This window comes from Cervus canadensis, chromosome X (genome assembly GCF_019320065.1).
Source record: "Cervus canadensis isolate Bull #8, Minnesota chromosome X, ASM1932006v1, whole genome shotgun sequence".
NCBI lineage: Eukaryota > Metazoa > Chordata > Mammalia > Artiodactyla > Cervidae > Cervus > Cervus canadensis.
The window spans coordinates 136,654,839-136,780,833 of NC_057419.1; the positions used below are offsets into that span (position 1 = coordinate 136,654,839).

Consider the following 125,995-nt stretch of genomic DNA (forward strand, 5'->3'; position numbering starts at 1 on the left):
ATACTTTGGCCACCTGATGCGAAGAACTGACTCATTATAAAGACCATGATGCTGGGAAAGACTGAAGGCAAGAGGAGAAGGGGACGACAGGATGAGATAGTTCGATGGCATCACTGAAGCTATGGACATGAGTTTGAGCAAGATCGGGGAGTTGGTGATGGACAGGGAGATCTGGTGTGCTGCAGTCCATGGGGTCGCAAAGAGTTGGACACGACTGAGTGACTGAACTGAACTGAGCTGAACTGTTTTGTTACACATGTTGACTTTTCCTGAGGCCCAGTCCTCCATTGTCTCGCATGCCTATGCTCTCTCCCCTGGCAAACACACCCGCATCCACAGCTTAATTACCACGTGCACACACATGACGTCCCCAATTTATATTTCCAGCTCAGTCCTCTTGTCTGACCTTCAGACTGGTATACCCAAATGCCTACTGTACTGGTCCTCTAAGATGTCTGAAAGCCTACTCAGACTCAACTTGCTCCCCAAACGCGGTCCTCTTGCAGCCTTCCCTTTCTCAGTTGATTGGCCTACCATTCTACCCAGTGGTACTTAGGGATATTTTGATACCACTTGGCTCCTCCCTCACTTTGAAACTTGCTTTTGGGAGGAAAGTCAAATTTTGCTTATTTTTTTGTTTATTGCTTACTTCCTGAAATCTTGGGAATCCATCCACTTCTTTCCATCTTCATTCTCACCATGCTACCATCAATCTCTTTCCTAGACTACTGCAGTATCTTCTCATCTGCAAACATTCACTCTGATCTGTTCTGTTAATTGCTACCAGAATGGTCTTAGCGTAAGGAATGCCGTGTCATCCTCATGCTTAAAAGCCTTACAGCTTCCCATCACTTTAAAAACAAATGCAAACAAGACTCCTTAATGTAGGCTACAAGGCCCTGCATGACCTGGCATGTGTACTTATTTTTCCAGCCTCATCATAGACCCCTTCGCTCTCCTCGCTTACTATCACATTTGTCTTAAGTTCTTCAAGTCACCAGGCTCCCTCCTGCTATGGGGCCTTTGCATATTTGGATTTGTTTGTTTTGTTTGTTGTTCCTTCTTTTCTCATCTCTTATTCATCCTTTAGATGTCATTTTGAGTGACTCCCTTAGGGTTATCTTCTTTGACCACCAACTCCCCACACCAACCACCCTCCTCCTCGTAGGTCAGTTAGTGTCTTGGTACTGTGTACTAGAATCTGTAGCACTTACTATAGTTCCTTTTTGACATTTGTTAGTATGATTACTTGATTATTATCTGTCTCCCCAGTAGATTGTTAGCTCCTGGAGAGCAAGAACTTAATACGGTATTCCTAGGGCCTAGTAGTAGTAGTAGTAGTAGTCCTAGGGCCTAGCACAAACTATATGCCTGGCACATAGTAGTAGTAGTAGTGTTAGTTGCTCAGTCGTGTCTGACTCTTTGCGACCCCACGGACTGTGGCCCACCAGGCTCCTCTGTCCATGGGATTCTCCAGGCAAAAATACTGGAGTAGATTGCCATTCTCTTCTCCAGAGGATCTTCCCGACCCAGGGATTGAACCTGGGTCTCCTGCATTGCAGGCAGATTCTTTATCATCTGAGCTACAGGGAAGATCCTGGCACATAGTAGATACCTAATAAATACTTGTTGAATGAATAAGTATGTTTAAGTACATTAGGTCAGTACTTTTCCCCTGTAGAACAAACACTGGACCTTTTTAATTTTTTACATTCCTTAGAGCTACTGACTGGATTCCATAGCCATGCCCAATGGTTACCTATGTTTTTAACAGTAGATTCAAGGATGAGAAAAAATAGACCTAGTTAGGGCTCACACAAATTAAAATACCAGGGAAATAAAAGAGTTTGCAACTGGAATTTCTGATGTAAACCACTGAAAAGAATGCCACCTTATTAATGCTGTTAAAATAATTTAATTTTTAATATTTTGTCCATTGTGGTTTCTCCCCCTTTGAATAGACTTTATTTTTCAGAGTACATTCTTTTAGGTTCATAACACAACTGAGCTGAAAGTACAGAGAGTTCCCATATACTCTCTGCCTTCAAACACATACTGCCTCCTCTACCATTAACATTCTGAACCAGACTGGTACATTTGTTACAATCAATGAACCTACAGTGACACGCTATAATCATCCAAAGTCCAGAGTTACCTTAGGGTTCACTCTTGGTGTTATATGTTCTATGGGTTTGGTTTAGTTGCTCAGTCGTGTCTGACTCTTTGTGACCACATGGACTGTAGCCTGCCAGGTTCCTCTGTCCATGGGATTCTTCAGGCAAGAATACTGGAGTGAGTTGCCATTTTCTTCTCCAGAGGAACTTCCCGACCCAGGGATTGAACCCTGGTCTCCTGTATAGCAGGCAGATTCTTTCCTGACTGAGCCACCAGGGATGCCTAATTTTATTCAAAAGGGCTGAGAGGCTGTAAATGATTCCTTCCTTTCAAGTAGTGTCCATGGGAAAATCATTAAAAAATAATTCAAAGCATGGTCCAAGTCCAAAAGCACTTGGAAACATACTCCACATTGTAAGGCGAGTGCAGAGAAAAAGAGAGCAAGCCGGGCAGTCAGGCAAGAAAAGGGAAATTTATTAGAGGGAAAAGAGAGGGTGACTGGCCCTTAAAAAGAATCAGCATCCTCCCTTTCTGACGGAATCCTTCTTATACCCCACCAATGAAAAATTCTCTGGGTTTGGACAAGTGTATAATGATATTGTAGTATCACACAAAATATTTTCACTATCTTGAAAATCCTGTGTTCTGCTTACTCATCCCTCTCTTTCCTGCTTATTCTCTGGTAACCATTGACCATTTAAAAAAAAATCATTTTATTTATTTATTTATTTTTGCCTGTGTTGGGTCTTTGTTGCTGCATGGGCCTTTTCTCTAGTTTCAGTGAGTGGGTACTACTCTTTGTCGCAGTGTGTGGACTTCTCATTGCGATGGCTTCTCTTGTTGCTGAGCACAGGCTCTAGAGCACTCAGGCTTCGGTAGTTGCCGCATGTGGGCTCAGTAATTGAGAGTCCTGTGCTCTAGAGCACAGGCTCAATAGTTGTGGCGCATGGGCTTAGTTGCTCTGCAGCATGTGGGATCTTCCTGAATCAAACATTGAACCTGTATCTCCTGTACTGGCAGGCAGATTCTTTACCACTGAGCAAACAGAGAAGCCCACCACTGACCATAGTTTTGTGTTTTCTAGAATGTCATATAGTTAGAATCAAATAGTATGTAGCCTTTACAAATTAGCTTCTTTCACTTAGTAATATGCACTTAAAGTTCCTCCATATCTCTTCATGACTTGACTTCTTTTTAGCTTTGAGTAATATTTGACTGTCTGGATGTATTACAGTTTATTTATCCATTCAGCTATTGAAGGACATCTTGGTTGCATCCAGGTTTGGGGAATTATAGAATAAAGCTTCTGTAAACATTCATGTGCAGGTTTTTTTGTAGATGTAAGCTTTCAGCTCATTTGGATAAATACCAGTGTGAATGCTCTATCATATATTAAGAGCATACTTCATTTTGTGAGAAACTGCCAAACTAGCTTCCAAAATGGCTATCATTTTGCATTCCCACCAGCAATAAATGAAAGTTCCTACTGCTCTGCATCCTCACCAGCATTTGTTGTTGTCAGCGTTCTGATTTTTGGCTATTCTAATAGATGTGTACTGGTATCTTATTGTTGTTTTAATTTACAGTCACCTAATAATAGGGACTTCCGCAGTGGCTTAGTGGTAAGGAATCCACCTGCAAGGCAAGAGATGTGGGTTTGATCCCTGGCTCTGGAAGATCTCCTGGAGGAGGAAATGGCAACCCACTCCAATATTCTTGCCTGGGAAATCCCATGGACAGAGGAGCCTAGTGGGCCACAGTCCATGGGGTCACAAAGAGTCAGACGTGACTGAGCGACTAAACAACAGCAAATAATATCCACTTTGGAAAATTTTTTCATATGCTTATTTGATATCTGTATATCTTCTTTCCTTAGGTGAGGTGTATGCTCAGGTCTGGTGTTAGAAAAGGCAGAGGAACCAGAGATCAAAGTGCCAATATCCACTGGATCATCGAAAAAGCAAGAGACTTCCAGAAAAACATCTATTTCTGCTTTATTGACTATGCCAAAGCCTTTGACTGTGTGGATCACAAGAAACTGTGGAAAATTCTGAAAGAGATGGGAATACCAGACCACCTGACCTGCCTCTTGAGAAACCTGTATGCAGGTCAGGAAGCAACAGTTAGAAGTGGACATGGAACAACAGACTGGTTCCAAATAGGAAAAGGAGTATGTCAAGGCTGTATATTGTCACCCTGCTTATTTAACTTATATGCAGAGTACATCATGAGAAAAGCTGGGCTGGATGAAGCAAAAGCTAGAATCAAGATTGCTGGGAGAAATATCAATAACCTCAGATATGCAGATGACACCACCCTTATGGCAAAAAGTGAAGAGGAACTAAAAAGCCTCTTGATGAAAGTGAAAGAGGAGAGTGAAAAAGTTGGCTTAAAGCTCAACATTCAGAAAACTAAGATCATGGCATCTGGTCCCATCACTTCATGGCAAATAGATGGGGGAACAGCGGAAACAGTGGCTGACTTTATTTTTGGGGGTTCAAAAATCAGTGCAGATGGTGACTGCAGCCATGAAATTAAAAGACACTTACTTCTTGGAAAGAAAGTTATGACCAACCTAGACAGCACATTAAAAAGCAGAGACATTACTTTGCCAACAAAGGTCTGTTTAGTTAAGGCTATGGTTTTTCAAGTAGTCATGTAAGGATGTGAGAGTTGGGCTATAAAGAAAGCTGAGTGCGGAAGAATTGATGCTTTTGAACTGTGGTGTTGGAAAAGACTCTTGAGAGTCCCTTGGACTGCAAGGAGATCCACCCAGTCCATCCTGAAGGAGATCAGTCCTGGGTGTTCATTGGAAGGACTGATGTTGAAGCTGAAACTCCAATACTTTGGCCACCTGATGAGAAGAGCCAACTCATTGGAAAAGACCCTGATGTTGGGAAAGATTGGAGGTGGGAGGAGAAGGGGACAACAAGGATGAGATGGTTAGATGGCATCACCGACTCAATGAACATGAGTTTGGGTGGACTCCGGGAGTTGGTGATGAACAGGGAGGCCTGGCGTGCTGCAGTTCATAGGGTCGCAAAGAGTCAGACCCTATGGAGCAACTGTACTGAACTGAACTGAGCTGATGTTCAGGTCTTTTGTCCATTTTTAAAATTACATTGTTCATTTTAATATTGTTGAATTTTAGACTTTGTACATTTTGAATGACAGTCCTTTATCAGATATATTTTTTGCAAATATTTTTTCCCAATCTGTGGCTTGTGTTTACATTTTCTTAATGTTGGATTTCACAGAAATGAAGCATTTATTTTTAATGAAGTCTAGCTTATCAATTATTTCTTTCCTGATTTTTGCTTTGGTGTTGTACCTAAGGGGCTTCTCGTGTGTCACTAGTGGTAAAGAACCCAGTTGCCAATGTAGGAGACATAAGAGACACAGGTTCAATCCCTGGGTTGGGAAGATATACTGGAATAGGAAATGGCAACTCACCCGTGTATTCTTGCCTGGAGAATCCCATGGACAGAGGAGCCTGATGGGCTGCAGTCCACAGGGTCACACAGAGTTGGACACAACTGAAGACACTTAGCATGCACACACATTGTAACTGAAAAATTCATTGCCATACTCAAGGCAATAATATTCTCATATGTTATTTTGTAGGAGTTTTATAGTTTTGCATTTTATATTTAGGCCTATGATCCATTTTCAGTTAATTTTTGTGGGGAGTATACCCAGATTTTTTTCTTTTTTTACATATAGATGTCCAATTGTTCAAGCACCATTTGTTGATAGAATTATCTTTGCTCCATTGTATTGCCTTTGCTCCTTTGTCAAAGAACAGTTGACTATATTTTTGTGGGTCTATTTCGAGGCTCTCTATTCTGTTCTGTTGATCTGTCCATTCTTTCACTAATCCCATTTGGTTATGGTATAGAATTCTTTTTATACATTGCTGGATTTGATTTGCTAATATTTTGCTGATGAATTTTGCTTATATATTTCTAAGAGATATTTGGTCTGCAGTTTCCTTTTCTTGTCATGTCTTTGTCCAGTTTTGGTATTAAGGTAGTGCTGGCCTCATAGAATGAGTTAGAAAACATTCCTTCTCTTTCTATTTCTGAAAGACATTGCAGAGAATTGGCATAATTTCTTTCATAAATGTTTGATCAAATTCACCAGTGAATCTATCTGGCACTAGTGCTTTCTCTTTTAGAAGGTTATTAATCATTGACTCAATTTCTTTAATAGATATTGGCCTATTCAGATTGTCTATTTCTTTTTGAGTTTTGGCAGAGTGTGTCTTTTGAGGAATTCCATTTCATTCAGGAGGTCCATTTCATTCAGGTTAAGAAATATGTGGGTGTGGCATTATTCATGGTATTTCTTTATTATCCTTTTAATGTCCATAGGATCTTCAGTGATGTTACCTATTTCATTTCTAATATTAACAATTTGTGTCACCTCTCTCTTTTTCCCTAATTACTTTAGCAAGAGGTTTACTGATTTTATTTATCTTTTAAAAAAAACCAACTCTTGGTTTCATTGATTTTCTGCATTGATTTCCTGTTTTCAATTTTATGGAATTCCTCTCTAATTTTTATTGTTTTCTTCCCTGTGCTTGCTTTGGGTTTATTTTGCTTTTTAGCTTTGGAGGTTTCTACTGACATAGCATCAAGCTCAGAGGTTCCTCTATCCTCAGTTGTGTCCTACTAATGAGCCTACCAAAGGAATTCATTTAGTATGAATGATGTTAGTATGTTTGATGTCTAGTGTTGCTTTTGAAATCTTTTCTAGAATTTCTGTCTCTCTGCTTATATTATCCATTTATTCTTGCATGTTGCTTGTTTTTTCTTTAGAACCCTTAGCATATCAGTAACAGTTGTTTTAAATTTATGGTCAGAATTCCAATATCCCTGACATACTGAGTCTGGTTCTGATGCTTGCTTTTTCTCTTCAAACTGTATTATTTTTACTATTTAGTATAATTTATTTTTTTTATTGAAAGGGTTGAACATGTACATCATGAATGAAAAGATCTTCAATAGACAGACATTTAGTGATATGCTGGTAATGTGTAGGAAGAAGGGAAAGTTTTCTGTAGTCCTATGATTAGGTCTCAGTCTTCTATGAACCTGTACCCCTGGGATATAAAATTCACCAATATTTTTCAGTCCTCCCCCTTCACCTTAGTTCAGACAGGATGGCCAGAGGGAATTGGAGTTGGGTATTTCCCTTCTCCCCAAATTGGGTATTTCTCTTCCATAGGTGGAAGGCTAGAATAAGCTGAAACTGAGTATTTCATTTCCTCCAAGTCAGGCTCCAATACAAACCCAAAAGTTTAGGCTCTGGTAAAATAGATTCTCTTGAGGGTAAGTCTTGTTAAGAAGAACAGAATGCTCTGGTCTACTTGAAAGTGGCCTCTTTCCCCTTGTTCCTGCCAGAAGCCTGAGGGGATTTTCCTTTTCTCCTCCGTGTAAGGACCTGGTAGGGCTCCAGGAGATAAAACTCACAAAAGTGTTGGGTCTCCCCTGGAGTTTTTAACTCACAGACTTGTCCACACCAAGCCTCTAGCAGTTCATCATTTACATCTCAGATTTTCCTACCCCAGTACCCAGTACAGGTTCCACTGGAAGTTTCTGCTTTGATAAACTGTGATTCTCTATATCCGCCTGTCTGTTTCTCCAGTTTTCAGAGCAACATTTTACCCTGTGACCTCACTTCTTTTATGGATCTAAGAAAAACTGTTGATTTTTCAGTTTGTTCAGCTTTTTACTTTTTGTCAGGATGGAGTGCCGACTCCCAAGCTCTTTACATGTTAGACAGGAAACCAGAAGTTCCTGTTGTTTTTAATGCCAACTTTTAGTGTAGATGTTATCTCTGCAATCCTTAGATAAAAACTTTAAAAACAAAAAAGTAATTTGATCTGTGTTAAAGAGTGAATTACTTATTGAAATCTTGATAGGCTAGAATAATATGCACTTTGTTGTACATTAACTGTACAACTGATCAAACAACTATCATTGCCCCCGGGCAAGAGTTAAGTTTTTTGTGAGAAAAGGACTTCGAGTATACTACCCAAAGCAATCTATAGATTCAATGCAATCCCTATCAAGCTACCAACGGTATTCTTCACAGAACTAGAACAAATAATTTCAGTTTGTATGGAAATACAAAAAACCCTGAATAGCCAAAGCAATCTTGAGAAAGAAGAATGGAAATGGAGGAATCAACCTGCCTGACTTCAGGCTCTACTACAAAGCCACAGTCACCAAGACAGTATGGTACTGGCACAAAGACAGAAATATAGATCAATGGAACAGAATAGAAAGCATAGAGATAAATCCATGCACCTATGGACACCTTATCTTTGACAAAGGAGGCAAGGATATACAATGGAAAAAAGACAACCTCTTTAACAAGTGGTGCTGAGAAAACTGGTCAACCACTCGTGAAAGAATGAAACTAGAACACTTCCTAACACCATACACAAAAATAAACTCAAAATGGATTAAAGATCTAAATGTAAGACCAGAAACTATAAAACTCCTAGAGGAGAACATAGGCAAAACACTCTCTGACATAAATCACAGCTAGATCCTCTATGACCCACCTCCCAGAATATTGGAAATAAAAACAAAAATAAACAAATGGGACCTAATTAAACTTAAAAGTTTTTGCATAACAAAGGAAACTATAAGCAAGGTGAAAAGACAGCCTTCAGAATGGGAGAAAATAGTAGCAAATGAAGCAACAGACAAAGGATTAATCTCAAAAATATACAAGCAACTCCTACAGCTCAATTCCAGAAAAATAAATGACCCAATCAAAAAATGGGCCAAAGATCCAAACAGACATTTCTCCAAAGAAGACACACAGATGGTTAACAAACATGAAAAGATGCTCAACATCACTCATTATCAGAGAAATGCACATCAAAACCACAATGAGGTACCATTACACATCAGTCAGAATGACTGCTATCCAAAAGTCTACAAGCAATAAATGCTGGAGAGGGTATGGAGAAAAGGAAACCCTCTTACACTGTTGGTGGGAATGCAAACTAGTACAGCCACTATGGAGAACAGTGTGGAGATTCCTTAAAAAACTGGAAATAGAACTGCCATATGACCCAGCAACCCCACTCCTGGGCATATACACCGAGGAAACCAGATCTGAAAGAGACACGTGTACCCCAATGTTCATCACAGCACTGTTTATAATAGCCAAGACATGGAAGCAACCTAGCAGCATCCATCAGCAGACGAATGGATAAGAAAGCTATGGTACATATACACAGTGGAATATTACTCAGCCATTAAAAAGAATACATTTGAATCAGTTCCAATGAGATGGATGAAACTGGAGCCCATTATACAGAGTGAAGTAAGCCAGAAAGATAAAGACCAATACAGTATACTAACGCATATATATGGAATTTAGAAAGATGGTAATGATAACCCTATATGCAAGACAGAAAAAGAGAAACAGATGTATAGAACAGACTTTTGGACTCTATGGGAGAAGGCAAGGGTGGGATGATCTGAGAGAATAGCATTGAAACATATATATTATCAAGTGTGAAACAGGTCATCAGTACAGGTTGGATGCATGAGACAGGTGCTCAGGGCTGGTACACTGGGATGACCCAGAGGGATGGGATGGGGAGGAAGGTGGGAGGGGGGTTCAGGATGGGGAACACATGTAAATCCATGGCTGATTCATGTCAATGTATGGCAAAAACCACTACAATATTGTAAAGTAATTAGCCTCCAACTAATAAAAATAAATATATATATATATATATATATTTGTAAAAAAAAAGAGTGAACATGTAGTATATAAACTATATCTCAATACAACTGTTCTTAAGAAAAAAGAAGAGGACTTCAGCTATAGTCCTATGATTAGGTCTCAGTCTTTTATGAACCTGTACCACTGGGATACAAAATTCACCAATGGTTAACTCTCAGATGACAGAGAGTATACCCTAAGCCACTCTTACTTATGATTACTTGACTCCATCTCTGCATCATTATTACCTTCTCTTGTATTATTTAAAGATGCCACTGTTGGCAGAGTCCCCCATGTGTGGAAGAGTAATTGAAGAGGCTCAAAATTGAGGCAGTTTTCTCTACACTCGTGTGTGTAGGGAGATGGACTGCAAATGGGAATAGGCCTTTAGAGCTGTAAAAGGCCACAGAAATAACAATTTTTAGTTGTCTATTTCCATGATAATCTCAGAATGTTATGTAATGTTTCCATTTATATATCTAATATATGACCTCAGTAGTGTTTGTATTTATTTCCTTGATCATTGGCATATCATCTTGTGAATATTTTCATGGCACATATTCAGACTACAGGAGTACTTGGATCTTGTATGAATTATATGCTTATTGAGAAGAAGATTGGAAGTTTATTCCAAAAACAAGTTTCTAAACCCCTTGCTGGTTTATGTCTTGGCTTAGCTTCCCTGGTGGCTCAGATGGTAAAGAATCTCTCTGCAATGCAGGAGACCCAGGTCCAATCCTTGGGTTAGGGACATCTCTTGGAGAAGGGAATGGCTATCCATTCCAGAATTCTTGCCTGGAGAATCCCATGGTCAGAGGAGCCTACCAGGCTACAGTCCATGGGGTTGCAAAGAGTTGGACATGATTGAGCAAGCAATACTTTCACTGTGAAAGATAAAAATGGATCTATGACACAATATTTCTTTTACAGCCTTAGTGACTGAGGGGAATGTTCAGGATTGTTGTTCATTGCTTAGTCACCTACTTTTGTCTGGCTCTTTTCACCCCATGAACTGCAGCATGCCAGACCTTCCTGTCCCTCAGCATCTCCCAGAGTTTGCCCAAGTTCATGTTCATTGCATCAGTGATGCTATCCAGCCATCTCATCCTCTGACACTCTCTTCTCCTTCTGCCCTCAATATTTCCAGTATCAGGGATTTTTCCAATGAGTTGTCAGTTTGCATCAGATGACCAAAATACTGGCACTTCAGCTTCAGCATCAGTCCTTCCAGTGAATATTCAGGGTTGATCTCCCTTAAGATTGACTGGTTTGATCTTCTTGCTGTCCAAGGGACTTTCAGGAGTCCAGCACCACAGTTTGAAGGCATCAATTCTTTGGCGTTCTGCCTTCTTTGTGGTCCAGCTCTCACAATTGTATGTGACCACTGGGAATACCATAGCCTTGACTATACGGACCTTTGTCGGCAGAGTAATGTCTCTGCTTTTTAACACACTGTCTAGGTTTGTCATTGCTTTCCTGCCAAGAAGCAATTGTCTTCTGATTTTATGGCTGCAGTCACTGTCCACAGTGATTTTGGAGCCCAAGAAGAGAAAATCTGTCACTACTTCCACGTTTTCCCCTTCTATTTGCCATGAAGTAATGGGGCTGGATGTGATGATCTTAGTTTTTTAATATTTAGTCTTAAGTTGGGTCTTTCACTCTCCTCCTTTGCCCTCATCAAGAGGCTCTTTAGTTCCTCTTTGCTTTCTGCGATTAGAGTGGTATCATCTGCATATCTGAGGTTGTTGATATTTCTCCCTCTTATCTTGATTCTGGCTTATAACTCACCCCCTTCATGGATCACTGCCTTGTCATGGCAAAGGAGCCTGCATAACTCAATGAAGCTATGAGCTATGCCATGCAGGGCCACCCAAGTTGGACGGGTCACAGCAGAGAGTTCTGACAAAATGTGATACACTGGAAGAGGGAATGGCAAACCATCTCAGTATACTTACCATGAGAACCTCATGAACTGTGGTGGTGGTGGTTTAGTTGCTAAGTCGTATCCGACTCTCTGTGACCCCATGACTGTAGCCTGCCAGGCTCCTCTGCCCAAGGGATTTTCCAGGTAAGAATACTGGAGCAGGTTGGGTAGCCATTTCCTTCTCCAGGGATCTTCCCCACCCAGGGATCAAACCTGGGTCTCCTGCATTGCTGGTGAATTCTTTACCAACTGAGATACCAGGAAAGCTAAAAAAGATATGTTCAAGATACCAATATCTATAATATAATTGACCATATTATTATGGGATATTAAATGGATCTCATCTGAATCTTAGCTGTAAGGCAAGGGATTAGGTTTCAAGAAATTTGTGCTAAATCTTTTGCCAGTGCATAATATGGTCTAGAAATCTTAGTGTTCATTGAAATTTTTTCTGCATTTTTTTCTGTATCTGTCACAATGCAACGAAAGTGAATGCTTGTTATTCCACAGTAAGTAAACAGTTCCAAAAAATGAGAAAGGGAACAAAATAATGTTATATTTATCCAAGAGTTGCAAAAGTCTGGGTTTTCAGCAAAGTAATGGTTTGAAAACGTCTGCTTTTGTGAAAAGAAATATTGGTCATTGAGGGAAGCAAGTGGCTCCCTGTGTGAAGTGTTTATAAAAGGATATATTTAGAGCTTACCACAGGAGATAAAAAGAAGAATCCTTGTTGACTTAAGAGACTATCTGAGGAAGAGTAACTCTTGGGAATTTACAGAGGATAAGAACTATAGCCCATTAATATGACATTAGATAAGATAGCTCAAAGGACTCTCAATGGAAACTGTAGTGGAATTCCTTTAACTGTGGGATGGGAATGATGACTTAGGCCTGGAGAAGTAGCAGTCTTCTATGATGGAGGTAGGCTTAAGAAGTGTGAGTTTTTATTAGAAGTGAGGCCTGCTGCTGTTGCTGCTGCTAAGTTGCTTCAGTTGTGTCTGACTCTGTGCGACCCCATAGACGGCAGCCCACCAGGCTCTGCCGTCCCTGGGATTCTCCAGGCAAGAACACTGGAGTGGGTTGTCATTTCCTTCTCCAATGCATGAAAGTGAAAAGTGAAAGTGAAGTCACTCAGTCGTGTCCGACTCTTAGCGACCCCATAGACTGCAGCCTACCAGGATCCTCCGTCCATGGGATTTTTCCAGGCAAGAGTACTGGAGTGGGTTGCCATTGCCTTCTCCGAGAAGTGAGGCCTAGATAACAAGAATTATGTAACACAAATATGCCAGATTTTTCCATTTGGTGAAATGAGATCACATGATTGCTACTATCCAAATTTCATCAGCTGCAAAGCCCCACCTGCTCTCAGAGGAATTTAATCCCCTTCCAAAGACTCTCCAGTTATTTCTAGCCATCCTCTGCAGAAAGCTTTACCACATGTGCTTGTAACAATATCATTCATATTCTTATAGTCCAGCCTACCAGACAAGACACCTCATCACTATCTCTGTTGCTGATACCCTTTGGGCAAATAGCATTGAGCTTCCAGTCCTTGAAGTATTGAGATTGGGACCCTCACCCAACTTTATATTAATTTTATCAATTTGGCCCTAAACAGCAACATTTGAGCTCAGAATCACAGAAGGTCCTTCATGAAAATGTTTTTTTCAGCTTTTGACTCCATCTTCCACATTGAGCCTTGAATCCAAAGGGCTAGCAGGAGCACCAACACTCCACCTTTCCCTCTGTTCTTTGAAGCTCTCTCTCCTCTTCTGTGTGCCCCAGAAAAAAACCAACAAACAAAAACCCAACTTATCACTCCTTCAGGCAAAACCAGAAAGCCTCAGTGTGCACAGAATTGTGCTAATAGGTAAAGGAAGTAATAGGGGTAGGTGTCATCTGATTTGTTTCAGAAAAAGTTCTATCACTAGCACCAGCCTAGTCAAGATAATCTGTAACACACACAATAAAAGCACAGGCTATGTTTCTGTTACATCCTGGGTGGGAATAGGAAGAGCATATCAAGGAAACAGTGGTATAAAGGAGCCACCACTTCAGAAAGAGAATTAAACCTTTAAAGAGTGATTGACTGTCTTTGTCATTCTTTCTTACTGCTCTCTTTCATTTTTTCAGGTTTAATTTCAATATTGAGTCAAGCTCTTTTGTTCCTTCATCTCCTTCATCTTTAGATCCGGGAGAGGACAGAGATTAATTAGTATTTATAACTGAACAACCATGACTTAAGATGAGTTTTCATTATGAAAAGCTATGGAAAATGATTGATGACATTAAGTTTGATAAACCTCTTTGCCTTAAGTTAATTCTACTTTATAGCCAAAGCAGAAAGCTTCTATTCCATAATTCAGTGGAATATCTTTTCAGACAAAGCAGCCTTTTTATGATGACAAGATTACACTTACTGAAACAGTAAGGACATGCAAGTACTACCCCCATCCTGTTTTTGGAGCAGAGGAAAGCTTATTGTACAGTCATTCAAGGAGAACCAATGGCTCATATTCAAATGACACAAACTCCAAAAGTAGCCCTGTTAAATTAGTCATATCATTGAAGATTTTCATACCACAAAGAACAAATAGTTTAACAATTATCTCATGTCTTGAAATGGGAGAATTTATAGACTTGATTTGTTAGATATTATTACCCATGAGGGAGATGATGATGAACCTCACTTCAATAGGTATGTTGTGGATTGCCAGACAAAAGTGGAGAGGAAGAAAGTTCTGGAAGCTGTAGATGAGAACTCAGAAGATTTTAAAGTTTTAAGAAAAATTCTTGAACATCAAGAGTTGCTGACAACATAGAGAAGAATCTCAAACTTGGTAAAATACTATAAGGAGTTGTGCTGTTTAGACACTAAGTTGTGTCTGACTCTTTTGCGACCCCATGGGCTGTAGCCCACCAGGCTACAAGGCTGTCCTTGGGATTTCCCAGGCAAGAATACTGGACTGAGTTGCCATTTCCTTCTCCAGGGGATCTTCCTGACCCAGGGATTGAATCCATTTCTCCTGCATAGGCAGGCAGATTCTTTACCACTGAGCCAGCAGGGAAGCCCAGTACAGAGGGTGGAAGTGCTATAATGAAAAGGCAAATGATTAGATTGAGTTGGAGCTGTGGTTCTCAACTGGGGAAGGTTTTGCCCTCTAGAGAACATTTGGCCATGTCTGCAGACATTTAAAAGATAACCTTTCAAACATTAGTATATCTTTCAGTTCAGTTCAGTTCAGTCACTCAGTCATGTCCGACTCTTTGCGACCCCATGAATTGCAGCATGCCAGGCCTCCCTGTCCATCACCAACTCCCGGAGTTAACTCAAATTCATGTCCATCTAGTCGGTGATGCCATCCAGCCATTTCATCCTCTGTAGTCCCCTTCTCCTCCTGCCTCCAATCCCTCCCAGCATCGGGGTCTTTTCCAATGAGTCAACTCTTCGCATGAGGTGGCCAAAGTACTGGAGTTTCAGCTTCAGCATCAGTCCTTCCAATGAACACCCAGTATATCTTTAGAGTTACAAAAAAGTTACAGAGGAGAGAGACTTCCTGAATACCTCTACTTTCTCCTATTGTTAACCTGGTGGCTTGGATGGTAAAGAATTCACCCACAATGCGGGAGACTTGGATTCCATCCCTGGGTTGGGAAGATCCCCTGGAGAAGGGAATGGCTAGCCAACTCTAGTATTCTTGCCTGGAGAATTCCATGGGCAGAGGAGGCCAGCAGGCTACAGTCTATGGGGTAGCAAAGAGTCAGACAGGACTAAGGGGCTGTCACATATTAGTCTGATATATTGTTGCTAGCAGGATATATTGTTACAACCAAAGAAACAATATTGATATGTTATCATTAACTAAAGTGCATTCCTTATTCAGAAGTCCTTAGTTGTTATCTAACACTTCTTTTCTGTTTCAAGAAGCTACATTGTATTAATTGTCATGTCTCCTTAGCTTTCTCTAAGTGAAGGTTTCTCAGATTTTCCTCCCTTTTGAGTATCTTGACAGTTTTGAGGGGTACAGGTCAGGTATTTTGTAGAATGTTCCTCAATTGTGATTTGTCTGAAATTATTCTCAAGATTAGACTGGGGTTCTGGCTTTTTAAGAGGAAGAACAATAGAGGTGAAGTGCCATTCTCATCACATCATATCTAAGGTTATCAACATGACTTACCAGAAACATTATGGACTTAACAGAAGCAAAATATATTAAGAAGAGGTGGCAAGAATACACAGAAGAACTATACAAAAAGGATCTTCATGACCCAGATAACCACGATGGTGTGATCACTCACCTAGAACCTGACATCCTGGAATGTGAAGTTAAGAGGGCCTTAGGGCATCACCACGAACAAAGCTAGTGGAGGTGATGGAATTCCAGTTGAGCTATTTCAAATCCTAAAAGATGATGCTGTGAAAGTGCCGCACTCAATATGTCAGCAAATTTGGAAAACTCAGCAGTGGCCACAGGACTGGAAAAGGTCAGTTTTCATCCCAATCCCAAAGAAAGGCAATGCCAAAGAATGCTCAAATTACCTCACAGTTGCACTCATCTCACACGTTAGTAAAGTAATGCTCAAAATTCTCCAAGCCAGGCTTCAACAATACGTGAACCATGAACTTCCAGATGTTCAAGTTGGATTTAGAAAAGGCAGAGAAACCAGAGATCAAATTGCCAACATCTGCTGGATCATTGAAAAAGCAAGAGAGTTCCAGAGAAACATCTATTTCTGCTTTATTGACTATGCCAAAGTCTTTTGACAGTGTGGAACACAAGAAACTGTGGAAAATTCTGAAAGAGATGGGAATACCAGACCACCTGACCTGCCTTCTGAGAAATCGTATGCAGGTCAGGAAGCAACAGTTAGAACTGGACATGGAACAACAGACTGGTTCCAAATCGGGAAAGGAGTATGTCAAGGCTGTATACTGTCACCCTGCTTATTTAACTTATATGTGCAGAGTACATCATGAGAAATGCTGGATTGGATGAAGCACAAGCGGGAATCAAGATTGCCAGGAGAAATATCAATAACTTCAGATATGCAGATGACACCACCTTTATGGCAGAAAGTGAAGAACTTATGAGCCCCTTGATGAAAGTGAAAGAGGAGCATGAAAATGTTGGCTTAAAACTCAACTTTCAGAAAACTAGGATCATGGCATCTGGTCTTGTCACTTCATGGCAAATAGATGGGGAAACAATGGAAACAATGACAGACTTTATTTTTTGGGCTCCAAAATCACTGCAGATGGTGACTGCAGCCATGAAATTAAAAGATGCTTGCTCCTTGGAAGAAAAGCTATGTCCAACCTAGACAGCATATTAAAAAGCAGAGACATTACTTTGCCAACAAAGGTCCATCTAGTCAAAGCTATGGTTTTTCCGGTAGTCATGTATGGTTGTGAGAGTTGGACTATAAAGAAAGCTGAGCACCAAAGAACTGATGCTTTTGAACTGTGGTGTTGGAGAAGACTCTGGAGAGTCCCTTGGACTGCAAGGAGATCCAACCAGTCCATCCTAAAGGAAATCAGTCCTGAATATTCATTAGCAGAACTGATCCTAAGGCTGAAACTCCAATACTTTGTCCACATGATGTGAAAAGCTGACTCATTGGAAAAGACCCTGATGCTGGGAAAGATTGAAGGTGGGAGGAGAAGGGTAAGACAGAGGATGAGATGGTTGGATGGCATCACTGACTCAATAGACATGAGTTTGAGCAAGCTCTGGGAGTTGGTGATGGACAGGGAGGCCTGGTGTGCTACAGTCCATGGGGTCACAAAGAGTCGGACATGACTGAGCGACTGAACTGAACTGAACTGATCAACATGACTTATCACGAGTGGTGTTAATCTTGACCACCTGTTCAAGATAGTATTTGTGAGGTTTCTCCACTGTAACATTATCCCCCCTCATCCCACCCATCTCATACTCTATCCTTTGGAAGCAAGTCACTCCCTTGTATAGCCCTCACTTGCAAGGTGAGTAGTTATGCAGCATTGTATCAAAGGGGGAGTATCTGTGTAAACGATTTAGAATTTTGCACAGGAGATTTGTCTCTTCTCCCATATTGATTTATTCATTGTTCATTTACATTTGTATGGACTCCTGTATATTTATTACAAACATTTAGATTTTTATAATTATCTGGGTAGACTGCTTATGGCATCTAGTGGGCAGAGACCAGGGATGCTGGTCCTGTATTACATCAGACAGACCTCCACGATAAAGAGTTGTCTGATCCCAAAATCAATAGCACCGAGGTTAAGAAACCCCACTTTCGAGTCCTGGATGTTCTATCCTGCTAGAGAGTGCATATGGAAATACAAGTCTAAAATCATAATTGAAGTCAGTAATAAAAGTTGTGTTTTCAGAGAACTTCATTGGAATACATAAAATAAATGGTGTTGCTGCTAAGTCGCTTCAGTCGTGTCCGACTCTGTGCGACCACATAGACGGCAGCCCACCAGGCTCCCCTGTCCCTGGGATTCTCCAGGCAAGAACACTGGAGTGGGTTGCCATTTCCTTCTCCAATGCATGAAAGTGAAAAGTGAAAGTGAAGTCGCTCAGTCGTGTCCGACTTCTAGCGACCCCATGGACTGCAGCCTACCAGGCTCCTCCATTCATGGGATTTTCCAGGCAAGAGTACTGGAGTGGGGTGCCATTGCCTTATCTGTCTTTTGGTGTTATACAAACGTAAATAAAAGACTTAGTCTCTCTAGGCTGTGCTCAAAATGAGCTGGAAAGTTAAGGCAGCTACCCAGACTATTTAAATCCAGAGGTATAGTGACTCCATAGTCCACATAGGTAGTGTGCATTGAATGGACTTACTGAATATTTACTTAGCACTAATGTATGAGTTCTGGGAATCAAGAGATGCTTTGGAATGAGCCTGGAGATGGGAAGGTTAAACATGGCATAATGCACAGGACAGGCTCCTCTGTCCATGGAATTCTCTAGACCAGAATACTGGAGTGGGTAGCCTATCCCTTCTCTGGGAATCTTCCTAACCTAGGGATCAAACCCAGGTCTCCCACACTGCAGGTGGATTCTTCACCATCTGAGCCACCAGAGACGCCCAAATAAAGAATTATCCAGCCTCAAATGCCAATAGTGCCATGGTGGAGAAACTCTGGACTAAAAGGGCAAACAACAGTCTTTCAACTTGATCAAATTGATTTCTCATAAACAGAGAGTGGTGTAATTATCTTGGATTTCTCTTTTAAAATTGTGTGTGTGTGTTTCACCACCCTCTTTGTCCAGATGACTGCTGATGCTAAAAGACATTTCAGAGCATAGGTGCATCTGAATAAAATCAAACTTCTTACGCTAGCCTATAAAACTGAAAAAACCAGGCCCTCCCCACCTTTCTGTCTTCTTTCCATGCTCTTATGCCCTTGGTTCTCTTGATCCATCCAATTGTAGAAGATGCAAGCCCCATCGGACTTTAAAACCTTTGTACTTCATAATCCTTCTGCCTGGACCACTATTGTCTGAGACTTAAGCATGGCTGGCTTTCTTTCATCATTCCCATCTCAACTCAAACATCACCTTCTCAGTAAAGTTTTCTTTTTCTTTCTTTCTTTTTTTTTAAATGGACCGTTTTTAAAGTTTGTATTGAATGTGTTACAATATTGCTTCTGTATTGTGTTTTGGTATTTTGGCCATGAGGCGTGTAGGATCTTAGTTAGCTTCCTGACCATAGATTGAACCCACACCCTCTGCATTGGGAGGCAAAGTCTTAAACCACTGGGCCACCAGGGAAGTCCTTAGGACTCAACACTTTCACTGCCATGGGCCAGGATTTGATTCCAGGTCAAGGAACTAAGATCCCACAACCCGAACAATGTGGCTGAAAAAAAATAGAATTATACATTATGTGACCTTTTGTGTCTGGCCTCTTTCACTTGGCATGCTGTTTTTAAGGTTCATCCACTATGTATCACATATCAGTGTTTCACTCATTTTTATGGCCAAATGATATTCCATTGTATGATTACACCATATTTGTTTATCCATTCATAAGATGATGGACCTCTGGGGTGTTTCCACTTTTTGGGCTATAATGAATAGTGTTACTTGAACATAAGTTGTTCCTGTATTTATTTGATTACCTGTTTCCAATTATTTGGGGTAAATGTCTAGTGGTGGAATTGCTGGATTAGATGATAATTCTATACTTATCTTTTTGAGGAACTGCTGAATTGTTTTCTACAGCTATACCATTTTGCATTCCCACTAACAGTATGGGAGGGTTCCAATTTCTCCTTTTTTTTTGTCTTCCTTTTTTAAAAAATAGCCTTCCTAGTGAATGTGAAGTGGTACCTCAACATAGTTTCAATTTACATTCCCTAATAACTAATGAGGCTGAGCATCTTGTTCTGTGTTTATTGTACATTTTCCATGCAGATTATTTCTGACTGTAGAGTATTTCTGAACTTTTACAGTTTCTTTTATATAGTGTAGAAGATGGAAAGATCAGAAGCAAATAGGAACAAGAGAACTAGTGTCATAAAATTATAGTTGGCAAATACCCCAACTATCTTTCTGGCCTCAACTCCTGAGAATATCACATTTTCCGTAACACTGGAAAGTTCCCTTCTGATATCAGGTATTACCGGACTTGAATATTTGCTGATACAGTTAAATGACATTGCAGGAATGTCATAAAAGTGACAGACAGGAAATATGGAAGGCATCTATAAATGGGGCAAGCTGACCATCAACTCCATGCCTCCATTGGGTAAGGAAGAGGTTGCAACCCAAAGTGGACCTTTGTAAAGTAGATTGACCACATACAGATAATCAACAAATACATTGGAAGAGTTTGTTTCTTTCCCTTAATGAATTAGATTAGGGAGCAGAAATGATCTTTCCCCTCAAAATTTCCACTTGCTTTCTCAGACATGTTCCACATAAATTGAACAGACCACATTTTCTTGCTATTTTCAAAAAGGTATTCCTGATAAAAAAAGAAAACTGAGCAATTCAGGGCACTTTAATAAATGTGGTTATGGAAACATAACCTTTTAAATTTGCTTCAAAAGTCAAATGACCATAGATATATATATATATATAGCTTATGGTTAGATCATCAAACCTCTGGCAAATTGATATGAGGTAGGCAATGTAGCAAAATAGGAAGAGCTTTGAGCCCAGTCAGGAGATCCATGTTCTGGTCTCTAGTTCTGAAACAACTAGTTTTGTAACCTTGGATAAATTAAACTCTTGAAGCCCCAGTTTCCTCATTTGTAAATAAATGAGTGACTATACTCTAGATTAGCTTTCAAGTCCATTACAGCTCTAAAATTATATTTGAGAAGTTCATGTGTTATGCTAAATTTCAGAAGAAACACATACTCTTTTTATGTTTGCATATGTAAAAATTAAAACCGTTGCCTCAGTTCAAACCTGTATCAACAAAAGAGGTTAAAAAGGAAAATAAATAAGGCCTAGGGATACAGGCTTTCAAGTTCCAGAGTTACACTCTTCTTTGTGTACTGGCTAAATGCCTGGGTGCTTTCTACGTGTGATGATCTGTCCTCTACCCTGAGGTTTCTTAATCTACGTTTTGCAATGTGTGTCATAGATGTTTGTTTATCAAACATAACTGACTCACACAGGACATAGCACTCTTTCCTAATCAGTAGCTCAAATATTTCTCATCTCCTGAACTTTTCCAGTCTTAAATTCCGATCTGAAATGAGGATATTTTGACTTTCACTTAATCTGATGATGCATTTTATTGTTGCAGGAAGATACTGGGTTTCAAAATGTTTCCCCCCACCCACTTCATTTGTAGGAAAACGTTACATGAAATGGTAAGGTGATTCTGCTCTGCCACCCATAGAGTCTCTTTCCAGGCACAAGACCTGAGAAACTCTGGGTCATTTCATTGCCATTGCCAGGAGAGTACAACTAGCAACTTTAGTCCCTGATGAAGAATCCAGAGTTTACGATCTCTCTGGGAAGGGTTGTGTTACATTTAGGTACAGTACAGCATGAGTTTGTTTGTAATCTTGGGATTAACATAGAGCCAGTGGAAAGGAAAGGGTGAAGCTAGTCATCTCAGATGAGGGAAGCTGACGGTGGTCTTTGCATTAGCATTTATTTCCAATTCGGAAGATGTTCTCACATGAAAAACTGTCCTAGATAAGATAAAGGCTCTATCAAAATTTATGATCAGAGAACTTTACCAGTAAACTGATCTGTTCTGAACTATCTTAAGACTCATTTTTCATGTATTTATTACCTCTTGGCTATTTCTTTTTTGTTCATTTACAGGTGTACATTGCATCAGTGCTTTTCTTGGTTTTCTGTATTTGGTCTTTTAGCCCTAGGTCAGCTTGTGTATTTCCCCAAAAGCAGCAGCTTCTGCAAAATGCTGGGAAACAGGGTGGAGTATGGGGTGTGAAGGAGGGAAATGTGATGGAGGCTGAAAAGAACTTTTATGGTTAGTGTGTTCTATTCAACTAAGCTATCTCTCCCTCAACTTTTTTTCTCCAGTAGAATGTTAAAATATTGTATTCCTGCCAAAAAATTTCTTAAACTCAAATCCTACACAAAAGAAACGCCCTCTCTATCCTGAACTAAGCTGTATTTATTTTGTGTCTTATTTCAAGAATCATTATATTTAATTTAATTTAAAATTACCTTTGTGATTTTACAACAGAAAAGTACATATATTTGTTTTCCTATTGGGGTCTATTGATAAATAGGACTATCATTACAAATCATTGTTTTCAATTTCTTTTTAAAATCAGAGGAAAATTGTTATGGTGTTGTGAGTCAGTTACCTTGAAATGCATCATTTGATTCAATAAGTCTATATCTAGGAGTTATTCTAACAAAATAATTAGGAAGACACAACAAAATCATTTATAGTACTGGGAAAATTTAAAAACCAACATAAATGTCTGGCAAAGAATAGGTAACTAGTTAAATAAATTATGACTCTCATATGTTAGAATAGTCTGCAATCCTAAACATTATTTTTAAATAATTTTTAGCAAATGGGGGAGAGCTCATGTTATATGTCAAGTGAAAAAAGCACACAGTATCCAATTTTGGAAGAAATATGCATAAGACAAAACTGATAAAAATATATCAAAATATTAACAGTGGTTCTCCCAGGGCAGTAGAATTGTGGAATTAAACAGCATTCTTCATACATTTTTGGTGTTTTCTATACTTTCTATGATGAATAGTCATTACTTTCATAGAAAAATACAAACAGCTACCAAACATTTTAATGAAAGCCAATTAAACAACAATGAGATGGCATTACCTATCAGATTGGCAAGATTTTTAAAGATTGATAATATTCAATGTTTTCAAGAATATAAGGAAAATGTTACTCTTATACACTCTAAGTAGGAGTATTAATTCATCTGGCCCTTTTGAAAGACAATTTGACAGTATCTTTTAAAATTTAGAATGCACATACTCTTTGACCCAGCATCATTTCCACTTATAGTGCTCCACTGTAGAGATGCTTGGACAAATACACAAAGCTATACGTATTGGAATATTAATTGGCATATTGTGAAAAATTAGAGAAAAATCCTGACTGTACATCAGTAGGGCTTTGGCTAACACATTATGGTATATCCATACTATGGAATACCGTGTAACAGTGAAAAAAGGATGAGGTGTAATTCTTTAGATATCTATCTACATACAAATATAAAGACATGGGATAATGTTTGTGATGTATGATTAAATGCATAAAGGCAACCTGTAGGGCAATATGCATAATCTCATTTTGAAAAAATAAGTATATGAATGTATCTGTGCACAACAAACATTTGGAATGATATATACCAGATTATTCATAGTTATCTCAGAAATTCTGTTACTTCATACACTTGAACCAAAGAAGTGAACATGCACTTCGTTTGTAAAAGAGTAATAATAATAAAGAGACAATCAGTGGAAAATGAGGCTTGCTGTGTGACAATCTGATTTATTAATAGCCTTTCAGGAATATATTACAGTGGTATACAGCTACTAAGAGTTTGGCCACCTTAACCTAGGGCCTAATCTGTACCATGGCTCAATAAAGAAACAGAATAGTCTCAGGGAAGGAATTGATTCATAAACTGATCTAGACTGCCATACCTGAATTTTTCCCAGTGGCAACAAAATCAGATTTGTTGAACTCTTTCATAAATATCATTGAAGTGAGCTTGCAGGGAGTTGAGGTTAGCTAGTGATGTTCAAATCTGCCTGCATAGGTGAATTAGATTCATATCATAGCTAAAAATGTCTATTCTAACCTATAAGTTAAATATTTTTAAAAAAATTCTGTGTGTTCACCTTCAAGGTATTTGCTTTAAATGTCCTTTCATAGGTGGGATTTTCCCTGGGTCTAATATAGAAATAGGATGTGTCCAAACGAGACTTGGCTTCTCTTCTAGATAGGTTTATGTGATAATGAGACGGACACTGGAAATTTTACTTATTCAATCATATGTACATTTCCTCTGGAATAGTAATAGTATCCATCTCATAGGCTCACTGGGAAGGTAAAAAGATAAAGTGTTTGTGGCAGTGCCTGGTACATACTAGGTACTCAATAGCTGGTGGCCATCATTATCCAACCAATTACTAAAGCTTTTCCATTTGAATAGTAATAACTGGCCTGAACCAGGTGCTATATATGGTCTGAGTGAAGGAGACAGTTTTCTTATAGTATTTTAGTTTGAAGAAGAATTGCTTTGAATGGAAGTTTGCCAGTTTAAGCAGAGTGAATATCTAGGTATAAAGATGGGGCTTGTCCATTTCATAGAAAGCATTAGCAAAGGCACATTTAGAGGATTGAAAAGAATGGAGGCTGGCTTGTAGGTCAGAGAGTGATTTAGTGAATGAAAGTGAAGGTGGTGGTTGTAGACCACTTCAAAAGGGATTTAGCCCTTGGCTTTAAAGAAAGTCACTCAATAAATAGGAGAATCTGGAGAAAGACTGGTGGAGTGTAATGGAAGGATATGAGTTTTGGTTCTAGCTTTTTTTTTCAAATCTGTAAAATGAGGAGGTCAAAGTTGGTAATGAATAGCCCCATTTTCTATATGCTTGCCATCAGTTCAGTTCAGTTCAGTCACTCAGTCATGTCCAACTCTTTGTGACCCCATGGGCTGCAGCACACCAGGTCTCCTTGTCCATTACCAACTCCCGGAGTTTACTCAAACTCATCTCCATTGAGTTGGTGATGCCATCCAACCATCTCATCCTCTGTCGTACCCTTCTCCTCCCACCTTCAATCTTTCCCAGCATCAGGGTCTTTTCAAGTGAGTCAGTTCTTCACATCACATGGCCAAAGTATTGGAGTTTCAGCCTTAGGATCAGTTCTGCTAATGAATATTCAGGACTGATCTCCTTTAGGATGGACTGGTTGGATCTCCTTGCAGTCCAAGGGACTCTCCAGAGTCTTCTCCAACACCACAGTTCAAAAGCATCAGTTCTTTGGTGCTCAGCTTTCTTTATAGTCCAACTCTCACAACCATACATGACTACCAGAAAAACCATAGCTTTGACTAGATGGACCTTTGTTGGCAAAGTAATGTCTCTGCTTTTTAATATGCTGTCTAGGTTGGACATAGCTTTTCTTCCAAGGAGCAAGCATCTTTTAATTTCATGGCTGCAGTCACCATCTGCAGTGATTTTGGAGCCCAAAAAATAAAGTCTGTCATTGTTTCCATTGTTTCCCCATCTATTTGCCATGAAGTGACAAGACCAGACGCCATGATCCTAGTTTTCTGAAAGTTGAGTTTTAAGCCAACATTTTCATGCTCCTCTTTCACTTTCATCAAGGGGCTCATAAGTTCTTCTTCACTTTCTGCCATAAAGGTGGTGTCATCTGCATATCTGAAGTTATTGATATTTCTCCTGGCAATCTTGATTCCCACTTGTGCTTCATCCAATCCAGCATTTCTCATGATGTACTCTGCACATATAAGTTAAATAAGCAGGGTGACAGTATACAGCCTTGACATACCCCTTTCCTGATTTGGAACCAGTCTGTTGTTCCATGTCCACTTCTAACTGTTGCTTCTTGACCTGCATACAGATTTCTCAGAAGGCAGGTCAGGTGGTCTGGTATTCCCATCTCTTCCAGAATTTTCCACAGTTTGTTGTGATCCACACAGTCGAAGTCTTTGTCATAGTCAATAAAGCAGAAATAGATGTTTCTCTGGAACTCTCTTGCTTTTTCGATGATCCAGCAGAAACATCTGATCTCTGATTTGATCTCTGATTCCTCTGCTTTTTCTAAATCCAACTTGAACATCTGGAAGTTCATGGTTCACGTACTGTTGAAGTCTGGGTTGGAGAATTTTGAGCATTACTTTACTAGCGTGTGAGATGGGTACAGTTGTGCAGTGGTTTTTGAGCATTCTTTGGCATTGCCTTTCTTTGGGATTGGGATGAAAACTGACCTTTTCGTCCTGTGGCCACTGCTGAGTTTTCCAAATTTGCTGACATATTGAGTGCAGCACGTTCATAGCATCATCTTTTAGAATTTGAAATAGCTCAACTGGAATTCCATCGCCTCAACTAGCTTTGTTCATAGTGATGCTTCCTAAGGCCCACTTGACTTCGCATTCCAGGATGCCTGGCTCTAGGTGAGTGATCACACTATCATGATTATCTAGGTCATGAAGATCCTTTTTGTATAGTTCTTCTGTGTATTCTTGCCACCTCTTCTTAATATCTTCTGCTTCTGTTAGGTCCCTACCATTTCTGTCCTTTATTGCGCCCATCTTTGCATGGAATTTTCCTTTGGTATCTCTAATTTTCTTGCTTGCCATAATTTCTTGCTTGTTGGTTTATGCTTGCCATAAATCAGACATTTTATGAGCATGATTTCATTTAGCCCTCCCTCAGAAAAGCCTGTGGTACCATAATGAATGTGGTATCATTATTATCCTTGATTTACAGATGAGCAGGCTGATGCTCAGAAGAGGTTATGCAACTTGTCTAGAGGGGTCCAAGTCCAAAGCCCATAGAGTTTCTCTCCTGTTCGTCTGACTCTATGTGACCTCCTGACTCCAGTAGTCAATGATTCCCAGTAAAGGACATTTAAAAAAAAAAAAACAAAACTTTTGTTTAGTTATTTTTGCCTGTGCTGGTCTTCATTGCTGCATGGGCTTTTCTCTAGTTGCAGCGAGGTGGGGCGGGGGGTGACTATTCTTCTTCGTGATGCACAGGTTTCTCATTGCAATGGCTTCTCTTGTTGCAGAGCATGGGCTCTAGGGCACATAGGCTTCAGTAGTTGCGGCTCCTGGGCTCTAGAGCACTAACTATATTTGTGGCTCATGGGCTTTAGTCGCTGTGTGGCATGTGAGAGCCTGCATGGAGAGATCAAAACTGTGTCTCCTGCATTGGCAGGCAGATTATTTACCATTGAGCCACCAGGGAAACCCCGAGTAAGGGGAAATCTGGACTTGTCTTTTAAGAATGGGTGTGTGCTGTAGGAAAAACTTTGACTCGTCATTTAAGAATGGGTAAAGAAATCAAATCTTCTTGCGTGTGAAAAGGAAAGGAAAATAAAGATTTAAAGCAAGTTAAGATATTGATGACCTTTTGTACACATTGCTATATTCAAAATGGATAACCAACAAGGACCTACTGTATAGCACATAGAACTCTGCTCAATGTTATGTGGCAGCCTAAATGGGAGGAGGGTTTAGGGGAGAATGGATACATGTATATGTATGGCTGAGTCCCTACACTGTTTACCTGAAATGACCACAATATTGTTAATTGGCTATACTCCAATAGAAAATGAAAAGTTTAAACTTTGAAGAATAAATAAAATAAAAAGGAAAATTCTAAAAAATGAAAAAGATATTGATGACCTTTCCCTCTAACATTACTAGGCTAGAATCACTACAGAAAATGGGCAAACTATGCAAAAGGTAACTTTTTGCAGATTTGAGGACTACCACTGCACATTCAATTTGCCTCTGGCCTTATGGATAAACATGAATTTTTGTTCTTTTTTTCTTTGTTTTTGGGAAGGTTGCAAAAGCAATTTGCGAGGATACTGCAGAGGATTTTATCTAGAGGGGATAGAATTCGTTTTTAAGAAGACAGAGTTAATGAGAGACACGGAAGTCAAATTTCATTAAAACCCTGCTGGGATTTGGTTTGGACTGCACGATCTTTACAGATGAATTTAGGAAGAATTGGGTTTTTACTGAGATTTCCCACCCAGATAACTTCAGTATCTTTCCATTTGTTTTGTCTTTTCAATTAGTTTAAAAGCCAGTGGAATGTACTAAAGTGACAAGAAATTGTGGTCTGAAAAGATAAAAGAGTTGTTTCTCAAAAAATGACATTAAATCTAGCTGCGATGGCTATGGTCATTTTTGAAAGGATTAGCTTAGGTTATTATTTACGTTCACAGTTAGATCAGCTTCTGTCTAGGTTTCTGATTTCACCAGTTTCAGACACGCCACTGAAGACAATATTTGGCTTGGTTATTGGGTCTAAAAAAATAAGGTCTCATGAATGACAAAGCATAACATCACTTGGCTATACAAATATTATTATAAAGTCCTGCTGCTTGTAGTGAGACCAAAAAGGAAATTATTATTTTACAAACATGTGAAGTATGTTTAACATGCAAAGGCTTGTTACACAGTCAATGAAGAACAGTTGTTTTCTGCCCTTCCATAAATAACTAATGCCAAGAGCAGCCTGGCTATCTGTTTCAGCTTCTTGTTACAGGAGAGTAAAATGGGCAAGGTCTAAATATCAGTACCTGCTAACAGAGCTGTCCTGTAAATTCTGTTTGCCTTCAGTTTAATTTCCATGCTTTCAGTGCTTTTTATGTTGTATGTTGAATCTGTCAATTGCTCTGTACATTTTCCTAACTTTTCTCCATGTTCATATGTTTCTCTCTTCTGTTTCTAATTGGACTGGTTGTCCTGGGTAAAACTTATTACCTAGGGAGCCTGATGTAGTGCAAGCACCCTGGTCTGGGAATCATAATTGTGATGGGAAATCCAGGCTCTGCTACTGGTTAGTTGTATGTCTAGACAAGTCGTTTAACCTGCATCTGTTTCTCTATCTGTAAAATAGGGATAATAATCCCATGTCTTCCAAACTAGTAAACAATGATGCAAATGTTCTCTCTAAAATGTCTGACAGGTGGCTTGGGGGATGTTTTGCTCCTGGGTAGTACACTTCTAGGGGGTTTCTGATGACAAGAAATTAAGCAAAGTTTATTTTGACCTTGAAAAAGTGAAAAAAGAGCAGTTAGAAACAGCGTGGATACACTTGGTTTCCTTTTTGGAGATCCTTCTATCCTCTTCGTCCTGAGTGTGGTTAACTAGAGAGGAAAAGGTGAGAAAAGGCAGATGATAAAGGTAGCCAGAACTGTTAGCTTGAATGACTAGCATGTGATAAAGATCTTGAAAATTCAACTGGTTTCTTGGTCTGATAAATATCTCTATATCTGTATTTACATACATGCTTATATATAGGTATGTACATGCACAGATTCATACATACAAACAAAAACTGATAGCTTCAGGCTCTTTCCTTTACACCTTCTAAAGCTGGAGGAACTTTAGCAACCTACGACTGACTCAGTGTTCAGAAAAAATTACCCAATTGAAAAATTCTGGGCTAAATGCCTGCTAGTAAAGGAAATTGACAAAAGTATGTACTTTCATTACGACTTTTTTTTTTTTTTTTCATTTTGGTCTGATTTATGTGGTCTATTGGGTCTGTTCTCTGTGTTTTCATTCCATCACTAGACACTAAGTTTGTTGAGGGCAGGGATGATCATTTGTTTGATTTCATTTGTGTTTACTATACTTGACAGTCCTCTGTACACTGTTGGTGCCCAGTGAATTTTATAGCTGACAAATGATTACTTATTTCTGGTATTACAACAAGATCTCATAAATAAACATGACAATTAAAACTTGTTGTTTGAAGTCTTGAACTTTCTAGGTCAGTCTTGAAAAAAGAAGTTATATGACTGCCATAGCAATATTCATAGGCATATTATATATAAGTGGGTGGGCCTGTTGAAAATTGGATGAGTAATCCCACTTCAAAGAAGTAACATATAAAGTCTGCAGCTCTCAGCTCTCCAATTGCGGGCTTCCAACCACCTATGGTGTCACCTGAGATGCTTATTAAAGATTCAAATTTCTCAGCCCCACTCAGATCCAGGTATCCATATTTTAACAAGCACCCCAGATGATTTAGATGCATACTAAAGTCTAAGAACAACTCTAGCCTGTAATCTGAGTTGGCCACACACACACACACACACACACACACACACACACACAAGCATTGTTACTTCCCATAATTATATGGGAAAATGAAAAACAGTGAAATGACATGTCCATGCCTAGCAAGAAAAGGAAGCTAGTCCTCCATTAAACATCAGGGAACTGAAAGAATACTGGCATTTTCTTTCTTTTGGTGATATATTCTTGGCAGTTTGTCGTGGCTTATTGACAATTACGGTCTCTTTTGAAGCCCCGAGACAGTTCGCCAGCATTTTATTTTTAACAGCAGTTTCTTGAATCTCTTGGGAAGATTATTTGTAGGACTGGCTCAGAAGCAACGATTAGGGCCAGTAAGATGTCACAGTGCTGCGGTGACATTTCCTTATCGGTTGTGAGCTCTTTTTGCCATGACACCATCGTAGAAACACAAGGCATAAAGTGAAAACCCTGCATTCTTGTGATATTTCATAAGTGGGGGTGGCTGTATGGGGTCTTAACGCAATGAGGCGCGATAAAGGGGCAAGAGAGGCGTTAGGTGGGGCGCGGAGGGGCAGGATGTCTTCGGCAAAGAACGTTAAGATCTCTCTCTAAAGAGTAGTGAAGTCCGAAGATGCGTATCTAGAAAGGGCAGCTGGAATATGCCCCGAGGGGAACTTTCATTCTGGGGTGGAGTCCTGGGAAAGCGAGCGCAGGTGCGGGCGTGGGCCTACGGGGTAGCTCGCTGAAATCAGATAAGCGCCGGAACCTCCCGAAAACACGCTCCATCACCTGCGGCGGATGCGGGAGCTGGACCCTAAGGCAAACCCGCGGGGAGCCGTTAGCCAACTCGGTTTCCCCGCACCTCCCCCCGCCCCCCGCGTTCTAACGGCCCTCGCCGCCCCTCCTTTTCGGCTGACGTCGGGGTGAGCGGGGGCGGGAGCGTGGGTGGGCTGAGCGGGCCGTCGCCCGCGATTCGGCCGGCTGTGCCACACCACCGCGCGCCCCCGCTCCGCCCGCCCCTCCGGGCGCGTCTTTTCCGGGCCCGCGCGCCGCTGCGCCTCGCCCCGCCTCCGTTGGCCCTCCGGGCGCGCGCGCGCTGCTGCGGCTTTTTCTCCGGCCTCCGCGGCGCGCCCCTCCTCGTCCCGGCGCTAGCGGGCACGCGGCTCCTCTCCGCCAGCTTCTAGAGTGCAGAGCGCCCGCCGGCTGCGATCACGCCACAGGCAGCGCCTCGGGTAAGTAGCCGTAACCGGCGAGGCTCCGGCCCCGGCACCCCTACCCCGTTGCTATGACCCGGGCCCCCCGCTCTGGCCGCACCACCGTCCCACACCTGAGCCCGGAGGACGTGGGGTGGGGGGACGTTCCTGTTCCCGAAATCCGTTCGGTTTCTTTTAGAGCCTGGGCGATTTACCCGCCCGCCTCCTCCGGGGCCGGGAAGATTTCCCGAGATGCCGGTATCGTCTCCTTTGCTGAGGTGTGGGGTCTTCGAGACCCTGGTCTGCCTTTTCATGCCGCTCACCGCACCCCCCCGAGGGCCAAAAGCTCTTCCTGATCGTGGTGCTAGGCTTTGCCATGACCTTTCCCCAATGAGCACACCGGGGACTCGCCAGACCTCCAAACGACCTTTAGGACGCCCCCGGACCTCAACTCCATTTTGTCCGTTTCGAGTCGCGCTATATCTGAGAGCTTGGGACTCTTTCTGGCTCTAGAAGCATCCGCCCTTCGAATTTGAAGGATGCCCTAGCTTCCGATATCCTCTTAGCTTCCTATCTTTAGGTAGGTTAGAAAACGACTGGTTTCTAGCAGGAGCATGCTCGTGTTTTTTCCTCTCCTGCCTATCTACATCCCTGCCCTCCGTGGGTGCTGTATATTTAGCATCAGCTTTATTCACTTCCTCTTCCTCTCATTCGAGTGCCCTACAGAAAGAACTGTGGTCGATGTCTATAGCACTGAGAAAAATAGAGGAGAATATGATTCACTGCCTAACCCCTATTAAGGGGTTACATATTTGAAAGAAGACGTCATTTCTCCTCTTCACTCCAGCATCTCCTCTTTCAAAGGCATTTTTTCCACCCTCTTGAAATGACTTTGCTCTAATCGCTCTTTTCACGTTAAAAGAATCAATCATCGCTCTAAGAAACAACGGCGAAATGGCATTTAAATGAGTCCCTCTGAAAAAGTAAGCAGTCTGCTCTATTGGTTAATGGTTTAATCAACGCCTCAGTTAGCTCATTTACAAAATTGAGGATGTTGAACGAAGGTTCCTTCTAGTATTTTGATTTTAAGACCTGTGAATTCACGGTTAGTATTGTACCGTGTTGCAGCGTAAGGGAGATTTAACCTGATGAAATCCACGTTTCCCAGTAGTTGCTTGTCACATTAGGTTTTCTTTTATATTACTTCTAACAAATCCTTTTAATTGCTCTTGATGCATAAGTTTGTAAGCAGAGTTCCAATGACTGTACTGTCAATGAGCGTATCAATTAAGATTTGCATAGTGTGAGGCCTCTTCCTTGAATTGTAAAATAGCTCATCTTTTAGATTGAAAAGAAGTGTGAAACACCTAAAACTCCTGTAAGAATTAGCACCCTCTCTGCCATTTTGGCAGAGGATGAAACACTGAACTGTTACTGTTCTCCCAACGTAGAATAAAGTACCTTACTGTTCTGATAGAAGTAATTTGACACCTAAAAATCCACAGAAGGTGTAATGCAACAATAAACATCTTGAATAAATTCAATTTTTCCCCCTAAAGCCCCGATTTTAAAAATAAGTGACTCAGAAGAACATTTTTGAGTGTTTTGGGTAGGGGCAGGATGGGTGGAGAAAGGAGAGGCTTGCCTAATTCCGTGGGAAGAGAAATGAATTGGGACTCTGGAGAAGCTGACGTGCAGTTCCAGCACTAGCTAAATGTATAACCTTGAACAAGTCACTTTACCTCACTTCTGTAAAAGAGTCTTGATGTTGTCAGAATAATCTGCATAAGTCCCCTAATTTGACAATACATATCTATCACAGTTTGCATTAAGGCTGTGCCGTAAATCATTAATTAAGTCCTTAGTTATTTAGAACGTTTTTCTCAAAGATCTGCTTATACTAGTTCCAATCTATATATGCATAATTCTTAATTCACCCATATCAAATGAATTACTCTCTGTGAAAGTCTGTATATTGGGAAGCATTCTACAAAAGTCAGGTATTGTTCACTTCAGCTTGCAAGTGAAGGGTGTGCATACCACACTTTATTTTTCTTTAAAGGTTCAAGGCTTTTAAGAAATTTGTATGGGAATGTATACAGACTGCCTTGTAACTGTAATTGGCTAGGTAATTTGAAAAGAATATGCAAGCATCTCATTCATTCATTCATTTGTTCCTTCATTCAACTTATCTCACTCCTCCATCTGTCGTTTATTTTGTGCCAGGCCTCTAGGGTATGATGGTTGAGAAGACAATCCTTTCCCTCCAAGGTTTAATTTTATCGTCCAGGATGGAGGCGATGGTGGTGAGGGTTGTGGAGAGATAGTTTTGTGTGTCAGTTTATTTTTATTAACAACAGTCAAATCAGGGACATAAAATCCTGGGGAAGTTAAGGCTCCACAGGGGAGGAGGAGATAATTGTGTTAATTGTAGCCTGTAGACTCTCTTCTTGGTGTTCCTTTTTTTTTCTTTCCATTCCTTGACTTTCAATTACTGAGACTTCAGCAAAAATGAAAGGTTTGTTTTTCTCACTCCTGCTGTTGACTGGTTTTATATATTCCTTTTATTTGTTTCTCTTTTAGCTGCTTAAGATAGTTGTACATTCTCATACAATTGTAAAAAACAATACCCTTTAATTTTCTTAGCGGTAACATCTGGCATAACTGTAGCATAATATCACAAGGAGATTGAAACAGGTACAATCCAGCCACCTGATTCAGAGATCTCCCGTTTTACATGCACTCACTTGGGTGTGTGTACTTAGTTCTATGGGCTTCTCTATAGGCAATATATAGAGGCAATATATAGTGGTAAAGAATCCGCCTGCCAATGCAGGAGACGTGGGCTTGATCCCTGGATCAGGAAGATCCTCTGGAGAAGGAGATAGCAACCCACTCCATGTTTCTTGCCTGGAAAATCCCATGGACAGAGGCGCCTGGCCAGCTACAGTCCATGGGGTTGCAAAAGAGTTGGGTACAACTTAGTGACTAAACAACAACAGTTTGGCTCTGTGCAGTGTTAGCACATGTGTAAGTTCCTGTAACCACCACCACAGTCAAGATACAGAACAGTTCCATCACCCCAAAGGTCTCTGATGTCCTTTTATAGCCATCTCACTCACTCCCTGACCCCCTGGTAACCCCTAATGTGTTTTCTTTGCCTGATTGATGTTTTTTCACTCAGTGTAATTGTGTGGAGATTCTTGCAGGGAATATATTTTGTATCAATAGTTCTTTTCATTCTTGAGTCGTATTCCACGATGTGGATGTATTATAGTTTAATCATTCACCCACTGAAGGATATCTGGTTCTTTCTTGTACTTTGTAACCCGTTATGAATAAAGCTCCTATGAACAGTTATGTCCTGGGTTTTGTATGAACATAAATTTTCATTTCTCTAGGATAATTGCCCAAGAGTGCAATTGATGCTTGTATGGATGTTTAGTAAGGAACTGCCGAACTGCTTTCCAGAGTGATTGTGCCATTTTATATTCCCTCATCAATGCATGAATGGTTCTCATCTTTGCCAGCACTTGGAGTTGTTACTATTTTTTATTTTTAGCCATTCTGATAGATATATATTTGGTGATATCTTGTCATGGTTTTAATTTGCATTTCCCTAATGGCTATGATGTTGGATATCTTTTCATATCTCTGTATTTTCATCAGTGAAATGTATGTTCATGTCTTTTCTCCATTCTCTAGTTGGATTTTTTTTTTTTTTTACTGTTCTAAGAGTTCTTTATATAATTCTCAATACTAGTGCTTTGTTGGCCATGTGGTTTGCAAATATCTTCTCCCAGACTGCGGCTTACGTTTTTGTCCTCTTCATAGGCAAGTTTCACAGAATAAAAGTCTTTAATTTTGATGAGGTCCAGTTTGTCAGTTTTCCCTCTTATGGATAGTGTGAAGGAATCTTATGTACCTTTGTTATTTAATTTTATTCCTTGCCGTCCTGTATAACATCCAGTATTTCTGTAAGCATTGTGAACATGTTTTTTTCTTTGAGCATTCCTAGAGCTCAGATGTATTCTTCAAACAAGTGACCTTGATGGCTTAGAGTGTGAATCCATACTTATACATGTTCTCACTGGATTAAAATGGCTGCCATCCTTTTGTGCCTTAAAAATATAATTTCTACCTTACCAGGCAGTCACCGTAACATTAAAATTAATACTTTAAAATTAAGTAGATGCGTCATATGCCAAGGAGATTTTAAGTTTCACTTTCTAATTTTAAAATATTTTGGCAAAACTGTGTAGTTTCTAATCAACATTTCTGGTAAGTAATCCAAAGAGAAAAAATTGAGTTCTCATTTAAATGTACTTTGAAAGTCTGCTTCTGCATTTTGAGTAGTGAAGTTGCGAATATGATGATAGATTTAGTAGGCTTGTTCTGCTCAGAATAATGAATAGAATGTTGAATTTGTCTGTCTCGACTGTATATTTTTCTTTTATAGTAGCTACTTAATGTTCGTTTTAATTATCTTTTAAAATAAGCATTAGGTTTAAGGTAGCTTACAAGTATTATCTTGAAAAATATATGTGCTCATGTTTGAGAAGAACTTACAGGAAAAGCTTAGTGATTGATTTTTAAGAGTATTCATTTCTGTAAGGGGGCACTGAAATTATTAATTGCCCCTTCAGTGTCATAATATTTGCTCAATAAATTTATAGCCAGGATAGTGGATTCCTAGTTGGAAGAGATCAGTCATTGGGGTAAGACAGTGGTGGGTAAAATATTGCCTGTGACCAAATCCTGCCCACCACCTGTTTTTGTAAATAAATTTCTGCTGGAATACAGGCACATCCATTCATTTATGTGTTGTTTGGCTGCATTCAAAATACAGTGTCAGAGTTGAAACAGAGAACTTAAAGGCCCTAAAAGTCAATTTACTCTCTGGTCCTTTACACAAAAAGTTTGCCCAGAGATAAAGCAACCTTATAACAAGTTATTGAGTCTCTATGCTTTAAAGGTAATTTAACAAATGTTACCTTGACTTTTAGTATCTTTTAGGTATATTTCCATGTGGAAATTGTGGTTTGGAAGAGTGTATTCATTTTCTTTATTGTGTCCAAAGGCACTGATCTAGGGGCAGTGTTAAGGAACAGATGGAGAGTTGGAAAAGTTACGTTTGTTGTTTTTGTCAAGTGTGGGCTATTTCAGTGTGAATGTCAGTTTGTAAGTTTGGCAACTGGTGAGATTCAGAAGCAGGCCTATCTAGTTGCGATATCCTTTGGAGATTCTGTTGTGTGCCGGAGTGGTAATGACAGAGCCAGGTATGGCAGTTCTGTTGCTCCTCTGCCCAAAGTTACTGTGATCTTTAAATACATAGTAGTTTGAGCCTGTCAAGCTGAACTTAAGACTGTTTGTTTATTATTTTGTGTGCCCAAATTCCTTTTGTAAGTTAGAAGTTCATGCTTTATTTTAAATGCCCCACCTACAAGTAAGGCTGAAAATGGAAATTGAGTTTGGACTGTTTCACTATATATTTGGAAAGAAATGGGTCCCTGCCTCACATCATACTCCAAAATAAGTTAAAGCTGTCTTTTTAAAAAATCTATGTATATATTTTAAAAACTTCTGGAAAGCACAACACACCGTAACAAAGTTGAAAAGTCATATGACAGGCTGGAGGAAAATAATTTTTATATATGCCATGGAAGCTTTTATTGACTTCCACTTGACTGACCCACCATATTAAATGATATTCGTTTGTTTTGTAAAACACACTATGAACTGAACACTTGCTATTAGTAGATTGGTATCTGATATGCCAGACTTGTGAACCCACCAGTACAACAGATGCTTTTATTACTGAATTATTATGAATTAAAATAATTAAATTAAAAATATGAATTATTTTATTATGAATTACTATGCTTGTTCTTGTTTTTGTAAATATGAAATTTATTTTCATATAACGATACCATCTGAGTAGTGAGGAATCGAAGTTCTTACTGAAAATTTACATATGAAATGATATGATGTCTGGGATTTGCTTCAAATTATATAGGAGTTGAAGTGCAGAGTGCATAAAGATATGAAAGAAATAAAATTCAGCAAATACAGTTGATAGTTGAAGTTGGGGGATAGGTTTATTGTAACAAAACAAATGGTATATTTTGAAATGAGTTGATGAAAGCAAGTTGTAAGTGTATAATTAGGTGTGTGTAAGACAATGATAAAAGATTTGTATAAAATATATATATAAATCTGAAGGGTTCTCCACTAATAGTTCCTTGCAAGTATCTTTTAAGTTCTTTGAAGTTCTGCATTATCTAAGAATTCAGTTTAAATTTCTTTACAGTCAGTAGGCCTGGAGTTAAAGAAAGGTTTTGGCTTCCTGGCCCTTTATCAAGAACTTGATGAATGAGTGTACATTTACCACTGATAAAATGAAGATAAAATGAAATGTTTGTCATGAGCATATTTTTTTTATGATTGTTCACCTTAGTTGACTTTTTAAATTAGCTAATTGTGTTCCAAATAAAATTAGGTTAAAAGGTTTCTACTATATAATATCTATGATATGTAAAGAGCTCCTACAGATCAATAAGTAAAAGGTACCTATTAGAAAAAGTGGCAGAGGGTTGTGAATTGGCCTTTTACAAAAAAAGAAAAGAAATGGAAATAATGATTCAAAAAGAAAAGATGCTCAAATTCAGTCTAGTAATTAGGGAAATGAAAACCAATTTTTTTTACCGAATACATTGGCAAAAACTGTAATATCCACTTTTAGAAAGGAATGGGCACTGTCATACACTTTAATGAGAGTGTGAATTGTGTAGCTTTTTGATAGAGTGCCAAAATCCTCTCATTTTTAAATGTGCATATATTTTTGACCCAGTAATTCTGTAGGAAGCTATTCTGGGTAAGTATCTGCACATTTGTATAAAAATATATACAAGATTTCAAAGCAATGAAGCTTGGTAACGGTGAAGACTTGGCAGCAACCTAAATGTCCATCAGAGGGGAATGACTTAAATAATAACATGCTGTTCTGTGGAATAATATGAAGCTATTAAAGGAAAGAAATCCCTTAGACCTATATAAATGGACATGGGAGTTCCAAAATATGTTGTTAAAGGGTGGAGGGAATTATATAACACTCCATATACCATGATTCCACTTATCTAAAAAAGACAAAACCTTGCCATGCATATGGATAATACAAAGAGGTTTGACTGATAGGCACCATGAATGGTTATCTCTAGGGCAAAAGGAAGGCATTATAGAGATACTTATACTTTTTACACTATACAATTCTATAATGCATTTTAATATATGATTATCCTTTTGATAGTAATTTTACAGATTCCTCATATGCAACATTACACATTGAAGGATATTTACAATGCATTTTCTTCATTGTGCTATATACGATACCATTGTGCTAGAAATGGGGTGAGTACCTTGTATTTAGAGAGTACTTAGTACTTTAACAAAGGAAGAACATTATTTTTAAAACTATTTGTATTTTTGAATTTTCTGCACTGAAAATTTAAGTATAAAAAAGAATAAAAGCGCCATAATCCCATACCCAGGGAGATCTATTGTCAACTTTTAGGCACACATTTGTGTACATACATGTATGGACACTTGCATGCACACACACATGCACGTGTGCAAGCATATGTATCTTCTTTCTACAAAAGAAGGGTTCTTAGTGTACATACCGATTTGTAACTTGCTTCCTTTAACTGGACTCTATCTATACAGTGAGCATCTGTCATGATCGATAACCGTGAATAAGTGAAAAAGACATCCCAGTGGGAAAAAGAACAACCATGTGCCAGGTAAATGTAGTGTTCCACTTAAAATAACTGATTTCTGGGACAAACTATAATCTTCAAACAAAGTCATGGCCACCAAAAGTAAATAACCAATGAATGAAAAAATTCTCAATGTTAAACCAGTTCAGTTCTGTTTTGAATTTATGCACATGTTATTTAAGTTGTAGTTACTAGTAATGATGTATAAGTACAGTATATTAAAAGGTCATTAGGGATCTTTTGGGTGTGGTTTGGTTTTAATGAAGGTTTTAAAACTGAGCTTGAACAGTTATTTTGGTTCAAAGAAAAACCAACTGCTCTGACTAATTTTTGGTAACTGTGTGGGTGTAGTTGTGTTCTTTCACAGCTTATAAAAGTAAAGAAAATCTGGGTGTCTGTGGCAACATGAATCTTTGTCTATGGTATCTCAGTCTACAGTAAAATTGAACATTAAGAGAAGTGTGTTGCAGGACCAAGTTTGATTTATATAGTATGTATTCTGCTCATATTTCATCGAGAAGCATTCATTAAGCACATCTGCTATAGGCTCATTATAACCACTTGTGGATTTATACTGTGGGATTTAAAGATGAAAAAACCTTACTTTATGATGAATTCAATAGCGTATTTAACAAAAGACTATTCTACATTGTAGACAGTGGTGTTAATGTGATGGCCCAGTGTAGCTGCTCATATTTTTGTTATGGCGATTGAAATAGCATCCCCATTCTCCAAGGCCTTTCTGGAATTGATTTTGCAGCAAGATGAGTTTTTTTTCATAGGCACTGTGAAGTTAGAAGATTTTATAGGGGAGTAAAAATCCCATGGACAGAGGAGCCTGGCAGGCAACAGTCCATGGGGTCGCAGAGTCAGACACGACTGAGCCACTAAGCATGCACGCAGAATAGAGTTTTCCCATTTCTCACCTGATTAATGACAGGTGCATGTGAGATGAGACTATTAACAGAAGTATTTGAAACATTTATGGTGGCTTCTAGTGATTGTTAGAAGTTAAGGCAGTGGAAGGCATGGTGAAATACCTGTTTTCTCTTAGGTATTCTGCTTATTACCTTCAACATGTGCCTGAAGCATTCTAATACTGTTAAAAAAAGAAATGACAGGGTTTTTGGAGGACCACTCCCCTGGGGGTACCTAGGTGATGTCATAAAGAAAAGGTCAGCAAAAATGGGCAGAGCTGCTCCCTATGAAATGGTGATCATTCGTTTTTCTCAGAATATATTAGTCATTTCTGCTTTTGAAATGAACTGAAAGCTGAAAACTTCTCGCAGACAGGAAACAGGAACTTGGTTGAATTAGCTTAAAGTTCAGTTATGGCTTTGGAAACAGAAGAGAAGACACAACTAGCACTAGTATCTCATGGGATGCATCCAAGTAAAAGGTGCTCTGTTCTCCATGACTGCTGAAGATGGTAAGTTGAGAAGTTGCTTAAAAGAATAGTTGAAAAACCGTAACTTGACTCAGGGGTGGAACTGAGCAGAACTAGCCATAAATAACTGTCAAATGAATGTGTTTCAGACAAATAGAGTAGAAAAGAGAAAAGCAGGCCGGGATAATGATATTCTTATACTTGGAACCGCAGAAACCTTCCGGATTTGGTCAATTGCAGGTTAGTCTAGAATGGTTTAAAACCTTTGGTAAAATATTTGGGATTCCCTCTGTGCCCAGCATTTCCTTACAGAAGCAGGTTAGAATATCTGTGAAGAAAGTGGTTTCCATACTCTGGAAACTAGAAAAGGCAGGGTTCAGGCTCACTATTTGGTGAATTATAGCGACCTGCAGATGGGAAAATGTGTAGTGTTTATTTCCCTCAGTAGAAAGAAATGTCAGTATTAGCATATTCATTCAAATATAGTTACATGTTATACATTTTTAGGCAAAATGAACTTGGAAGGATATTATACAACTCAGATTTTCCACCAGAAATTTTGGGATCCCTTTCCTTTGATTTTGTTTTTAGTGTCAAGTGTAAAGGCCAGGATTTTTATGTAGAAGCAGGTTTTTAATTTATGCCTTTATGTACATTAATTTTAATGTTCTGTTAATCACCAGGAGATCTTTGAGAATTAAACTGTTAATAAGGGAGTAGCTTTCTTTAGGAAGTATCCCCCCAAATAATTTACTTCTTTACAAGTAATTTTAGAAAAGACAACTGCAAAATGGAAACCTCCCTGGTGAATCTCCCTTTTCTGTTTTTTATTCTTGTTTTGAAATGGAGTTCCCCAACCTCACTATTCAGGTCTTTCTTTTAGGACTGAGTAGAATTGAATCAGGGATGATGATTCTCAACCCCAGAAGTACAAAGTGTTCACTGCAGTTGTAAAGACACATGCACTAGTCCTGCTGGCTGACTTGAATCCTAGCTCAGTAGGGTCCTTTTGCAGTCACTGTAAGTATATGGAGTCTGCAAAGGAAGACTGTTCTACCTGGCTCTTGGGAAAAGAATATTCCAGTGCTCAGATAGCTCCCTAATCTCTGTCTTATGTCAGCGGTACCCTGCATTTGAGCCATTGTTCTTTGGTTATATGAAATGTTTGTGAGGAGTGATTGGCCTATGATTGCAATGATATACATGTGGTGAAATGGCGGAGTTGTTCCTAACTCAACTTTCAGACCACTGATCTTTTTCTCATAAAGCCCCTAGCCCTTAAAGATTGTAGGGTGGTTTTTTTTTTTTAACTTCTTAGGGAGAAAGTGTGTTTCCCTGGTGGCGCAGTGGTAAAGAATCTGCCTGCCAATGCAAAAAGTCTCTTGGTTCGATCGCTGGGTTGGGAAGATCCCCTCGAGGAGGGCATGGCAACCCACTCTAGTATTCCTGCCTGGGAAATCCCATGGACAGAGGAGCCTGGCAGGCTACAGTCCATGGGGTTGCAAAAGTTGGACATGACTTAGCGGCTAAAAAACACAAGGAGGAAGTGCTTCCTGTTAATCTTGCTTCTAGTTGTTCTCAACTGATGAAGACTGTTGTCCACCTCCCTCCCTGCCTTTGATTGAAGGGTCATGTTGCTTAGGGCATTGCCCACAGGAAAGAGGAAGTGGATGCTATACTCGGGCATGACCAAAGGAGTGGGAGGTGGCTGTGAGCATACAGTCTCTAGCCAGAATGTACCTTGAGTTTTGAAAACTAGGAATCTCAGCTCCAGTTTGTAGTTTAAAGACATATTTTAGAAACCAGCTGTAGCCTGCTACTACTAAGTCACTTCAGTCATATCCGACTCTATGCCACCCCATAGATGGCAGCCCACCAGGCTCCCCCGTCCCTGGGATTCTCCAGGCAAGAACACTGGAGTGGATTGCCATTTCCTTCTCCAATGCATAAAAGTGAAAAGTGAAAGTAAAGTCGCTCAGTCGTGTCCGACTCTTAGCAACCCCATGGACTGCAGCCTACCAGGCTCCTCCATCCATGGGATTTTCCAGGCAAGAGTACTGGAGTGGGGTGCCATTGCCTTCTCCGAGCTGTAGCCTATCGAATCCCTAAACTAAGAGAATATTGAGAAGCCTTGCAGTGTTTAATCTGATGATATCACAGTCCTCAGTGGAAATCTGCAAAATTGAGTCAAAATTCTATTTGTCTTCTTCAAATATGGGGTTGTTATGAAACACATATATGCTACTTTAATGACTTTTACGAGATGCACACAACTTATTTTAATGCAGCTAATTCTGGTTGAAAGAATTACTTTTCAACCTAGATTAGATTTCTTCACTCTTGCATCGTTTCTAGCTGTTGTGACACTAAGGTCATTTTATTTGTCTGGTCTCTTCTAGATGTCATAACATTTTGTCATGAGATTATGAGAAGTGTTTCTTCTGCTTTGAGAGGAGTGATTAGGAATCTGTTTAGGATGGAAAATCTATTCTTAGATTTGTTGCCTCTACTGCTTACCTCTACCTGTTGCATGAAAGAAAATCAGTAGTGCTCAAAGCCTCACAGTTACATATTTGAGTTACATAAAATTATTCTGTGGAATGATCTAAACTTTTAGAGTTTGTTTTGAGTTTGGTACTTGGCTGGGTCTGGGGCCATGTCTTGCTATTGCTTGACCTTAAATTTTTTTTTCTTTTTTTACTGGCACTGCCCCACTGCTGATGAAATATCAGGATGTTGTCTAGGTGGGCTTGGCACCAGATGCCAAACCTTAGTACCTTTCTCTTCTATTTTCAGGCATAGCAGCCCTGGAAACAATGAAATTGAGGTGCTGGAAGTATTTTGATAATATCTTTTCTTATTCTTTAAAAATCTGGCCTGTTACTGTCACACAACCATCAGACCTCAAGATGTGTGCTTAACGGAGAACGTTTGTTTTCAGAACCGCCTCTGTGTTGACCTTAGTTTTGCTTTTGAAGAAGAGTAAGCAGTGTATTGCCCCATGCAGTACATGAAAAAGCAGAGCGCTTTTACTGCTCCTCGTATTGTCTGCAAATGTTTCTAGGAGGATTGAATTATAACTTAACTTAAAGATGATACATTTTCGCTTAACAATTCACAGAAATAACTGCAAAGGGATGTCTTAAAGGCAGATTACATTGCAGATACAGCAAAAATTAATTGCTTTAGAGATAAATGGGTGATATCTACTAGTAGGGAATATCAACACTGTTGAAATTGCAGCAAGTTTCTTGGCTGACCTTTTTATGGGGATACATAATAGCCCTTCCTTAAGCAGTGTCCCATTGAGATGGGAAAGACTTCTGCTCTTCTTGGGAGTTCTTAGTACGCTGGTGCTTCTTTTTAAATCTGTTTTTTGAAATTCTTGTTTTGGGTCTCATCTGCAGAAATACCTTATTGATGCATTTTCAATACTCAACTAATGAAACTTCCAGGTAACAAAACCTCAGTTGGGTGTGTTTTGCAATGGAACTGACCTATTCCAAATTTTACACTTGCCAGAGTAGTATTATAACCAGAAAGCTTACAGCTTTTGTAACAGCTGGGTAGCAGTCTGCAGGTGAAATTGATCAAAACCTTTTAGTTTTCTGTTTGTGTACTTCTGCTGCATTTTCCTTTCCTTTCTTTCTTTTCAGAACCTCACTTTCATCCTTTGGCTTTGCATAATTCTTCTTGTTCCAATATTTAAAGATGAAAAAAAAATACATTTTGAGCAAGCCAGCTGATCCCTAAGCAGTAACAGGTATAACTGGACAATTCTAGAGGGTAGCTATTATTATTAGCTTTTTATTAATAAAAGGTAAGATGATCATCTGATTGGGCATATCGGGTTGAGGGCTGGCTCATGGGTGACCCTCCTTTCCTGTTACAGGTGCATGTCTGCTCTCTGTGTTAGTCTCATGGCCTCTTTTTATAAAATTTTTTAAAGATTTTTCTGATGTGGATCATTTTAAAAGTCTTTATTGGATTTATTACAATACTGCTTCTGTTTTATGTTGTGGTTTTTTGGCCACAAAGCATGCAGATCTTAGCTCCTGGATCAGAGATTGAACCTGCACCCCCTGCATTGAAAGGCAGATTCTTAACCACTGGACCACTAGGGAAGTGCCTAGTCTAATGTCCTCTTAAACTGTCATCTATTGAACACTAAGCTCCAGAAGGAGAGGGCATAGTAAATGTTCACTGGATTTTTCATGAATGAATGTATGTTCATGTACCTATAGCTGCCTGGAATTTGACAACTAGAAATATTACAACTAAAAATATTACAAAAGAAAAGGGTTGGGACTTCCCTGGTGGTGCAGTGATTGAGAATCTGCCTGCCAATGCAGGAGACATGGGTTCGATCTCTGGTCTGAGAAGATCCCACATGCCATGGGGTAACTATAACTAAGCTGGTGCCCAGCAACTACTGAGCCTTTGAGGCACAACTGCTGAAGCCTATGGGCCTAGAGGCTGTAGTCCATGCTCTGCAACAAGAGAAGCCACGGCAATAAGTCTGTGCACCACAACTAGAGAGTAGCCCCCACTCGCTGTAACTAGAGAAAGCCCTAGTGCAGCAGTGATGATCAAGTGCAGACAAAAAGTAAATACATTTTTTAAATTAAAAAAAAAAAGAAAATGGTTGTTACTGTCTGTACTTACTTTTAATTCCTTCCCTCAAATGTTCTTATGGTGGTTGGTCTTCAGCAATGATGATTACAAAATCAAAGAAAATAGAGACTCAGCCATTTATTTCCGGCTTCAGTGAGTCTTTGCCCAATAGGGTAACTTCACTTTCACATTATGAAAGGCAATGCATATGTCATTAAGTCTTTACAGCTTTTGGTTATCATGCTAGAAGGCATAGCTTCTTCAAAGCTTCTATCTATAAAAGAAGTTTGATTCCACAATATTATTCTTTAAATGTAGGAATCTTTTTAACCAAATGGATTTTTTCTTCTAGGTTTAAAAGGCGTGATCTTAATACATGGCTTATTTTTTAAAATAAGTATTTCATGTTGGAATAATGTTAGATTTACAATGAATTTATGAAGATAGTTCTGATGTTCTGGATATCTTTTCCCCCAACTTCCCCTAAGGTTAACATTTTACATAACAGACAGTGGCACAGTACTCTACAGTATAGAATTTGTTTGGATTTCCCTAGTTTTCCTACCAAAGTCTTTGTTTTTCTTCCTGTTCCAGGATCCAAAATTGTTAGAAACATGTACGGATAAAAAGACAAGACAAAGTAAGGGTAACCCCCTACCCAGAGACATCTATTGAAATTTTTAGTGTATATCCTTCCATATGCCCCCAAACATTTTGAATGCCCCTAAAACACTGGGTCTTAGAAAAGACCCTGATGCTGGAAAAGATTGAGGGCAGGAGAAGAAGAGGAGGACAAAATGGTTGATGGCTTCCCCGACTCAATGGCCATGAGTTTGAGCAAACTCCAGGAGATGGTGAAGAACATGGAAGCCCGGCATGCTGCAGTTCATGGGGTCGCAAAGTCAGACACGACTGAGTGAACAACAACAACAACAAAACACAAAATGTGTTTTATATACTGTTTTGTAATTGCTTTTACACTTAATATAGCGTTTACTTTTTGGTGAACATGTTCCCATGTCTGCTATTTTTTAATATAGTTTAATCTATTCCCTGTCCTGAGGGTTTTTTTTTTTTTTTGTCGTGTTATGTGGCTTGCAGAATCTTAGTTCCTCAACCAGGGATTGAACACATATCCTCAGCAGTGAAAGCACAGAGTCCTAACCACTGGACTGCCAGAAAGTTCCCTATCTTTAGTTATTTTGTTTCCATTTATTTGTTCAATTAACTCTTCATGATTAAAGAGAAACTATGCATGTATTCTCAACCTTTTTTCCCCCAACAAGCCTGAGAGATAGGACACTCTTATCAGTAACAGTGTCTCACTAAACTAGTGATTCTAAATAGATGTGTATTTGGTTGAACTCTTTGAAATTGCTATTTTGGGAGGTATGTAACAGTTTTTTGACTATCAGCAATTTTACATGGCTCAACTTAATAGTTTTTTTTAGTTTTTTAAAAAAATCTTTATTTGTATTTTGAAAAATTTCCGATAAAGATCATATTCATTTACTAAGACAAAGTATATTCTTTATTTCCACTAAAAGTGGTTTAAGAGGGACTAAAGAAAAACTGCCAAAATCAATTCATGAAAGTATATTTTAAAATGTGGGATAATACCACCTAATAGTTTTTTGAATAGCTTTCTAAGTCATTCTGATTCCCTTCCTTCCTTCTCACTCCACTCAGAATCCCTGGCATCTCACTCTGAGATTCTCTGCATTTAGAATGATAAGCTGACTCTGAAAAATTTCACCAGGTAAAAGTGTTGACAAATCACCTTCCAGGTGTCTCTGATAAACACAACATCCTTAAGACCTATGCCTGTGTTAATGATATATGCAGAGAACTTGAAATCTGGTGAATTGCATCTGTTTATCAGTATGCTGAAAATAAGCTTCTGAGCATTTAAACTAAGCTCTGGAAGATGCAGGCTAATTGATGGCTCTGCCTCCTGGTTCCATGTCTGTATTGGATAGCCAGGGGCACTGGCGCCACCCAGTGGTTCCTTGTAGACTAGCAGCTGATGTTGCTCTAAATGCTGCTGCTGCTGCTGCTACTAAGTCGCTTCAGACCTGTCCGACTCTGTGCGACCCGGTAGACCCCGCAGCCCACCAGGCTCTCCCCGTCCCTGGGATTCTCCAGGCAGGAGTACTGGAGTGGGTTGCCATTGCCTTCTCCGCTCTTAATACTACTTTCACTTTTTTTTTCCTTTCCTGTTTTTCCACGTTCATGGTCTCACCTTCCTTTGCTTCTCTCCATCTGTGCCAGTTGCACTAGTGGATTTCATTTAGCCCAGCTGATGAGAATTGGAGCGGTACCCTAGCCATATAATTTTGCTGCGATATCCTTATGTCAGTAAAGGCTTTGGAATATGAGACATGAAATCATAGATGTAAACATACTGAACAGACTGTTACTTGCTCTGCTTGTGAAATCATTATTCCTACCCAGAATGGCCATAAAACTTGTATTCTGCCAGAATGTGGCATGTCTCGTGTTTAATTTTAAACTTCTCAATAGATGAGAGGAAGTATTGCTATACATCTCAGATATGAAGAGGCATACATTTCTGCCTAGAGTGAAAGATTGAAGTGGGAATTCATTCTTTGGTCTCCTTCCTCTTTAGCATGACTTGTTATTTCAGTCCAGAACTGTTTTGTAAGCACCTGCTGTGTACCTGTACTGTGCTGGGTTCTCGGGATTATAGCAGTGATGGGGACAGATATGACTTCTGTCTTTAAAGAGCTTATAGCCCAGCTGTGGAACAGAAACTTGAACACGTTTAGGTGTTGTGCTCTGAGCACTGGGAGGACAAACAGCAGAGGCACCTGACATAAAGTGGGGAGGTCAAGGAAGGCTTTTTAGAAGTGTCATTTAAACTAAGACCTAAAGGAAGCCAAGAAAAGGGAGAAGAGAATGTTCTTGGCAAAGAGAAAAGCATGTGCTAGATGCAGAGGTGAGAGATTAAGCTTGGTGCTTTTGAGAACCTAAAAGAAGTTCGTGATGGCTGGAGCTGTGAGATCAGCTCATTTCAGTTTTACAGCAGTCCCGGGAGGTAGTAGTAGTATTCCCTCCATTTCAGGGTTGTGGCAAATGAGGCGCAGAGGGTACATAACTTGCCCGAGGTCATTCAACTCTAGTAAGCGGCACCGCCAGGAACTGGACCCAGGCCGACTGGCTCCAGCACACTGGTTCACAATCACCCCCCATCAGGGCGGTGTGTTGTGTGTACTAGAGCTTCACTGTCCCCCTCCCTTTAGCCTTTTCTGGAGCATAGCACCTTATCCTGTTCATCTGTGGTCTTTATTTTTTTCTGATGGGCCAAATTAAATAAAATCTTTCTTAATAAGCTGGGATACAGCCTCTTCTAAGAACTGAAGCTTATAAATAGGTGAAAAATTCCTTAAGCTTACAGCATCTGGGTTAGCCTGGAGTGTCTCTTGTTTGCTTCAGTCTTTTATCACTGGGAATCAAATACCTCATTTGATATGCAACTCTATGGTTGCTAACCTGTATTTTCCAGAAAATCTTAGATGGCAAGTTATAATTGGTTGTATTTTTCAGAAATGAGTATCAGATTTGTATTCCCTACAAAGTTAGATTTTTTGTCTGCTCAGTCCATGGGGTTGCAAAGAGTTGGACATGACAGAGTGCATAAGTACAAAGATGGTTTGGCAATAGGTTAATTTAGTGAAAGGGTAAGCACAACTTCTTAAAAAGGGTTATAGTCTTTAAAAGTCATAAGTTAAAAACCTATTTGTGGTGGTATTTTCTTAAAATGGATCTGATTTATCCTTTATGTACTTAATATACAAGTGTATGCTTTGTAAGATGAGGAATTGACTTCAGTTAGAAATTACCAATTAAAATCTAAGTAGATTTTAGAAGTGGGATTATAAATATTTGGTTGTAGATAAAATATTTAAAGTTACCATAATTTGATATTGTTGAAACACTTGGAATAAAAACTCGTGTGTGTGTGTTTAATGGCACAAAGCTGATTATTTCATTTACTTCCCATTTGTATATGACTGTGGATTCAGTCAGGACTTAGTACATGGAAGTGTCTTTCCAGTTGTGAAGGTTGGCTTCTGCTGATGTAGCCATACATTCTTACCTTGTTCTCTGTGGGACCAGAGTTAGGGTTATTACTGGGTCATCACTAGGGTTGTCTCTCCAAAAAAAGGAAAAAGGTTGGGGGGGTGGCGGACAACTCTGATAAGAATTCTGGTAAGAATCTGGGACAACACATGACAACCAGGGAACATACACTGAGAAATGTGATTGCCTTTTTTTTCACCAATTCACATGTATGTGAGCTTGGTCACTCAGTTGTGTCCGACTCTTTGTGATCCCATGGAGCCCACCAGGTTCCAGTGTCCATGGAATTTTCCAGGCAAGAATCCTGGAGTGAGTTGCCATTTCCTTCTCCAGGGGATCTCCTGACCCAGGGTTCGAACCCTCATCTCTTGCATTGCAGGCAGATTCTTCACACAGGGTCAAATGTGTGAACTTAGCTTCAGAAGCACTGGCTCAACTCAGTTAGTTGAGTTACCCAGCAGCCGCAGATAGTCTTCTCTTTACTTTGGAGTAAAAACATTAATTTTCAAGTAACTGCGTTATTGTGTACTGCAGTGGGATGTTCCGTGTAGCTGCTGTGTGCCTGTTATTACTCTGAGTATTGTGAACTCAGTGCCGCTAGGCCCTGTCGAGGTTATTGCAGGACACAGTTGGAGCTGTGTGGGCCTTTACAGGAAATGAGATTACTTAATGATACTTTACTGTTGCCCGAAACATTTTGAAATGAAAACTTTGAGGGAAAGAAATGATTCAACCCTTTCTGCCTCCTACAGCTTTTTGAAGTCAGCTAGTACATATTAGTAACCTGATATCACAGTTGACTGGAATGTCTGAAGCAAGACAGTCTTAGGTAAGATGAGCTCCTCTAATATTCTGAGCCACTGGTCCCAGAGTTCAGGTTGTAAACAAGTGGGTACTGATGGAGAATGTACTTCTAAAATCCCCTCCCTGTATCGTCCTTCCTATCACCGTGTGGAAAGCAAGCAAAGGATACTCATTTGCTGCCTTCTGCCTGTGGTGCTTTCACCTGGGGGCAGGCAGGCCTCAGTTCCCATTAGGGGGCTGATTGATATTAATATTAATTAATATTACTTAATAATATATTAGTGTTAATATACTTGGGCTAGCTGAAAAATATTTTCTTTGTGGGGCAGAGGAATGCCAGTATGACTCTTCTCATACCTCTTAAATCTTTTGCCAGTGTCACCTGACATTTGAATTCCTGTTTGTTTTAATTGGATAAGTGGGTGGAACTGTGGACATTAAGGAAATTATTGATATTTCCATCTGTGCAGAAGCCCTTGTGATTTTCTGGCTTTTGGATATTTCCTATTCACTTGCCAGTGGGCTTCCCTGGTGGCTCAGATGGTAAAGAATCTGTCTGTAGTGGGGGAGACCTGGGTTCAATACCTGGGTCAGGAAGATCCCCTGGAGAAGGGAATGGCTGCCCCAACTCCAGTATTCTTGCCTGGGAAATCCTGTGGACAGAGGAGCCTGGCGGGCTACAATGTAGTTACAGCAAGAAAAAAACCCACTCATTTTATTTCACTTCGTAGATCATATTACACGAGCAAAAGAAGTTTCTTTTACTTTGAGTCTAGTTTAAAAACTGATCTTCTCTCTACAATGCAGTTATGGCAGCTCTTGGCTCCTTTTGTAGCATCACTTAACCATGTCATAGGGCCAAATGCCTTATGGGCCATATTCATTGTCACTTATCAATACCCACATATAAACATAGACACACACTAGAATTAATTGACACTGGTGCTATATTTTTTACTTATGTATTGAATGATAAAAGTAATATGTTCACTGTCACAGTTTTAGAAAATGTAGGAAAAAATAGGACAAAACTAAAAATCACCTATAATTCTACAGTCCAGAGATGAATATTTCAGCTGGTAGCCTGCATATATTTGGTTAAGTTTTGTGTTAATCCAATTTCACTTATTAATGTCTTGACCGTTTTTTCATATCCTTAAAAATCTTTGACTATACTGCGTTTGATGACTGTAGTGTTAAATCATGAGGCTATATCATTATTTTACCAGTCTCCTTTTGGATATTTGCTGCTGTTTCTAGTTTTCTGTTATTTATATCACAGCAGTGACTTATTGTCTATGTTTCTTTGTGCATGTGCATTTCTATTTCCTTAGGCTAGTCCTAGAAGTAGAGTGAAATTACTCAGTCATGAGGTAAGTATGACTTAAAGCTTCTGAATTACTTTCTATAAAACTTGTACGAATTTACACTTCTGTTAATGGGATATAAAGTGCCTTTCTGTATACATTTGGCAACACTGAACAATTTCTTTATTCTTAGTTGGCACTACTTTCAACAGAACTCAAGTGCATTTTTTTTTCAGCAAATAAAACTTATTCCTGGCAGAAATGAAAGTGGCACTTGCAATATTATGAACAGTAGTACTGCCAGAAACTGGTGGCCCCAGATACTTTGAGAGTCATCAAAACAGGCCATATTTTAGCTCTAAGAGTCTGTATTTCTAAAAATACATTTTCTTTTCTCAAGTAGTTTATCAATCTCATCTTTAATGTAGAAGAAAATGCTAATATTTTTCTCCTAAAATGATTGCTTCATGAGTACTTATTGTTCATTATCTTAGTGCTCTCTCTGTGTTTATTTATTGAGTCATGTCTTTAAAAACAAAATGTAACCTCTGGCAAAAATTGCCCAAGCTTTTGGAAAGTTTTGATTGTTACACAGCAGTACTTTCTGGTCAAGATCTCTTAAAGTAACAAATACTTCTTTCAAGCATTGTTCAATTCTTCAGTATTTTAATAAAGGCCTTGTAAATTCAGAATTACCCATGTATCAACACACTGCTTGAGTAAACTTGAAAGGAAGAGATGTGGTAAGTCCAATGTTTGATATTATGCAATCAATTTGTTCAAAACACTCTTTTAAATCAGTACTGGAAGATCATTGCTCCTGAGTCAACAGTTACCAATGTGTCAGCAATTTTCGTCTATTAAAACAGTTATTCCCCAGTGATTGCCTTCTAATAGTCAAGCTGTATCTTAGGTGGATCTTACAAATAGGATTCTTGATATTTGTGGCTTTAAAAATTTCTTATTTAAATGCAGTTGTTCTATTGAGAGCATTTAAAGAGAATGTGCCTTTCTGTCTTGATAATGTTAATTTCATCCTAGGTAACCAAAAGGTTAGAAAATAGTGTACTTTTTTGCTTTCTAATGTTCTCACATTTCATCTTAAGAGTAAAACTAATCAACAGTGATTAGAAAGAAATTCTTACGTTAGCTGTATAGGGAAGCATATAAGATGCTTTCCTTATGTTCTAGAAAATAGATCCTCTCTTAGCTCCTGTGATCATTTGGAAGGGGAGGAAAGAGAATTTCTTCCTAGAGACTAATTACTCTCATTTTAAAGCGTATTTCAGCTCTGGAAGTCTATAACTTTGTAGGTAAGGAATGGAATTTATATGCATATAGTTTATCTTCCTGTCCCAGGTGAGATCTGGTACTTATATTGTAGGTAGATACTTGTCATTTTTATACATACACACAATTTACATATGTGTGTGATATGCAGATTGTATGTGTGCATGTATATATATAAAGCCATGCTAGTGATGAAACTGTGTGTGTATATAATTCATATAATTTACCATACTAACAACTATAAGGGGAAAAATTATGTAAGAGAATGGGTGATAACAGAATTCTTAACTAGAGTTGAAGTATTTCTCTTAATGTTCAAACCAGACTCTGTCTTTGAGCTTGACAATGGGTAGACAATTGGTAGACAATGGGTAGAGTATAAATAAACATTGCTTCAAAACTGAGAAAATGAAACAAAGAATTTACCCCAGAATACTGCAGATTTAACTATGTAAAGAATATTCATTGTTGTCATGGATATGCAATTTATATATTGTTCTAGCACTGAAAAGAATAATTTCTGACTAATGAGTAAAACAAAGGATTTTCTCTTTGGCTAAAATTGATTATCATTGTATCATTGTTCTAAAATATAATGGTAGTTTTTTGTTATAAGTACTTTTCCAAAATATCTGCTGAAGTTGATAATGTAAAAAAAAAAAACCTATCTTAAAAATAGTTACTAATGAAGTGAAAGCTGATATTAAATGTAAAATGAGTTAAACCAGCTATATTCTCGGACAGCTGTTAGTTTCCTTTATCCAGTCCAACAGATTTTTAATGCTCTTTCAAACCAAAATAGATGCAGAGATAATAAGACACAATCCTTGCCCTATATGACCTTATATTTATGTTTACTTAAGTGATTAAGATAAATTCATAAATGGTATAATAAGGTGCAGTTAACCTAGCAGTTTGACTTAACAATTCTGCTAGAAATGTATCCTATAGAAGGGCTGGCATAAATATATTGTTAAGGGTGTTTATTGCTATGTTTCTAATGATGAGAAATTAGAAAATCCCAAATACCCATCAGTAGGGAAGATTGGTAAGACTTAATTTTGACATGGCCATACAATGAAATACCATATAACTGTTAAAAATTGAAAAAGTAATAACAAAGTAGTATTATGTTAGATCTATGTATTCTGACATGGAAAGGCATGTAAGAGCCATTTTTTAAAAAGAAAGTTGCAAGCTTGTATAGATAGTATGATTCAGTTTTTAAAAATTGTGTGTGTATATTGGAATATGCTTAGAAAAAAGTCCCCAAGGGTATTCACCAAACTGTTAAAGCTCTTGTTTCTAGAGGATTGAATGAAAAAGATAGTTTCACTTGTATTTGATATTTTGCAATGTTTGTTTTTCAAGCAGCTTTTTGAGATCATGAGTATTTTGTAAACACTTTTTGATGTTAACTAACTTTTCCATGAAGCAACATTATAGTCTATGACTAGTCTGTGACTAGTCTAGAGTCTGGAATTATATCCGTACTCTTTTCATGATAGATTCTGGGTAGTTTTACTTAGGTTATACCATTTCTTTAATAGTTTTAATGTTTACAAATCAAGTGATCTACAATCTTAGGAGCATTTAAAGCTCCTGGACCACTCATACTCAAGTATATTTTTAAAGGGAAAAGAAAAGATTCTACTGTAGCTTAGACTCTGAGCAGTACCTCTGGTAATTTGACTAGCTTATGACTGTCATGTAGGCCTTTTAAATGAGTTATTTTCTTGTTCCTTTAGGATTTTGAAAAACTAATTTTTAAGTAAGCAACTTTTATTTCTGGAAACTTTGGAAGATACTAAGTCAAAGAATACACAACATAAAATTAGTAAAACATGTAAAATTCCCCTTTAATTGTGCCATGCAATAATAGCAGTAATATTTGGTGCATGTCTTGCTAATTTTTCTACGAATATGTGCCTTCTCAAATATGTATGAATATATATAATGATAGACTCATACATACTGTTTTGCACCTGTGTTATTCTTTATTTCAACATCTCTGGCCTTTAAAATATATGCTAGCATGGCAGTTTTCATCCATTAGTACTTGCCGGTATAAAAAATTTTGTATACATATATTTATAAAAGACTGTTGCTTAGGGAATTGTTTTGTAAGGGACTTTCCAGGATTTACTTTTAGATTTGGACACAATGTGCGTAGGACTTTGTTAATGTTTCCCACTCTTTCCCGAAACATTCTCTTTTAAACTTACTAAGATTGGTCCTTGAGTCATTAAGGAAGGAATGATTGATCATGCCTGAAACATTTCCATCTGATGCTATCACATTTTTAGTATATTGACTTTACTTTAGAAAAATGTTTCCAAGATATTCATTAGCAGACTAACTTATTTACAGAAAGGGCAAAAACTACACACATTAATGGTTTGTTATGAAGTCTGTCTCAAAACATGAGGTTGAACAACACTGCCTTCTATTTGTATTACTTTTTGCCTTAGTCACCCTCTTGTTAGCTGCAAGGACGCTGTTATGCTCCTTGATATTTAGTGGGTAAGGCTTTCTCAGAGCTGCCTCATTCCCTAATTGAAAGATGATTAGCTCTAGATGCTGTATTATAACTCCTTTTTTTCATGCCACCAAGTGACTATAAAGTGGAAACAAACCATGTTATATGCTTCAGTCTGTTAAAAAATTTGCTATGCTAAGGATTTCCAACTTCCTTATGTTGCAAAAGCTTGCATATCCGTGAAAGTGAAAAATATGACTCAAATTTGCATTATAATCTTAGCCAGATAATCCCTATTCCTGATCATCTGTAAAGAGAACCTGTGTGTTGATAATCTGTTTAGTTCTTTTATATCAAATTATTTCTTCAATTTAATAGGATGACTTTAAGAGGAGGATGCTATTTTGTAGGGAGGAGGCGAGAGAGAGGCAAGTGCCAGTTTTTCTGTTGTGCAGAGAAAATTAGGCTTGGTTAGGAAATATGATTTGATTCCCTTTTATCATACTGGGCAGCTGTTGCTTGCTTGCTTTTTTTATGTGTGTGATGAAAGAAATGCCCTTTATGATTATAGGCACTGAGAAAAATTATGTCTGTCTTTTGTATTAAAGAACATCTGAGAGTTACTTTGTCCTGCCCAATTGATTGAGGGCTCTCAGACTGGAAATTAGCCAAAGGTTGGTATGGGCCTCTCATCCAGCTGAAAGAGTTCTCTTATACTTATGAGTATCCTCTCCAGCCTCTCTTTCTGTAGGACCAATGACCAAGTGTCAAGTCTCCTTTGGAAAATTTCACTATGGAAATTATTTTTCAAATTTCACAAACTGCTGGATAGTTTTGTATCCTGTCCCCACTCTGCACCACCTATAGGTGTTCAAGTGATTTTATGGAAGGTTGGTTTTTTGTTGTTTGTTAGTTATCTGAATTAAGCTCTGTGTGGGGGAGGAAATACATGCATTTGTATAAGAAATATGGAGTTTTTCTTCCTCAGCATTCTCTTTTTGAGCTCTTGGGACTTTGTTTTAACAGGAACATGCAGAGATTTCCCCTCTTGGTGTTAATATCAAGTGTTAGCCCTCAGGGAGAAAAGGAAGAAAATATTAAATAGTGTGTCTTTTGTTTATAAGTAATCTTAACCACTTGCATTCACACAGCTACTGATACTATTGCCAGAGCCCCCTTTCCTAAAGTAGATTGTGGGTATTAACTTGAAGTTGAAAAGTAGTTCTATTAAGCCAAACGAGAGGCATACTCAGTTAGTGATTGATCTAGGTATAAACCTTTGTTTCCTTCACCCTCCTGATGGTAGCAAAAGAGAAAACCAACTGTTTGAGTTAATACCAGCTAGTTAGTATGTTGATTAGTTATATGGATGTTTGATTTGCAACTTCCATTGGGGTGCTAGAGTAAAAATTTTGTTTGAATGTTATTCTCATAATCATATGGAAGTAGTACCAAGTACTACTGGATGGAAAGAAAACTGAAGCATAATATGATGCCCAGTCGTGCTGAAATGTAAGTAAACAGTATCAGTTACTGGAGAGCTTTATTTTACTGTTCTGAGTATTCAGATGGTAAGAAGTTTTCTCCTGCATTTTCCAAAATAGACTAACCCTCAACTATAAATGGATCCTAAACCTTCACAGTGTATATATCTTGAAGGATGTCACAAGACTATCTCTTTATTCATTGAAGGAAGATGAAAATTATCTCTCATTTCTACTTAGACTAGTGCTGTATTTGAATTTGGAAAGAGCCATGTATTGTTTAAAGGAAATAATTCATTTTTAATGAGAAAATAGCTGGGTGCATGTGGCATTGAGGTTGGGGATAACCAGTCAGATTGACCTACTAGTTTGCTATAGTCAGATTTTGTCTCTGAACTTGGCTCCTGTCCTGACTATGGGACAATAAGAGGTACAAATAAAACCATTTACATCATGACTCCTGCTCCCTGTCATTTAAAAAATTTTAATTGTGTATATATATTCTATTGAGATATAATTAACATGTAACATTGTATAAGTTTAAGATGTACAATGGATTGATTTGATATATTTATATATTATACTGATTACTAACTTAGTATTGGCTAACATCACATCATGTTAACTATCATTTCTTTTTTGTGACAAGAACATTTGAAATCTAATCTCTTAGAAATTTTGAAGTATGTAATACAGTATTGTTGATCATAATTACTGTGCTGTGCATTATAGATCTCCAGAACTTAATCAACGTTCTAGTTTCAAGTTTGTATCTTTTAACAACATCTCCCCAATTTCTCCACCACCCCACTCAGCCTCTGATAACCAGCCTTCTAGTCTGTTTCTTTGTGTGAGTTTGACCTTTTCAGATTCCATATAAGTGATATAATACAATATTTGTCTTTCTTTGACTTAATCTAACTATAATGTCTCAGGGTCCATCCATGTTGTTGAAAATGGCAGGATTTCCTTCTTTTTCATGACTGAATAATACCTCCATTGTGTGTGTGTGTGTGTCTGTCTGTCTGTGTGTGTGTGCATGCTTATCACATCTTCTTTATCCATTCATCCCTTAGCAGACACTTAGGTTTTTTCCATATCTTGGCTATTGTGAATAATGCTTCACTAAACATGGAAAGGCATTGAAGAGATCTTCAGTATCCTGTTTTCATTTCCTTCGCATATATAAGCAGAAGTGGGAATGCTGGATCATGTGATAGTTGTAGTTTAAATTTTTGAGAAACCTCCATACTGTTTTCCATAGTGCCTGCATCAGTTTGCATTCCCACCAACAGTGCGCAAGAGGTCCCTTTTTCTCCACATCCTCACCAGCACTGATTCTCTCTTGTCTTTTTGGTGACAGCCATTCTAACAGATGTGAGGTGATAACTCAATATAGTTTTGATTTGCATTTCCCTGATGATTAGTGATATTGAGTACCTTTTTATGTACCTTATTGACCATTTTCTTTGGGAAAATGTCTGTTCAGTCCTCTGCCTGTTTCTTAATCTGCCCTTTTCCCGTAGGGTTTTGACTACTGTTTCTTAAAGCCAGACTCAGCTACTTTTGTAAGACCCCAATAGCACTATTTCTAGTCATTTCTTGTTTTTCCTTTGGTACCTGGCTTATCATGAACTAAGGTGCACAGGTAATGTGAAAAAGCAGATGGGTTTCTTTTTAAAAAGGATCTTTTCTTATGTCACCATACACATAAATATTGTCTCTTATTGCAGATTCAAATCCAGAAAGATATACGTGTTCTTCTTAAGAGAAAAAGAGAAAATCTGTAAGTATTTGTCCTTTAAAAATTCTAAATTTGCAATCTTGTCAGCTTTTGGAGAAAGTTAAGTGACCAAACTAATAGACATTTTTCCTCTCTTTATATTGGCAAAGCCCTGCCAATATTTATGTTAAAAAGGTAAAAAGGCATTATTTGGAAAAGTAAAATAGGAAAACTTTTTATTCTGGACAGCTTCTAAGATTTAAACCATCTGTCACTCATTTATGAATGGGGAAGTGATAATTAAAATATAAATATGATCTTTTTTTTTCTTTGAGTATTACCAAAAAGTGGAGTCACGATTAGAGTTCCAGTTCTGACTACTGAGGCAGTGTGTCTTTGAAAAGTTATTTAGTTTCCCTTTGCCTCAGTTTCTTCCATCTGTAAAATGAGCTTAATAGTAAGTGTCCAGTGAATGGTTCATTAATATTGATGAAGTTGAATCTGTAGTAGTGTATACTTTCTCCAATAAATTGAAGCTTAATTTTAGTTATTATTTCTCAAAATGATTTACATATATTTCTGATCTTCAAAAATCTAAGCATCAGTGCTGTCCTTCATGGAACACCTACTCTAGAGTATAATATAGAATGAAAGAAACATAACAGAGCACCTAAAATTATAATTTTAGTGTTTGAGCCTTGGACCTTGAAAATTACCTAGTTCAGGAGTTCCCAAACATTTACTTTTAGACAGTACCCTGACTAGTGAAGACTTTTTACTGGTCCGTGGTGAAGTGAGAGAAATAAACCCCACAGGCCATGAGATTTTTAAAGCTGAACTTTTTCCATTTGAAAAATTGCTGCTTATTATAAATTATAACCTTCTAATTTTGAGGAGTTAGACCTGTTCTGTATTATATGAAATGATGATGATAGTAAATGATAGGTTTTTGTTTTTTATGTCCATGCTTGGCCCAAAAAAAAAAAAAAAATTGGCTGTTGTGTCATTGCCCTCACCATCATTCTTTGTTTATAAAACTTTTACTTGTCTGTGATATCTTAAAATCTGAATCCAACTTTCTCATGTAGATGAGGAAATAGACAAGAGATAATTTAATTTGTCCCAAGTAGTGCAGTTCGTCAAGCTGCTGAGCCAGGACCAAAGCCTGTCTCTCTTGTATTTCTGGTCTTCTGAGAATCGCTCTCATTATAATAGATTATGAAACTGAAACAGAAGAAATAGTAGCTTTTATGTGTAGAAGTAGTTTTTATGTAACTATTTTTGAATTCCAAGTATAAAGAAATTCAAAAGACTTAATGTGCTTGTATAGCGAAGATTGCTACAGTTGACTGATTAGGCTGCATAAGAAAATCTTGAACATGAACAAAGATTTTCATCAACAGACCAAAATTAGTTGTCTCCGAATTCAGCTACACAGGTAGCATGCTATCCCATGATTGACAAAGGAGATAAGGTAATAAGTTTAGTGTTTCTTTTGGGAAATAGACCATAGTGCAATTGTATGGGCTGTAGGATTCAGGCTCCTATAGTTATTTATATACAGAGAATCTATTTCCTGTTTCTTTTTCCCTCTCCACCCCCACCCCACATGTCACACACACATAAAAATTTATTGTAATTGGCCTACAGTCCATTTAGATGTGTAAGAGAAAGAACTACCAAGGTGAAGAGCAGGAGTTTCCAGAAACTTGAGCAAGAGGATCTGGCCAGTTCAGGAGTCAACAGACACTTTGGAGAGTTCTTCAATTGGCGTAGTGCCTTGGCTCTCCCAAAGTACACTTCAAAATAGAAATACCTAATTCCCTTATATCACTCACGTTCGTGAAGCTTGCATGGGTCAGGTGAACAAATGAACGTGAAGAGAGAAGAGAATGGAAAATATTCCTCATCCCTAACATGGAGACATTACCTCTAAGAGTAGTTTTCCATGGCTTCTTGTATTTGACTTCATGTAGGCATCCTTCTTTAGTTAAGAATTCTTTAATTTCTCAAATGTCAGGTATACCCATAATTCAGTGTGAATAATTAAACTATGTATTGCATTAATAATGTTAATAATAAAAATACATATTGAATTTTTTCATTTTCTTTGGAATATCCATGCCCTTTTCTGTACTAGCACTAATATTTGAGTTGACTGAATGGCCATAAGATTTCAGTCTTCAACAGATTTATCAGTCACTGAAATTCTTTTATTAATCTCAGTTATAAGATATATTTGCTACTGAAGAACAGAGCGAGGTTTTGTTGTTTTATTTTGTTTGTTATCTACCACAGTACAGTTTCACATTATGGTGGCCTGGTAGCTGAATCATAGTGACTTATTTAGCCATTTTGTAAGAAATGGTTTAAGACTACCTTGCTGCCTAACTTTTTAATAGTGTGAGTACTGGAAAACAACATTCATAGAGAACCAATCTATTAAACTGGTCCCTCCTCTAGCAAAGGCCAGAGGATAGGGCATGTGGCCAAAAAAGATGTAAGTTGCAAAATTCTCCCTGTAACACAAAGGCTGTGGGAAATAGCACTGCAGGTTAACAGATTTTTTTTTTTAACCTGTGCTCAGTGTTGGCAGCTCACAGCTGTATTAATTTATTATAATTAGTAGATAAGATGATAGGAGACAGATGTGTAACAAATAGCAGATAATAGTCTGTATATTTCTCATTCAGATAACACATTTATAACTGTGAGGTAATTTGAAAGTTCAGATATGTAATCGGATTGTTTTTAATTAACTTATGTTAAGATCATAAAGAAAAAATACCCAGTACATGGAAGACTTTACAGACAAAAAGTCTACACCATGCATGATGGGCCATTTAATGTAGCAGCAGGGTTTTGTCTAGAGGGACCTTTAGCAGCAGCTGTAGGGATTGGGGTTGTCATTGTCGTTGTCTGCTTCCCTTCTATAGCACTGAACCCTTTATATTTCTCTCTGAACACATAACTCCTAGACCTTAGTTTCTCTCCCATTTTTCATGATGTCTGATAAAGTTGGATTATAACATCATGCTTTGTTGGCAGGTGCCACTTCTAGCATGATATATCCTCAAAATTCCTTATATGTAAGCTTTGGATTAAATTATATCCAACCCACTCTCTACTTTGGAAAGCTTTAAAAATCAAGTGTGTTTTTAAAAATAAAAATCAAGTGTGTTTCAATCACTTAAAATGAGGAAGATAAATGCACTTGTACACAGTGTGTGTGAAGTGTGTAGGCACAACATTGTATGAGGCTCCAACATTTCAACACACTACATCTCCTTATTTCAACATATGTAGATAGGATCCCAATTATACTATCCTGTGACCTAGAAAAAGCATTATCTGATGCGTGCTGGGCATGTTCTTAATGCATTATGGGAGGGAACACATGCTCGAGTAAGAAAGGGCATCTTCAACATGGCAGCTGAGGTGCTTTCTTTGCTGGGGAAAGCTGGGAAGAGACTAGCAGGATGGCGACTTCAGGAGTTAATATACGTCCAGGTGATGAAGCAAACAGGTTTGGTTAATTTTGTTAGAGATGTTACCAAAGATCAGTCGTAGCTGTGAGACTCTTCTGGTCAAACTAGCTAGGCAGGAGTACGGTGTGTGGTATAGAGCGTCTGTCTAGTCATCCTAGGTGTTTGCTTTTCTTTTGCTTTTTTTTCAGCTTTCAAATGTATTTATTATAATTACTGTATACTTCAGAAGTTTGACTGTATAAACTATTTCATATTGATTAGATTGACTTACCAACTTTGAGTCACATGAGACTTACATAGAGCAGACAGATATATATTTCACATGATTATTCAGTCCTACAGACTGTCTGATAGCAAAAGATCATGCTAGCTACTCTTACTGCCTTTTATTTTCTTAAAATATTAACATTTAAAAAGTTTTAATGTTGAAATATAAGGTTAATTATGTTGTAATGTAGTGCCTATGAAGTTTGATTTCATTAACCAAAGCAACTGTTTTCTTTAATGTGTGTATAACCTTTCTCCTATATGTTTTAAAATCACTTGAAACTTTTTAATAGTGTGTGAAAGAAAATAGGAATTTTTAAAAAAGCACTCCACCCCTTTACAAAAGTCTTGTTGACGCAATATCTATGTCGAAGTATGATCTTTAAAGTGCAACAGGTATGCATATCTGTTTTAATCTCTTGGAATTTTTATAATTGTTTTCTGATTTAATGTTTAGTGGATATAGGCTTATCCTTTTCAGAAGGCAAATTATCTCTTTCTTTGGTATTTAAATTACTCTTAACTGATGTGTGATTTGAGAATGTGATTTCTTTAAGTAGCACTGACAGTTAATCATTGATTATCACATTGATATCTCTTACATTTTCATAAAGAAATATATCAAGGACAGATGAAGTATATTTGTCTCTACCACGTGTCTCAGCTTGGTAGATGCATGGATCCTTGCTTGGTTTAGACCATTTTCTAAAACTTTCGAAAAAAAATATCTTGGCATTGACTTTAGTTTATGATTTTTTCTCTTTCTTAAATGGGTGTTGTGTCACATGCTACTAGGAAAGATGATAATTTCTTTTAAATTCAGCCTTTAATCAGTATGTCGTGTTTGTTTACTTTGTGTGCTGGAGCTTCATGTATTACTAATGCTTTTTGTGTTTAACCTATCTCAGAGCGTTTGAAGTAACTGGAATGAAATACTTAACGTTAAACTTGGCCTCAAAACAAGAAGCAACGTAAAATTACATCTGATTTTCATTTAAACTTCTAGGACTTACTGGGCAGCTAAAGGGCGCCCCCCCCCCGCCCCCCGCCCCGCTCCGCTGTAAAAATGCTTTAGACTGTAGGACAGATCAGTGCTCAGAGTTGTCATCAGGATTTTTTCATACACAAAGTTTGTCACTCTCACCTATTTAAATTATACCTGTATGACCCAGGTCACAGACAGTACAGCTAAAAGCATGGACTTTTAAAATCCAGTAGACCTGGATCAGAATCCCTACTTAGCTGTGTTATCTTGGTCAAATGATCTGTCTGAGACTGTTATATCATCAGTTATAAGTTATATCCCTAGGGTAATTAGTTCAGAGTGTTTCTGAAGGATTAAAGGAAATAGTCTATCTAAAGGACTGAGCACAGTCCTAGCCCATAGTACAGGCTCAATAAGTGGTTATTAGTCTGATTCTCGGGCTTCCCAGGTGGCTCATTGGTAAAGAATCCCCCTGCCAATGCAGGAGATGCAAGAGACGCAAGTTCAATCCCTGTGTCAGGAAGATCCCCTGGAGGAGGGCATGGCAACCCACTCCAGTATTCTTGCCTGGCGAATCCCATGGACAGAGAAGCCTAGCAGGCTATAGTCCATGGGGTCACAGAAGAGTTGGACACAACTGAGTGAGCATGCAATCCGATTCCCAAATGGAATGCTGAACATCAACAGGAATGATTCGCTATCCCCTGACTGAAGCTGATGCCCTGCCCTTTGCAGCTGCATCATGTCCTCCTGGTGGGCATGTCCTCCTGGTGGGACAGCAGTATCCCTCTCATACATGGCAGGACAACATTCCTTTATGAAAGGCATCCGTGGAAAGGCACATGGTACAAATTCTATAATCCTCTTACTTTTGTAACAGCTTGTCTTTTTCCTTTGTGGAAAAGGCAGTTTGTCCAGTTTCATGTTTTCCATCAAGCAACTAAACACATGTTCAAGTTAATTACCAGGGATTTTAAGAGTATACCATTTCCTGGAGTGTTGGCATGGACAAGTGATTTTTTTTAAAAGATGACTAAGATTGGTTGTCTTCTGGCTATTGCCCTTAACATCCATTTTTACTTTATAGTTTCAGAGCAATCCCATGTCCATTCTTATTTCAGTCAACAAGTTTATTGAACACTTCATACACAGAGGTACAAGTGTAGGAGGATTCAGCAGCACACAATAAACTCTGCCTCACGGAACCTTTCTGTTCTAATGGAGGCCTTGAAAATAAACATGAAAGATAAAGCACATGCTGTAGTAGTGATAGGTACTAAGGAGAGAAATCAAAATGGGCTGTTATTTTGGAGTGACTGGAGACGACCTTGGGCTTCCCAGGTGGCTCTGTGGTAAAGAATCCACCTGCAGTATAGGAGACGCAAGAGACCTGAGTTCAATCCCTGAGTCAGGAAGATCCCCTGGTAGAGGGTATGGCAACCCATTCCAGTATTCTTGCCTGGGAAATCCCATGACTGGAGCCTGGCAGGCTATATAGTCCATAGGGTCACAGAGTCAGACACGACTTAGCAACTGAGCATGGAGAAGGCCTTACTGAAGGGGTGATATTTGAATAAAGGCAAAAAGGAGATGAGAAAATAAGCTGGGCAGGCATCTTGGAAGAATGTTCAGGCAGAGAGAATAGCATGTACAAGAGCCCTGAGGTAGGGTCATGCTTGTTGTGTCCCAGAACCATCAAGGAACAAGTGGCATGGTAGCAGAAGGAAACAGGGACAGTGTCGCAGATGAAGGCAGAAACTTGAGGTGGGGGACAGGTCCCTTCTCATAGATCGGAGTAAGGACTATGTTTTTTTCTGGATGAGTCACATGGGGATTCTTTGAAAGGTTTTAGCAGAGGAATGGCATGATCTAGCTTACAGTTGAACTAGAGCACTCTGGCTGCTGAGTTTAGAATTTGTTATAAAGGTGGAAGCAGGGAGCTCACATTGGCTATTGCATTTCTCCAGGTGAGAGGAGATAGTGGCTTGAGCCAGGTTGGTATGTGTGGAGGTGGTGAGAAGTAGTCGAATTTGATATCTGTTTTACAAGTAGAGCCGGTAGGATTTGCTGATGAATTGGGTGTGGAATTGTGAGAAAGAGAGGGGAATGAAAGTGAACCTGATTGAAGGCGTTTCGCTAAAGCAACTGGAGCTACAGAGACAGCAAGACTGAGTGGGCTATTTGTGGAAGGATGATCAGCAGCTCAATTTCCTATCAATACATATGTATTAAATGAGTATGTAACTGATATCTAAATGGATCTGTCGAGGAAGCAGTTAGATATACAAACCTAGTGCTTAAGGGAGACCTTCAGGCTTAGCAGAGAAACTTTGGGATCATCACCATATATATGCTGTTTAAAGCTATGAGCCTAAATGAGATCACCTTGGGAGTGAGCTTAGATAAAGAAGAGGTTCAAGGACTGAACGCTATAGCATTGAGAGGTCCAGGAGATGAGGAAGAAGCAGTAATGAAGATGGAGAAGGAATGGTCAGGGAAGTCGGAAGAAAACCTGAAGAATGGCTTCCACTGGAAGCCAAGTGAAGATGTTTCCAGCAGGAAAAGAGGGGTCAACTGGGCTGAAGGCTGGTAGTTGTCAAGGGCAGGGTGAGGGCTGAGCTTTAATTGACCTTGGGATCTGACAACATGGAAGTCATTGGTGACCTTGAACAAAGCAATTTTGTGGAGCGGTAGGCGGAAACCTGAGCTTAATGGGGTCAAAAGAAAATGGGAGATAACCTGGTGACAGAGCATAGGGACAACTCTTGAAAGGAGTCTTACAGAGAAGGAGAGGGTTTCCTAGGTGGCGCTAGTGGTAAAGAACCCACCTGCCAATGCAGGAGACTTAAGAGACACAGGTTCGATCCCTGGGTTGGGAAGATCCCCTGGAGAAGGGCCCAGCAACCCACTCCAGTGTTCTTGCCTGGAGAATCCCATGGACAGAGGAGCCTGGCGGACTATAGTCCAAACAGTCAGATGTGACTGAAGTGACTTAGCACACACACAGAGAAGGAGAAGAAATGGAGCCACAGGCAGAGAATAAGGTACAAGAGAGGGAATGGTTTTTAAGATGAAAGAAATCATAGCCTGTTAGGATGTGGGTGGGACCAGTTCAGCAGAGCAGGAGAAATTAATGAGGCAGGAGAAGGAGGTCAGTAGAGCAGCACTGCAAGGTCTTTCTGGTCTAGACAGGGGCTTCATGCACTAGTGAACGGGTCAGCCTTGGCTGGGCGCATCACCAGCCCATCTCTAGTCACAGGAGACAGGAGAAATGTGGCCACAGGTGTGAGTAGTTGCAGAGACACTGGTGGGAGTCTGTGGACGTTCTCATCAGACGGTTTCAGTTTTCTCAGTCAAATGGTAAGCCAGGTCAGCAGCTGAGGTTGAGGACAGTGAAGGAGCCTCGGTGGTCTGAAGAGAGAAAACAAAGCGTGAACCCCAGGAGAGCAAGCCTGTGGATGGCCTAGGGCAGGGCAGTGTGGTTCTCTGCAGCTTCAAAGGTCCATTTGAGGGAGCAGCCATGGATCTAAAGGGGGATGTTTGGCACTGTTGAGTGTTTCTCCAGCCAAATTCAGCTGCATGGGGATGGGTGCAGATGAGGTGGTAAACTGAATTTAACCAGGTTGTGGTTTAGCTGAGTGAGTACACTGAAGTGGGAGGGGGCAAGAGGGTTGAAAGTGTATTCCAGGGACCAATACCACACACCCATGGAAATGAAGCTGGATCAGACAGAGGACTTTCCCTACAGTGCCATGAAGTAGATAACACAAGCAGTATTCCCGATTACACATGATGCCGCTGGTACAGAGTGGCTGGTACGTGAGAGGTCATATATTTTGTCCAGAGTCACACTTAAGAGCAGACATTGAGTTGAGAAGCCAGATCTCCTTCTGTTTAGGGTGTTTACCACCCACCCTATCATCAGGCTTTCTCCTAATATAATAGCAGGGTGTTTAATCTTGAGTTACCAAATCATTATACACATGTGTCTCTTATAATGACATTCTAGTAGCATTGACTCTGAAACAATATGACTTAGATCACAAAAGGGGACCAGCACTTTAAAAGCAGAAAGCTCGAAAGCATCTGCTATGCTGCTTGCTGTTTTCTGATACATCCTGCAGTTCTGTCGCCAGCCATTCCCCAGTCCATGAGGACCATCCTCATTTCCCAGTCTTTGTCCTCTCCTTTTGAAAACATTCCCATCCTTCACACCAACCCAAAATACTGTGCTTTTTTTGTGAGACCTTCCTAAATGGTTCTCCTTCCTCCCTCATCTCTCCCCTGCCCCTGCTCCCCAAACTGGGTGTAATCTCATCCCTTTTTTGAATACCTTTTGTTCTTGCTTCTCTGATGGGATCTATCATAATCTACTGTACATGTTTGTGAACTCATCTCCCTGCCCCCTGCCATACATATGGACATGCACATGTGCATGCAAAGGATTGAGAGTGTGTTTTACTCATCTTTGTATTATGTGCTCAAAACATACATGGTAGGTGTTCACATCTTTTTTAAAAAAATGAATTTATAAAAAATAATAAAAAGTAAAAATAAATTTATCAGCAGACTGTGTGTAATGCTGGAAAACTTTTGATAAAGAAGGATTTTTAAATGATAGGCCAAAGTGGGAGGAGGCTGGCTGGGGGCGGGGGGGCGGGGGGGGGGGCGGTGCTTGAAAGAGCACCAGACTTGGGGACAGGTCTTGGATACAATTTGCACTGTCACTCATTTGCTTCCCTTGGAGATGAAAGATCAGACAGCATCAATGGCTCAAATGCTCAGCTGAAATGGAGGGTCCATGGAGTCCCTTCAGGTGCTTAAACAGCTTCCCCAACTGAAGTAACTCTGTTTTTTTCTTTTATCTATTCTTGTGTTTCCGTGTCCATATAAGATTTTATTCAAATGAATGACCCATACCCACCCCATGCCCCCAGCCTCAGCACCATCAGAAAAAATTAGAAAACTTCTGGACTAAATGATCTCTCTTTACCTCAGTGTTCTTTGAGCCTTGTGTGTGTGTGTGTGTGTGTGTGTGTGTACTATGAGGATTAAGTGTGGTGTGTGTGTGTGTGTACTATGAAGATTAAGTAGATGTTTCCCTACCTCTAAGACTTAAGGGAAATCTGTGTAAAAAAATTAAGTGTATATAACAATACAATTGACTGAAAAGCATACAGCACAGTTTAAATCCAGCTAGTTTGTAATATTGTCAAAAGCTGTCTTCTGCTTCTTCAGCCCCATTTTTCAAATGAGAATGAGGTGATACTCCCCACTTAGGGGGATTCTATCAGTCTAAAGACTTTTGTTTGTCTTCTGGTATTGTCCCTGAGAATTTATGTATTGAAATAAGTATTTATTTTGAATTAATTTCCTTTCAGTACTTCTTTATATTAGAAGTAAGGAATTATTTTTAAAACTGTGTGTGTAAGTAGACTATCATCTGTGAGTACCCTTTAAGGTTTAAAAAGGAGTATTATAAAATACTTGTTATAATAAAGAGGTGCTGGATTTGATAGGGTTGAGAACTACTGGTCTGTGCTGCATACTTAGATGCTTAGATGTTTAAAAATAATGGTATAATCAAGGATCAGAATGAGTGGTAGACATTTCAAGTGATGTGGGAAATTAGGAAAAGGAGAGATCGTGGATTTGGGTAGTCATGGAATGTTTGATGGAGGAGAGGATTGTTAGAGGGGATCTTGCATACTGAGGATCAGGCACTATGATAGTGTGTTTTATCTTGAAAAAAAAAAAAGGATGACAAGACTTGTCAGAGAGACAGAGAAAGCAATTTCTATGTATATTGTTGTTTAGTAGCTTAATTGTATCTGGCTCTTTGTGACCCCATGGATTGTAGCCCTCTAGGCTCTTCTGTCCATGGGATTTCCCAGGCAAGAATACTGGAGCAGGTAGTAGTTCCCTTCTCCAGGGGATCTTCCCAACACAGGGATCAAACCCACATCTGCTGCATTGGCAGGCAGATCCTTTCCACTGAGCCACCAGGGAAGCCCTTTTCTAGGTGTAGTAAAGCATAAAGTTAAGGTTGCAAGGGCCCCAGGAAATTGTAAGGGTGGTGTCAACCTTTGGTGTTCATGGATGGATTCCAGGGAACTCAGGAATTTCCTGAATTTGAGTATACCATTTTGCATATCTTTCTGAGAACTGGGTTTATAGTTCTCATTGGATTCTGAAAGTGGTCCATCACCCCTAGCAAGTGAAGGCCTACTGATCTAGCCAGATCTTATGCTCAGAGGCTTTGCCCAAGGTTACACAGCTAGTCAGTGACAGAGATGGGGCCTGAATCGTGGGTCGTTTCATCTGTAGTTTCAAGCCCATTTCACCACGCTCAGTGGAACAACATGAATAACAGCACAGCAGGTTTAAGGATTATGTTACCATTTTATAGTAATTGGTGTAAAAAGGCACAACTGTCTTGGGGTCAGTAGTCGATTTTCACAGGAGTTGAAGAAGGATGCACTTTACTTTGGCTCCTCAAAGTAAGCTAATACTTTACTTTTTTTCTAGTTGAAATACACTGCCACTCACCAAAATAGCTTTCTCAACTGAAGGCAAGCTCCTGGAGAAAGATTATTCTCTCGGAGGCTGTTTCTGCAGTTCCTTTCCAACTGGCACTGTTTTTCTGACCTGCAGCGGCCTCCAGTTTCCTGCCAAATCAAATGAAAGCTACTTTGCCTGATGTGTCAGATCATGTACTGCTGTGGCCTGTACTGCTGCGGCCAGTACTCTGTGCCCGAGTCAGGCGAGTGTCATTATTTGCACTCATTCCTTGCCCAGAGTCCTTTCATTCGTCTCTTCATGTGGTTCCCCAGCCCAGAATGACCTCTGTCCTTTTCCCTTTGTTTCCAGATCCCCAACATAAGGTCCAGCTTAAGTCTAATCTCCACAAAGCTTCCCTTTGTGACTGTGGACCATTTTGCACTTGCTCTGAAGTGCTATCACATTAATTGCTTGCACTGCGCACCACAGGACTTAGGTATTTCCACAGACTTTTCATTGGAAAGGCTCCAGTGGTCACTTTGGGAATGGGGTTCCAGGAAGTCCAGGGTGGGACTCAGGGCACCCCCATTCCCTGCTTCAGCCAGTGTTTACAGATGGGAAGTCTTCACTAGTGTTTATTTGATGAAATGGGTTAGCTGCCCCTTTCTCCTGCAAACCAAGTTTGAAAAACACTGGATCTATCTTGTGTGCTGATGACCTCATAACTGTTAACTCATAATGAGCAGGGGCCAGGAGACTTACCCTGCGTTGGACTTAATACTGCCCCTCCCAGGCAACTGGTGCAATTTGAGCACAAAACAGACATGTAGGAAATGATTTTATGATTATATTAGTCCAATTTGGGGGATAGGCGATAGTGAATAGCATTACTGAAAAATTATCTTAATGAAGAACTCAGATTATTTCTGGGTTGATCATTGAGAAATAAACCAAAATTGGTGGATTTATTTCCCCTCTTTTGAAAAAGTCAAATACTATTTAAAGCTGTTCAGTTTACATATGCATATTGAAGAGAAACCTCAGTATTGGCATTCTCTACTCTCCTGAAATTTAGCCAAACTTAAATATCACATGCATGTGCTCATATAGGTGCTATAGTGTTATACAACTGACTTGTAGAGTCACGTGCAGTGTACCAGAAAACCTGCAAAAATTACATCTAAAATTTATGGCCATAATGATTAAAACTGGAAAATACCAGTCTTTCAGACCAGTTATTTCTGCTTTCTCGTATCAAATCAATGATAGAAACTAATAACAACCTGAGTATTTAAATCAATGGTGCTATCAACTTGTTAATACTCTTTTGTTTTTGTTTTGTTTTCCCTGCTCTCTGCCTGGTTCATTGTCTTCACCTGCAGGTGTACTTTGTTGTCGGCTTCCAAAGATTACTAACTCTTTCTGTATCATTAAAATTGAACTGCCTTGACTATTCTGCTACTCTTACTGCTGCTCCCATTATTGCCTTCTTCAGCAAAATCAGGCTTTCCGAAGCCAAAGAATAACAAGAAATAAACACCATTTTAGAAGCCTTGCCACCATGAAACTTAAGCAAAATGTGCTCACCATTATTTTGCTGCCTATCCACCTGTTAATAACAATATACAGTGCCCTTATATTTATTCCATGGTATTTTCTTACCAATGCCAAGAAGAAAAACGCTATGGCAAAGAGAATAAAAGCTAAGCCCACCTCAGACAAACCTGGAAGTCCATATCGCTCTGTCACGCACTTCGACTCGCTAGCTGTCATAGACATCCCCGGAGCAGACACCCTGGATAAATTATTCGATCATGCTGTCTCCAAGTTTGGGAAGAAGGAGAGCCTGGGAACCAGGGAAGTCCTAAGTGAAGAAAATGAAATGCAGCCAAATGGAAAGGTTTTTAAGAAGGTAAAGCATTTTGGGGCTTTCTATTTTTTTTTAAAGGATACACTTGACTATAAATCAAGTGCATTTAAAACACACTGACATTTCATTACAGTGCCTGTAACTAATTCTCCAAAGGTGTTCCTAGCATCTGTATATTCACTTAAGGGCAATTTTGAGTTCTCCTCATTGAATAGTATTTTAATTGCTTGTTTGAGTACATATGCTAATATTACAGCATCTCTCACTCTAACAGTTAATTCTGGGGAATTATAAATGGTTGAACTATCTCGAAGTGAACCGCAGAGTGAATAACTTTGGTAGTGGACTCACTGCACTGGGACTGAAGCCAAAGAGCACCATTGCCATTTTCTGTGAGACCAGGGCTGAATGGATGATTGCGGCACAGACCTGCTTTAAGTACAACTTTCCTCGTAAGTGTCTGGTGGTTTTGGAGGGAGAGAGTGGGCTGTGCTTACACATCAAACTATCCTGAGATCCTCTTGTCTTCCAAGCAAGTGTTAAGCCAGAACCTGTTGACCTTGAGAATCTTAACTGATGGATTTTTGCCCAGTTTGTGGCACTTTCAGTATTTTCCGGTTTCTTTAGGTTTAGAGAGTTAGAATCCTGAGAATTTGTAAGACACATTTGTGACTGCCAGGAAGTTTGAGGCAAGGCGGAAGGGTAAGAGCAGAGACTATGAATTCAAATTAGATTATAAAATATATTCATGTCTGTGAGTCTACCGTTAAAAGTTGGCTGAAATAATATATCTAAGAAATATTTATCATTTAATGTTTGTGTTTATTTTTTATTATGTAGTTGTGACTTTATATGCCACCCTTGGCAGAGAAGCTGTAGTTCATGGGTTAAATGAATCTGAGGCTACCTATCTGATTACTAGTGTTGAACTTCTGGAGAGTAAACTTAAGGTAAATATGACATTTTCTTTTAATTTATGGTAGCATTTGACAGCATAGGAAAATATTCAGTAATGAAGTTGATTGCAGGCAGGCCCATTTTTGATAGCTGGATTTTCTTTCTGTTCAACAGACTGCATTGATAGATATCAACTGTGTTAAACATATCATTTATGTGGACAATAAGACTATCAATAAAGCAGAATACCCTGAAGGATTTGAGATTCACAGCATGCAATCAGTAGAAGAGTTGGGATCCAAGCCAGAAAACTGTAAGTAAAGCAAACAAATTTAATCTTTTCAAGGCTTATTATTCCAGTAGATTAAAGAAATAATACAAGTGAAAACTGTTAAGTTCTCTGATTTAAAAAAAGGTTTGTATGACTCAATAAAAACTATCAGACCATATAGTATTAAGATTTTCTCTCTCTCCTCAAAAAGGTAACCACTTCTTGAAAATTTACTAAATTATTGCTGCTGCTGCTGCTAAATCGCTTCAGTTGTGTCCGACTCTGTGCGACCCCATAGACGGCAGCCCACCAGGCTCCCCCGTCCCTGGGATTCTCCAGGCAAGAACTCTGGAGTGGGTTGCCATTTCCTTCTCCAATGCATGAAAGTGAAAAGTGAAAGTGAAGTCACTCAGTCGTGTCTGACTCTTGGTGACTCCATGGGCTGCAGCCTACCAGGCTCCTCCATCCATGGGATTCTCCAGGCAAGAATACTGGAGTGGGTTGCCATTGCCTTCTCCGACTAAATTATCGAGAAGTATTGAATAGTTCAGGGCTTCCCTGGTGGCTCAGATGGTAAAGAATCCGCCTGCAATGCAGGAGACCCGGGTTTGATCCTTGGGTTCGGAAGGTCCCCTGGAGAAGGGAGTGGCTACCCATTCCAGCATTCCTGCCTGGAGAATTCCATGGACAGAGGAGCCTGGCAAACTATAGTCCATGGGGTTGAAGAGAGCTGGACACGACGTAGCAACTAAGCACACATGCATTCAATGATTCAGATTTATGGCAGCTGATGCCAGACTTTCTTTCTTTCTTTCTTTTTTTTTGTTAAAAACCTACTATAACCTTCCAATCTGAACCTCATGTAAGGGCCAGATCTCAGGCCTTCCCTTCAGTAAAATTTTCCTTAGTTTTTTTAAATGCTAATGCTACTGATTTTAATCATGTCTCTGAGGATACAAACCTGTTTGCTAAAACCATACTTGGATTTATTCTACCACTGATATGGTAGTTGGTATTCCATTTGAAGTAAGTTAAGTGTGTCGTATCAAAATGTCAGTTGGTCATCAGGTCAGAGAGGGTTGAACAATTGAAATACTCCATTTAAATTATTTTCTTTCACATGTTGAATGAGAAGATCACAATACTCTGCTAGATGAGGAAGCCAAGTCTTTAATAACAGGCAGTCAGCATGCCTACCCTTTGCTCTGAGGAAAAGTATTATCATTATTGCACTGGACAGTGAGCATGCCTGTTCTTTGCTCCAGAGGGAGACACTTTTTCTATCTTCCAAGGCTATTCACTGTGGAATCATCTTTGAAAAGATAGTCCAGAATAAAGTCAGTGCCTCTGCTCACAAGATGTGCAGAAACTCAACAGACCCATGGGGAATTATGTCTCAACACCAGGTTGACCCTGTAAGATTGGGATAAAGTTGACTGAGAAGTCCTGATTGGTTGGGATTTGTTGGCATGAAACTATGGGAGGTAGGGGTCCTCATAATTTTGTGTAAGCCATAACATGATAGACCACATATCCCACCTAGTCCACTCATCTCTACCTTCTTTTATTGTACTTTACAAATGCATCCATCCATAAATTATTAGGGGAAAGAAAGGTCCTCACAGCAGATAGTTTGAGAAGCACAACTCTAGCATACAGTTTAGCAAGCTCCAACCTGCATCTGTTTCTCTAAATGAAGTTGAATTGGAACACAGTCACATCCATTTGTTTAACAGCTGCCTATGGTTTCCTTCACTCTCCAGTAACAAACCTGGGTAGCTTTGGCAGAGACCATACAACCCTCCAAGTTTAAAATATTTACTCTATGGTCCTTCACAATGAAAATTGGCCGATCCCTACTCAAGACAGCTAACTGTAATCTGTTTGGAAGACCTCTCTGTTTCTTTCCCCCAGTCATTCAATGAGCAGAGACAGCACTGGGGCTCAGAGCACAAGATGATTAAACGTTCCTACCTGCAGGCAGACAGCAAGAAGAAACAAAGTTTAGAAACTGTTTAGATATTACCTTTGGTGGGAAATGAAGGGCATGTAAGCCCCTCCTAAATTGTCTCTTTTTCTTGATTTCCTGAAATTCCTGTCTGATTTTGATTAAAAAGAATCAAAGTATGGTCTGACCCTGATAGGGAAAGAAGCATTAATTCTGGAAGACCCAAAAGAATCCCCAATCCAGACACATACCAAATATTCTAACTATAGGCATGAGTGAGTGTGTGTGTGTGTGTGTGTGTGTGTGTATGTGTGTGTGTGTGTGTGTGTAGCAGAGAGAGAAACAATTTCCTGTTACAGTTTTGATGTTACTGCACTTTCAATAGTTTTAAGAAATGATTTCCTATATAGATTTCAAGAAGCAACCATCAAAACACAGACATCATTTTGGTTTGATGTCCTTTGGATTTTACTTGCTACTTGGAATCTAATTAAAAATATGTTTAAATGTATAATGGTTATCTTATTTTACTCAATACCCATGGTTCAATTATTTTTAAAATAAAATTATTTTTCTAAAAACTTGAAAAAAATCAAGTCCAGTGGTTTTCAATCAGGAGTGTGTATGAGTGTCACTTGTGGAGCTTGTGATCCATTCCAGGCATACAAAACCAGGATTTTCAGAGCTAGGATCCAGAGATAGTATTTTATTTATGTTCCACAGGCGATTCTTATGCTCACCAGTGGTTAAGAACCAAAATCTAGTCCAACCATTTCATTTTAGACATGAGAAAATGGAGGCTTGAGGCGCTCACACATAGTACTCTATCTTCCTAATTCTCCAGATCTTAGATATCTTTCCACAACAAAACCCTGTAAACAGCACTGTGGAGAGGGATTAGGCTAAACATTCAGAAAATGGGCCAAATTAAGTTTGAAGTTCTCATTGCAGGTAACCAGAATTGGATAACCATTTTCTTGTTGATGATCAATAGAGAGTATTTGTTTTAAATAGTTTATCATCACACCAGAATCTAAAAATCTTACCTTTGTTTAACAATTTAACTTTTAAACTAAAGGAAATGTGCTTTTTCATTATTTAGTGAGCGTTTCTCCAAATAGACCAACTCCTTCAGACTTGGCTATTGTCATGTATACCAGTGGATCTACTGGCCGACCTAAGGGAGTGATGATGCATCATAGCAATTTGATAGCTGGAATGACTGGCCAGTGTGAGAGAATTCCTGGGCTGGGGTAAGAGAAAATTATTGAGTGTTCTTAGAACTCATGTTTGATATTCTCTAAACTCAGGCTATAGTAAAACAATAATTGATGTTTCTAATTTACAGTGTCTTTTTTTTTTTTTACGTCCCCCCCCTACAGTGTCTTTTTAAGAATGACTAGAATCTTTCTCTTACTTTGTTTTAGACCAAAGGATACGTATATTGGCTACCTGCCTTTGGCTCATGTGCTTGAGTTGACAGCAGAGATCTCTTGCTTTACCTATGGCTGTAGGATTGGATATTCTTCTCCACTTACACTCTCTGACCAGGTGACAAGCTTTTCAGTCTATTGACATGATCATATTAAGTTACAGTATTCGGCTGAGAACAGTTTACTAAAACATGAGAAATTTTAATTCAGCTAAAACTTCCTCCTTGGCTTCAAAAATAGCTCCCATGAGCAGTATGTTGCTATAGAAAATAACCTTGAGGATTTGTTAGCATTGCTTTATCTATATGTTTTAAAATTATTTTGAGACTGATAATTACTTTCATTGTCTTCAGTATTCTATCAACCAAAATGTTACCAAATTAGTATTTGTATATGATGCTAGTTGATGTTCATAGAGATGACTTTGAGATGTGGCTTTGCCTTTTGGCTGATCAAAGAAAGTTAAAATTTTTTTCAGTTTTGTTTTAGTGTTTGATCTACCTTAGTTTAGGTTTTTTCACCTTTTTTTGTTTTTGTTTGAAAATGGATGGTCTGTGCTATATGTGATATGTTATTAGTGAAAATGCTCAGTTTACCAAAATACCCCATTTTCTTTTATCCTGGATCAGAGTTTCTCCTATAAGGAAGACTGAAATGTGCTAGAAGAAATCATCTACAGGACAAAATACTAATGTCCTCATACCTCAGACTTGTAGGTTATGATAGTTGGAACAGATAACTCACAGCAGTAGAGAGCAAATTCCATGTGTAAATATCTGTCTTTGCCCTTGATAATACTTAAATTATAACCTTTTTTTCTGCTAAGGTTTCTTTCCTTGATCCTATTTACTTTTTCTTTACTCTAGTCCAGCAAAATTAAAAAGGGAAGCAAAGGAGACTGTACTGTACTGAAGCCTACACTCATGGCTGCTGTCCCGGTGAGTATAGCGTGTCAGTGTCATCCACGGCCTGCACTTGGACTTTTAAAAAAGTTATCCTCTTAAATATTTGTCAACATTTTAAAACAATTTTACTTTGTGGAAATCACAGTAAAATGTGTCCCTTAAAATCTTAGATAAGCATCGGGAAAAGATGAAATGGCAAACTTCTGAAATGGATGCCTGTAAGGGTTTGCTGATTCTTGAAAATGAAGTGATGAAACTGACCTAGCTCAAATTACATAGTCTGATAATTGGTCATAATATTTTAAAGATAGACAGCACTCCAAAGATCATTTAGTTTAGTCACTTCATTTAAAAATGAGGCAACCAAGGCCATCCTAGAGAACTGGGGCAGTGTATACAAGGTTACAGAGCTGGTTCATGGCAGAGTTGAATCTAGAATCCAAGCCTGCTGACCCTTATGGTGGCTAAGAAAGATTAAGGAAACTGTCATATGAGAGAACTCCCAGAGAAAAAAGTTGAATTCTCAGTTCAGTTCAGTCACTCAGTCGTGTCTGAGACTTTGTGACCCCATGGACTGCAGCACGCCAGGCTTCCCTAGCCCATCACCAACTCCCAGAGCTTGCTCAAACTCATGTCCATAGAGTAGGTGATGCCATCCAACCATCTTGTCCTCTGTCGCCCCCTTCTCTTCCTGCCTTCAGTCTTTCCCAGCATCAGGGTCTTTTCTAATGAGTCAGCTCTTCACATCAGATTGAATTCTAGATATTCAAAATCTTTCTGTGAAATATTGCCTTTCATAAAAATAAGATGTTACATTTTATAGCCTTGTAATGATAAATTATGAAATCTGACAATGTTTCTAACTGTGTAGTCAAATATATTCTAGCACTTTAGGCTTCAGAAACTCCAGTGGGAGTATCACTACTGCTTGTATTATGATCAGACTTTATATCTTATCCTGTTATCTTTCAAAGAATTATTTTTGCATATGGATTAGATGCATATGTGATTAGATAATGAAGTGTTCTGTCCAAGTTTTTCTAAGAATTACAGATGGAAGATAATTTTTTTTTTACCTTTAAATTACCAAAATAACCGAAGTATTAGATCAGAGTAGCATTTGCTTTTTTATTTAGAGGTGCTGTAGAATTCAGCAAGTTTACAAACTGAAAGGAGAGGCTTCTGATTAAAAGCATAATAAAATGCTTAAAATATGTTTCACAGTACTTAACTATGTTCCAGACACAGTGCTAAGCTGGTTTAGATGGATCATCTCACTTTGTCCTCCCTAAAACTCTGCTAGGTGGGTCCTTTTATAAAGAAAAAAAAAAAAAAGAAACTTGCCAAAGGTCACAGAGCCCATAGGTGGTAATTAAAACTTGAACTGTGATGGCAGAGACTTCTTAACCACTGTGGGTGTCTATTTAGGATTGTCTTTGGGAAACAGTATGTTGGGTTTATCACCCAGGAGTTCTTAGGAAACAGTATCAGAGGACATAATTAGGGAGGGGGAAGGACCGAGTAGTCTAGGAAATAATGTCTGAATTTAGGCCTGAAAGATAAGCAAGAGTTAGCTGATATGCTGTGCATCTTTTAATTACCTGTTTTTCATTCTTTACTTTGTGTCTTGGGAGGCTAACTCCAGGAGGATTTGCATGTGTTCTGATTTCTGGTGGGGCTTAGCCACTTGTTGGTGCTTGGCCACTTGTTGGTGCTCATGAGAGATCAGAGGACGGAGAGAGAGGTCTGCCTATTTACTGACTTTGCCTCTTCTCTGCTAAGCTGCCCTTTTTGGCAGTTGTTGCCAGGTGCTCATTGGACAGTCTCTTTCCTATTGGCTCTAACCAGGTCTTTCCCATGGCAACGGTCCTCCATCAGATTCCAGTAATACTTCTCTCCTCTCAGTTCTTCAATCCTAGAGATAGTAAACCATCTCCTATGTTGCTAGTTCACTGATGCTTTACCATACCTTATTGGTTCCCTTAGCTCCTTCCACTCTTCTATAAATAAACCTTTATAAAAAATTTTTATTGAGAATTGTTTCTGATAGACTCTATTTTCTCAGTTTATTTCCTGAGTCAGAATAAAAGATACATTTAGTATTGTAATATTCACATACATGATGAGAATTCACAGTAAATCACTACTTATAAGTAATGACTGTATTGAATGTCATGTAATATTATTAGGTTGAGTTAAAGGGTGACTGAATGTGCTAACAATAAACCCTGCCAGCGTGTTGCAACTGTGTTGTGTTCTTTACTCATTAAGGCCTTTCTGTATCTGTGATTGGTATCTAGTGTTGGAAGTAGTTCTCACACATCCGTCTCATTCCCATATGCTCTTTTCCACCCAACATATTTTTCAAAAAAATGACTTGTACATGATTTATTGGTAGAATACACATGATACAATTTATTTCCCTCGGTGGGGGTTTAGATTGAAATATAGTTAAGGTATAGTATTATATTAGTTTTAGGTGTACTTGTACTACATGGATTGTCATTTGCATACCATACACTTTCTTAAGAGGAATAGTTATAGGATGCTAAAACCCTCCTCGAGAGTCTTTGGGATTTCTCAATCACAGATAGAAACAAGGATTTCAGTTTATCCAATAGTGATTCTTTTTGAGGAAATGGAGAGAAACAACATTGTACCATACTTGAGTTGCCATGCTACCCTCCCTCCTCAGCTTTATTGAGATACAATTGACATACAGCATTGTGTCAGTTTAAGGTCTACAATGTGATGATTGGATATACAGATGTATTGCAAAACAATTACCACAATGTTAATTAAAACATTTATCACCTCACATAGTTACTGTTTGTGTGTTATGAAGAGAACATTTAAGATTTTATTTTACCAACTTTCAAGTGTACAGTACAGTCTTATTGATCACAGTCATCATGGTGTACATTAGATCTCTAGATTTATTCCACTGGAAGTCTATACCCTTTGACCAACATTTTCCCATTTCCCTCACCGCCTAGACACAGGCAACCACCAATTTATTCTCTGTTGCTATGAGTTCGGCTTTCTTATGTTTCACATATAAATGAGATCATGCAGTAGTTGGCTTTTTCTGTCTGACTTACTTCACTGAACATAATGTAAGGGCTGATTCTGCTGTCCTCATTTGAAAATGACTCTGTGTTCTAGCATTGAAAGAGCCATCCATAGAGTTATTCAAGTAGCACAACTGAATTTACATTACTTGCTATTTTAAATATTTAAAACTAGGTATAAATATGTATGCTTTATGTAACAATTCTTGTTGATTTGTGCTAAGCAATGCCAAAGAAACATCATCTAGTGATATAGTGATAGTTGGGGCCTTTACTGGTTGGTTGGTTTTGTTTGTTTTCTGTTTTCTATGTATTAGCTTGGTAGTTAGTATATCCCAAACCTTGAACTACTTCTAATTTTCCAAAGAGCTGTGAGCAAGAACCCTTTTGTTGTTGTTGTTAACTTAGCTTCTATTAAGATGGAATAGGAATGCCTCGTGTATAAGGAAATAATTTTAAGAAACTGTAAAACTCTCTGCCAGGCTGTAAGAGTCACAAGGTAGTAGTATGAACAACATTAGGATTATATTCAACATTGTTGGATGTTTTAGTGCTATTTGAGAACAAGTGAATATATTTAAAAGAAAAGAAATTTTTTAAAGTCATTTTTATGTGACATGTGGATGAATTATTTATACTTTCAGTTCAAGTCAGTTCAGTCGCTCAGTCCTGTCTCTTTGTGACTCCATGGACTGCAGCATGCCAGGCCTCCCTGTCTATCACCAACTACTGGAGCTTGCTCAAACTCATGTCCATTGAGTTGGTGATGCCATCCAACCATCTCATCCTCTGTCGTCCCCTTCTCCTCCTGCTTTGAGTCTTTCCCAGCATCAGGTTTTTTCCAGTGAGTCAGTTCTTTGCATCAGGTGGCCAAAGTATTGGAACTTCAGCTTCAGCATCAATCCTTCCAATGAATATTCAGGACTGATTTCCTTTAGGATTGACTTGGTTTGATCTCCTTGCAGTCCAGGGGACTCTCAAGAGTCTTTTCCAACACCACAGTTCAAAAGCATCAATTTAGTCAATGTTTAAAACACTTCCATTCAATATATTTATTAATTGGCCACACCAATTAATTGGCTTGCAGGATCTTAGTTCCCCAACCAGGGATTGAACTCAGGGCCATGGCAGTGAAAGCACTGAGTCCTAACCCCTGGACCTCCAGGGAATTCTTGTAAGAAATTTTAGATAAAGTTAGTGTATAGAACTGAAGAAACCCCTATACTTGCTCTTAGTGTTTTTGAAATAGTAAACAAGTTAGTGAAATTAATTCTTTAATAAAGTAAATGTTTCCATTATGCTAAAGACTATTAAGATTTTGTAAATAAAGTATTTTCAACTAAAGGCTATCTCAGTGTTCATGTAGTTCTTTTCATATTATTTAATATGTTGCTTACCTTTCAGGAAATCATGGATAGAATTTATAAGAATGTTATGAGCAAAGTCCAAGAGATGAATTATATTCAGAAAACTCTGTTCAAGATAGGGTATGATTACAAATTGGAACAGATCAAAAAGGGATATGATGCACCACTTTGCAATCTGTGAGTATATTTCACAGACTCTGTAGTTTGAGCCTTTAAATCTTTTTGTGTTTTAGTATCTGGATGATGAATAAGTAAATGACAAGTTAATTTAGTTTGAGCATCGCCACCATGATCATAACATTGAATTTCTCTCTTACTTCTAAGCTTTGTTGCTTATATAGCAAGCAGAGGACCTTGAACTCTAATCTTGGCAGTTTAACAAATTTTAATAATTGGCGTACATATGTAAGATTTAATTATAAAATTTGGTCTCATGAAGAAAAACTAGAGTAGACTTTTTCTCAAGATAGTTGAGAAAAAAGTGATCTAACTAAAAAAGTGATTTTCAATATTTATTTTGTGTGAAAGTTTCTGATTTATTGTATTCATAAAATAGCATATTAAGCATATGAATATAACGGTTACTTTAAGTGTAGTGCTGGGGAGTCAAGATGAGGAAGCATTTTTCATTGGAAGGGAAATAAGATAGATGACAAAATGTTCCAAAGATAACTTTACGTTTTTTCATTTAACATCATCCTTTTCTTTCATTTACTGTGTGTCAAAGCAGTTTCCCAACACCATACAGTTTTCTTTTTGAATTTCTCAGAGTTTTTCTAGCATTTTTTAAGGTGTTACTAGTTGTTGCTTTGATCACCTCTCATTATCACAATGGTCCCAAAATTGAGATGTTCAACCAAAGTTGAGACATCTTTTCCAGAGGCTATGAATTAGTGCATCACCAAGAATAATCTGTGCATACGTTAAAATATAGATAGCCAGCGGGAACTTGCTGTGTGACACACACAGCTCAACCCAGTGCTCTGTGATAACCTAGAGGGGTGGGATGGGATGGGAGATGGGAGTGAGGCTCAAAAGGGGAGGGGACATACGTATACCTGTGGCTGATTCATGTTGATGTATGGCAGAAACCAGCACAATATTGTAAAGCAATTATCTTCCAATAAAAGATTTTTAAAAATAATTTGTCATCCCTTTTTATCAAGGATACTGTTTAAAAAAGTGAAGGCTCTGCTGGGAGGGAATGTCCGTATGATGCTGTCTGGTGGAGCACCCCTGTCTCCGCAGACACAGCGATTTATGAATGTCTGCTTCTGCTGCCCAGTTGGTCAGGGTTATGGATTAACAGAAACGTGTGGTGCTGGGACAGTTACTGAAGGTAAGTTTTTTTTTAATTAAACTTTATTGAAGTATAGTTGCTTTATAATGTTGTGTTTGAACATCAGCATTTTTAACATGGCAAATAATTATATAATTATAATTGCTGTTGGGAACCGTGGTGACTTTATACCTCTTAAGTAATATTAGATTCCTTGCAAGTGTACATATTTTAGTTTTGGAAACTTCTAATTGAGCCATGTGTACCCTTTATTTGTAAGTCTCATAAATATTTATGACACATTGTCAGTCCTCAAAGTTCTGTCACCCTGGTCTTATAATCTCTCTCTAAAATGATCACTTCCTCAGAGCACTGCACTCTTGGATTAGGTATCACTTTTTTTCTCTCCCAGCTTTCTTTTTTTTTTATTAGTTATTATTGGAGTAGAGTTGCTTTATGACATTGTTAGTTTCTGCTTTTACACTTTTGTGCTCCCTCTTGAATCTATGTTCCTATCCTGACTTCTTGTTTGCTTTCTTTTCTTTTGTTTTCAACAGCCTACAGCAGGCTGTCTCAACTTAAGCACTGTTGAGATTTTGAACCAGATAATTCTTTATTGTTGGGATTGCTCCTGCATGTTGTAGGATGTTTAGCCTGCTACATAGCCGCCAGATGATGTGACAATGAATTATATCTTTAGTTGTTGCCAAGTATTCCTGGGTTGTGAAACAATGGAGTAGAGCAATTCTTTTTTGTTACCTCGCTTTCACTTTCAACTCCTGCCCAAAGTCAATGCCACTGTCCAAAACCATCTGTCCATTGCAAGATTGTGTATGACAGTGTTATGCAGTTCAGTTGCTCAGTCATGTCTGATTCTTTGCGACCCCATGGACTGCAGCACGCCAGGCTTCCCTGTCCATCACCAACTCCCGGAGCTTGCCCAAACTCATGTCCATCGAGTCGGTGATAAAACCATTCAGGGCATTAGTTTTGAAGTCATTGGATTGTTTATTTTTAATATCTTTAAATTTCACCCGATCTCCCCATTTTTTTCATTGGGGATTGCTCCCTCCCCTGGCTGCCACCTTTGGCATCTCACCTTTTATTACTTCACCATGTCCTGAAGTAACAGCCTTTCAACTGCTGTGTCTGCTTCTATTATATCACTTCTGATTCATCCTGTATTCTTCTGTTAGACATGTCCACCGCAAACACTGCTTCATACCTGGTGAACCTAGATTTCAAACATCTCTAACCTGGCACCATTGTACCTATTCATCATTATTTCCCACCTGTGTATATACCTGGGTTCTTTTCTCCAGACAAGCCAATCTTTTTACTCTCTCTTGTATTTTCTGTTCCCTTCTCTTGGAATGCCCCTTTTGCTGTCTGGTCCCAGCCATCTTCTCATGTGCAACTCTTCAATTAAATCTTTCCCAGCCATTTCATTTTATGTTGACCTTTCTATAGCCTCCAAGGTGCTAGTGTGCTCACCTTCAGAACCATGCAGTTTACTATTTAATGTGCTTTTCTCTCCAGGTAGTTTGTAAGCTTGGCGAGGGCAGGGTGTCCTTACCTTTACTGGGTTTTTCTCACAGTGTTTAATGTAATGCTAAGGTACATAATAAGTTGTCCATAAATACTTGATTAATGCATGCAATAATCACATACTACAGAAGGACAATATATCAGTGAAATGTCATGCACTAATTAATATCCTTGTTACTCTTCCCTTATAGTTACTGACTATACCACTGGCAGAGTTGGGGCCCCTCTTATTTGTTGTGAAATCAAGCTAAAAGACTGGCAGGAAGGTAAGCATTTTATGACAAACTCTAGTGTTTATAGATATGCTGAAAATCACCCTGAGCCTCTAGACTTCCATTTTTTAAAAGTGTTAGGTTGTCAGTGGTAGCAAGTGAGTCTTTGCTGTTGCTTGTTTTTTGTGCTTTTTCTTCAGTAACATCATTAGGTTCCCAATAGAAGAAGAAAATCTCCAGAATCTAGGCATGAAGATTCTGAACTTGGGACTACTTGATGGATGGTAAAGAGGAAAACGTTCTTAATGGGGCATTTCCTGGGTTCAGAGAAGGATAAATGTCCTATCCTTTGAATCTTGAGTTTGCTAGTGAGTAGATTTGGGCTGAAAAACCCCAGATTTTCAGGGGATACAGTGACTAATCACACACACACACGCTCCCAGCTTCTTAGCTCTTCACCCCAGCAAACATTTTTATAGTTGAGAATCCACTGTCTAGCTTTGTATAGTTTAATTTTTAGTAACTGTAGAAGGTGAACCACTTCTAGGAGACCTGTGCTTTACAGACATTAGTGATAATCCTTTTCTGTAAATCAGCTGAAGGCAAAAGTAACGCAGTCTTCCTGTGATGAAATTGTGAAAAAACATTAAGTATATTCATTAACTGCAAAATAATTAACAACCTAGGCATGCCAGATGAAGAGTAATTAAAAAGTTTAAGATTTCCTTCTATTTTTAATTTACTGTATTTGGTATATAATATGTAAACTTAAGACATACAGCATGTTATTTTGATACCTTTATATATTGTAATATGATTGTTGCTGTAATGACATTCAGCATTTCTATTACATTACATAATTGCCTTTTCTTTTTAGTGGATGGGATAATTAATTTTTAGTCTCTAAGCAAGTTTGATGGATATAGTACAATATTATTGTCTGTTTAAAAAAAAAATCAAAGCTTAACTTTTGAAAAGGGAGTATTCACCTTAGGATGGAGCCATAGACTGAAATTTTAAAGGACCAGTTATCTTGTTGTACATATCTCTTAGGTTGTTCAAACCCAAGAAAGTGAATGGGCTTTGTCTGACATAAATTTGAAGCTTCTAAAAGTGTTCCTTCTATGTGACTTTTAATTATATGTGCATTATTGTTGGTGCTCTATGAGCAAACAACCATTTCTTTTTAAATACCATGTTGAAAAGCCAGTTTCATTCCCAGGTGTTTTACATGTTGAAAATAAGTCTTCCTCCATTCTCCCATGGTAGTGCCTTTCCAGCTTTAGAATGAAAATTTGAAAAAATATAGGGGCTGTGTGTCTATGTTATATTGGGCATGAGCATCAAAATTGCTGTATTCAGTGGGTTATTTATTAAGCAGTCGAATCAGAGAAACAAGGTATATTATAAAACTTAGTAAGAATAATTTTGCCTTTAATTTTTATTTTCTGATTTTTCTGGTACTGGGCTTTGATGTCAGTTTTGTGGGGAGTGGGTCCATGTTTGGAGTTTTCCTTGCTATGAAAGAATCTTTGCCTTATATAATACGAATGATATCCATGCTTTTACACACAGTGAGTTTTGTCATATTGAAATATTGAATTGTTTTAAATTCATAAGAGTAGCTAACAGCTGGGAAGAACTCTGCTTTTAATTCTTTTATGACCTAAAATCTCACCAGAATCTCAGTTTATCAATTCGAATTTTTGTGTATTTTCCTTAAGAGTAAGCTTTGTTCAGTAATAAACAAGTAATGAGTGTGATAAAATGTTTCAGTACTCATTGTCAATGATTTCGGTGCTTTCACTTTTAAAGCCATGACTGGCCAGAGTCACCGTGAAGAAAATAACGTTTCCCTCTCACTTCATAGCTTCTCTGGTAGCTCAGATGATAAAGAGGCTGCCTGCACTGCAGGAGACCCAGGTTCGATCCCTGGAGAAGGGAATGGTTACCCACTCCAGTATTCTTGCCTGGAGAACTCCATGGACAGAGGAGTCTGGCAGACTACAGTCCACGGGGTTGCAAAGAGTTGGGCATGACTGAGCGACTAACACTTTCTTACTTCATGATGTTGCCTTTGAGAGCACTTACTCTCAAACTGCTCTCTTTGATTAAAACAATATATCTGAAACACATTTTATATCAACACATTAATGATTTATTTATAACAGCTTCAAGTATTATCCTACTTGGGGGTGATTTTATTTTGGTAGACGTCTGTGAACCCTAAGCCCTAATGATGTTCTAAGTGTGAAATTTTCAAATGGGTTGGTACTTCTGCAGTCACAGTCACCCTCTATCCTCACACAAATCTCAGTAAATATTAACTGATATGCTCCTGTAGAGTGAAGAAAATTTGACCAGCAGAAAAATATTAGCAAAGGATCTTTAAGAATTAATGCAAGTAAATTTTGTTTTGAAACAGTAACTAAATAGCTTTTATGACCTCCAGGCGGTTATACAATTCATGACAAGCCAAACCCCAGAGGTGAAATCGTAATTGGTGGAAAGAATATCTCCATGGGATATTTTAAAAATGAGGAGAAAACAGCTGAGGATTATTCTGTGGATGAAAATGGCCAAAGGTGGTTTTGCACTGGTGATATTGGAGAATTCCATCCCGATGGGTGTTTACAGATTATCGGTCAGTGTGTTCTCTTTTTGTGCTTTTCTGTAGTTTTTGCAGCTTCAACAACTATGAAAGGTAATATTGGTCAAGTCATTAATAACATTGATGATGGTTCTATTGGTTTAAACTTTAGACATGTTATTTAATTAATGTCTGTGCTTCTCCATCTGTGAAATAGGGACAGCAACATTGACCTGGTAGGGGTTTTGTTAGGATGAAATGAATTTATATGTATAAAATGCTTAGAGCAGGACAGTGCCTTCACCTTAGTAAGTGGTAGCAGAACCAACATTAGAGTGGGCAGACATAAATTTGAGTTTCTAAAAGTGTTCCTCCTATGTTACTTTTTAATTATGTGCATTATTGTTGGTGCTCTATGAGCAAACAACTGTTTCTTTTTAAATACCATGTTGAAAAGCAGGAAGATAGCAGTTGGTAATGAGAAAACAAAAATTGCTTCAGAAGAGGGACTTTTGGTTGTTTCTTTATGGGTTTTTTCCTTTTTTTTGGTCAACTACATTTGGTTCCATATAACCATGTACTGCAACATACCCTATTCTAGGGCTTCCTCACCATTTACCTCCTCACCCAAGAGGCAGTGTGGACACATTATTTTCCCTAGTGGCCACTTATATGACTCTAACTAGCCTAGACTCTTAGAACGAACTTTTTTGGCCAACACATCTCAGTTCTCAACGTTAATCCATTCTGAGAATGTCAATTGGCTTGGCACTGCCTTTATTGAGCCTACTAGAATAGACTTTGAAGTTCAAAGCTACTCCAAAATAGCCCTTACACTACTCACTTTAATCAGGCAAAAGTTAAAAATTTGACTATCTAATACCGATCACAGTATTGAGTATCATTCAGGCTCTTTTCAAGCCATAAAATTTCCTCAGTCATATCTACAGTGGTCCATTTAAATCTGTCTCTGGACCCATATGTGACCTGAATAGAATCAGAGATTTCCTGAAAAAATCTGGTTCTTTGCCTAGAAGTTTGATCTGCCAGGGAAATTTCCAGGAAGCATGGCTTGATTTAGAACCTGTAGCCTCCTCATTGCCTTTTTCCCCTTGATCCTTAATTGTGCTAGAATCAAAGATTGGCTCTGTTGGCATGTAGAGTGGGTTCCCAGCCTATGAGTAGGGATGTAAGACAACCTGATGATTAGCCATGCTGTGCCATCGTGTGCCAGCATGTTATTAGAGCACAGTCATTTTAACGATAAAAAATTGAAAAAGAAAAACTTTTGGTGTGGGATGTAACATTTTAGCCAGTACTTCTTTAAGTAGGCGTTTTCTTTTTAACTGATGTGTGTGAGCAGGCATTCTATATAACAAGATTTTAGAAGTTTCTTTATAACTAAAGGTTAAGGCGATGGGATGGAAAGGAAATCAAAATTGTACATACCTGTACTGTGGGTAAGCTAACACGCTTCATGACTTACAGACCGTAAGAAAGATCTGGTGAAGTTACAAGCAGGAGAATATGTGTCTCTTGGGAAAGTAGAAGCTGCACTAAAGAACTGTCCACTTATTGATAACATCTGTGCTTTTGCCAAAAGGTAATTCTAAAGTTGCATTTGTTTCATATACTTACAGTAACAGGATAATGGGGAAAATATTGATACAATCATAAGGAAAACATTAAACTTTTAGAGTTGGGGAATGTTATACATTTTATGAAAGTTCTTGAATTCAACAGCTTAAAGGTCATTTGAGATAATCCAGACATTTTAACCATTTATGGACCACCTACAATGTCTTGCTATGCCACAACAGTTATTTGATTTAACATCCATAACAACTGAAACTTAGCATAAGTAATTTTCCTAGGAAGGTAACACAGATAGTATAAGTTTTCTAAATAAAAAGCCTGAGAGACTGAACCATTTTCTTTCTTTATATGTTAACATGGTTTATTTTTCTGGACTTTATTACTCCCTTTAAAAAATTTAATTATAAAAAACACAAAACCTAAATTCACCATCTTAACCATTCTTTTTTTTATTATTTAAATTATTTATTTATTTTACTTTACAACATTGTATTGGTTTTGCCGTATTGACCTGAATCCGCCATGGGTGTACATGTGTTCCCCATCCTGAACCCCCCTCCCAACTCCCTCCCCATCCCATCCCTCTGGGTCATCCCAGTGCACCAGCCTCGAGCATCCTGTATCATGCATCGAACCTGGAGTGGCGATTCGTTTCACATATGATAATTTACATGTTTCAGTGTCATTCTCCCATATCATCCTGCCCTTGCCCTCTCCCACAGAGTCCAAAAGACTGTTCAATACATGTGTCTCTCTTGCTGTCTTGCATACAGGGTTATCGTTACCATCTTTCTAAATTCCATATATATGCGTTAGTATACTGTATTGGTGTTTTTCTTTCTGGCTTACTTCACTCTGTATAATAGGCATTCTTAATACAGTTCACTAGGGTTAAGTATACTTATATTGTTGTACAACCAATCTCCAGAACTTTTCATTGTGTAAAAATGAAACTCAATGTCCATTAAACAACTCCACATTTCCTCCTTCCCCCCCATCCTCCCCACCCTCTGCCCACCAACATTCTCCTTTCTGTTTCTGTGAATTTGACTACTCTAGATACCTTAAATAAATAGAATCATACAATGCTTATCTTTTTGTGACTGGCTAGAATATTATTCAGCCTTAATAAGGAAGGAAATTCTGATACATACTACAGTATAGATGAACCTTGAGGGAAATTCTAAGTGAAATAAGCCAGTTACAAAAAGATAAGCACCATATGATTCTGTTTATTCAAGGTATCTAGTGCAGTCAAATGGCAGAATCTCTTTCTTTCTCATGGCTCAGTAATATTCCATTGTACATATACACCACATCTTTATCCGTTCATCCACTGATAGACATTTGTTTCTGTATCTTGGCTGTTATGGACTAATGCATGCAGTCCACTACATGGACTATGCAGCTGTGAACATGGACCAGCTATCTCTTTGATATCCTGTTTTCATTTCCTTTGGATTTATACCAAGAAGTTAGATTACTGGATCATATGATAGTTCCATTTTTAATTTTTTGAGGAGCCTCCATACTGTCTTCTGTAGGGCCTGCACCAATTTGCATTTCCATCAGCAGTGCACAAGTGTTCCTTTTTCTTCACATCCTCCCCCAAACTTGTTATTTCTTGGCTTTTTGATAATAGCCATTTTAACAGGTATGAGGTGATATCTTATTGTGGTTTTGATTTGCATTTCCCTGGTATTGAGCACCTTTTCATGTACCTGTTGACCATCTGATCTGTATGTCTTCTTTGGAGAAATGTCTATTCAGATCCCCATACCTATTTTAACTGAATATTTTTTTCTATTGAGTTACATGAATTCTTTATGTATTTTGGATATTAGCCCTGTATCAGATATGATTTTCAAATGCTTTTCTCCCATTTTGTAGGTGGCCTTTTCATTTCGTTGATGGCTTCCTTTGCTGTGCAGAAGCTTTTTAATTTTATATGCTCCTACTTGTTTGATTTTGTTGTCTTTGCTTTTGGTGTCTAATTAAAAAAATCATTACCACACCTATGTCAAAAAGCTTCCACCTTTGTTTTCCTCTAGGAGTTTTATGGTTTCAGGTCTTTGCCCATTTTTTAATAGAATTATTTTGTTGTTGTTATTGAGTTGTATGAATTCTTTATACATGCTAGATATTAACCCCTTATCAGACATGTCATTTGCAAATAGTTTGTCCAGTCCCATAGATTGCCTTTTTATACTCTGTTGTAACCTTTGATACACAGAAAATTTTTTATTTTTGTTGTACTCTTCATCTATTTTTCTTTTGTTGCCTGTGCTTTTGGTATCATATCTAAGAAAGCATTGCCAAATCTAATGTCATAAATCTTTCCCCTTGTTTTCTTCAAGGTGTTTTATTATTTTAACTCCTACATGTTTAGGTCTTTGATCTATTTTGAGTTAATTTCCCTATGTGCTATAAGATACAGATGCAGCTTCATTCCTTTGTATGTGGATATCCAATTCTTTCAGCACCATTTGTTTTAGAGACTGTCCTTTCCCCATTGAGTGGTCATGGTGCTTTTGTTGAAGATCATTTAACCATATATGCAAGGATTTATTCTGGACTGTATTCTATTCCATTGGTCTATCTATATGTCTGTGTTTATGGCAGTACTATGGGCTTTATTACTTCTTAATGAACTTGTAACAAGAGAAATATGTATTTGGACTTACATGTACTATTTTTGTTGAATTTATGTTTTAATTTCTGTTCTGTTTTATTATCTAAATTTTTAGTGACCAGTCCTATGTGATAAGTTTTGTGGTTCCTAATCAGCAACGGTTGACACTTTTGGCACAACAGAAAGGGGTAGAAGGAACTTGGGTTGATATCTGCAATAACCCTGCCATGGAAGCTGAAATACTGAAAGAGATTAGAGAAGCTGCAAATACCAGTAAGTAAGAAATTTTTTGTCTTCTGAAGTCCTCAAAAGTTATTTAATGAGGTCCTATGCATTAGGCTTTTCAAGATGTCTATTTGTTTTGTTTTGATAATAAAATACAAGTTTTTAAAAAAAAAAAACCTGACTCTTAAATTATATATAATGAATTTTCTTGTTGAAAGGACCTTTAAATGTTATATGGTGAAGTAACCTATCTAGTTCTTTATTGAATGTCACAGCATCCCTGCTAAGTGGTCATCTGGCGTGTGTTTGGAATGGTCTAGTCTTTGTTCTCATTGGGCTTCCCTGCTAGCTCGGTTGGTAAAGAATCCGCCTGCAATGCAGGAGACCTCAGTTTGATTCCTGGGTTGGGAGGGTCCCTTGAAGAAGGGAAAGGCTACCCACTCCAGTATTCTAGCCTGGAGAATTCCATTTACTATATAGTCCATGGGGTTGCAAAGAGTCGGACACGGCTGAGCGACTTTCACATGTTCCCTGGTGTGAATCTTTTATCATTTACTATTGTGTATACTTACTTGGTGTGGGCCCTTTTAATCTAGAAATCTCTGCTCTTTGTTTCTGGGAAATACCCATTTACCTTTTGTTGTGTGTTTGCTTTTCTTTCATAGTCTTTCCCCCCTTTAAGTTTTGGGTTCATGTTTTTATCTGGGACTACTTTTATATGACTGTTGACCTTCTACATTCATCCTCTTATTTTCATATCTATTTTTTGTTTTGTATTCTGTCTCTTCCATTTTGTTTTATATTCTGGCAGGTCCCTCAACTTTATCATTGCTTCAGTCTATTGAAGTTCCAGCTTCTAATAACAGAATTTAAATTTTCAAGAGCTCTTTCCTGCTTTCTCAGTGTCCTTTTAGTAGCTCCAGTTGCTCTTTCATGGGTGCAGTCATCCTCTGAGGATAACTTCTATGAAGTTTTCTTCTCCTGTTACTGTTTCTGTTTCCTCCAAGTTCCACTTTCTGCTTGCTTTGGTTAGCCTCACATACATCTGCTGACCTTTGTCCATTCATATTTGAGAATGAGGTACTAAAAAGCTATTTGGAAAACTTACTGGGCTTCATGAAAAGTTACTCAAATGTTAATGTCTTGGGTAGTACTGTTTCTGCAAAGAAGACTTCTCCACGCTCTTCCCTGGAGTGATATTAACCTAAGTGTCAGTTTTCTGGCAGCCACAAAAGGGACTCGGGGCTGGGGTTGGGGTACATAGATCTTCCCCTCACTGAATTCTTAGGTTTTCAGCTTTATTCCCTCCCTCTACTGTACCTGGTGTCCTTGAGTCCAGAGTCTCTAGTTTAGCTGGGGCTTCCAAGGTGGCACTAGTGGTAAAGAACCCATTTGCCAATGCAGGAGACTTAAGAAATGCAGGTTTGATCCATGGGTTGGGAAGATCCCATGGAGGAAGGCATGGCAACCCACTCCTATATTCTTACCTGGAGAATCCCATGGACAGAGGAGCCTGGCAGGCTACAGTCCATAGGGTCACAAAGAGTTGGACATGACTGAAGCGACTTAGCACACGTGCACACCAGTCTCCAGCCTGGTTGGGGAAGAGCAGAGTGAGAACTGTCCTCTAAAGAGGCGGGGGTCAGCCTCCTGTTTTCAGTGCGCCTCTCATCTCTCTCTTTGGCCCCTGAAGCTTCTGTCTGTGGGCTCGGGAAGTCGGTTTGCCTCTGTCAGTGTCCTTCAATGTCAACAATTAGCTTTTTAGCCAATTTGCTTTTGGTCTTCTAAGATTTTGTTGCGTCCTCTCACCTACTGTCCTCTTTCTCACGTTTCTATTTTTTTTTTCCTGTGAGGTTAATACCTTTTTAATATAAAAAATTATTTTCAAACTGTTTATTTTCCAGAGGAACCTGTATAAACTGTGTACTCTTCATGCTTAATTGGAAGCTGTTAACCTAGTTTAACCTGTTGCCGTCCCTCCAAGAAATGAAAATATCATTTTTCTGAGGATAGGTTACCTATATTCATTCTAAACTACTGGACAATACAGAAAATTTAGAGGAGGAAGCAAAAATCACTTGATAGTACTTACCTTTGGGTGGTGACATTACATATGGTATATATACTTAACGTATCAATGTCATCTACTTTTTTCTAAGTCAGTAGATATAGAATTGCATTACCATGTTTTTTACCTAAATAGTATTCCAGTATAGGAGTATCTACTTGTTAGACTTTTTCCCTCTACTGTTAAACAAATAGACCCCCACCTGTTCTTGCCTCCCAGTCAATTTATTTTCTTATGTAATTATTTTATTAGTATGAATCCTTAGCCATTGAATTTCTTTTTTTAAAGTTAATTAATTAATTTATTTTCATTTATTTTTATTAGTTGGAGGCTAATTACTTTACAATATTGTAGTGGTTTTTGCCATACACTGACATGAATCAGCCATGGATTTACATGTGTTCCCCATCCTGATCCCCCCTCCCACCTCCCTCCCCATCCCATCCCTCTGGGTCTTCCCAATGCACCAGCCCTGAGCACTTGTGTCTAAATGTAGTATTTTAAAAACAACTTCAGTCAATAGGCTGAGCCACCAGGGAAGCCCCAATAGGCTGTTAGTCACTCTCAAAGTACTAATGGACTAGAATGTGACTTGAATAATTCATCATTGAATATTTAACTGTGTGAAAGCAATAATAAGGAAAGTTTTTCAGGCTGGAAAACGGAATAATATTCTAGGATCTAATACATCTACATAACTTTCCTATCTTTGGAATGGGCATGAAACTGAACAATTCATGATTTGGTTAATGAACAGTAATCATGAGTTAAGTCTGTATAACTCAAGAGCTTGTCTGTGCCACAAAAGATTTATTTTACTAATCTTTTGCTTCAGATTATAATTTCAGAAACTGAAAGTGTTAGTCACTCAGTTGTGTCTGATTCTTTGTGGCCCCATGGACTGTAGCCCACCAGGCTCCTCTGTCCATGGAATTCTCTAGGCAAGAATACTGGAGTGTGTAACCATTCCCTTCTCCAGGGGATCTTCCCAACCCAGGGATAGAACCTGGGTCTCCCATTCTTTAACTTTTGAGCCACCAAAGAAGCCCTAATTTCAGAGACTAAGGCAAAAAAGTATAAAATAGTTTTGATTGTTCTCAGCTAAATCTGCCTGAGATCATGCACTGTTCACAGCAGGCCTCTTCATGTTTTAAATATAAGTGCAAGGTATTGATAAGAATGCAAAATAATTGTTTTGGGGTGATTTGACAATTATCACTGGCTAAAAAACCTGACATTTGCTGCCACCTTCAGGTCACATTTCATAATGTCCTAGGTAATTCTGATAAAATGCCATGATAAAAATTGTCTCCTCTAATCTTTTTCACTTGTTGGCAGTTTTTCCTTTTTATAGGAAACTGTGTGATTGCCTATTGTTCCCTATAACTTGTGGTACTAGGTAATGCTTAGGTGTTTCCAAAACTGGGAAACCTCTGATGCAGCATTTAAAAAATATGTATGCTTTATTTGCTTGTGTGCAATTGAAATAATATGCCTGCTTTGTGTCATTGTTGTCAGTGTTTCTGGAATAGGACCTAGGTAAGCAGGGAAAGTAATACAAAATAAAAGATTTTGGAGCCCGATCAATACTTGAGTTATTCCCTTGAAATTCAGATTTGGCCTTATTTCAGGGACCTCTGTGTAACTGAGCTGTAATGTATCATTGGAGTAGATACAGTTAATTTGAACAAGTTTTAATAGTGTTAGTTGCTTAGTCATGTCCGACACTTTGCGACCCCATAGATTGTAGCCTGCCAGGCTTCTCTGTCCATGGAATTCTCAAGGCAGGAATACTGGAGAGTGTTGCCATGCCCTCCTCCAGGGGATGTTCCTGACCCAGGGATCAAACCTGGATCTCCTGCATTGCAGGTGGATTCTTTACCATCTTAGCAACCAGGGAAGCCACCAGGGAAACAAGTTTCATATCCTTTTATTTACCTTTTTAGGCATCACTTTTAGGAAGTTGGTTCTAAGTAGTTCAAAAGATTACTTTTCATACTCAGCTTTATATTTTTCTCTTATTTTAATGAGAAACTCAGTAATTCAACCAAGCTTTCATAAAACTTAGACTAGCCTTAGAACAAAAGCTTCATTGAATTTGAGTTCTTTGTGCCTATTACTAAAACCAAGTTATCCCTAAAGTTACCTAAGGCTGTTTAGTAGTAGTTTTAAAGCATGCCGATGTTTATTTGTGTCTTCAAAACTGCTGTTTTAAATGATAGCATATAAAATAAAGCTCATCTGTAGATTAACATTACTGTTAGTAGTGGGTCTTCAGAATCTGGAATAGGACCTTAAAGAATCTTAAAGAAGACATTGTATTAATAATAAGTAACTTGACTGAATATAACTTATTGAAATTTAAAATTATTGAGTACTATATTGATTGCTTCTCTTTATTTTCACCATTTTTCTTATATTTCTTTCAACATGTGTTGTCTAACTCAAACTTGTATCGTTTAAAAGTATGAAATTCACAACCCCCTTTTGATTCTTATTTGAATTATAATAAAGTTCTTGTATCGTTTAAAAGTATGAAATTCACAACCCCCTTTTGATTCTTATTTGAATCAAAGTTTCTGAAGAACAGTTATCTAGAGGCTAATTTCCTGTGGAATGAGTGAATAAACATGTATGTGCTTCTTGAGGGCTCAATGTAGCCTGTGAATGGCAGTGAATAGAACAAAACCCCTGCTTTCATGAAGCTTACATTTTAATAAGTGAGACACATAAACAATGTATGGGGTGGTGATAAGTATTTTGAAGAAAAGATAGCATAAGGGGGTACAGAGAGACAAAGGGACTTGTGTTTTGTTAGGAGTGGTCAGGGAAATCCTCTTTGAGGAGGTGGCAGTTGAACAGACACTTGGATGAAGTAAGGAAGTGAGCTGTGCAGCTACAATAGGGAAGGCCATTCGAGGCAGAGGGAGCAGCAGATAGACTCTAAATCGGAGGATGTCTACACACACACATATATATAGTGTGTGTGTGTGTACTCGGTTGTGTCCGACTCTTTGCAACCCCGTGGATTGTAGCCTGCCAGGCTCCTCTGTCCATGGGATTCTCCAGGCAAGAACACTGGAGTGGGTTGCCATGCCCTTCTCTGGGGAATCTTTCCGAGCCAGGGATGGAACCTGCATCTCCTGCATTGGCAGGCAGATTCTTTACCACTGCACCACCTGGGGACATATATATTAGGGAAAAAAACTGCATAGACCAAAACCATCCAACTGAAACAATTGATGTGTACTTTGAGATGTATAAAATGAAATTATAAGGTGGTGGTATTTAATTAACTATAACATACCATTAAGTAAGTTTGTCTCATCACCTGCATCACCTAAGTCCTGCAAAATTCATGTTTTATTGTTTCTCTCTCTCACTCTTCCCCCTCCTTTCCTCCCTCTCTCCCCCTTTCCTCTCCCTGCCCCCACACTTCTCATTTCAGTGAAACTGGAGCGATTTGAAATTCCAATCAAGGTTCGCTTAAGCCCAGAGCCCTGGACCCCTGAAACTGGTTTGGTCACTGATGCTTTCAAACTGAAAAGGAAGGAACTGAAGAACCATTACCTCAAAGACATTGAGCGAATGTATGGGGGCAAATAAAATGCTGAGCTCGTATTTACAGTTGTGCAGAAGGTGGCTTGGTGTTTTTTTGGTTCTAGAGTTTTAAGCCTCGGGTCGTTGAACTGTCTGTTAGAATGTAAAGTGTATCGTTCTAAAGACATAGTAACAAAAAATCAAAACCAAAAGTGATTAAGTCTACTTTAACTAGTTTCCATAGTTCTAGTGAAGCTGAAATTGAAAAGTTATTTCCCTGTAGCTGTGTTATTAATTTTAGAACAAAACTTTCTGTTTTTAAAAATTGGCCTAAGATTATACTTGTTTCATTAAAGAAAAAAATTTAATGTTGAACAAAATAAATTAGAGCTGGAGTAGAATGTAGTTTGAGGAAATTTGCAACTTCCAACGTCTACTGTCTTCCTAGTTCAGAAGATGCTTAAATATTAAGCATGACCAAAAAAATGTATTAACATTACTCAAAGCAGAAGTGCTGCAGGGCTTTAAAATTCTCTTCCAACCATTTGTCTTGATTTGTAATATAATATACGGAATCAAATAAAAACATTGGAAACCATTTTAGGATTCATAATTGTTGTGTAGGTTAGACGTAGAATCATTATAATATTGTGAATAATTGCAGTGCCTGAAGTTAGAATAAAAACATATAAATGCACCAAAAAATATCTAGTAATACAATTAAAGGGAAATTGAACTGTTATTTGAAACTTGGAGATGAAAAATCAGTAACTAATTATTTGAATGGCTTAAGTATAAAAGTACATCTTCAAAATGCTGAAAATTGCCTTTCTCTGTTCAAAATAAGACTGAAATCAAGAGTTAAAACGATAGAAATTTAATCAAATTTTAGTGGGAGCATTTTCTCTGTCAGAAAAGGTGATGATATCCTGAGTATTTAGAATCCTGACCCTTGCATAGCATTGAACCTGGGAAAGGATTTAGACTCTGAATTTATCTTTGATAACAGGGATTGATTTTAAAGTGTATCATATCACACTCATAATTTAAGGTCTGTTTGCTATTGCTGATTTGATTCTTGATCAATTTGTATTTCTAAAAGCATTTCATTTTGCTTTAATTTTAGCAAAGCGGATTATGATAAATGAATTCCCTGCTATCTTGTTTAAATCTATGAATGATTAATTAACTTGGACGAATTTGGGGAAGTTAAAGGGAAGAACACTGTTACTACTTTTTTCCTGTTTGTAAGAAGAGTTTAGAAACTGGAAATGCTGGATTTGGGAGAAGGGAAGTTACTCAGTAAGGGACTGATATTTGTGCAGTAACTTTGTGTGTGGGCTTCTTTTTGAATCTTTAATTGAAATCTGGGATTATATATCCCTGAAATATAGTCACACTTGAACCATAGTTACTGTAAAAAAAAAAAAAAAACCCACAAAACTTCTTAATACTGTTATTCTTTGCACTTTTTTCTTAGTCATTTTATATATATATACATATATATATATGCCTATATATATATGTTGCTTATATTGCTTTGTACAGTTGTGGGCCACCACTGCAACAAAACACATTCTTTTTGCTCTAGAATATTTATAAAGAAAATATTTAAATATTATGTATATGGTGGTTAAAAGGAAAAATCATCTGGTGTTATTATAAGCAAGAATGAAGGTTTTTGTAAAGAATGTTCAGTGTCTGCAATGTAAAATTTGAAGCAAGGCCCCCTGAAGTTATGTGTATGTGAGTATTCTCATTCTTCCCAAATTGCCTTTGAAGAGTGAAAAACCATTCTTACAAGTAGACTACTGTTCAGCTTCTGCTGTTCCTGGCCCACTGTTGACCCTCTAAGGATGATGTACTTAGACTTTTTTAGTATGTGACCTCCCCTTTTGGAATGGTGATTTAAAATGTGTGAGTGCATGCATACATACTCAGATATTTGCACCCCCACCCACTCCCATCTCCCAAAAGCTAGAACACTGCCAACTAATCTGTTGTATGGGTCCTTTAGAAACACGTAATTAACACTTAAGGATGGGTGCTGCTAATTCTTTGTGAAAATCCAAATATTGTTAAGGGACCAGGGAGATGCCACTACCCCGTGATTTTTCATCAAAAAATACACTTGTTTATGTAAACAGATCTTTCCATATTCATGGTGACTTTTCAAGTATTTGAGCCTACAGATTTTGATCCTACATTTTTATACCGGTTTAAATTGTTCACTGTTATTATTACATGTCAGCCATCAAATAAAGTTGTACTTTAAAAATTTCCTACAAGTATGTACATTTCTAAGACGAACACCTGTGACTTTTGCTTTAATTACATGAAAGTATCTTGCCTCCAAAATTTCCTACAAGTATGTACATTTCTAAGTCAAACACCTGTGACTTTTGCTTTATGTGAAAGTATTTTGCCTCCTTGATATTTGTATTGATTCTTTTTTTTTCTGGAGTGGAGGTATAATTGTATCACTTTTTGGAACTGAGATACAGATGAATGATTCAAAAAGTCAGAAGTTAAGAATGTTTCCATGGTCATAAAGATTGATTAATAATCTTTGCCTATATTTTCCTGATGGCACATTACAGATGTTTCTGGAATAGCAAGATGAAAACAGATTAAAGATTGTGGGATATTTGAGATTTGGAGAGAAATATTTTAATTTTCAAATGTAGTTACAAATTAGAATGTATTCATATTTGTATTTTCTGTTCAAATGCACGATTGCCGGATTGTTACTTAGATTTTCATGTTTTCCTTGATGAAAAGCTTTGCTCTGGTTTTTAAGTTTGCACTTGAATCTTAAGAAATAAATCCACCCATGTTATCAAGCCAGTTCGTGCTTAATTATGTGCCAGGATAAAATCTGCAAATTTGAAGAATATTAACCAAACTTTTAAACACATATTTCAAAAGTACTGATCTCTAGGTTTATAGAATTGCATTAAGCAGATAACCTGGTTTGTGGAAATCACATCCATTAGTTTGGAGGATTGAACCCAAAGCTGTTACTTTTGTACAGTTAGTAGAGTAAAATTCGTTTGTAGCACTGATACTGTGGGACAAAACATAGTCATGTTGTGTGGATTGTTAGCATGTGCTAATAAATAATTGTTACCTTCAGGCTAATTAAAATTTAGGGAAAAATTAAGTTACCTGAGTTATACAAGGGTGTATATAAAATGGTATTAGAGACGGGGAACCATTGCCTGAGTCTATTTCCTGGCTTTGCCACTCACTAGGTGTGTGACTGGGCAAGTTCGTTAACATCTCTCCACTGCATTTCTGCTTCCTGAAAAATGAGGTGCATTGATAATAGGATGGTTGTGAGGGTAAAATGAGTTAAACTGTTTAAAACATAGTAAGCATATGTTACCAGCACCAACAAAAACATATGTTAGCTGTTATCATCATTGTTGTTGTATCCAGGTAACATTCATCAGTCAAGTGTTTTAACATGCTGGCACACTCAGGGACTCAAAGGACTGCTAGCCCCTGAAGACTTGGTAGAAAGAGTTCTGGATTTAGAGGTGAGGAGACCTGGGCTCACTGTCACTAGTTTTGTAGCCATGGACGAATCTCATAACACTCCCTTAGCTTTAGTTTCTTTCTTTTTTTTTTTTTTTATTTTTTTATTAGTTGGAGGCTAATTACTTCACAACATTTCAGTGGGTTTTGTCATACATTGATATGAATCAGCCATAGATTTACACTTATTCCCCATCCCGATCCCCCCTCCCACCTCCCTCTCCACCCGATTCCTCTGGGTCTTCCCAGTGCACCAGGCCGGAGCACTTGTCTCATGCATCCCACCTGGGCTGGTGATCTGTTTCACCATAGATAGTATACATGCTGTTCTTTTGAAACATCCCACCCTCACATTCTCCCACAGAGTTCAAAAGTCTGTTCTGTATTTCTGTGTCTCTTTTTCTGTTTTGCATATAGGGTTATCGTTACCATCTTTCTAAATTCCATATATATGTGTTAGTATGCTGTAATGTTCTTTATCTTTATGGCTTACTTCACTCTGTATAAGGGGCTCCAGTTTCATCCATCTCATTAGGACTGATTCAAATGAATTCCTTTTGACGGCTGAGTAAAATTCCATGGTGTATATGTACCACAGCTTCCTTATCCATTCATCTGCTGATGGGCATCTAGGTTGCTTCCATGTCCTGGCTATTATAAACAGTGCTGCGATGAACATTGGGGTGCACGTGTCTCTTTCAGATCTGGTTTCCTCAGTGTGTATGCCCAGAAGTGGGATTGCTGGGTCATATGGCAGTTCTATTTCCAGTTTTTTAAGAAATCTCCACACTGTTTTCCATAGCGGCTGTACTAGTTTGCATTCCCCCCAACAGTGTAAGAGGGCTCCCTTTTTCTCCACAGCCTCTCAGCAATTTATTGCTTGTAGACTTTTGGATAGCAGCCAATCCTGACTGGTGTGTAATGGTAACCTCATTGTGGTTTTGATTTGCATTTTCTCTATAATGAGTGAATGTTGAGCAAAATTCCGTAGATTCTTAGCTTTTCATGTGTTTGTTAGCCATCTGTATGTCTTCTTTGGAGAAATGTCTGTTTAGTTCTTTGGCCCATTTTTTGATTGGGTCATTTATTTTTCTGGAATTGAGCTGCAGGAGTTGCCTGTATATTTTTGAGATTAATCCTTTGTCTGTTTCTTCATTTGCTATTATTTTCTCCCAATCTGAGGGCTGTCTTTTCACCTTACTTATAGTTTCCTTTGTAGTGCAAAAGCTTTTAAGTTTCATTAGGTCCCATTTGTTTAGTTTTGCTTTTATTTCCAATATTCTGGGAGGTGGGTCATAAAGGATCTTGCTGTGATTTATGTCGGAGAGTGTTTTGCCTATGTTCTCCTCTAGGAGTTTTATAGTTTCTGGTCTTACATTTAGATCTTTAATCCATTTTGAGTTTATTTTTGTGTATGGTGTTAGAAAGTGTTCTAGGAATGCAAGGATTCTTCAATATCCGCAAATCAATCAATGTAATAACACCACATTAACAATGGAAAGATAAAAATCATAAATGTTAATCTCAATAGAATGCAGAGAAAAAGCCTTTGACAAAATTCAACACTCATTTAATGATTAAAACTCTCCAAAAAGCAGAATAGAAGAACATACCTCAACATAATAAAAGCTATATATGACAAACCCACAGCAAGCATCACCCTCAATGGTGAAAAATTGAAAGCATTTCCCCTGAAATCAGAACAAGACAAGGGTGCCCACTCTCACCACTACTGTTCAACATAGTGTTGGAAGTTTTGGCCACAGCAATCAGAGCAGAAAAAGAAGTAAAAGGAATCCAGATAGGAAAAGAAGAAGTGAAACTCTCACTGTTTGCAGATGACATGATCCTCTACATAGAAAACCCTAAAGACTCTACGAGAAAATTACTAGAACTAATCAATGAATATAGTAAAGTTGCAGGATATAAAATTAACACACAGAAATCCCTTGCATTCCTATATACTAACAATGAAAAAACAGAAAGAGAAATTAAGGAAACAATACCATTCACCATTGCAACAAAAAGAATAAAATACTTAGGAGTATATCTACCTAAAGAAACAAAAGACCTATACATAGAAAACTATAAAACACTGATGAAAGAAATCAAAGAGGACACAAACAGATGGAGAAACATACCGTGTTCATGGATTGGAAGAATCAATATTGTCAAAATGGCTATTCTACCCAAAGCAATCTATAGATTCAATGCAATCCCTATCAAGCTACCAACGGTATTTTTCACAGAACTAGACCAAAGAATTTCACAATTTGTATGGAAATACAAAAAACCTCGAATAGCCAAAAGTAATCTTGAGAAAGAAGAATGGAACTGGAGGAATCAACCTGCCTGACTTCAGACTCTACTACAAAGCCACAGTCATCAAGACAGTGTGGGTACTGGCACAAAGACAGAAATATAGACCAATGGAACAGAATAGAAAGCCCAGAGATAAATCCACGAACCTATGGACACCTTATCTTTGACAAAGGAGGCAAGGATATACAATGGAAAAAAGACAACCTCTTTAACAAGTGGTGCTGGGAAAACTGGTCAACCACTTGCAAAAGAATGAAACTAGTTTCTTTTTCCTATATCAAAGAAAGAAAGGGGGAAGACTGGACTTTTAAAAAAAAAAGCCCTTTGTAAATAGAGAAAGATGAATGACAGAAGAAATAAGGAGTGTAATTGACCCTAAGTCCCATCACATCTAGCTTTCTTATTGTGATTTTGCTATCCCAAGGTGAGTTTTTGTTTTTTTAAGATGCCCTCGGTCCCAAGTTTCCTAGAGGGATATGAGGCTGTAGATGATGCCATGCTACTAGGTATCAAGAGTTTCTGTCACTCCCATGTTCTCTCTTTAAAAAGCAGGGCTGTGCATACACATTCAGCAGTGCTTTCAGGTATGCTGTGACCATACACTTCTGTGTATCCTGCTCAGTCCCTCAGTCGTGTCTGGCTCTGTGATCCCATGGACTGTAGCCCACCAGGCTTCCCTATCCATAGGACTTTTCAGGCAAGGATACTGGAGTGGGTCGCCATTTCCCTCTCCTGGGGATCTTCCTGACCTAGCAATCAAACTTGCATCTCCTGCCTTGGCAGGCCGGTTCTTTATACTGAGCCACCTGGGAAGCCCCTGCTTCTGTGTATATGAAACAATATTTTATGACAGTGTTTATGTGAAAAAAAAAACAATGAGATGACCAGTGACTCTCGTTTATTTAAATGCTGGTTGTCACCCTCTCTACACTGATTTCATGACCCCACAAGATGGTGCTGTCCGATGGAACTCTGTGAGGTTGGAAATGTTTTGTATCTGTGCTATCGATTACAGTACCACTAGGCCATCAAGCATTGGAGATGTGGTTAGTGTGACTGAGGAACTGAGTTTTTCATTTCATTTCCATGTTGGATAGCACAGCTCTAGAGAGTGTGCAAGCCACTCTTTGGAAAGCACAGGTTGAAAGTCAGCTATCCTATGAAGTCCATGAAAGAAAGCTATCCCTTGCTCTCATCCACCTCCTCTACCTCAGAGACAACCACACTGTTAGACCTCCCAGTCAGTACTAGTATTTTCTTGTTAGATGAGAAGGCAAGGATTACCTTTGAAGACTAGAGAAAAGAGCAAATTGGTTCTGTAAGATAAATTTTCATAAAAAAACTTGAAAACTACCATTAAATAAGAGCAGAGAGCTGCAGGAAAAAGTAATATATAGAAAACAAAGCCCAGCTCTTATTATAAATATGATGGCTAAAATGAAAAATTGGAAGAACTGGTAGAGGAAATTTCTCAAAGTAGATTTTTTTGAGGGGCCAAAATATTGTGGTAAAATATATATATAATGAAATGTTGCTTTAATCATTGTTGAGTGTGCAATTAGATGGTATTAATTATATTCACAGAAATGTTGTGCCACTATCACTACTACCTAATTCCAAAGTATTTTTTAAAGATGAAAAATAGGAACAAAAAGGTAAGGGTATTAAAGAGTCAGTCCAGGTGATTCATCATTTGAACAACAGAACTTCAAGAGAGAGAGAACCAAATAAAGGGAGGGGGATTTCAAGTATTCAAGAAAATTACCCAGAACAATGTGGGTGGAGTTTGTTAAAAAAAGCTTTGCTGTAAGGTGATCTTGGCTGGGCCATTTGGGAAACCCCATGTCAGCACTATTCGTAATGACCCACAAATTGGAAACAACTATAATGGCTATCAACAGGAGAATAGATAGAAATTGTGGTATATTCACACAAGGAAATGCTACATAGCAAATAAAAAGAATAAACTACATGCAAAGATATGGATAAATTATATTCACAGATAATTATGTTGTATGAAAGAAGCTATTCACAGTACATTATGATTCTATTTATATGAAGTTTATATGAAGAATAGCCACAACAGTGATAGAACCCAGAATAATGGTTTTCTCTGAAGAAAGTGGTGGTGTTGCCTAGAAAGGGGCATGAGGGAATCTTCTGGCATCCTGAAAATGCCCTAAATCTTGCTAACACGAGCATCCTGAGTAGGATCAGACATGTCTGGCCTGAGGAGGCAAGATTGATGGGAGAAGTTGAAGGTTGGGTGTATTTGGATGTGTTGGAGGAGAAGAGGATGAACCAATTCCACTCATATTCAATGTCAAACTGATCTCAAACTGATCAATTTTGGAAACAAATGTATTTAATTAAGGGTGTGGGAGAACCTGAAAGGCTCATCTGATGAGCAACATCTTTGTGGGCTTGAATAGGAGGAAGTAGACCTAGGCAGCTGTGAAATAAGGGGCACAGACAACTTGGGTGAACTTAAAATACCTGAAGTATGTCAGTATATTTCACTGTTTGCATCTGCTTTCGGTCTCAGTTGGGCTTAGTTTTTGGGAGACTTGACCTCATGTACCTAAAGTTCATTTCCTACTCTCTTCCTGCAATTACTACCACAGATCAGACCTTCACTACTTTTCACCTATATCAGCTATGCATGCCTGAGTGCTTAGTCGCTCAGTCTTCTCTGACTGTTTGCTACCCTATGGACTGTAGCCTGCCAGGCTCCTCTGTCCATGGGATTCTCCGAGCAAGAATACCAGAGTGGGTAGCCATTCCCTTCTCCAGGGGATCTTCCCAACCCAGGGACTGAGTCTGGGTATCCTGCATGCAGGCGGATTCTTTACCATCTGAGTCACCAACACAGCTATACTGACCTCCCAAGTAGTTTCTTGGCAAGTCTTTTCTTTCCATCACAGCCGGTATACTCAGTATACTCCATCTTGTCCAGAGCTCTGCCAGACTAACCTTAAAATACCACCTTGTTGATGCTGTTTTTATTCAAATCACCATGTCTTGGTATTCAAGTCCCTGAATCAGAAGCTCTCTCTTTACTTGTCTTACCATATCTCCACAACAGAAACCTTCCATTCTCTTTCATTTCTGTGTTTTCCAATCTGCCAAGCACATCACTCCAAGTTGTTCTTCATCCTGCCTTCACTTAGGAATCACATGGGAAGTTTAACAGCAGCAACAACCACCAAAACCCAAACAAACAAAAAACAGTATCCGTGCCTCATCCTCTCTCATTGGTCAACAGTGACCTTTTCCCTAGATCTGTAAGTTCCTTTGACACCTGTCCTTAGATTAAACTATTATACAAAATAATTCACAGAAGAGAGGGCAGTCTTCACAGCTTACCAAGATAGGAGGCTCCCGGTTAACTGTTGGCTCCCCTAATCCTCTACTGTTGATATGGGATTGATTTTTCTTTTGTGGGACAGATGATCTATTTCCTTTGACACCTGAAAACGTGAGAGATTCTGAGAGAATGAAATCCTGAATCAGTTTGTTTCTTGGAAGACACTCCTAAGGGTATCAAGAATCAGAAATGGGCTTTAGTGGTGGGACCACTTGGAAGTGCTAACCATCAACTTTATCTAATTCATATTGTTTGCCTTGGGGCTGTGAGAAATCAACAACAACAATACTAATAAGAGTCAAGAGACTCCTAGGGACAAGGAAAAAGAGAAAAGAGAGAATATGTTGACCTATCCATGTGTCTCTCCAGGGAGACTTTGAAGCAGAATTATGAAAATGATTCTTTTGAAGTCAGGTATTTCTTCTTGTGGCCAGCTTTTTGCTAGCTCATGGAGTTATAAGAAGCTCAGAATCAGATATATGTATATGTATACATACATATGTATTACAGACATGTCCGCACATATTTTCTTTATGGCCAACAGCTCTACCTTAGCTGTATCTTTGACATTCCTTAGGATGGGGCACTCCAATGCCCATTTTCAATTTGGGATGGTGAATTGTACTCATCAACATAGGAAAGTAGCAGTGTAGCTCCCCAAGAATGGGGGGAGGAACTTCCCTAGTGCTCTAGTGGCTAAGTCTCTGTGCTACCAGTGTAGGGGGCCCAGGTTTGATCCCTGGTCAGAGAACTAGATCCCACATACCACAACTAACAGTTCCTGTGCTGCAACGAAAGATCCCGTGTTTGGCAACTAAGACCTGGCACAGTCAAATAAATAAAATAAATATTCTAAAAAAAATTGTTTAAAAGAATGGGGGAGAGACGAGGCCAGAAAGGGAAATCAGGAAGCCTCCTTGTCTAGTGACTGAATCATGAGCTACTTCAGCAGGCAATGCAAAGAGATGAGTTAAAATTTGTCACATTTGAACCCCAGCCTTCCTCAAGATCACATAATTTCTCACCTAAATCTTCATTTCATTGGCCATTAGGATTCATGATGGTGAGAGAATTAACTTTTCTCAGGGAGTCCAAAGGAAGGAAAGGATGTGGACTCTTCCGTTTCATTTCAGCAGGAGTCTTTATTTTCTCTGCAAGACACCCCTTGGGCTCTCTTTGTTTGTGAATTCTTCCCTTTTGCTTATGATATAAACAATAGCTCCCTTGACCCTATCTCCTGGGGTTGTGGGATATCTTGGTTGACCTTTGGTTGTGTTCTGAGAAGAAAAACTCCAAACTGGCCTGAAGTTGTGGGGCTTCAGCATCCTGTCTCCAGGAAGAAGGCCAATTACTTCATTCTCTTACAGCTCTGGGACTTTCTCTTTGAAGTTTTAAAAGATGGCTTCAGCACTGAATGTTTCTTAGATAACAAAGCCATTTCTGTTTTAAGACCCTTTTCAGTTCCAATAAGACTTCTTTGGTCTTGAAACATGACACTGAAGAAGTACTTCGGAGCTTGATGCTATAGGGTAGACGATGTTCTTGTGCTGTCAGCACGAAATATCAGACTATGGGGGTGAATTAGAAGTTGAACTGTGAACTGAAGACTCTCAGTATGTAGGAATTTGGAAGAGACAGAGATCCATTTAGGCTTCAGTTGTCCAGGAAGCCTTCCTTGGAGCCTCCAGTCTAAGCCTAATGCTGAAGAGGCAAAAGTGACTCTTACCAACTTCTAGTTAATAACGAAGAGTGCATATTCATCTGCAGCAGCATCCCTTCTGTGCCCATCAGCCTACAAGGACAAAGTGGAATGAGAGCAACAATGCCATGGGTTATAACTTGAGATTCTCAACCAGAGATGCTAGGTGTGCCTGAGATATTGATGCCCTCTGCCCTTGGAGTGGCCAGAGCTCCCTGGCAGGCTACTTTATTACCCATTTATCCTAGGGGTCATATATGTTATCTATGTGTGCTATGTGATGAAAACAATTGGAAAGCACTATTTTAGATAGATCCCTCCTCTGAGAAAACTCTGGTGACTCATGGTCACAATGCTTTGTTTTCATGTCATAGTTCCAGGCAGACTGTCAGCTCTGAGAAGGTAGACAGACTGTGTCTGACTTGTTCACTGCTATATCTCTAGTGTCTGCCACTGTGCCTGGCACATAGTACATTCTCAGAAAATATTTCAGGTGAGTCAAAATCACAGTGAGCTACAACCTCACACCTGTTAGGATGGCTATTACCAGGAAGACAAGAAATAACAAGTTTGATGAAGATGTGGAGAAAAGGGAGTCCTCATGCACTGTTGGTAGGAATGTAGATTGGTGCAGCCACTATGGAAAATAGTATGGAAGCTCCTCAAACAATTAAAAATAGTATTGAGGTTCCTATCATATGATTGAGCAATTCCACTTCTGGGTGTTTATCTGGAGAAAATGAAAATACTAACTTGAAAAGATATATGCATCCCCATGTTCACTGCAGTATTATTTACAATAACCAAGATATGGAAACAACCTAAGTGTCCATCGATGGATGAATGAAAAAAGAAAATGTGGTGTATATATACAATGGAATAAATGAAATAAGTCAGAGAAAGAGAAATACTGCGTGATCTCATTTATGTGTGAAATCTAAAAAAACCGAAAAACAAGCTCATAGAAAAAAACATTGGTGGTTGTTGGGAGGTATGTGGGAGAAAGGGGTGAAGAGGGTCAAAGTTACAAATTTCCAGGTATAAAATAAATATGTCTTGGGGATGTAATGTACAGCCTGGTGACTATAGTTAATAATACTGTACTGCATATTCATAAGTTGCTAAGGAAGTAGATATTAAAAGTTCCCATCACAAGAAAAATTTTGTAACTGTGTGTGGTGACTGATGTTCACTCACCTTATTGTGGTGATCATGTCACAGTATATTCAAATATCGAAGCATTATGTTGTACACTTATAACTAATAAATGTTATATGTCAATTATACCTCAACATAAAAAAGAAAATATTTCATGAACAAATGAGAAAGTCTAGACCATGAAGGATGAGTAAAATTAGGACAACATAGAAGGCTTAAGAGTTTGCAGGGAAAAACAATATGAATAGAATCAGATATGGTCATGATGTGGGCCAGGCACAATTTGGAGAGCAACAGAGGGGCCCAGAAATGTTCATGTTTTGAGGCAGTGGGAAATTACCAGGCTCCAGCATGCCTATGTTGGGTGAATAAAGAACCAGTGAAGCACTATTGCCCCCAAAGTCAGAATTAAAACAAACACGTGGTAGTTGACACAACTGGTCTTGATTTTTCTTTTAGCAACTAGTTTCAAGTCAAGCTTTGCTTATCCACTGTGGGAACCAATTTCTCACTTGGTCTGGGTCCCAATCCCAATATTCCTAAATGTTCCCACAGCATCTTCCAGCTCAGAGGCCCCCATCAAAGCACCTGGCACTCCCAAGGCAAGGATGCTGTGCCAGCCCTTCATGATGCAGGGGTGAGAGGAGGTGAACGCTGTTGTTTTCCTTACCCACATGTTGCGGACATTGCTTTCCACATGGAGGAAGGGTCCGAGTGACTACTTCCTATTCAAAACATCCCAAATGTCACACCCGCAGGGACGGCTGCTATGAGCTCTCTGAGGATGAGTTAAATGCCCCTCTTCTGGGCCCTATAGCACCATATGCTTATCATTAATGATGAAGTAGCCATGGGTGAGGGCTTCCCAGGTGGATCAGTGGTAAAGAATCTGCCTGCCAGTGCAGGAGACATGGGTTTGATCCCTGATCCGGGAAGATCACCCCTGGAGGAGGACATGGCAACCGACTCCAGTATTCTTGCCTGGAGAATCCCATGGACAGAGGAGCCTGGTGGTCTACAGTCCATGGGGTTGCAAAGAGTCGGACACAACTGAGCAGGCCTATAACCACGGCTGACATTATTAAACATTTAATATGCTCAAAGCACTATTCTAGGTGCTTTCTCAGCATTATCTTATTCAATCCTTGCCACAAAACCCTACAGTGAGCACTTTTATTATAATCTCCATTTTACAAAAGACGAAACTGGAACACAGAGAAGTTAAGTGACTTTGCTCAAGGTAACAGAGCTGGTAGGTGGCCAACCCAGAACGAAAATGCAAGTTTGCCTTATTTGTATCTAATAGGACTTTTACCACACAGTGTTGTAAGGGTTTGGGTAACCCCCACACCCTAGAACGTTAGCCTCATTACGGGAGGAAGCGAGTCTCATCTGAATTCTCCACTCCTAACCCAGGGCCTGGCACAGAAACCGGCAATAAACCTGTGAACAGAAAAACGAAGAAAAACAATAACCCAAGGCTTCCACCAGATGGCGCTGTGGCAAGTCCAAGAGAAAAGTGCCCCGGGCTTCTTCCTTTCCAACTTCTTTCCCACAGAATACCTCAAGTCTGCACATTTGTTTTCTTTCCTTTTCCAGAGAAGACTGAGTGGGCGGGAGAAACATTTTTCAAGATAATGTTTAGGCATGAATTGACACAAATTTGACAATTTAATTTGTGACCTTATGGTTTGGCCCTAAAGGGAAGGTTGACCCTACCCCATTCTCTTAGATTCACACACTTCTTTCAGAGATCTCAAAATGGTTTTCAGACTCTTGTCATTATTAAAAAGGCAGAAATAAAATCCGAATTGCCCAAAACATTGAAGGAGGCTGTGTACTGGAGTGAAAAGGTTTCCTGACTAGGAGGTAGGATTCTGATGGCTGTGTGTGTGTGTGCGTGTGCTCCATCATGTCTGATTCTTTGTGACCCACAGACTGTAGCCCACTAGGCTCCTCTATCGATGGAATTCTCCAGGCAAGAATACTGGAGCGGGTTGCCATTTCCTTCTCCAGGGGATCTTCCCAACCCAGGGATCGAACCCTGGTCTCTTATGTCTCCTGCACTAGCAGGTGGATTCTTAACCACTGAGGCACCTGGGGACTTCAGTCAATTCTTTCTCCTCTCTGGACTTCCATATTCTCAGCTGAAAAACAAAGGGGTTAGGAGTGAACAGAGAAGTTCTTTTTTTTTTCCTGTTAGCCTCTGGACAAAGGACATTAGACAGCAGCATTGTAGCATAGTGGTAGTACATTATGGGCGGCTTCCCCTGTGGCTCAGTGGTAAAGAGTTCACCTGCAATACAGGAGCCTCAGGAGATATAGTTTCAATCCCTGGGTTGGGGAGATCCCCTGGAGGAGGAAATGGCAACCCACTCCAGTATTCTTGCCTGGAGAATCCTATGGGCAGAGGAGTCTGAAGGGCTACAGTCCATGAGGTGGAAAAGAGTTGGACACAACTGAAGTGACATGGCATGCATGCAGTGCATTACAGACTCAGGTTCAAGTCTTGGCCACCTACAAGCTTGTGACTTTGAGCAAGTTAACCTCTCTGGGCCTCAGTTTCCTCATCTGTATAATGGGAATGACACTGTACCTACCTCAATGGGTTCCTGTAAGGATTAAGTCAGATAACGCATATAAAGTGTTTAACACAGTGCTGGGCACATGTAAGCTTTCAGTAAAAGCTATTATTGCACAGAGTTGACTCACATTTTAGCAACTCCATCTAGAGACTGGATATACATTTAGTAGTCAGCAAAATGGGTGATGGGGGAGGCTTTATGTAATAAACCACAAACAGGCCTGGCCCTATTCTAAGAGTAAATGCATGTCATGGGTACAAGACAAAGCTAAGTATGGGATTGAAGCAAAGAGCTGGAAAAGTAACCACAAACAATTGGAATCCTCATACATTATCGGTGGGAGTGTAAAAAAATACAACCACCTTGGGAAAAGGTCTGGCCATTTCTTATAAAACTAAATCACATCTTCCCTATGACCCAGCATTTTCTCCCTCTGTATTTTCCCAAGAAAAAGGAAAGTATATGTTTACAAAAAGACTTATATGAGAATATTCATAGCTACCTTACTCTTAATAGACAGAAACTGAAAACAATACAAGTGTCCATCAGTAGGAGAAAGGATAAATGGATAACTGATACACAAACTGTGGTACTGTCACACAATGGAGTGCTATTAACCAATAAAAAGGGACAAATGACAGGTACATGATTGGATGATTCTCAGAAACCTCAGGCTGAGTCAAAGAAGTCTTTTCTTAGCATGTGTCTTTTCAAAGAAGTCTTATACAAAAGAGTTCATGCTATATGATTCCATTCATATGAAGTTATATAATAGGTAAAACTAATCAATGATAGAAAAAAAATCAAAGCAGTGGTCACCTCTAGGAGTGAAGGGAGAGGACTGCCAGGGAAGGGGCAAGAGGAATCTTAATCTTGAGTGGAGATAATCTTCTACATCTTAGTAGGGAGCTAAGTTACAGAGTTACATTTGTCAAAACTCAGCAAATGTACAATTAATGTTTGTGTATTTCATCATAGATATATTTTATCTCAAAAGTAAAACAAAGAATAACAAGCAAATATTGAACCCTATCCCCTGGAGTAGGAAATGGCTACCCACTCCATTGCATGGGAAATCTGATGGACAAAGGAGCCTGGCGGGCTACAGTCCAGGGTGTCTTGAAGAGTCAGACATGACTGAGCACATGCACACACACATACACACACACATGTGGAAAGTGTTTAGGAGCAAAACGTACTGATACCTGCAACTTAAGAAAGAAAGGACACTGGATAGACAGACAGATGGATAGGTGAGGGATGGATAAAGCCAGTATCAGAAAACTTTACGGTAGGATCTGGCTAATAAGTTACAAGGTGCTGCTGGCAAATTCTTTCAACTTTGCTGTATGTTTGAAATTTTCATAATATTCTCTTTTTTTGGGAAAAAATGCATACACAAAGTTCCATATCCTGAATGGAGCCAATTTCTTTCAAACTTATAAGGCTTCTTTGGAAGAAGGCACACCTCAGACCCTAGTAAATATTTCCTGATCACCTACTGTATGCCAGGCACTGTTCCAGGCTAGACAAGGAATATGAAGAGAAAGAACACAGCCCTTGCTCTCAAAAGGATTGTTGGGACCATCTGACAAGCACACATATTACTGGTATCCTATGCTGTGGATTTGCTAAGGATGGAGAGATGTTATCTAGTTGAAAATATGTCTTAAAAGCTCTCCCCACCAAAAAGAAATGATCATTCTGTCAGGTGATAGAGGAAGATTTAGCTCATGTTATGGCAGTAATCATTTTGCAATACAAATGTACCAGATCAACATATTTGACATCTCAGACTTACACAGTGTTATATACTAATTACATCTCAAGAAAAATAAGTTATAAAAAAAGAGAAAAGATTTCTGGTATTGGAGACATGTTGGGTAGTTATTGCTACAAATATGACTGGAAGGCATCTTCAAGCCAGAGCACAGAGAGTTTTGATGGCCACACTAAGGTGATAATTTGTCAAGCCAATGAGGCCCATTCAAGAATTTTGAGCCAACAAGTGGCATCCTTAGAAAACTGCTGGGAGAGAGGGGCAGCTGCAGTAGTTATCATTGCTTTAGAGGAGTCAGCAGGCAAGGGGTATTTCACGTACTTGCTGTGGACACAGGGAGCTGTGGAGGCACCGGCAGGGCGGAAAAAGATTCAAAATGACTCAGGACAGCTGTGAACCCCGAGGAGATGAGATCTTGGTTTCGTCTTCTGGGAACTAGGAAACTCTTTAGTCTGTGCCTCTCTCCTACTTCTTTGCCCCATGATGTGGCTCTGTGAGGCTATATTGGTTGTTTATAGTCAGCATCTAAAACCTACTCCAGTATTCTTGCCTGGAGAATCCCAAGGACAGAGGAGCCTGGCAGGCTATAGTCCATGGGGTCACGAGTCAGACACGACTTAGCGACTAAACCATTCTGATTGTTTGCTCATCCATCAGTGCCCAAGACATAGTGCTGTTAAATATTTTTAATAACAACCCTACCCTCCTCATAGGGTTGTTGTGAAGTTAATTAATAGCACATGCTAGGCATTTGAGACTTGAGAGTCCCTTGGATTGCAAGGAGATCAAACCAGTCAATTCTGAATATTCATTGGCAGGATTCATGCTGAAGTTGAAGTTCCAATAATTTGGCCACCTGATGCAAAGAGCCAACTTATTGGAAAAGACCCTGATGCTGGGAAAGATTGGGGGCAGGAGAAGGGGGCAACAGAGGATGAGATAGTTGGATGGCATCACTGACTCAATGGACATGAATTTGAGCAAACTCTGGGAGATGGTGAAGGACAGGGAGGCATGGCATGCTGTAGTCCATGGGATGGCAAAGAGTCAAACACAACTGAGTGACTGAATAACATCAACAGGCATTTGATAAATGAGATCAGGGGCCATATTTCATGCTCCCATATGTGGCCTGGTTATAGGGTGACCTCAGCACAAGCCCATCTCCAAGAAATCTCCAAAGTAGGCACATGAAGCCCCTGGGGTTCATTTGAACCCATAAATATTGATTTTATCAAACCACAGTCCCTCTACCCCCAATACTGCACACAATCCCATGAAGCAACTGAGAAGTCCCAGTGGGATCCAGGAACTGTCCCATTTATTCTCCTCCCTCTTTTGAATTAAGGGGACTCTTCCTTTTTAAAACAAGTCTTTGGACTCTAATGCTTAGGTCCAGACTCAAAATTCTCTCCCAATCAGAATTCTGGCTATCCTTCATGCCCACCTCTCATCCCATTCCAGATCCTGGCACTCCCTGCTTTGGCCCAGTTCACAAAGAAGTGTCTGTGATCCATCAAAGCCACAGCCAGCTCACCAGTGTGACATGTTTGCTGAGGTGTCTCTAGGATCCAGCACAGTGCCTTGCACAGTGTAACATGCAACAAGTATTCATTGAAGAAATGAATGAATGAATGATTCTTTCTCGAACTGTAGTTGGTGCTTCATGAAGCCTTCTTTCCTCCCCTCCCTTGGAGCCCATTGTAGCTTTGCCAGCCTCCTGGGCTCCAACAGTGCTTACCATCTGTGCCCGTCCTTTGGCAACTAGCCAAAATCAACTCAGTTCAATTCAACCAACTTCCATGGAGCTGTGCTATTGGCAGGAAACATTCACAGTTTCAAGGAATGGTGAAAGCATTTCCTAGCCCATGGCGCCTCAATTGTACTTTTAAAACAACCCTGGCATGGAACAGAACCTTTTCCAAGACTTTTTTGAAAGTCTAAACACATGATTATAAATTCCTTCCCTTTGTCAACAAACTTGATTACCAGTCAGGAAATAAGTGAGTTCTGGACAATGGATAAACAGATGATTATGTGACAGGTATGGGACAGGTGTAGAGGGGATGGAAGGGGAGGAATGAGATTCAATCCTTGTCTAATGGATTCACAATTTCATTAAATGTAGGGGGTTGGAGGGGGTTGGCATCTCAGCCATTCAGGGCTGGGGTTGTAGGGTTGTCCAGCAGCCAGCCCCTTGAGTGAAAAGAAAGCTAGAGTCTTCCCCACACACACCTGTTGTTTTTTTCAGAGGGTTGGGCCTTTTTAAATTTTATGACTAGTCTCCATTCCTGTTTCCACCCCCTTCTATACATCTCTCGCTCCCTATGCCAGTCTTCTGCAAATGTGTAACTTGCTTTCTCTCTGGTAATTATTTCCTTTAAAGGAATTAGAATTAGCCTTGTATGTATTCATGAAAACATTATCTTTAATAGCAAGAACCTTGAAATTAACCAGAAATCTTACAATAAGAGCTCATTTAAATACATCATAGCAGGTCCATAGTACAGAATACTGTGTAGATAATAAAATGATGTTATAAAAAATAGTTACTGATATGAGGAAAAATTCCCAGTGTCTTGTTAAGTGAAAAAAGCTACAAAACAATGATGTATGTATGGTGTGTGCCTGTATGTGTGTGTGTTCACGTGAAACATTTGTGTGTTCTTGGGGATTCTTTTTCTTGGTGTTTTTCTGTGTTTTCCAAATTTTGTGCATTGAATACTGCAGTCTGAGTTGGGGCACTATCAGGCGGGGTGTGTTGTAAGGACTCTGAGAGCACAAATAGGGGCATCAAGCAAGACTTCCTTTTGTCAGTGTATTTTGAGGAAGATGAAAGACCCAGAGTATTGGAGAGGAACTCCAGGAATATGCTATTTTGCAAGTGCAAAGGAAGAAGGTGGTGTCTATTGGTGATGAGGACTTCAGACCCATCAAAGAAGATTAAAGAAGCAGTGGGGAACAATTTTGGGTTTCTGAACACAGGGGTGAATGGATGGAAGTGGTGTTGGCGGAGAATTATTTCAGTCATAGCAAGGTGGACTGGGTTGTAGTAGGCAGGGCGATCTGACAGGAGACTCTCAGTTTGCGTATTTGACCTGAGGTAATGAGAGCTTGTATTAAGCTTGTGGCGATAAAACCAGAAAGGAAGGAATGGATTGATCTAAAAGATGCTAACAAGAAAGAATCAGAGCTAGAGATTCAGATTTGGCTAAATAAATGCCATGTGGTCGGTGAGACCATGTAAGGAGACACTTTCCAAGGAAATGGATGTTATGAGAGAATAGCTGAGGACTGAGTCTTCAGGAATTCCAACAGCTAATGGGAGGAGGAAAGAACAGGAGCCAGCAAAGGAGACAGAGAATGATGCATCAGAGAGATAAGAAGAGAAACTTGAGAACGCCATACCACCAGAGCCAAGGGTAGGACAGGAAGAAGTGGGCGGTTGATGGTATCAAATTCACCCTTGAGGTCAAAGATGCAAACTGAGAAGAGACCCTTAAATTTGGCCCTGAGGGTGTTGGTGAACTTACTGACAGAGAGTAATTTTGTCCAAAAGTGCTGGACTCTAGAAGTTTCCAGGAATGGGAAGGAAAGGGAGGGGTGAGAAAACGGAGGCAGTTCATGGATACCGCCCATGTGACAAGAGTCATGTGTTATGACATAGAACAAGGTCAAACTTTATTATTCTAGTCCTGCTGCTTAACCATTTGAATCTACTGGCTTATAAGCCTGTTGAAAGTAAAAGTTTCAATGATTGTATTCATGCTACAGTAAAGAGGCTTCTTCCTCCCACTCCCCCCAACAAAAAACCCCAGGTATTATGGGCATGTTTTAACAGATCAGAGAGGTCTTTTAGCTTAACAGTTCTGTCCTTACGTTGGTAGTGCTTTGAGAATTTCCTAGCTGTGTAATTGGCATTAGTCATACCAATTCACTTGAACAGTTCTTCCCTGTGTCCCTCTGAGGTGAGGACATTGAGGCAAGGTGATTAGGAGGGATGCAGTGGTCAGGGTCACGTGGAATATCTCTAAGAGGCTGCTAAGCAAGGTTCTGTTTGAGACCCTGGGTATGGTTTGGTGCCACCTTCACTCCAACATACAGAAGGCTACAGCCCCGCAGTGGCTGGCCCGCTAGTTGAAGGGTGGCTGAAACAGAGACATGAGAAAAACACATCTTTTTAAACCCATGGTCCTTGCAGATCAAATGGCCCCTGGACTGAATGATCTTAAACAAGCAGCTTGATTTGCATGGGGTGCATACAGGCATATAGCTTTTTTAAAAAAAATCCCTTTTATTCTTACTTGGCAATCATATATGAGACCTGACCAGCACTACTTCATTTTTTTTTCCTACTCGCTGTTTAGAAATCAATCCTTTGAGCAGTTTCTCTTTGTGAATCCCAGTCTGTTTCCAGTTGGACATACTATGAACTTATCTCTGTCTTAGTGCCTTGATTCCCCCTAAAAGAAGACTGTTGTTGTTTAGTTGCTAAGTCACGTCCAACCCTTTGTGACCCCATGGACCGTAGCCTGCCACCCTCCTCTGTCCATGGCATTTTCCAGGCAAGAATACTGGAGTGAGTTGCCATTTCCTTCTCTAGGGGAACTTCCAGACCCAGGGATTGAACCCACATCAGCAGGCAGATTCTTTACCACTGAGCCACCAGGGGATACCCTCTGAGGGAAAAAAAAATGACTGCTGCATGAGCCAGCAGGGCCAAGACCTATTACCAAGCCCCACAGAGGCACAGAGCTGGATATCAGGCTAATTGGGTATGGAGGTCAGCAAATTCTCTAGAATTGGCACTTTTCAGATCCTGAGATGTCTAGAGTATAGCCAAATAGTCTTTTAAATGTCCCTGCTCCTTTTAATGGAAGAACTTGGCTGCATTTCTGGGAAGATGACTTGCCACCCAAGGGAAAACAGGGTCACATAATAGATGTTACAGTCACATGCTAAGATGTGGAGGCCCCTCTAAAAATGTGATAGGAGATCAGAGCAGGGGTACTTCCCAGGAGGCTAGTATATTATCAAAAGCCTTTTTGGAAGCCTGGGGCATTCTACTCCACTTCAGTCGCCATATTTGTTCTGAGCATCTTCTGAATTAGATGCTCACCTCCTCCGTCCAGGGGAAGCAATGATGGCTGGGAAGCTAGGCCAGGGTCCTTGTCTACATCAGTAATCACCAGCTCTGAGAGGCGGACCAGCGGTCTCTGCTGCCACGTTCTGTGAGAGCTGATGGAACCCCCGCACAATGCCGGCCTTTGGGGGGGGGGGCGGCGGGGCGGTGGGCAGATGCTGTAACTGGGCCAAAATTGGGCCTGCAGGGCAGGTGGCCAGAATTTAGAAGGAATTCTCTTCCGCCGCAGCCCGGGGTCCAGGCTTGGCCCCAGTGAGCCGCCCAGCCAGTCTTGGCCGCCGGGGGCCCCGCGCATTCCGCGCCCCCGCCCCCTCCACCCCTCTCCTGGCCTCGCCCCCTCCCTCGTCCCCTTCTCCTCCCCCCACCAGCTGTCCCCTATCCCCCGGGCGGCGAGACAGCCTGGGAAGAGGCGGCTTCGGGCCGAGGGGGCGTGGTGGGGAAGGGGAGGAGGTGCGGGGGTGAGGGAATAAGGAGGCCCGGGCGGCGGGGCCCCCCAGCCACTCCGCCGCCCGCCCCGGAGGAGCCGGGTACCGCAGCCGCTCGCCCGCCCGCATCCCCTCGGCCTGGCCCGGGGGCAAGGTCAACAGCGATCTGGAGCCGCCGTGTCACTCCCCGACAGCCATGAACTGCAGCGAGAGTCAGCGGCTGCGGACCCTGCTGAGCCGCCTGCTGCTGGAGCTGCATCACCGGGGCAACGCCAGTGGCTTGGGCGCCGGCCCCGGCCCGAGCGTGGGCATGGGGGTCGTGCCCGACCCCTTCGTGGGCCGCGAGGTAACCAGCGCCAAGGGCGACGACGCCTATCTCTACATCCTGCTCATCATGGTCTTCTACGCCTGCCTGGCCGGCGGCCTCATCTTAGCCTACACCCGCTCCCGCAAGCTCGTCGAGGCCAAGGACGAGCCGTCCCAGGCCTGCGCCCAGCACGAGTGGCTGCCGGGAGGGGCCCCGGTCACCGCCGACGCCGAGACAGTGGCCGGCTCGCCCGCCGAGGGCCGCCGCCAGCTCGCCCCCGGCGGGCTGCCCGCTCCGGCCCTGGCCCGGGGCACCGAGGGGGTCTAGAACCGCCACCCAGCTCTCTGGCTCGCCCGCTCCCTCCTCAGCTCGCTCGTCTCGCCGTGTCCTCTCCTCCCCTTCCAGGGCTTGCCTCCCCTGAGGCTCAGAAGACGTTGAGAGGCCAGGAGACCTCGCCTGGAAGGCCGTGGAAGAAGCATTACCCTCCGGGCCAGCCTCTCGCTCCTCTCCCCGCCCCCCAGACCCCCACCCCCACCCCGCACATCCCACCACCCTAAACTGCCTCTGCTCGCTTGTCTTCAGACAGCCCCGACACCAAGCTCCAGGCCCCTGGGAACTGAATCCAGCACGTCCAACACTTGGCACTGAACTGAAGCGGTGAAGTCTACCTGAGCTCTGGGCCGTCTAACTGGCAGCTGCTCCAGGGGCTCAGACTCTGCAGAGCCAACGCGCTTGCCGCCACTGCCAGGCCGGCCGCGGCGGCTCCAGCTTCCTGTTGCCTTAGGGACAGAGACAAAGAAAATGAGGAGACCTCAAACGTCTTTTCCCTCCCTCCTCCTTCAGCAGGGAGCTAAGCAAGACACTAGGTCCAGTCTGTGGTGTAGATCGGACTTGATGGGGACTGGTGGGGGAGGGGGCTTAGGGGTGGGGAAGACGTCTGAGTCCCAACTGTATGGTTTTCTGGCTTCCAGTTGTCATCCAAAGGTAACTTGCCTACTTTTGAGCAGCTTTGCCATCTTCTGCCATGGACAAACATTGCTGGGTGTATTACTTCAGTACTTCCCTGTGCCTCTCTTATCTTGATTCAGTTGTTAGGGCAGCTATCTGCTTCCTCCATGGAGCATGAGGCTCAGTCGTCTTCTGCTCTGTAACCTGGGGAATGTCAGAGGCAGGTAATAAAGGTCATTTAAAAATGGCTTAAGACTCTTTTCTCAAAGACCCCAGCGTTGAGACCCAGCACTATATACAGAATGAATTCTTTTTGTTTTTTGGAAATGATGTTTAGATTTAGGAGTTGGGTTGTTGTGATATCCAGTTCCAATGCCATAGATGTCACTGTGGGTGAAGAAAAGGCTTATATATGGCTAAATGGGTTGTTTTTTTCTTCAAATGTTTCCAAGTTATAATGGCTTTATTCTCCTTTTCCCTTAATTCTGAAGCACTTTCAAATATCACAGTGCTAAATAAGGATTTTTCACTTGCCTGTTGCAGTTTTTTGGCATAGACTTTAAATGAAAGCAACATCTCATACCCATCACTATTAGCTATTATCAAAGTTAATTTTTAGAAGCCACCTTTGTAACTCTCTCAAAGAAGTGGCTTATTTTTTAAAAAAAAGCCAACAAAGAGTGTAAATCTTAAGTCAGAGAGGAGATGCTTAAACTATCTTAACCAATGATGGGTAAAGTTAGAGGTGTATGTTTATTGATTTATTTTCCTCTGAAGGTCATCAGAAACTTGCTTGCCTAGGGCTTAAATGCTTATACCTGATGATGTCTGTTTGAGCCTCATCAAACACACATGAAGTCACCTCAGCATTAAGTCAACTTGCTTCAAGACAGCTGGTTTCTCAGTAGTAGCAGGACAAAGATATTATGGGTTACTTAAATGCACTGAAAATACACAAGCCTCATTCAAGGCATTGGCTTTGACCTTGTAGCCCATATGGTATTTTACTGGAGCTATTAATAAGTTAGACGAACTTACTTTCATTCCCAGGATTCACTCCTTGAAGATATACTGGCCTTGCCCCACTGGCTCCTCTCCAGTCCTAGTTCCAGCCCCAGGAACTTGCAGGTGGGGGCCAGGGATTGGGCAGTGGTCCAAGACAATGCGAGGAGAAGAGATGATGCTGTGAGAGTCATCTCAGGGCCAGGCAGGGGGGCCTGAATGGGATATTGAGGGAGGACACAAATATCCATCCATGCCAGGGGCATGGCAGGGGAGGGGGAGCAGTGGCAGCCCTCAGCCTTATATTAGTTGGCCAGAAAGTTCCTTCAGATTTTTCTGTAACATCTTATGGAAAAATCAGAACGAACTTTTTGGCCAACCCAGTATTTTGGGTACAAAAACGTCCCTCACTGATCTGGCATAACTGGGGACATGAGGTTGTTTGATAATGAAGCATCATCACTGCTCTAGGTGTTGAAAGTTTGTAAACATCTGTACTTTTTTTTCAAAGACATTAAAAATATACATTGCCCCCAAAAGGGCAGCTGGGAGCAGTTGGGATAATGTCCATAAAAAAGCATGAATGTGCCAGCTGTGGGAAACAAATCCCATTGCCAAACTATTCCTGCTTTTAAACACATTTTAACCTTTTGTTTTTCAATTTCATTTTCTTTTTAATTTTTTTCCATTTATTTGTATTAGTTGGAGGCGAATTACTTTACAATATTGTAGTTATTTTTAATTGAAGGTTAATTGCTTTACAGTATTGTGTTGGTTTCTGCCAATAGCAATATGAATCAGCCATAAGTATACCTATGTTCCCTCCCTCTTGAACCTCCCTCTCATCTCCCTCCCCATCCCACACTCCTAGATTGTCACAGAGCCCCTGTTTGAGCTCCCTGAGACATACAGCAAATTCCCATTGGCTGTCTGTTTTACACATGGGAATGTATGTCTCCATGTTACTCTCTCCATTCTTTCCACCCTCTCCTCACCCCCCCGCCACCGTGTCCATAAGTCGTCTGTTCTCTATGTCTGTGTCTCCATTGCTGCCCTGCAATTAATATTTTAACCTTTTTAGGATGATGAGGGTCCTGACTAAGTTCATGTGAGAGTAGCCAAAGAGCTTTCCCAGTGAGAAAAATGAGCTGGACGGGGGAGAGTGATTTGCTTGACTGCCCATCCACTTTTCCCAAGCACTTTCAAGAGTGCAACTGTGTCCCAGATAATGAAGTTTCCCACATGTCTGGACACTTGAATCTCTACCACTTGTGGGGGTGTCAACAGCATTGAAGTGTTCACACTGTGGTCAGCATGTGCTAGAAGAAAGAAGACCTTAAGGGACCTGGTCAGCCTGTAGTTTTAATAATGTATTCCTGAATAGCACTAGCTGACTGTACAAACTGGGAAATTTTTTTCACCTTCTCCTTAATGTGATTCTAATCAATTAGAGTGATTTTTTTTCAATCTACCCCCCAACAGCAGGCTATTTCTTCTGTGTAAGTAGGTCCCATTTCAGTTCAGTTTCAGATCATTGCTCCATAATAATAATGAAGAATGCTTCCTTACTTGTAACTTGAGGCTTTCAACCAAGTGGGGCTCCGAGATGTTTTGAGTTCTAATGTCTGGAAGTGCTTATTGACAGTGCAAAAATAAACAGAAGCTTTCCTCCCATTACAGACCTAATTCTGTGTTGTCAGTTCATTTTTCTAGAGGGATATAAATGGGGTCTTTCATTTGTCTGTAGTCAGTCACCATCTTCTTTACAATTTGCCATCTCCTTTAGAAACCAAAGATCTGCACACAATTTGTATCAATAAGAGGAAAGGGACTGGGCTGCTTTCCAAACAATCTTGCCTGACGGCTAAAGCAAGGACAAGAATGTGGGAGAACTGGGGTCCAGCCCCAGGTTTGCCACTTAACAGGCTTTGTTTCTCAGGGTGATCTAGTTAACCTCTCTGGGCCCATCTCCGCAGCTGTGGGGAGCTGAGGATCAAGTGAGATACCATATGGGAAAGAAGTACAGCAACTATAGAATAAGGTGTTACATTTATATTTTCCTTTTCCTTCTTTGGGGGAGTGCTCTTGGGAAGGTGTGAGGGGAAAGTGAGGAAGAGAAAATTCTCTGCTCTACTGTTGTTTAGTCACTCAGTCGTGTCCGACTCTTTTGTGACCCCACGGACTGAGCCTGCCAGGCTCCTCTGTCCATGGGATTTCCCAGGAAAGAACACTGGAATGGATTGCCATTTCCTTCTCCAGGGGATCTTCCTGACCCAGAGATTGAACCTGAGATTGAACCTGTGTCTCCTGATTTGGCAGGTGGATTCTTTACCACTGAGCCACCAGGGAAGCTCTCTCTACTGTGTGGTTCACTTTTATTGTTCAAAGAAGAGAATTGCAGTGACTTGGCCACTAGCTCCCAGATTTGTCAGCCTTTTCCCCGAATCTTGGAATCTTGGATAACTAGGAATCTGTGCAAAACGGTCTCACATTCCTATTCTACTCCCATTTATCGGTAGGCCTACAAGTGCCCTTAAAAAATAGTAAATACTGTATTTTCAGGGATTCTAGACTTTGAAGACACAGGTCAGGGATTAAGAGAGGACATAAGAGAAGAGAATGAAGGGAAATAATCACAGGCTGTGGGCTTCATGAGGGACTTAGGAGGAAGAGCAATCTGGAATGTTCTGTGAAGGTAAGGGAGCATGAACAAAGACCACCAAGGGTGCATAGATTAGATTGGTTAATAGCCAAGCCTTGTTGGAGAACCATCAGAATGGCTTTGGGAGAAGAAGTTGGATGGAAAGTCACTTTTCAGCCCCTTTTCTCACTTAATGTACCCTGCAGCCTATCCAGAAAGACAAATAATGTGATTAAGTCAAGTCTTCTTTGCTAGATCTCAGCATGGGACCAGGTGACCAGTCCCTCATCAGCTGTTTTTTTTTAATTGAATGAAAGATTCTTTAAATTCTATAGTGCTTCACAGTTTTCAAAAGTTGCAAACATAATTTCATATAATCCCACAAATACCCCCATTTCCCCCTATCTTGCCCCTCCCCCTTCCCTCTCCCCACTGATAACCACAAGTTTTTTCTCTATATCTGTGTCTCATCAGCTGTGTTTTGAGGCAGGCAGGGTCTTGGTACAGCTGTGGCCTGGGCCTCTTCCTCTGAAGAGAGTGTAGTCAGAGCAACGGGGGAATAGTTCAGATACATTTTTTTTTTAATTGTGGTAAGTTATCTATAGCATAAAATTCAGCATCTTAGCCACTTTCAAAAGTGTATAGTTCTGTAGTGTTAAGTACATTCACATTATTTCCATCACAGTGCCCTTGAAGTCAGAGAAAAAGGCAAGCAGCTAAATTATGTAGAAGGAAGCAGGGCTTAATCATTGCTTCATACGACTTGCCATTTAGGGTATTCACACTTTATAATAGACCGTTCAGGGCAATGTAAAGGTGAAACCTGAACAAAGAATCTCGAGTTGTGAATTTCAGTGGACTCTGAAAGGAGAGCTATCCAGAAATGTCTACGCAGGATGGGGAAGGTGTTTGGGGGAGAGGTGAACAAAGGAGAAGCCCCAGTAAGATGCTAGGAGGGGCGAAATCACATTTAGAATCAAACCCCATATCTGCCAAAAATGCTTAGAGGGCTCAAACAAACCTTGTGTGCACCAGGACCCAGAGATCCCACAGAGACTGAGACAGAACTGTGTTTGAGTGTCTCCTGGGGAGGTATGGGTCAGCAGTGGACTGCCACAGGGGCAGGGGCCCTGGGTGCAGCAGACCTGGGTATGGCATAAGCCCTCTTGGAGGAGGTCACCCAGACTTGCCCATAAGTGTCCAGGAGTCTCCAGCAGAGGCGTGGGTTGGTGGTGACCCGCTGCAGGGTTGGGGGCACTGAGTGTAGCAGTGAGTGCATGGGACCTTTTGAAGGAGGTCGCCATTATCTTCATTACTTCCGCCACAGTTTGACCCTAGGCAAATAAGAGGGAGGGAACACAGCCCCACCCATCAACAGAAAATTGGATTAAAGATTTACTGAGCATGGCCCTGCCCATCAGAACAAGACCCAGTTTCCAGTTTCAGTCAGTCTCCCCCAACAGGAAGCTTCCATAAGTCTCTTATCCTTCTCCATCAGAGGGCAGACAGACTGAAAACCACAATCACAGAAAACTAACCAATCTGATCACATGGGCCACAGCCTTGTCTAACTCAATAAAACTATGAACCATGCCGTGTAGGGCCACCCAAGACAGACGGGTCATGGTGGAGAGTTCTGACAAAATGTGGTCCACTGCAGAAGGGAATGGCAAACCACTTCAGTATTCCTGCCTTGAGAACCCCATGAACAGTATGAAAAGGCAAAAAGATAGGACACTGAAAGATGAACTCCCCAGGTCGGTAGGTGTCCAATATGCTACTGGAGATAGTGGAGAAATAACTCCAGAAAGAATGAAGAGATGGAGCCAAAACAAAAACAGCACCCAGTTGTGGCTGTGACTGGTGATGGAAATCAAATCTGAAGTAAAGTAAAGTAAAGAGCAATATTGCATAGGAACCTGGAATGTTAGGCCCATGAATCAAGGCAAATTGGAAGGAGTCAAACAGGAGATGGCAAGAGTGAACATAGACATTTTAGGAATCAGCAAACTACAATGGACTGGAATACATGAATTCAACTCAGATGAACATTATATCTACTACTGTGGGCAAGAATCCCTTAGAAGAAATGGAGTAGCCTTCATAGTCAACAAAAGAGTCCAAAATGCAGTACTTGGATGCAATTGCAAAAATGACAGAATGATCTCTGTTCATTTCCAAGGCAAATCATTCAAT

General features: G+C 39.5%; 2 protein-coding genes across 4 annotated transcripts; both read left to right on the forward strand.

Moving 5' to 3' along the window:
• The first annotated feature begins 31,108 nt into the window (after nucleotides 1–31,108).
• Nucleotides 31,109–99,725, forward strand: ACSL4 (acyl-CoA synthetase long chain family member 4). 3 transcript variants are annotated; one of them, XM_043457890.1, is made up of 16 exons: nucleotides 31,109–31,261; nucleotides 58,200–58,252; nucleotides 70,813–71,342; nucleotides 71,575–71,752; nucleotides 72,141–72,250; nucleotides 72,372–72,510; nucleotides 75,519–75,669; nucleotides 75,844–75,967; nucleotides 76,716–76,787; nucleotides 81,230–81,369; nucleotides 82,359–82,531; nucleotides 84,211–84,285; nucleotides 86,684–86,875; nucleotides 88,310–88,424; nucleotides 91,165–91,322; nucleotides 96,791–99,725. In XM_043457890.1, exons 3-16 carry the CDS (start codon nucleotides 70,992–70,994, stop codon nucleotides 96,946–96,948), a joined length of 2,136 nt encoding a protein of 711 aa, XP_043313825.1. In that variant the 5' UTR covers nucleotides 31,109–31,261; nucleotides 58,200–58,252; nucleotides 70,813–70,991; the 3' UTR covers nucleotides 96,949–99,725. The 3 variants fall into 3 exon arrangements, with proteins under 3 accessions (XP_043313825.1, XP_043313826.1, XP_043313828.1); XM_043457891.1 differs by having other exon boundaries at nucleotides 31,111–31,261; nucleotides 71,103–71,342; XM_043457893.1 differs by having other exon boundaries at nucleotides 31,111–31,261; nucleotides 71,106–71,342.
• Nucleotides 99,726–118,934: 19,209 nt separating this feature from the next.
• On the forward strand, nucleotides 118,935–120,404 carry KCNE5 (potassium voltage-gated channel subfamily E regulatory subunit 5). Its single transcript, XM_043459115.1, has one exon. It carries the CDS (start codon nucleotides 119,098–119,100, stop codon nucleotides 119,533–119,535), a length of 438 nt encoding a protein of 145 aa, XP_043315050.1. The 5' UTR covers nucleotides 118,935–119,097; the 3' UTR covers nucleotides 119,536–120,404.
• Nucleotides 120,405–125,995: the final 5,591 nt, after the last annotated feature.

What these genes read in the sequence shown, in the direction of transcription:
- ACSL4 (XM_043457890.1), top strand. Translation starts at nt 70,992, where the DNA reads ATGAAACTTAAGCAAAATGTGCTCACCATTATTTTGCTGCCTATCCAC. An exon ending in TGGGTGTTTACAGATTATCG is followed by an intron (nt 86,876 to 88,309) that starts GTCAGTGTGTTC and finishes CATGACTTACAG; the next exon opens with ACCGTAAGAAAGATCTGGTG. An exon ending in TAGAGAAGCTGCAAATACCA is followed by an intron (nt 91,323 to 96,790) that starts GTAAGTAAGAAA and finishes TTCTCATTTCAG; the next exon opens with TGAAACTGGAGCGATTTGAA.
- KCNE5 (XM_043459115.1), top strand. Translation starts at nt 119,098, where the DNA reads ATGAACTGCAGCGAGAGTCAGCGGCTGCGGACCCTGCTGAGCCGCCTG.